Raw genomic sequence first — 124,688 nt, 5'->3', positions numbered from 1 at the left:
GATGTTGGACTTTTATTCTCATTTATTTTTTAATCCTCTGGTGTCGGATCCCAGGGACTGGACGCCTCATTAAAAAAGCTTTGGCAGCTCCAATTTGTTCCAGGATGCTTTTTTTGGGTCTCCATGTCAACCTTTTTTTGGCATTTTGTTTCGGCAGGGTAATAATTAAGATGTCATGAATATTATGACTTAAGAGGAAGATGCATTATTCAAAAGGACCCTGACAGAAATAATCCGACGCTTGTGTTTACAAATATTAGAAACTGAGAAGGAAGTGGAACCGATGGAGGATTTCTACTGTTTTCCAGTTTGTTTTATACAAAAAAATACCATTGTATGAAATATTTGATCACTCAGACGGTAATTATTATTTATTATTATTATTATTGTTATTATTATCATTATTATTATTATCATTATTATTTTAACCATTTTTTTGTATAGCACCTTTTTTTCATAACATGCAACTCAAAGTGCTCTTTTTGATTGAAGGCAATCAAATGGTAACAACAAAAAAGCAAACAAGCAAAATGCATTGAATTAAATAGGTAAATATGACACATTTTTTGTCAATTTAGACCTTCAAAGACCACAATATTTTCTCAGCAAATGATTTGATTATTACGTATTATTATTAATTAATGGTGGTGTACGTGTATGTGTATTTTTGTAATTATTATTATCATTATTATTATTTTTAGTAGTTGTAGTAGTACGTAAGTATATATTATGATCAATTCAATCATTATTACTCCTCTGAGATAGTTTTGGGCCCTTTTAAATTTGGCATATTTAGGACTTCACAATATTTTTTAAACTTGCACTTTAACAAAAATTACCACAAGAAGGAATTACCACATATTAACCAAACTACTTTATCTATTTATTTTTGACCATTTCTTTTAGTTGTTTTCCATTTTGCCACTGGATCGAAATTTGGCAATCCGGAAAATGTCTGGATGCCCATACATCGCATACACCAAAGGAGCCAGTTTATTTCATAGGATGACATCTAGTGATCCAAAAGAGTTATATATTCAAACATCTATCTGACATTTTAACACATTACACGACAATTTTCAATATGAAATATTAGTTGTCAATGGGAAATAGTGCTTTGCTTTAGTTGTGAATAGAACGGATCATTATTTTTCAACCAGATACTATTGTTTTAATGTCAGGGAGTTTAACACAGTATTCACAACATATTCTGCATTCAAGACAGCCAGGTGATTTCATGGACCCAAATATAAAAGATTGTTTTTACGGGGGACTGTATAATGAGATGTTTGGTTTGGTTTGGTGCTGATGAGAGTTTAATGTGAAAACGGTTCTGATGTGAGACAGTAAAAATATTCAGTTGATATTATTATGATACAATATATAGTCAGGGCAGCTGAATCAACTCACACAGCAGATTTGGGATCACAGAATAGCAAATGCTCAGTGTCTTCCAGACATACAGAATACTGTATATCTATCTAAACTGTAAATCTATCTATATATAGTGGAATCAGTCACAGCATCTTATTATAACACTTTATCTTTATAAAAAACTTGTTTGGACAGTATCTACATTCTTTTCATTTTACTAATGAAAAAATATCACCCTACAAGTATTACACTTATCTCATACAAAACACGCCTTTTCATTTTCATCTTTCATTTGAACAGCATATTATTAGGGAATTCCATTTAGTCATTTCCACCTCCATTGAGTTGACATTGAGTTTTATTATTTTATATATATATAAATATATATATATATATATATATATATACATATATATATATTATTATACCTGTACAGATAAAAAACCCACTGCTCAAAACTGTATTAGGGTATTATGATTGAAACGTTTGCTGTAAGCGACACAGAAAGATTTGGAGAAGCAAACAAGATTTGGAAAAACAAAAATAAAAACATATTTGTGTTGTCTGATGTGATAATATGTCTTTGTTGTCAACTTCAAACAAAAGCCCCCCCGAGCTCTGCACATTGAGGAGGCATTTTGGTTATTTTTATTATTTTTCTCCCTCTCTAGTTCTACATGTCAATGATTGTATTATAAGATGTGATATAAAATGTTATTATATGAGAGTTTTATTGTACACTGCAAATGTTTTCTCGTTCATTTCTTTGGTTATTGTTCTTTTTTGGGTTTATATTATTGTTATTATTATTATTATTATTATTATTATTATTATTATTATTATTATGATATTGTTTATAATAAGGTTTATAGCTTGTTTCCTCTTCAATTATACATTTTTTGGGTTAATTTCTCTGGTTTATTTTATTGCTGTTAATTGTTGATTTTTAGGTTTATTGTGTCTTTTCATATTATTCAATCTTCTAGTTCATTTTGAGGTTTATTGTATATTGGTAATTTCTCCAGCAAATGATCAGGTTTTTTGCATGTTGCTATTTTCTATGTTATTACTTAACTTATATTGCCTATTTTTGATGTGAGCTGCTGTTACACTATCTGTCTACCTATCTGTCGGTCCATCTATCCATCTATCAACCAATCTCAGTACATGAGACTCAGAACATGTGCTAGAAAATGGAAAAAGACCAAACCAAAGGGAAATTTTTTTTGTTTAGAAAATACATCTAACATAAAGGGTGGAGCCGTGGAGGATTCTCCGTTGACTTTGTTTAAGCACTAAAGTTAAAACACCAGCGTCTTTTTTCAAACTATGGTTTGAAAAAAATTTAAATGTACCGCAGTCATATTGTCTATTCTAAAAAGTAGGATCGAGAAATTGACGCAGGACGACTGTAATTATATTTAGAGGGAAAAAGAGAATCTATGCTTGCATTAAAAAGACAAGATGATCCTCTGGTAAATATAGACGTAACACTCTGCTTCTTCAGGTGTCTGTGTCACCTTAATTAAAGAGCGTCGCTGCTGCTGCTGCCGATGCTGCCGATGCTGTCGATGCTGAAAATCCATTTCATGTACAAAACATTTAGTAATGAGTTCAGGAGACGAATTAGACTTTTTTTTTTTTTTTAACAATGAAAAACATCAAAACAAGAGTGAGAGCGGAAAGCAATTCTAAATAAATGGTGAGGAACTAGGTGTCAGTACACATGCCATGACAAACTTACAGTCACGCCTATCTATAACTATATCTCATGTTTTGTCAAAGGAAAGACAAAAGAAGAAAAAAAAACCTTGAATTACAGCTTTACAAAAAATGAAATTACAATGGCTCCACAGCAATAAAAAAAAATTAAAAATAGTAAAAAGTTCCCGTCGCATGCGGTGTGGATGCCATTCGATATATACGTCCATGGGTATGAAGTCCAATAATTGGCTACGGGGGCTGGAAGAGTCAGAATAGCACAGTCTCTGGCTCAGAGCGACGACTGCTTTGGCCGTGTCCCTGCAGTGAAGGACTCTGGGAAGAATCCCCGGGCGTCTTCTGTAGATCCACCGCTGGAAGCGAGCCTAAACAGGGGGGATGGGGATGAGGGGGGAGGAGCTTGGTAAATTATCTTTGAATGAGCCCATGTTTCAGAACAGCTGTTCCGCCACAAATCGCCCGTGGCTGGCCTCAGGCTCACGCTCATATCTTTGTTCTCACGCCCATGCTACCGCTGGTAATACCACATGTAAAATGGGGCAGACAAACACCACCGTGCACCCTCAAAGGCCGAATGAACTTGTGAATAAGGAGAGTTACCATTTAAACAGCGATCGGGTGTTTTGTTTTTGCTTGTTATCCAAAATGGATCTCCACCAAGCAAACATCAAGTGCACATTCTTGTTTATTTAAGAATCAATTTTACCTCCAAGGTCCCCGTTGTGCTCTTCAGGCTGCGAGCCAACATCGACAGCATCCCACTCATAATTCTCATCAACGGACGCCTTTCTCCTGGAAAGTACACAAAAAAAAAAAACAATTTCTTCTGTGAATACTGCTGTTCCTGAACTAATTCATCAGTCTTAATGGACATTGCCTGGTTGTGTGCCAATACCTTGTCTTTGGCTCAGTCTGGTGTAGATTATTGTTCTCTGCGTTTTCCGGCATCTCCTCTGGGGAGCAGGCCAGGGTGGGTGACAGGCACAGCGATAGGCGTCCATTAGCTGTCTCTAAACTGCCCCTTCCACTGCTAGCATAGCTGCAGTAGCTACCGCCAGAGTCTGCTGCTCCCCCGCCGTGGTCTCCTATCTCGGCCTCACTACCACCGCCGGGCCTCTCGATCCCGTCAGTTTCCTTCACGTACCGCCTCATGGGGTCTCCGTTGGGGGTTGCTGATGAGGTTTGTTGTGGTGAAGGCCAACTGAGGCCTCTGGACAGTGGGGCCTGTGGTGGTCTGTCGTCCCTGTTTTCTGGTGGTCTTGGCCCTTCTTTGTGTCTTTTTCCTCGAGCTGTGGGCAGTGAGCTTCTGGTTGCTTCCTTCATGGCCTCTATGTTCTGCACTGACCTCAAGGCCTCCTGATAGGTGATGGGCCATCTGGAATCATCGGGGAAGATCGACCTCTCTTTTCCTGGGTTGTGCTGGTAAGGCACAGAAGGATTTGGGATGAACCTCTCTGGACTACTCCTTAGAGATGGAGGGTCCAGCACACATGGGGGTTGGGTTGAGTAAAATGGGGACTTCTCCAGGGGTTGGGGTTTAGATAAAGGGACCCTAGTGGGCGAATCAGCAAAGGGTTTAGTGGTCTCCAACATAGGCGTGCTATGGGGTCCCCAGAACAGTGACTCTGGTTGGAAAGCGAACGGAGAAGAGCAGTTCTCTTGGCTTAGAGAGTCTATCCAGGCGTCAGGGGTCAGGAATCTGCACTGCTTCTTTTTCTTGATGTCTAGACTCTGGCTATGCTGGTGGTAGTCATAGTTCTGAGTTGCTTTCCAGAGGTGTGGAGCTGTGGGCCGAGGAGTGAAAGAGCTACTCAAATCCTGTCTCCTCTCAAATTTCTCATTGGCTAAAGGACTGAGGCACTTAAAACTTCTCTGGCCAATGTCCTCCGATTGGTCGTTGTGAGCCAATAAAGGCTGGTGTTGTACATGAGAGACCCTTGTGACTTGCGTAATGGGCTTTGTGGGCAGCATTAGAGAGACGTCCAACACTGGCTCATCAACACTCATCTCGATACACTTTCCTTCAGCGTGTGTCTCATGAGCCATCTCTGCAATTGAGTGTTCTGGCACTGCAGTGACAGCCAAATCAAAATGTTCAGCATATTTATTGCTATGGGTTGATAACAGTGTTGAAAGGCTGCCATGGCTTAGATTGTTCTGTCTCCATGCCTCGGAGCATGAATCATTCCTTTGCATCTTCACTTGTTTGGACGGTGGCAAATTATCCCATCCCCCTGGTGCTGCCTCACCCCTTTCATGTTGGTGGAGCTTTGGGGGGAGATGTGGGAGAGTTAATCTGTTTTTTGAATGAGTGTGTGCTACCTCAGATGTGAGTGGCGTCTGTATGTTGGAAGATGGAATAGGATGCTGGTCATCGGAGTCCCAAAAAGCCTTCCTGGATGGATACCTTTGGAACGAGTTGTGCACTAAAAGTGGAGGGGTAGGGGAGATGAAGGGGAGAGCCTCATTCTCATCGTAGGATGACAACACACTGCAGCTCCCCCTGCTGCCCTGTGGGAGATTATGCAGTACAATGCTGCTCATTTGTTTGCAAACATGCTCGCTGGCCCCAGTCTCTACCCTCTCGCTACCATCAGAGTCCATGCCAAAGCATCCCCCGCTCTCCTCTAATGTACTCCCTCTTTCCAACGTGTACTTCCGTAGCTCTCTTTCTAATCCCTCTCTTTCCTGGGCCAGCTGCAGGCAGCGGCTCAGGTTACCTCTCTCCCTATCATGCTCCATTTGGAGCACCAGGGTACTGGCTGTGGTGGAGGGCTGGACAATGCTCTTCATAATGGGGTAGGCCGGGCTTTTGTCTCCCTCTGGATGGGGGAAATTAAATGAGCTTTGGCTACCTCCACAGAGCAGGCTGCTGCAATCAGATTGGCCATGGTGGTCTTCCTTTTCATCCAAGATACAGCGCCCATGCAGCGTTAGGTGCTCAGTCGGGGCGCGCACTTGATTGGTTGGGTTGGACTCTGGCAGTCTCTGGCAAGGAGGGAGGTCAACAGACAGCACAAACGGTGGCTCCTGTTTTCCACCCCTCTCTGAATGCAGGGATAATGACCTCTGGAAACCAATGGACTGACGGCCTTTCTTCAGGGTGCACATGTTGTCCATCTTCATTGTGGTGGCTTGGTCATAAGGCTGGTCAATAAAGCGTCCATCCGGGCCCCTGGTGATCATCTCAAGGGGAGGAGAGACTGGAGAGGATGTTGGCCTTGTGTGGGGAGTTCTCCCATGTCTGCGGTTAATAAAATCATGGGAGGTGCACAGGAGCTCCTTGCACTGGTCTCGATGATCAGCGGGGCTTCCCTGGCTTAAGTAGGTGCAATCGAACTGTGTGGAGGAAGAGGCAGTAGAGGAGACGGTAGGGTAGAGGTTGGGCGAATGGAGCAGGTTTTTCTTCAGCACACTGTCTGGACTGCTGGTGCCTGACGACCTTCTGCGATCCACACAGAGAGACAGGGAGAGAGGTAGGGGATGAGTGAGTAGAAAGGAGGTAGATATTGTTTAAAAATATTTCTCACAGTGGGAGGGAAAAATAGGGAATGACTAGCAGAGCATGAGAGAAGGAGGACAGATGGAGAGAGACTGGTAAACGCAGTGCAGGTAGAGGTTGAGAAAGATGATGAAAAGAATAACAATAAAGCTTTTCATTAATTATTCTATTTTCAAAACAGCCACTGTTTTTTTACTGACGATGAAAGGTATAAAAATGAAATGATGCTGGAGTACTTACATAGATGGGGGGCATTTATAGATGGCAGGAGGAAGCTCTGGAGTGGATGGAGAGGAGCAATATGGGGTCTGACTCATTAGGATACAACCACACTGACCAAGAACTAAAAACATAATCATCCCTAATAAGAGCCCATTAGATGGCCTGAGGCACCCAGCCATGTCCAAAAAGTTACTCACACTCCCATTTATCAGCCACTAATGAGAAATGACCCTAATTAGCAAGTAATGTAAATCACATTAATAACTTTTACAGCTGAATGGACAAATGGCAGGCTAGAATTGCGCCAAATCCATGCAGCAAGCTATGATTTATGCAATGGATTGAAAGCGCCTTCAATATTTTATTGAATAAATTATGATATTCATGATGTGGCTCATCAAGGCGAGGCCCTGCAATGAAGGACATTTTACCATTCCTCTTTTTGCGGCGCTGGTCCCTCTTATGGCTGATGATGCAGGCGGAGCCCAACAACAGGACGAGTGCCAGGCACATGAAGCCCACTCCACCCATCACGCCGGCTAACAAAGGCTCCGGGACGAACTCCAGCAGCCGGGAAGTGGAGGGGTAAACCTGCATCCCTGTAACAATGTTATCAGTGATGTATGACTTCAGCTAATAAAAGTGTGAATTAATTAATGGCTCTGCAGCCAGGTGCCAACTCAAAAATCAAACAATTGGAGTTATTGTGTAATTAGCAGTAGCTTGTCACGGCAGAGGCACACACTGAAGAATGTTGAACGAAACAAAGTGAAAGGATAGGTTTGGTGTTTATCGACCTTATTAAAATGTTGGTTTCCATCATTATCAGGCTTTACTATTGAGAAACTTACCACTCTGCTGCAGCTTCTCAGTGAGCTTAAATGCCATCCAATGGGGCAAATATTTAAGCCTTAAAAATCCTTTAATCCAGCGAAACTCACATTAATTATTCATGTATTTTCTAAGCATGTTGAACGACAGTAATATCCCATTTTATTTAAAATTACACGGCAATTGCCACAGTGCATCCAGAGCATAACATTGGTACGGTCCCTGTCTCTAGTGTCTTATGTCAGCATGGATGACAGCACGATGAGCTCATACACAGAAGTGAAAAACATCCAAAAACACCCAGGAAGCCTTGACAAAATGCACAGTTTGTGACCAACATTTGAAGAACAATATCATGACTAAACATTGTGACTAAAGGAGGTTTCAAGGTTTTTTGTTTTTTTTAAGGCCTGACCGTTTGCCCCATTGGGCTGCATGTAATCACAGTGAGAAGCTGCAGCAGAGTGGTAAGTTTCCCCAATAGTAAAGCGTTGTGGTTGTGCAACATTTGACAAGGCCTGAGTAGATAAAAAGCAAACACATTAATATCTGTTTTGAGGTTGTTTTTTTCAGGCTTATTATGAAAAAATCAAATGCAAAACAATGAACTTTGCTGCAACAATTCTTGAGACTACATTTAATCCCTGCTGTATCACATCCCAGACTGATGCTGTGATAACCAATAAGGGCTGTTAAGCAGAAAGCCCCATTCCTTCTTGTACATGGAATCAGATAAACATTAAAGCACATATAATCTATGGCTTTGGTCTACTGCTGTGGCAGTGCGCGGGATTATACCAGTGGGAGATTCCTATCCCCTTGTTTGACATTATACGTTCCCTGCTGTCTCTGACTCTGATGAAACATTCATACCACGGTTACGCAGAAACCAGAAAGAGCGGGAGGAAGTGTATCCCCTTCGCCCCGTTGAGAAGTTATTAGTTGGGGGATATTTCTATCGCTACCACTCGTAATGGGCAGCCATCCCTGCGGGCCTGCTCTAATTCTTGGTCCAACACAACGGAACAGAGGGTCGAGAAAGGACGGGAGGGGGGATATGCAGTATATAAAGAGAGGGAGAGAGAGAGAGAGAGAGAGAGAGAGAGAGAGAGAGAGAGAGAGAGAGTAGGGGGTTGTGCGGGGCAAGGTTGGCCACAAACACCTACCCATGGTGGAGACATTGACTGATGGACTGGGCTCACTCAGCAACTCCCCTTGTCGAGATAAAAGTCGCAGCTCGTACACACGATCCTGGGAACGAACACGCACACACACACACACACACACACACACACACACACACACACACAAACACACATAGTGGGGAGGACGGAGGATGAAACCACACTTTGTCAACACGGGAGTGTGTCTGCAATGCTAATGAAGCTCATTTGAATTCATGTAGGCCTATATGGGAGGAAAAAGGGGTTGAGACAAGCAGCCCCAAACAGAGGAGAGGAGCGAGCAGAGATTGGAAAACGACAGGCAAGTGACGGCTGCCGTCGAGGTCGCACAATTGAGACAGTGAAAGCAAATTGTGGGGGTACACCCTTGATTTAAAAACACAAAATAAATAAAACAAAAATAATAATAAAATCAAATAAATAAATATATACAAAAATGGGGAAGAAGAAAAAAAACAGAAGACTCTCAACTGGGCTGATTGGCCTCAGAGGGAGCGGTTCCACCGGCGTGTTACCTCGTTCAGACCCGGAACGATTATCTCGCTGGCGTTGGCGCTGATGTCTTCATCCAGGCTGAGCCACTCCCCCTGCTGGGTGCGCGACTGCAGAACAAAGCCCGTGACGGGGGGCGGCTGCTGCTGCTGGTGGGCGGCGGCGGGGGGAAGCACCCACCGCAGGACGACACCCGCCGAGCCCCGATTAGCCGACAGCGACACCGGGGGCTTGGGTTTACTTCTCCTCGCGAGGGGATCTGATGGGGGTGGCGGCAAATCGATTGATGTTTTGAGGTTGGGTTGAGTGAGAGGGACGGCGAGGCCCGTGTGGCTTCTCAGAAAGCAAACACACACAGGTGATACATTACATTTCACTTTCCTTATGTTCTTTAGTATTATGTTGCTTAACATCCCATCATGACACATTTGAGACAAGCAGATTGAGGTGGACAATGGACAAAAGGTTCGATCTTCAAATTGACAAAGTAGTGAAAGGTCAAAGTATATGATATTTGTTCCTCAGGATATAAAGGAAAATTGTTTTGCCCAGGTTCCTATCGGGTAGAGTAGAGAAGAGGTGGAGTAGTGGTAGACTAGAGGAAGAATAGAGTAGAGGTAGAGTAGAGTAGAGGTGGAGTAATGTAGACATGTAAGTGTTGTAGAGGTAGAACAAGGTGGATCAGTGGAAGAGTGCAGGTACAGTAGAGGTAGAGTAGAGTGAAGGTAGAGTACAGGTAGAGAAGTAGTAGAGTAGAAGGAGGTAGAGTAGTGTAGAGGTAGAGGAGAGGTAGAGTAGAGTAGAGGTGGAGTAGTGGAGGGAGAGTACAGGTAGAGTACAGGTAGAGTTGAGGTGGAAGTATTGTAGTGGTAGAGTACAGGTAAAGTAGAGATACAGTAAAGTACATTAGAGGTAGAGGTAGAGAAGGAGAAGGTAGAGTAGAGGTAGAGTTCAGGTACAGTAGAGATGTGGAGGTGGAAGTATTCAGAGGGTAGAGGTGGAAGTATTGACGTGGTCAAGTACAGGTAGAGTAGAGGTAGAGTACATGTAGACTAGAGATAGAGTCGAGGTGGAAGTATTGCAGAGGTAGAAAAGAGGTAGAGTAGTGGTGGACGTATTGTAGTGGTAGAGTAGAGGTAGAGTAGGAGGAGGTAGAGTAGAGGCAGGGTACAGGTAGAGCAGAGATAGAGTAGAGGTGGAGGAGGAGCAGCAGAGTAGTGGTAGAGGACGAGGCCTCAGCTACATTTGCGCTAAAATTTCGATGACTTTCACGTTAGCACTGTATCACGGACCCAGAGTGCGCACGGAGACGATGTCGCTGAAGGGCCCGGTGCCCACGCTGTTCTGGGCCAGGATGCTGAACTGGTAGTCGGTGGCGGCAGCCAGGTCCGTCACCTGGAGCCTGGAGCCTGAGGAGGGAGGCACCGGCACCGAGAACCAGGCCGGCTTCCTCCCAGTATCACCTCCGGAAACCTGCTTTACCCTGGGGAGACGGAGGGAGGGAAGGAGGGCGAGAGGGGGAGAAGAGATAGAATGGTGAACGCCGTGCTCTGGTATTATGGAACATGGCATTGAAGTTGGCCTCATTAAAAATTCAGGATCATCCACTTCCCACACTTTTTCCGCTGTAACCGAGCAGTGGCAGCGACGCAGTGATGTGTAGCAGCACCCAGAGGAGTCCCGCAATCACCATGGCGGGGTATTTTAAGTTAAGATAAGATACGATTTAATGTTGTTTGTAATCACGTTTTTGTCGCCAGGGCAACAAACCTTCTTCAGAGCAGCAATGCATGTGAAACAGAAAGAGTATGTTGAATTTTGTTGTCTGCTTTTCTTTTTTTTTTTTTTTTGCTGTAAATTCCAGGTAAAGAGAGCTTTTCCTGGAAAATAAATATGGTAGTGGAGAGTGGCTTTAGCGCCATCTGCAGGTGTGGCGAGCCAGCACTGGTAACCGGCAGAGGAGGCAGCTGCAGGAGATTGAGGTGATTAGCAGAGGGTCTAAAAGTGGCACCTCTCTGTCTGTCTGTCTGTCTGTCTGTCTGTCTGTCTGTCTCTCTCTCTCTCTCTCTCTCTCTCTCTCTCTCTCCCCCCCATTCAAAAGAGTGATATATAGAAAAATAAAGACATTTTACATTAAAAAAACATATTGTTAATACTTATTATTATCATTATAGGTGGCTGCCAAAACCCATGGAAATAACTTATTATTATTATGATAATCATAAACTTTTTAACTTTTCCAAACGTTTTCAAAACCCCTAAAATGTTGATTTATTTTTTGTTTTTGTTTTTGTTCCTGTTCAAAAATTTTAGTTTTCCGACGATCAGTTAATAACTGTGAGGAATAATATACAGTAGTTTGCTAAATCGAAAAGGACTAATTCAACTATTAAACTGAATATAGTGTAATAAATACTAAGCCTCGTGCTGAGTTTTTAACAGCAATTTTACAAGCGCAACTGGCAACCGCAGTGGGCTGTGTTTCCACCTGTAGGACGCTGTGACAGAATATTATTGGCCATTGTTTTTCCTTTTGTTTGTTTGTTTTCTTGGCAGATATATATAACGTCCTCTACTGTCCTTTTGTCACATGTTTCCATTCCCCTGTCTCTCTCTCTCACTGTCTCTCTCTCACTGTCTCTCTCTCCCTCTCCCTCTCTCTCTCTGACAGCATCATTGTGGGGCTGCCGAGGGATGATAACACATAAATGAATTTCCCCTTGTCCTGGAGATCAATAGAGTGATGCTTGGGCTGTCGATGGTTGCCATGGTTACGGCGGTTTGAGCGGTGGAGCTCCAACGTAACACCGCCACCACTCCACCACCTCCACTCCACTCCACTCACCACACCGAGTAGGTGGCTGCCGAACCCCCGTGGAAGCCCGGCTCCCACGACACGTTTGCCTGGCGGACCCCCGGCACGACGGCCAGCGAGGAGGCGGCGTGGGGCGTGGTCCCTGCCATGACCCAGAAGAGGAAGAGAAAATAAAGTTCAATACCATTTATAGATACCAACATTATTTTGTATCATACAATACAATAAGATATTATGTATATTATACACGATTATTATATTATTATTATTATTATTATTATTATTATCATTGTTGGTATTATTAGGGGTCCAGCCCGCAGTAATAACAAAAATTGTACATTTTCAGTTTTTCAAATTTTTGATTCAATCATCACAACCCCTAATTATTTTTAGTTTTTTGGGCTAAAAGTATCTGGAACACAACAATAAATCCAAGCTTTGCCTCTTGGAAGTCATTAAAATCTTTTTAAATCTTTTTAAATCGAGGCTTTTAAAATCATTAAAAGCCTTGTGGACTGCATAGCATTCCCAGACAACCCGCGCAGACAACCCGAGCCAATGCTGCGTTTAAAGGGAACTCAGAAAACTGTAACTCGTGCTGCGTTTTACAGAAGCCCCGAAAACTGTGACGGCTGACGGTGGGCGTCTTGGCACCGCAGCAAGTTCTACGGACCTTTGGAGGAACCGTCCCTTTTCTTTTGCGTCCGCGCTGCGTGTTCCAGGGTTTTCATTTGAACTGAACATCCAGTGACGTGCGTGCGTTACGGTGCGTTTTATGGAACCTCGGAAAACTGTAATACATACCTAACATGGCTAGACTGGACCCCGTGTATTGCTGACTGCAACTATATTTGTTATAATAATTGTTGCTGTTATTACTATTATTATTTTATCATGTTGTTGTTATAAGAGAGTTAATTGAGTTTTAGTTTATTTAGCCAAGTACATATATATAAATATCATTTGTCAATGGTGTGGATTGGTGCATTGTTGTACAGACAATTCAAATAAAATAAAATAGAAAGAAATTAAACAATGAAAAATAAAATAAAAATAGCAAAATATACATAAACAGCCAACAATACAAAACAGAAAATATGTAAATATATTAAAAAAAAAATCTTGTTTTTATTGTGACATCTGTCACTCTGTCATCTGTCACACTATCCTAACCTACACTAACACTACACTAACGTACACTACATTATGATTTTATTTAATTTTTTTGTTTGATTTTTACATATTTATATTAAAACATATCAATATGTATCTCTACTTATCTATGTATATGTATATATATACATATGTTTACACTGTATACAGTATACTACAGTGGTACCTCGACTTACGACTGCATCTACTTACGAGGAATCCAACATACGAGCAGCGATAGTCACGGAAATTTGTATCGACTTGCGACCGACTGTTCCAAGATACGAGCGTGGAGTCAGTCAGTCAGTCAGTCAGTCAGTCAGTCAGTCAGTAAGCAGTCAGTCAGCAATCAGTCAGCAGTCAGTCATCTGTCAGTCAGTCAGCAGTCAGTCAGCCGTCAGTCAGTCAGGCAGTCAGCAGTAGTCAATCAGTCAGCAGTCAGTCAGCCATCAGTCAGCAGTCAGTCAGTCAGCCGTCAGTCAGTCAGGCAGTCAGTCAGCAGTCAGTCAGCAGGCAGTCAGCAGTTAGCAGTCAGCAGTCAGTCAGCAGTCAGGCAGTCAGCAGTCAGTCAGTGGGCCACCTACATGGTGTGTGCACGTAGTTCGTTGCTTATTGTTGTTTCTTTCATGTCGACTGTGTTTGTTGTGTGTTGGTTGTTTACTTTCACCTCCATGATGTCATCACTCATGTGGGAAAAATTGCATCGACAAACGAATGTTTTAACGACCGTTCTTACGGAGCCAATTACAGTCGTAAGTCCAGGTACCACTGTATGCAATTTTTTTTTCAGAAATTTTTGTCAGCAACTTGTTTTTGTTCAGTCTCTCCTGCACATTTGTTTCCATATATATATATACATATACTGTATATAGTATAGGTGTGTATACAGTATATCTGTACGTCATGTAGGCAGCGTGTGCGTGCACTCACCCAGGACATGCACCACGGTGCTGGCGTTGACGGAGGCCACGCGGTTGCTCACACTGCACTGCCACGCCCCCTGGTGGTCCTTGCTGACGGGCTGCAGCAGCAGGGAGCCGTTGGCTGCCACCGAGAACCCCGAGCGAGGGGCGGGGCCCACCTGCCAGGAGGAGCACGAGGAGCACGAGGAGCGTGCAAGTGAGGGGTCAAAGGTCCTCTACTGATGGCGGACATTGGGCTTGTGGTGACAAAAAATTGGTTGTGTGTGTGTGTGTGCGTGTGTGTGTGTGTGGGTGTGTGTGTGTGTGTGTGTTGGGGGGGGGGGTGTGTGTGTGTGTGTGTGTGTGTGTGTATCTCATCCTTCACCAGGTTCAGAAGAAAACAACATATTGACAAATAGTTTTCATGTTTGTGTGTGTCTGTGTGTGTGTGTGTGTGTGTGTGTGTGTGTGTGTGTGTGTGTGTGTGTGTGTGTGTGTGTGTTACATTCGACCATGTACATGTCCATGTCTGTATTTGAATTGAACATTCAGGGAGAACAAATGTGTGTTAAGTTGGACGTGTGTTAATCTAACTCTAAGTAAAAAGTAAAAAAACTTAAACGCAAAAGTAAACCCCCCCCCCCCCTCACCTTGCTCCAGGTGACGGCGGCGTCGGGGTCGTTCCCTCGGCAGGGGACGAGCAGCTCCCGGCCCACGTCCTGCTGGTAGCGCTGCTGGGGGGCCACGGCCAGCGACGGGGGGTCCTGGGGAGTCAAGGCGCAGGGGGGGGGTCAAGGAGACCGGAGCCGGAAGCTTAAAACCGGATTACCGCCGCTTTGGACCGGATCATCCTCGCGATGGAGGGATTAGCCCCACAATTAGCGCCCAGCGCCGGAAGTCTGCGGTTGACTTTTTGTTAATGCCGCAGGGCTCGTACGCACGGGAGATAAAGGTCAATGAAATGTCATTTGCATTGGGTTTCTAATTTGCCGTGACTGATGCCGCTGCTGCCAATTAACGTAGCGCGGCGTGTTGGGAGGCGGCCCGGCGGACCGGAGTTGAGCCCTCTCAACCGGACACACCGCCGGCCGGTTTCGCAAAGATAGATCCTACTTAAAAACGACTTTCACTTCGTTGCGTCACTTATGGCGACTGAGTTGGAGACTGGGAAGACCTGGGCTGAGGTGGCGAGGGAGCGGTCGGCTCCCTCCGCCCGGGCTTGGCGCTGGTCTCAGTCCGGATCAAGCCGTTCAACCTGGAGGCCACGCCCGTTCATTAGGACCTCACGAGACCTCGATTAGCGCTGATCTTCTTTTCTTTTTTTTTCTTTTTTTTTTTGTAAAACCAAGTTCTTCCTTTTCAACCATGACTAAGAAAGGCCCCTTCCGTCCGTCCAGATTAAAAAGTCTGATTTTGTCGGCATCCACCCGCCGGGACTAGGACCCGGCGGGTGTTTTTTTTTTCAAAAAATACATTTTTACTGCCAGGATAACACGTTTTACGATCAGATATTCCCACAGCACTTAACCACTCTCCTGCAAACCGCTAAAAACACCACAAAACGTCATAAACACGTAGAACTGTGCTTACGTCTATGACCTTATAATAGTTTGTGACGCGAGACTTGTGAACAATTTGTTCGCTGCAAACAAAATCAAAGAAATGACTCGGGTGTCTGGAGTCACTCCGAGAAAAGAGTGGCTCTTTGACTGACAAAGTCAAAATAATTACTGAGGAGTGAAATACAGTCTGAGGCAAAAACGCTGCAGGTGGTTGTCGAGATACATAATAAATAATGAATGTGACAGATTTACAGTTTGCAAATAAACAAATGTGACCCACCACGGATTTCAGGTACTTTTGGGACCGTTTCACTTTTTTTCTTTTTTCACCTCATTTGAAAGAGGAGAATCAGAGCTTCAAAACGATGTGTCACTATCGCGAATCAAGCAAATATTTTTTAAAGCTATGGCTTGTTAATGACGAGGGTGCGGCAAACCGTGTTTCTGAGATAATCACCTCCAAAGTTTTCCGTTTACGGAAGTGACGTCAGCTTTTCTTCTTGGCGTGCTACGCCGCCTACACAACAATGAATCCAGGTGTGTGAATAAAACAGGTCAAATTTTAAGGTTGAACTCCATCAAAAGAGTTTCACATTGTGACTTCACATCCCATGGAATATGGAGGAATGATCTTCACCCGGACGGTCGCTTTAGAGGAAATCATCGATCTGCGTTGTTCAGCGCTGTTCAGCGTCTCGGTAAGTGAACTGCGTTTCCCCGTGTCATCTAATGTGAATATTTAACTCAACGGTTTAACATTTCTCTAATATTTATAAATCAAACTCGGTTTTGAAAATACATTGAGAGATTAAAAAAAACAAAAACACAAAGGAACACAAACCTGGAAAAATCGAGTTTTCCTTCTTGAAAGGTTTTTTTTGGGTTTTTTTAACTCATTTGGTGCCTCGTGGCAATTTTAGAAATGGGCAACAACGCGGGTTCTGCTGCGGTGGGTCACCAATAGTTGGAAAATCGCACGACTCTTTTTTAGCGGGTGAGCCGGCAAGAACCCACTCTGAAAAAACAACCTCCCATCACTACGAATAGTTCTCCCTTCCAGAGTGAAACTTGCTCCGGTGAGCGCAGAGCCGCTGCTCCGTCTGGAGCTGACGAATCAGGCGAATGAGAGCAGCAGACCCGCGATTTTGAACGAGCGACACAGGAGGCCGTTTCCATTATTCATTCGGTGGGCGCCTGCCTGGACCGACCTGTAGGATCACAGTGGTGGGTCCGGAGGGGCCCATGGTTCCGTAGCTGTTGTAGGGCGTGCACACGTACACCCCTGCAGCGTCGTCGTTAACGGTTGCCATGGACACCGAGCCGTCCGGGGTCAAGGTCCACCCTGGATACTGGAATAATCAAACAGGCTTTGTTTTAAGGAAAACACCACATACCGTCTTCAATAATAACAACACCCCTTTGACCCTTTGAAGTCGCGGTTGCATGTTCCGGCACGCCGCGCACTTTATTGTTTTGCCGATAAGTTTCTCTCTCGCCCTGTCGCCATGGAAACAAGCGGAGGAAGGAAAGCCGGCAGAAGCATGGGTTTTAAACTTGCCAGAGGATAATGACCACATGCGGTACGGCACATGCGGTAAGTGCTGTGGCGGCTCAGCGGCGGAAGAGGAGAGCCACGCATCTCCCAGCTTTGGACACGACTCCATCACGTGTTGACATGGAACACAAATGGAAAAAGCATCCGTGAACTTCTGAAGACGGGTTTTTGGGTTTTTCCATTTCCTTCTGGTTTGTTTGGTTTTGCCGTCGGGCATTTCTTGGAACTGACGAAGTGATGGATCAGGCGGATGCTGGGGTCACACAGCCCGCCAGTGTTGTTGTCTCGTCGCCAGATCTGGCGGAATTTCTAACCCCCGTCCCCACACTCACTCAGGAGAGGAGCCCTTGCCATGACATGTTGTACATCTGCTCTGGGCTTGGTCCACCAGCCCCCTCTCCACAATAAACTTGTGTTTTCAACCCCATCGTCTGCGTCTCTGTGCCGGAGGGCCCTGAATACCCCACTCGGGTGGCGTGCGGCAGGGGAATTCACACTAGTCTTGCCGTCTGTCCCTAAAAATAAATGTCTTTGTTGGAGAGACATAAAATGACGTTTTCCTTATTTTATTTATAGTTTAAGGGACGTTTTTCGTTTTCATGAACACGTTATCTCATCATGAACAATTACACAGCGGTCCGGGCGTCCATTTTCCAAGGATCAGCTCCACTGAGATCATATCTGCCCTCCTATTGGCTGTCATCATTTCTACATTGTAATATTAAGTGAGAATGAGAATTTCTTATGTAAAAATATAGATTATAGATTAAATATATCCATATATATATATAAAATCTTTATCAATATAATCTATATATATAGCAAGACAATTTCCATTATTTTCAAATCCCCCCCGTTAGGATTTGGTATAGCAACGGTGCAGCCCCCTCCAAGGATTTCCTTACAATTTTACATTTTCATTCAACACTTTAAATCAAAATAACTACTGTCCAAAAAATATTTTAAGTTTTATATTTATCTAAGACTGATCATTCGTAATAGATATTTTTTACAATTACGAATGATCCGTCTTGAATATTATTTAGATAAAGAAATAAATATATAGACGCATGTTTATACACATACACATTTATATATACGTACATACAGTGCAGATTTAAGAAGAGATATAAATAGAATATACATATGATGAGCAATGTGCAATGAAGCATGCATGAAAGCAACGCATTTACGATGGAGGTGTGAAGTATCCTGAGTGATGTATATACAGAATATGTATATACTGTATGTGTTTATTTTGTTGTGTGTATATATATATATATAACTATCTATCTATCACTGTCTTTACCTACTGTGTGATTGATGGGTTGGAGGGAGGGAGAGGGAGGGAGAGAGAGAGAGAGAGAGAGAGAGAGAGAGAGAGAGAGAGAGAGAGAGAGAGAGAGAGAGAGGAGAAAGCTGTGGACCCCCTGGGGAGGGTTTGAAAAGCTATATATTATTGAATATACCATCGTCTTTAAGTGCACAGATTTTCTGTTCTGTACCTTTGGCTATTTTAATTTTTTTGATTGGCCCATTAAAAAAAATCCATTCTGTGTTTTCAGCATTATTTGGGCATTTTACATTTTTTTTTAATGATTATTTTTTCAGAATGTGAAGCTTTGGTTTTTTTGCTCTTTGTCTGTAGATAAACACACGACCCTCACCACCACAAACTCCTTGCATATAAAAATGTCCTTTTTTTGAATAAACTCTACTCTGAGTCTGGTCAAAGACAGGTGCCACCAAACATCTCGGTAGAGGCGTGCATTAAAAGCACAAGTGTTACATAAAAAACAAAACCAAAAGGTGGACACGGTGAAATGTCAGAATGAGAGGCAGCACCAGGTGGTTTGAAGGAAGCAGCTTCAGTTTCCAGTTCCACGGTAGCGTTTCCCTCACTTCACATGCTGTGTGTGTGTGTGTGTGTGTGTGTGTGTGTGTGTGTGTGTGTCTGTGTGTGTGTGTGTGTGTGTGTGTGTGTGTGTGTGTGTGTGTGTGTGTGGGCAACGGCTTGAAAGCTCCGTCGGTGTTGTGGCGTTACGTCGATCCAGCTGCGTTTCATTCTTTTTAGATTTGTTTCGTATCGTGGGCAGATTGATATGTTCTTTTTCAGCGTTTTCAGCAGATATCTTTCCACGCCGAGGCCATGGCGGCTGTAAAGTTGTAAAGTTGGCTGTTATTTATTTATTTGAATTTTCTTCTGTTTATTTTTCAGAGATTATCTGTTTCGTCTTTTGTTTATTTCTGTCTATTTGCCTGTTTTTATATTCATATTATTTAATTGAAATTTAATTGAATATTTTTATTTTTCTTTCAGACAGTGAAGCGGCGCTAATTCAAACATAAATTCCTTGTATATATTGAATATGAAAATGTACTTGGCGAAATATAGTGATTGTGATCAGATGTGGATCTCCTTACCGAGGCCAGGTGGTCCAGGGAGGCTCCGTCCTTGGTCCAGGCCACGTGGGCCAGCGGGGGCTGGGCCACCACGGGGCAGCGCAGCAGGCCGCCCTGCCCCGTCGCCAGGTACGTCTCCCTGGGCATGGGGAGGGCCATGGCGGGGTCTGGGGAACGGGGAAGATGGGGGAAAGGGGAGGAGATGGAAAGGTGAAATCCATTTGCTGAAGGAAAAATGATGTGCTCCATGATAACGTCTCTCTCTCTCTATATATATATATACACACACACTGTATATAAACATACATGAAGAGATTTTTTTTTTTTCACTTTCAATTTTATGCGGTTCATTGTCATTTTTGTCATTTCATGGTCATTTAAAAAAAATGATGGGATGTAAAAAAGAAGAAAAAACTCTAAATAAATAAATCATCTTTAGAGAAATGGAATTTGGAGGAGAGCTTTTACTGCTCATTCATGCACAAATGAATAACAGTTCATTAGAAAATCAAATGTTCCAAAAAAATTTTTTTTTTCACATTTCACGCTCACATTAGCATCACAATGGACACTTTAGTTGAAAATGTAAGAAATGATGCGTAACTTGATGCGCATTTATAAAGATATACATGTGTATATATATATATATATACACATATATACAGTATATATATATATATACAGTATATACACACACACACATATAAATATATACATACATACACATATATACAGTATATACTGTATATACAGTACATATAGATGAGGGAAGTGTCACACGTAGGAGCAGACACCACGCACGCGCACACACACACACACACACACACACACACACACACACACACACACACACGCGCACACACACACACGCACACACACACACACACACACGCACACGCGCGCATACGCAGCACGGTGAGGCGGGCGGAGGCGGTGGGCGGGGTCATCAGGCCGTTGGTGGGCATGCAGGTGTAGTTCCCAGAATCCTCGGGGAGGAGGTCGGAGATGAGCAGCGTGCCGTCCACGATGATCTTCACACGCGACTTCAGACGCCTGGACAGGAAACAGGAAACAGGAAACAGATGAAAGCAGGCGCTGCCACGCCCTCACCACGCTTCATCTTCATTCATTCATTCATTTATTTATCGCCAGGTTCATTGTTCCATTTTCTGGTTTATTGTTGGCTTTATTCTATCGTTCATGGTTACGTTATTGTTAAATTAACTTTATTTGACAGTTTTTTAATGACTTAAAAGTTAAATCACTACATATACATTTTTGTCACTTTATAAATTTTCATTGTAATTTTTCTAAGTTATCTTTATTTTCTATTGTTTATTGGTTAACATTAGTTTTATTGTATAGAGCCAGATATCTCCCTATTCATCAATAGTATCTATCCATTCACCCATCCATCCATCTATCTATAGTATCTACAGTATCTATCCATCCATCCATCCATAGTTTATATTTCTATCTATCTATCCATAGTATTAATAGTATCTATAGTATCTATCCATCCATCCATCCATCCATCCATAGTTTATTTATCTATCTATCTATAGTATTAATAGTATCTATAGTATCTATCCATCCATCCATCCATAGTATAGACATCTATCTATCTATCATATCTATCTATCTATAGTATCTATCTATAGTATCTATCCATCCATCCATCCATCCATCCATCCGTCCATAGTTTATATATCTATCTATAGTATTTATAGTATCTATCGTATCTATCTATAGTATCTATAGTATCTATCTATAGTATCTATCTATCTATCTATCTATCTATCTATCTATCTATCCATCCATCCATCATCTATCATCCATCCATCTATATTCTGTATCTATCCATCTATTTATCTATCCATCTATCTAAATATCTATCCATCTATCCATCCATCCATCAATCCATGTACTGTATCTATCAATCTATCAATCTATCAATCTATCAATCAATTTATCAATCAACCTACTGTATCCATCTATCTAATTATCCATCTTTTTTTCCATCTATCCATCTATCTGTCAATCGTCCTTCAGAATAAACAACAACGTGCTGTTGTTGTTTATTGTTTTATTCTGGTTTCAGTGGCAGCAGACCAGCTCCTGCAGCGTGGCCGTGTAGGAGTTTTCTAGTCAGGACTTACTCACCAGTGAGTAGCGGCAGGTTATGGAAATTTATATTTCAACAAGATTAGGCAGCGAAGAGCGCCCACTCATTTTTTCACGTATTTTTTTTTTTAACTCCAATATTTCTGCAGTTAACATCGGATACAAAAAGTCAAGGCCACTTGCACTTTGCAGACAGGCAATAAGTAAAGGAGTGGGTGAATAAATTACACGACAAAGGTTTGTAATACACAAAGTGCACATAGTGCATTAGTCTAGTTAATTGTACTGTGTATACTGTGATGATTACCTCCCGGAGGCGGGTCACGCAGTTCAAAGGGGGCTTTATTTGTTTCGTTCAATTAGGAAACAGATTAAATTAAGGTAACACGTGGACTACACCAATGCACATACACAGACACACACATTACGACCGTGTTTCTCCAACACATGGTGTACTGTTGGTTGCTAGATTATGAAATACGAGATATTGAAATAACACTGTTGTCACACTGTAGACACTGTAATAATTGATTAAGTAAATAGTAATAATTATTAATTCCTTTAGCAATAATTTATCGTGTGCATAGAATTGCATTTTGTATATTCTTTATATTTTTATATATTTTGCTATTTCTGTTCAGTATTTATGGCTATTTCTGAATATTTGGTTGTTTATATATATATATATTTATTTTTTATAAACATATTTTTTCATTTAATCGAAATTTTTTTATTTCATTTACAGATACATTTATTTATCTCCTGTTTCTATTTTTGTTCTATTTAATTTCCTTTTTTTTTGTTTTTTCTCAATCTTTTTCACATTTTTATGTTTTTTTTTTTTATTTCTGTCGACGGTGGATGGACTGTCGTTCTGATTCTGACTGTGAGAAACAACAGAAAAACTCACTTTATGTGGTGGACGTTTTCAGCTCCACTCCTCCACACATAGGTCATGTTTGGGGGGTCGGCCACCGCCTGGCACTGCATCAGTGCATTCTGGGACATGTTGAGGGCGGTGCTCTTCGGAGGGATGACAATGACCGGAGGACCTGGTGACGGGCGAAAAAAAACAAAAAAAACCTATTTTTTATGAAAGTCATCATTAGCGATGGAAGGTTTGACTCTTTTTTTCGGATTTGGTTCTGGACGACTGACTCCAAAAGGTGAAAACCTTTTGTTAAATTCCCCGACTCTTCCTTCATTTGATTCAGTTGGCTTAATGCACAAATGACTCCCAATGTGTCCTGTCTGTGTGTGTGTGTGTGTGTGTGTGTGTGTGTGTGTGTGTGTGTGTGTGTGTGTGTGTGTGTGTGTGTGTGTGTGTGTGTGTGTGTGTGTGTGTGTGTGTGTGTGTGTGTGTGCGCGCGCGCGTGCGTGCGTGCGTGCGTGCGTACGTGTGAAGTGTTCTCCGGTGAGTGTACGGGACTTGCCCAAACTGGTTCTGGTGCAGGAGGTTGGTATTAGATCCTAGCGCCTCAAAGAAGCCGAAAAAGGCCCCGAAGCCACCCCCGAGGCCCGGGGGCCGCATAGACACCCCACGACCGCAGGAAAGCCCCGAGCCTCCCGCCCTGCAGCCACAGAAGACCCCCCAACTCGCGGAGAAAAGGCTTTTCTTTTCGAAGTTTCCCCTTCAGCCTTGCGGACTAAAAAGCTGACTATGTTCAGCTGAAATTTGGATCACGGTTTAGTTTGAGTTAGCGGAGAAGTGCCCGGCTCCGTTTTCAGACTTGGCTTCAGTTGGCATAACGGGACGGAAGAAGAGTTGATTTCAGCTCTGTTGCGTTGTAGGGGCGTCACGCTTCCAATTCGGAATCCAAAAACGATCGAAACGAGCGCTCGATTTTCGAACTCCGAAATCACAAGCGGGTTTTGCCATTCTCCAACCTATTTTTGTAAGAATTTTGTGACATGGCCGCCATATTGGGGCGGTGAAGACCCACCGGTACACAAATGCAGTGTGCGCTGAGGGTTGTCGACCGCGGCTCGCCCGCGGCTCGCCCAGCGGACCCCCGCTCCGCCGGAGGTCCGCTGGGCCGCATCCCTCAGCGCACACCACACCCTCCCGCCTGGCACTCGGGCTGCAGGAAGGGAATTTGCAATGGAATTTGAAAGATAAGAAATAACGTTACCTTTAAGTCCATCCAGTTTGTTGCACAGTGAACGCACATCAGAGAGAAATATCCCCGGTAACCGCGTGCGAAGTCCGCGTTGGCGGACTTCAGCGCGCCTCCCTCTCCTCCGCCGTTTCACCGTGTGCACACGGTGTGTGACCAGAACCTCCGGCTGGCGGGCCGCGCCGAGCCGCGGTGCATTTGCCGTGAGAACGCGGGCGGGGTTCTCCCAGGAGCGATCTGCTCCACAGCAGAGCAGCGACAGGAAACGGAGTAAATTATATACGTCTAGAGTTTTAATTTGCTCTGCTTGGAGAGAAACATGGCTCCGATCGGAGCCGCGGAGCTGCAGGTGGTGATTTGCCCTTTACTACCAGCGTTCCCCTCTCCCAAGAATCATTTCAATGAATTTCTTTCTGTCCAAATGAATAATTTAGGCGGAATAACACAAACGGTAGATAATGGAAAATCCGTTTGGCAAATTCTCTCAAAAATATTTCATTGAGCAGACAAAAATATTTCCTTCTGTTAAAACTATATATTGTTGGCGGAATGTGAAAGTGTAAATGAGTCACATTCAATATCATGTACGTACAAGTACATCGTTGCCTGTTTTTGGCCTCGGCCCTTTCAAATGCAGCCCTCAGTGATTATTTTCAGTTCGCGAGACTAAGATTCACTCATTCTGCCGGAGTGACTTGAGACTCCCGACTCACAATAAATACCTGTTCGCAGCGAACGAATCGTCTGCGACCCGTCTAGCGCATTACCCACGCGGAGAAACGGTGGAAATAGGCGGTGGGACACGCCAAACACTTTAAAATAAAATAACTAGTGTCAGGATCTCCCACACCAGCATAATCATTAGTGATCAAATGTGATGGTTTATAAAGATAAGTGCTAAATGGATATGCTTGAATGACAGTTCGGGGATTACATAGTGCTTTCAAAGTGACTCCAGCCAGATCGGCTATTAGGCTTTATTTTTATTTTTTTTTATTTTTTACAATCCTTCCAGGTGGCATCCCTGCCAAAATAATTACGGCTAAAGCTAAAGCACGGGGGGATGAGGGGTTGATGTCGCACTGACAGAAACATCTTTTAAACAGCTCTATAACGTGACTGCGCAAAAAATGTAAATAGGAACGACCGACACTGAGTGACAAAGATGTCTGGTCGATAAAATGTAGAATAATGGGTGTACCAAGAGTTAAAATGTCTCCTGAATTATTCATCAGCGGCCATCGAGAGCTCATCTCAAGAGCTCGCCAGGTGGCAAGTTCCGCTTTTTTTTTCCCAATTAGCTGAAAATTTAAATTTGCTCTTGTGTTGCAAGGTCAAAATTGCAAGGCCGCACTAATTCATCATATTCATCGGTTCCAGCCGGTACAGCGGCTCTGTGTTGGTCAGGACAAGCTTCCAGAGCAAGTTTCCATTTCAATTTTAGGGTTATTTAGGGATTATTTGAACTGTAAAAGGTGTGACGTGGCGGAAAAAAAGGTTGCTAAAGTCTGAGCTAGAAAGGAGTTACTGCAGATACTATCACATTTCAGTTCAGTCAAATTTTAGTCCAGCTCTTGGAGCCTTTCCCAACCGAGACTACCACAATATTTAAAAACAACTTTATTGTACGAATAGTTTGTCTATTTATTTACTCAAGGTTTGAAATCACATATTGAGCCAAAGGAGTTCTAAGAGCAGTAAAGTATACGACACTCCCAGGTACTGCACACCACCTGGATGGCCGGAAGGGGTGCGATGTGAGATTGCTGTTTATTGACTACAGTTCAGCTTTCCAGACTGGCTGTCAAGCTGCGGGAGCTCGGACCGAACACTCCGCTGTTTGCCTGGATCGTGGACTTCTTCTCAGCCTTCTTCGCAACACAGGGCTGCGTCCTCAGCCCCCTGCTGTACTCTCTGTACACACATGACAGTGTGGCCAGGTCCAGCTCCAACACCATCATTCAAGTTTGCTGACGACACGGTCGTGGTGGGCCTGATCACCGACGACAACGAGAAAGCTCTGCCGCAAGGGGGTGACTGACCTGTCACTCTGGTGCCAGGACAACAGCCTCCTCCTGAACGTCAGCAAAACTAAGGAGCTGATTGTGGACTTTAGGAGGGGATTGCAACCGAGGACGCACGCCCCGCTGGTGATTAATGGGGCTTCTGTCGAGCAGCTTCAAGTACCTGGGAGTCCACATGACGGAGGACTTAACATGGACTATACTACTCTCTTACTCTTTATCGCCTCGGGCAGCTGAGGAAATTTCGGGTCTTGTGAGGATCCTCAAATCCTTCTATTGTGGAGCGGTGGAGAGCATCCTGACAGGCAACACCACTGCCTGCTTTGGGAACTGTACTGCTCAGGACAGGCAGGCCCTGCAGAGGGTGGTGCGTTCAGCCCAACGTACCACTGGAACTACCCTTCCCCCTACTTGCAGGACTTATACACCAGGAGGTGTAGTAGCAGAGCTGCAGGATCATGAAGGATCCTCATCACCCCAACAACAGACTGTTCCAACTGCTGCGGTCAGGCAAGCACCTCCGCAGTCACACAGCGAGAGCAGAGAGACTGAGACGGAGTTTCTTCCCACAAGCCATTAGAACTGTCAACGCTGAACTCACCAGGGGCCCTGACTGAGCCACACACATAGGCCCCACTGCCTTACTGTACTGTATGACACATACTGTACTGCATACTGTATCACTGCACTGGGTTACTGCACACTGTATCACTGCACTGGGTTCCTGCATACTGTACTGCATACTGTATCGCTGCACTGATTACTGCATACTGTGCTGCGTTTCTGTGCCCTACTGATGTAAACTGTACTGTATATCTCAACACACACTACCATATTTTATTCATATGCCACTTTACTGCACATATCTGTATGTACATAATAGTCTATACCTCGTATTTCTTTTTTATATTCTATTGTGTATTGTACACTATACTATGTACTATACACAATATCATATAGACTGCACTATACTATATACTATATTATACCATATAGTGTTGTGATACTATATCATATACTATATAGTATTCCATATATTATATCATAGACTATACTTTATAATATACTAAATACAATATACTATACTATATACAATACCATATACTATTTTTTATACTGTACCATATACTATTCTATATAAAAAATACTATATACAATACTATATACTATATAATATATACAGTACTATACTATATACTATACTATACTATACACTATATACTATAATCTATACTATACCATATTATAAACCATATGATATACTATACCATAATATGGTATAGTATTTATACTATTTACTATACTAAATCAGCGCTGAACAAATTGTTGTATAAGTTTCAACGATGACATCTTTGCTGAATGGTTATTATCCTCTCAAGAGCCACTGTATGTATACAAAAAATACAAAAACAGACATTTTTCCCTATATTTGTGTGGGGAAGCCTGTCCTTGCATGGGGATTTAATTTGGGGAATCTGAAAAATGGAAAACATCTGTTACGCTGCAGGGTTTTTTTGTTGCGAGATAAAACGCAAGAACATAAAAAGCTCAAATGTGTCATATCCTCGGCAAAATAATCACAACGTTCTATCTCCAATCAGTAACTCTTTTCTCTTTTAATATATTTATTTTTTTCTCCACTTCACGTCTCGACATTCTTCGCTGCTGATATGGGATAGTTTGGGTGCTACTCGTGTTCCCGCCTTCCCCCCTGTCAGGATTAGCACTTAATCCCAGCCTCATCTGATGTTATCTCTGTATAACACCCAGATCAGAATGACAGAAGATGGAAAGAACAGGGTTTTACTCTTCTTTCATTTATTTTTTGTTACAACTCTCTCGCTCTCTCTCTCTCTCTCTCTCTCTCTCTCGATGCAGAAGATGGAAAGAACGGGGTTTTTCTTTTCTTGATTTTTTTTTTTGTTCCATCTCTCTCTCTCTCTCTCTCTCTCTCTCTCTCATGATGCAAGAGCCAGAAACAGACGTCTGGGTGGTGTCAGTCCCCAGCCGGCCAGCCATCAAACACCAGAGGAAATTACAGACAAACAGACGGACGGACGGACAGACAGACAGACACACAGACAGACAGAGAGGCTGACCGACCGACCAACAGACAGACAGACGGACAGCCAGAGAGACGGGGACTGACCGACTGACAGACACACAGACAAACAGAGAGACAGAGACTGACCGATCGACCGACCAACAGACAGACGGATGGACGGACCAACAGACAGGCAGACAGACAGAAAGACAGACAGATGGATGGACGGACAAATGGACAGACAGATGCGCAGAAAGACAGACGGACAGACAGACGGACCAATGGACAGACAGGCAGAGAAACAGATGGCTGACCTTTGACCCTCAGCTTGGTCAGGTGAGTTATATTTCCCTCTGTGTTGGAGGCTTGGCAGGTGTACTGTCCTCCCAGCTTCATGCTGACAGCTCTAAGGTCCAAAGTTCCATCCTGAACCTGGGAGATATGAGGAGGTGAATAAATAGGAAATAAATAGAGGGACAGAGATAGGTGACTTATGAATAAATTATGTTGATTATTTTATTAATGCCTGGGGTCCAGGTAAGTCGCCGCAATTGCACCAATTGCAATAACGGCTTTGAGAGAAGTGTGTTCTCGACTTTAAACTTCTCCCTGTCGCCACTCTTAAATGCCTCCTCCTTCTCCAAAGAAAGCCACCTGAGTTTGGTTGTGAACCGGGGCTTGTTATTGTTATAACTCACCCTGGTGCGTGTTGGTATACAGCTGCCCTCACAGAGGCTGATATATGACATCACAGCGTCTTTGTATTCATCCAGACTGAAAAGTGGTTCTGAACGTGTCCCGGTACGTGCGGTGCAGGCACTCATGCAGATCCTCCGCTGCTTCGCCGCTCCACTTGTTGGTTCTCCTCGAAACAGGTTTAGACAGTTCGACTTTCTGCCTATATGTGGGTATGAGGGGGGCCAAGACGTGGTCGGAGTTTCCCAGCGCACCACGCAGAACGCCGTGACAAGGGTCTTGGACTTAGCAGTGATCCAGTGTGTTCTCCTCTCTAGTCGCACATTTTATAAATTTGTATTGATTGTTTTCCGAGGGTTTGTGTCTCAAATGACATTTGTTTAAGTCCCAGAGGACGATAAGTAGGTCATCCGGGTGCTTTCTCTCCACACACAATATCCGATCGACGAGCAGCCGCTGCGTGTCCTGAGCAGCAGTTTCGCTTGCGGTGGAATGTAAACACCGACCAGAATGAAAGACGTGAAGTCACAGCAGGAATTAAAGGGTTTACAGTTTATGATGAAAGACTCCAGATTCCAGCGCAGCGCACTACTATCCTATGTGAAAGCCCCTTCAGGGTCATACCCTGCACATATATACCATATTGGATGATGATGCCACAAAGCACTCCGCTCTGCCAATTCTAGTGCCTCAGTTTGTTACTTCTGGTTCCTCCTTCCTTAAGAATTTATTTTTTTAAATAAACCTCTTCTACAGATATGGTTGGATGTGGATTAAACCAGGACTACAGCATGTGTGGACTGCCCTGAATGCAAATCGTATTCATTTGTGTCCATGGGTTCAACGGTTTCTGAGCGCCAGACACTTTCAACCGTGGAATGGCAAAAGAATAAAAGCAGAAACAATAGCCATTAGGGCTGGACCCCTAATAATAATACGAATAATGGAGAAGATACACAGATATTATGTGTGTGTATATTTATGTGTGACCCACCGCTGCAAAACCCGCTATCTCACGCATTTCTTCGCCAGGAGCAGCAAAATAAGTAAAAAAAACCTTTCTAGAAGGAAAATTCGATTTTTCAAGATTTGTGCTCCTTTGTGTTTTGTTTTTTTTATCTCTCAAAGTAATTTCAAAACCGAGTTTGATTGATAAATGTGATGAGAATGAGAAAATTTTTAAACCGTGGAGTTAAATATTCATGGGGAAACACCATTCACTCACCAAGACACTGAATAACTCTGAACAACGCTGATCGATCATTTATTTTAAGTGACAGTCCAGTTGAAGATCATTCCTCCACATTCCATGAGATGTGAAGTCACATGAAACCGTTTTGATAGAGTTCAACCTTGAAATCATGGTACTTTTTTACACACAGAGACATCATTGTGTATGGAGCGTATACCCACGAAGAAGTAATGCTGACATTGCATTATCCCGGACGTGGAGAACATTTCAAACAGCAAATTTGAATATGAATGTGACGATGAAACTGAATTTTTTCAAGAACCACCGGAGGAGACGACCACATGCCCGTGAAGAAGTTGATGGAAGTCCGTTGAGGTTGGTGATGCAGATTATGAACAATGGACTATAGAAATGGATTATAGAAATGGACAAGATTCTCTGGTTTACCTGCAAATTACATTACATTACATTTCATTTAGCAGACGCTTTTATCCAAAGCGACTTACAATTGTTCAAACACCGACGGACGCAGCCATGAGGAGCAATTAGGGGTTAAGTGTCTTGCTCAAGGACACTACAGCATGCTAGCAGGAGGAGCCTGGGATCGAACCAGCAACCTTTGGATCACTAGAGCACCAGCTCTACCTTGGGTTTAGCCCACATAATGACTCCAAGAATTTTGAAGATATTTGGCATACGCACACTAATATATATTAAATAACACACCATGGCTGATATACAGAGACTCATATTATTGATAGACTCTATAATTTGTTGTGTTGTCCACACTTTTAAATTCTTAAATAATCCCACTTTTATAAAACATGTATATCCTTACTGTTAAATAAAAGCCTTTTTTAAAAACAAAAAATGTTGTGTGTCGATGACGCTGTTCAACATTCCCTATATACACAAAATCAATGCAGAGATTGCCCCATTCAGCAGGGTGTTAAGTGGCCATGTGACAAGTAGCCATGCAGCTTTGTTGGTCCTCCATCCATTTGCATTCCGGGAGCTGGCTGAATGAAGCCAAGTGTGGGGGAAAACTTTGAAGGTGATACAGTTTACCACACCCTCGTCATTAACAAGTCATAGCTTTAAAAATATTTGCTTTATTTGCACAAGTGATACCTTGTTTTGAAGCTCTGATTCTTCACTTTCAAACGATACGGAAAAAATGTCAAAAGCCACCAAATGTGCCTTAAGTCTGTGGTGGGTCACACGTACCTGAATATTCTTGTCTTGGATGGCAGCACCGTCCTTCAACCAGATGATGGTTGGCGTTGGGTTGCCATTTGCAGCACACGTTAGAGAGAGTCGATTTCCCACGAGGGTCTCCAAGACAGGAAGTGGAGTTTTGGTGAAAGTGGGTGGAGCTATTGAAAAACAAAAAGTAAAAAATAAGTTACTGAGATGAGGATAGCCAACATCAAGCCAACATCAAGATTGACGTGTTTGACGCAGTGTCTTTATATTGCCAAATTTAAGAGTCAAATCACATAATTAATTCTGATGATTTTCATGGATTTCCTCATCAATTAAGAAAATATTAGATGTAGAGTAGATTGAGGTAGAATAGTTAAACTAGAGCAGAGGTAGAGTAGAGGTTAAGTAGAGTTAAAGTAGCATAGAAGTAGGATAGAGGGAGGTAGAGTAGAGAACGGGTGCAGTACAGTTATAGTAGAAGTGAAGTTGAGTAGCGGTAGAGTCAAGGTTGAGTAGAGTAGAGGTAGAGTAGAGGGAGGTAGAGTACAGGCAGAGTAGAGGCATAGTAGAGGAGGGAAGACCACAGTTAAGATAGATTAGAGGTAAAGTCGAGGTAGAGTCGAGGTAGAGTAGAGGCAGAGAAAAGTAGAAGGAGGAAGATGTAGAGTCAAGATTGAGTAGAGGTAGAGTAGAGGTAGGGGCAGAGCAGAGGTAGAATAGAGGAGTAGTAGATGAGGTTAAGCAGAGGTAGGGTACAGGTAGAGGCAGAGGCAGAGTACGGGTAGAGTAGAAGGAGCTGGAGTAGAACTAGAATAGGGGTCGAGTAGAGGTAGAGTCGCGGCAGAGTACAGGGAGGGTAGAAGGAGCTAGAGTACAACTAGAATAGGGGTAGAGTTGAGGCAGAGAGAGCATAATAAGGTTAGGGGTAGAGTAGAAGAAGGTAGAGTAGAGCTAGAGTCAAGGTAGAGTAGAGTAGTGGCAGAATAGGGGTAGTCTAACAATACCCTTGTCTAACAACAGATATTACTTATTTTTGCACTGAATCTCTTATTTACCAGTTCAGGGAGGTCGTTGTTGTTGTTGTTGTAGTGGTTCCCTCATCACTTCCCTCGATAACCCTCATTATATCAACGTGAACAAATAATCGACTCATCTTTGAATTTAAACTTTGAGGAAAAATGTTTCTGGGGTTGTCTTTTTTTTTGTCGTCACGTTTTGAGGTGGGCCTAATGAGGCGGCAGGTTAAAAGGCGTCCCCCGCGCGACTCGTCGTGACTTTTCCCGTCCCGCACTCAGAATGTGACCGACTGTTCCCCCTTTGATCTGCAGCTCTACCTGACACTCTGCTTTGTGTGTCACTATCCCAGAAACCCAGCGGCACTCAAGGTTTCAGCAAATCAGCAGGGTTCAAAGCACAGGAATAACCCAAAACAACAATGTATATATATATATATATTATTTTACCAATTATACTTGGATTTGATATTCGAAGATGTCAATCAGTCGAATGATTGTATTTCGCTCTGTACCAAGAACTCAGGTAAGAAACCGAATCAAAGGGATCTATATCATGTTAAAAATAAATAGAAGTGTTTACATTTTTGGAGTGAAAGACTGAAAGTGCAAAATGTGCAATAATGAGTGAATTTAAAATGAGTAAATACAAAAAAAAAGTGTGCAAACAAACCGAAAAAAAACTAGAATACAGGGATATGAGTGGGCAGTATACAAAGTAAGAACTTTTCCAAAGTTTGAAGTCTGCCACGCCCCAGTTGTAATGCACCCAATCATGTGATATTTCCGACCAATCACGGACAGGGGGAGCTGTCAGAAATGTTTGCAGACTTTTTGTTTGGGGGTGGCATTCCAAGTCTCCCATAGCGCACTTTGAAATGCACTTCACAGGGGAGGGTGCCAGGATGTAAGGGGAGGTTCCAACCAGTAGGGGGCGACAATGTCCACTTCGAAATGGACAAATATGAAGCGTCCCTACAATGGTCATTTTACCAGCAACGCATAGCGAGACTTCTGATTATGATTTTTTTCGTTTACTGGAAAGATCGCAAAACATATGCAGGTGCATAGCGCCACCATCTGCATCATTTGTGTACACCAGCTATCAGTTCCTAAACTGCGCGAGAAGGGGCTCACGAGAGCGCTCATGAAGGTAAATCCAGTCAAGTTACAGACAGACATCTCATGTTTATCACAGACTATAGCTGTGTTTGTCTCACCTGCTGTACAGTACTGTACTGCTGGCTTCACTAGCTGTTGTCTTGACAAAATAAACGTCAGGTTTGGTGTCCTCATTAGTTGATATCACAGGGTATCCCAAATGGGAACATAGACAGGGGACATGTCATGACTGGTGAGTATACTGATAATTATACTGGTGAGTATACTGGTGAGTATATAGGTATTTATACTAGTGAGTATATTGATGAGTATACTGATAATTGTACTGGAAATTATTATGGTGAGTACACTGGCAATTATACTGGTAATTATACCGGTGAGTATACTGGCGAGTATACTGGTGAGTATACTGGCGTTCTGAGCAGACATTACCGGTCACAGACACTAAGGTCCAGGTCCCATTGAGGAGGCCGTCGGTGGAGTTATTGAGAAGGAGAATTCGGCAGAGGTACGCTCCCCGGTCCTCCAGCTGCAGTGCCTCCACCCTCAGGGCCGTGTCACCAACCAGGGACACGCGGCCTGCAGAAAAAAGAAGAAAGTGACGGAGTTCAAAGGGCCAGAGAGCCACGTCCACTCTTGACGGCTTTGCGTAAAGGGACTCTGATTCCAAATGGCAGCTTCGGGTTTACCAACGTTTGCACCCGAAGACCACTTAGGTGTGAGCAAAGTGGCCCTGCCGAAAAAAGTCTGTGTGTACAACACAGAGCACTTTGAAATATGATCTCCTGGTTCCCAGGTGACAGCTCTCCCCGTCGTCATGGTGCTGCTCAATTCACTCTTTCATCCTACTCCGTCTTTCTTCTTATGTGGAGAGCCTTTTTTGTTTATTTATACACACACACACACACACACACACACACACACACACACACACACACAAAGGTAAATATATATATATATATATATATATATATATATATATATAAAAATATATAAACATGACAGCGGGTTCGAAAGGGACAATTTATCATCGCTCGGAAACTAGCCGGGACGTGCGTGAATCGGTGCGAGCTGATGCGTGGCACTGAGATAAATCCGTTTCAAAGTGTCTGGAGAAGGGAGAAGAGAGACGCTGAGCGGTGGAACAGTCCTGCCTCTCTGCACCAAAACAAACTCTCACTCGAAAAAAAAGGAAAAAAACTAAAACGAGAAAGGAAACAGCGATATGTAAACGATAAACTCTGCACGGGAGCGACTGCACCACACTGGAGTCTGGACGGGAGGCCCGCAGGCTGCCATAGGGGCGGGGTTACGATGAGATGAGATGAGATAAAGATAGAGTGGGGCAAGGGTGGGGTTAGGGTATGGGTAGGCTGACGGTGGAGAGGGGGTATAGTGGGGATAGGGTCGGGGTAGAGTGGGGATAGGGTGGGGATATATTGGGCTTAGGGTGGGGGTAGAGTGGGGGTATAGTAGTGATAGGTTGGGGGTAGAGTGGGGATAGGGTGAGGGTAGAATCGGGGTAGAGTAGGGGTAGAGTGGTGATAGGGTGGAGGTAGAGTGGGGGTAGAGTGGGGTTAGGGTGGGGATATAGTGGGGGTAGAGTGGGGATAGGGTGGGGATATAGTGGGGATAGGGTGGGGTGGGGGTAGGGTGGGGGTAGAGAAGGGATAGGGTGGGGGTAGAGGGAGACTTTCGGCAGCCGTGGAAACGAACAGGAAGTGTGGAGCTGGGTGGCACACACACACACACACACACACACACACACACACACACACACACACACACACACACACACACACACCTTGTTTGCTTTCCAACCACGCCAAAAGGGACTCAATCCACGGGGGAGGGAGAGGGTGGAGGGGGATGGTGGGTGGAGCAGGAGCGTGAACAAACAGGGGATCGCTGCGTTTCAGAACACCACGACCTTTGACCCAGAACAATTTCCACTCCTCTCCTGTGATCTGTTTGTTTTGTTTTTTGGTCCCGTCTTGATGGAGGTTACCACAGCGCCCTGACAGAGGGCGGGGTGGGGGTGATGGAGGCATAGATAGTGCACAGGAAGGAGGAGGTAGAGAGCAGGATGACCTCATGCCACCGGTGGGATTCAGGCAGCAAGTAGAAAACGTCTGAATGTCAGGTCAACTGAGCGTGAGAAGGAGGGAGAGAGCGGGGGGAAGAGAGAGAGGGGGAGAGAGGGGGAGGGGAGGGAGACAGGGAGAGGGAGAGAGAGGGGGAGGGGGGAGACAGAGGGAGGGAGAGAGAGAGAGGGGGAGAGAGGGGGAGGGGAGGGAGACAGGGAGAGAGAGAGAGGGGGGGAGGGGGGAGACAGAGGGAGGGAGAGAGAGAAAGAGGGGGAAAGAGGGGGAGAGAGGGGGAGAGAGAGGGCGAGACAGAGAGAGAGAGGGGGAGAGAGGGGGAGGGGAGGGAGACAGGGAAAGGGGGGGAGAGAGAGAGAGAGAGAGAGAGAAAGACGGAGAGAGGGGGGAGAGTGAGGCAGAGAGAGAGAGAGAGAGAGACAGAGAGAGAGGGGGGGAGAGAGAGAGGGGGAGAGGGGGGGAGGGAGACAGAGAAGGGAAAAGAAAGGGCAGAGAAAGTGAAGCATTAAAACAATTTGAACCATTTGAGCGATATAGGGCGATCAATTCAGCCCTCTCCCCCCTCCCTCCCTCCCTCCCTCCCCACCGCCCTCCTTATCTCTCTCTCCCTCCAACTATCTCTCTCTCTCTCTCTCTCTCTCTCTTTTTAGTTAAAAACAAACAGTCAGTCCATTCTGCTGCTGTTACTCCAGGTCTTGATATTCCCATCTAGAGTCTGACACACACACACACACACACACACACACACACACACACACACACACACACTCTGGAGGAACTATTGCTTCCATCCAAATCCCCCCTCCACTTCTCCGTCTAGCAGCTCGTCATCTGCCTTCAAAAGAGACAACATCCCATTAAGTTTTAACTCTCACACACACACACACACACACACACACACACACACACACACACACATATACACACACACACACACACACACACACACACACACACACACACACACACACACACACACATACATACTCCGTTGTGCTGTGAAACCTTTTTTAATATTTTTAAATTATTATTTTTTTACCCTTTTCAGAGCGTATTTTGGGGAGAGAATTTTTTTCAATTATTGAGCCCCCCCCCCCCCCCCCCACACACACACACACACACACACACAACCACACCCACACCCACACACACACACACACACACACACACCCAAAATCCCCTCCAGGCCTCCTTCTACGACACAATGCGTTCTCAGGTGACGTCCCACCGTGGAAGAAAAAGGCGTGAAATCAAATTCCCCTTCTTGCAGGTGGAGGAGGAATCCAGGAAAAAAAAAAATCCTCCCCAAATTTGAAAAACAAATTGATCCTTGGGTCCCGGCCCCGGGGGGGGGGGGGTGAAATAGCGCTTTGTGTGTGGCCCCCGGATTAAGTTTGGGGTTGGCTGTCCGCCCATGCGAGCACAAGCTCCCAAGAGCTCTTCAAGGGATAAATAATAATAAAGTGGGATTGGGGATCAATGGACCGATCAAGCTGGTCAGCGGCCGAGACACACGGTTCGATTAACATATGACACGTTTGGAATCAAATGGTTGCCCTTAACTTTCCAATACCTTTGCAATGGATTATAATGTTTTCCCTTAATTTTCTGTATATTAATTTCCCACTTAACATTTTACAGCGCAGGGAGAGGCACTCAGAGCTTTTATTCAAGTTTAAGTACAAATAACACGCGCAATCTTGGAACAACACGCAAAGTGAAAGTACCAAGTTGACGTCTCCACTTCAGAAAAAGCAGAAAAAAGTACTATGTGCTATTAAAAGTATTTCTGCTCATCACTCCCTAAAAACATCAGGTGTCCTCCGTGACCTATAGACATATAGGGGCGATGAGCTCGAATCCCCCCCTGTTAGATAGAAGAGTCCGAGCCCGACAGGTGGATGCAGGTGGAGGTGGAGGGAGCGCAGCGAGCAAAAGCAGGTAGGGCAGGAGCGATTGGCTGCTTAAATAGGACGGCCAAATAAGGGCGTGGAAGCCTGTGGCGCTGTCGAGTTGCCTGACAGGACTAGCTCCGCAAGCTCATCGTCATTAGAAGTAAAGATTACATGTCATGTTCAGTCTGTAATACGGGATAAAGTACGACCTATATCGTGAGTTGTCTTGCTTTTGATTGATATAAATATATATCGTGATTTAAAGAATTTACATGTATATAAATCCATATTTTCCAAACAAAGTATATAAATGATGGCTGTCAAAGTTAACGTGATAATAACCCGTTTACGCAAAGAGCCGCATAATGCAGTCAAGGAGGTGGCACATTTCCCTCTGTGAGTAAGTTCCAAAACGGTCCATGGGCCCTGGACTTGAGCTGAATGTCAGCCTGTAGTGTCAACATCTCATCCTCCACTGCAGACGAGTTCAGGTGGAACAGTGTTGCAATTTTTGATGCGAGTGAATCAACCTCAATATCTTCCCTAAATGGGAAGCACATAAATGTAGCGATTGGCTTGAATTAAGCACCTTGAAACCGTTTGTCAAAGTCTGACAGACACTTTTCAATCTGCTCTGTGTAGCGCGCACTGTCGGGGCGCTCCTCGCACCCCTCCCCTCCCCGCCTTCCCTTGGGTCTCCAGCTTTGATGCAAGGTTTTGAAAGTTCCCCAAATCATGGCGCCGCAGCTTTGAGGACAGAAGTTTCTCTACTGAACTGAACTGATCATGTTGACCACGGTTTTGTCTTTTCCTTGCAGATTTTTATTTTTTATTTTTTACTCTTTTGAATGGCGTGCGATCTACCCTCACTACCTTCGCGATCGACGAATTGGGCACCCCTGCCCTAGACATTCCGGCGGCAGCGATGGGGAATGTGAACTCGCTGGCCAACAAGGCCGACGAGCCAGAAGAGCCCGGTGAGGAGCCAGAAGATCTGCAGGGAGTGTAGTATTCTGCTTCACGGAAACGCGGCGCACCGACAACACTGGATTTCACCGGGATTCACCACTGTGAGAGCGGACAGGGACGATCCTCCGGTACCGGCTGGGTAAACACTGCTGCCCTGCCCCGTTGTTGGGAGTGAGAGCAGCCATTCCGCTGAATAAACAAGGTTTCCAGCTCCGTCTCGCAGATAAGAAAAAGCCAGGGTTTCTGGACAATATTTGTGATTGTTTTGGGTCGTCAATTGATTTCCAATAAACAGACATTTGCATAAAGCCGGCATATTTGTCCACTCCCATGTTGATAAGAGTATTGATAACTACCACTTGAAAAATATCCCTTTAAGGTACATTTTGAATGGATAACAAAATGTGCGATTAATTGCGATTAAATATTTTAATCGACCGCCCTAATATAATATATATATTAATATATATAATAAAAAAACAAATATAAATGCAGATTGAAAAAAAAATGAAATGTAGTAGTACAAGTACAAACTAGTACTAGTACTTTGTTACTTTCTACCATTGATATTTACCTCAACCTTCCTCTGCTCTTGCATTGACATTTAACATTTCCCCTTAATTCCCCACTACTTTTGCATTGAGATGAAAGGTTTTCCCTCCATTTTCCACAGCCCCTTTACCTTGAAATTAAATGTTTCCCTTAACTTCCCACTGCCCTTATTTTCTCATTCCACTTGCATTGAAATGTTATGACTTCCCTCCATTTTCCACAACCTTTGCCTTGAAATTGAGTGTTTTCTAGGGCTGCCCCCTGTGGGTCGACGAGTCGAATCGTCAGTTGCAAACCCGTCAGTCGACTGAGATCCTTCAAGTCGAGCCATCCTTTCATTTTTGTAAGTCAGTGCGCATCGCAATAACAGGATAAAACAGAAGTTTACAAAATGCACAGGGATAACATTTCAATGAGGAATCATAAATATATTTTTATATGCGTGAATTGAACACCGTTCCTCCAAATAAACAACTAAAAAACAGTGTGGGGGCGGAGCACGGAGGAACGGGACTCGAATCGCTGACTCGTTCAGATTATTTTCCGCGCATGGCGCATGCAGAGGGGCGGTCGGGGAGAGGGTCACGGAGAAAGTGTCCCCCCCACTACGCACAGTTTTCGTTCCATAAGGAAACGTAAGATAAAATGACCTACATCTAAAATAAAAACACACTGTTTTGGCGTCCTCAACGGTCTCCTATCTCGGCTATAGGAAGAGCCCCACCCCAAATTGTCAAATATTGGCACTGAATGGCCGAATCCGATTACACCGACAGAATTCTGAGTTTGGCACAGCCCTAATGTTTACCCTGTTCCGCTACCATTGCTTCGAAATGGAATGTTTCCCTTCTTTCTCCACCGCCTTCGTATTGAAACCCAAAGGTTTTCCCCTGTCCGTATTGCACACGGAGGGTCAATGTTTACTCTTAATTGTCCATTTAGTTGTTACCTTTTCCCCAGCTTTCCACGACCTTTGCATTGAGATTAAAGTGTTCCTCTTAATTATCCACCCCTTTCACCTCCACTTTCGTCGAGGTGAAAGGGGTTTTGGCAAACATACAGACAATAACACGAGGCTGCTTTTGTTTTCTCTGCCGTCGACGCCCCCACCACAAGGCGTCCCCTTCACCCAGACATGGCGTCAGGCCTTGGCCGCGTCTTTTCACCAGCGCTGGAGGCATTGGAGTCTCAGAGAATGAGGCGGACTGGGTTTCACTGTGGCTCCGTCAGGGTGTAGCCGTACGGAGGCAGGTGAAATTTGAATCCTAGCGCCCCCCCTACCCCCCCACACACTGTTGGGGGTTACAATGACTGGCTTCTAGAGATGCACGACTCGCAAACGATTCGGTCGTAGCAAACAAATCATTTAACTGACTCAGGTGTCAGGACTCAGGAGTCAGGAGTCAGAGGAGTCAGAGGAGTCAGGGGAGTCAGGGGAGTCAGAGGAGTCAGAGGAGTCAGAGGAGTCAGAGGTAAGAGGAGTCAGAGGAGTCAGAGGAGTCAGAGGAGTCAGGGGAGTCAGGGGAGTCAGAGGAGTCAGAGGAGTCAGAGGAGTCAGAGGTGTCAGAGGAGTCAGAGGAGTCAGAGGTAAGAGGAGTCAGAGGAGTCAGAGGAGTCAGAGGAGTCAGGGGAGTCAGGGGAGTCAGAGGAGTCAGAGGAGTCAGAGGAGTCAGAGGTAAGAGGAGTCAGAGGAGTCAGAGGAGTCAGAGGAGTCAGGGGAGTCAGGGGAGTCAGGGGAGTCAGAGGAGTCAGAGGAGTCAGTGGTAAGAGGAGTCAGAGGAGTCAGAGGAGTCAGGGGAGTCAGGGGAGTCAGGGGAGTCAGAGGAGTCAGAGGAGTCAGAGGAGTCAGAGGTAAGAGGAGTCAGAGGAGTCAGAGGAGTCAGGGGGAGTCAGGGGGAGTCAGGGGAGTCAGAGGAGTCAGAGGAGTCAGAGGAGTCAGGGGAGTCAGGGGAGTCAGGGGAGTCAGAGGTAAGAGGAGTCAGAGGAGTCAGGGGTAGTCAGGGGTAGTCAGGGGAGTCAGGGGAGTCAGAGGAGGCAGAGGAGTCTGAGGAGTCTGAGGAGTCTGAGGATTCAAGATTCAAGAGGTTTATTTGTCACATACATATACATACGTTCTTTGCAGTGAAACGTCTTTTCAACGCACCCGGAGATTACGCGTCAGAGCACTCAGGACTAACATTCTGTCAAAATAAATTCAAATGACGCTCTTCACAACTCAGAGCCGAACCGACTCCTCCGACTCGTTACACCAGCTAGGTCCAATGAAAGAGCCCGAAAAAAATGAGCAAATCTCTTCACGAGTCGCTCGCGCAGAGCCGAATCTCCGAAAAGAGCCGAACTTTCCATCGGCAGCGGCTCCTTGTTTGGCCGCAGGGGGAAGAGAAAGCCCATTAACTGCGTGAGCTCTGGGTCTAATGTCTTGTGTCCACACCACGCTGCAATCTGGAGCTTCCTGTCGGGGACGGGATTTCCAGCGCAGCGTTTATACAGCTGTGTTTACCCCTTCTGAGTGTCAGCAGCTGTACGTGCGCGGAGGGACCGTCTGCCCCCGTCCACCAAGAAGAAAGAAACTAATCCTTTGATCCCTTTTCACTCCCAAAACACTGAAACTAAAACTGAAACAAAACATGTCATCCCGCTTTGAGCGCCTGTCACTTCACAGGAAAAGGCAAAAAATGAAGAAACCGTTCCGCGAACCTCCACGTGCAGCCACTAAGGACTTACTTGTGAGCACTTGTTTCTACTCAATTCAGTCGCCAAAAGATAAGATAACATAATTTTAACACTTGACATTAGTATGAATTGATGGCCCTCGTAAATGTATTATTGTTGTACAAGTATAACCATATTATATACAATACGCCTGTACACATAATTAAAATAACAAGATATTATATTAACATATGGTCAGATAGTTTTATAGTAGAAGAAATCATTTTTAATAATTATAATAATTGTATTTGTTGTTTTATTATTGTTTATTATTATTATTATTATTATTATTAGGATTTTTATTATTATTTTCCACCTAGGAATTTTTCTGGCGAAAAGTTTCTGGAGCGCATTAACTGCTGAACCCACGGACATGAATGAGGTCTCGTTGTATTCGGTCCATTTCAAACATTGTGTGGTTCAAGTTCGATCCACATCGATCGATAATCCGAGCAGGAATTAGTGAAAAAACGTTGCAGATTTACGGGAAGTGGCAGAGCGTTGGCGAAGCCTTGTGACATCATCATCCAATTTGTTATATATGTGCAGGTTGTGGCTCTGGGGGGGGGGGGGGGGGGGGCTGGGGCGATTTGATTAGTTTCAGGAGTGGGCCGTTTTGTGACATCATCACCCGCAGTTATAGAAGTCCAAGCTTCGTCTCTTGGAAGTCTTTCCCATTCCACCACTTGGGGCACAGTGAGACAGAAAACCTGCGAGGATGCTGCGTTTAAAGGAAACCCTGAAAACTGTAACTCGCGCTGCGTTTTACAGAACCTCGGAAAACTATGATCGGTCACAAAAGGCGTTTTCCCACCGTAAGTTGTTCTAAAAACCCTTGGAGGAACCGTCCCTTTCTTTTGTTGTCCACACTGCATGACCCAGGTACGATTGTAATTGTTTAAACACCGTTCTTGAGGGGTATTTAAACTAAACGACACGAGAGGAACATCCAGTGACGTAAGTTGGATAGACTTAGCTGGATTGAATTGTCAATGGGCGATCGACTCCATCCATCGCGATTGAGCATTGATGACAGACGCTTTCTTAATTTTTGATTTTTAATCTGCCAGGAGAAATCCAAGCATTGAAATGGTGTAAGTGCTGTTCACCATGTCTGAGACTGGAGGGGGAGAGAGGGAGGGGGCTCTATATGCAAATCTTGGAATTATAATAACATCATATTATATATAATATCATCTCATAGAGAAGGATTTAGGTCCATTTTGTTAAAGGTAACTCAGAGAATTGGAGCAGGTTTTTGTTTTGTTTTTTTCTCCTCCAGACAGCGGTGCACCTTGCGCCGGCTCCCGACTCCCCGGCCTGTTTCTTTTTTAGATCTATTTATTTTTGTTTGTTTCCTACGCGTATGAAACAAAACTGCTTTCTGTTGCCACAAGTTTTTTGTGTAAATACTTTACCTGTAAATAATAAATCCTGCACTTCTGTAACACTGAGACCACATTTGCTGCATTACATTACGTTCTACGAACGGGTGCCAAGCACAAGGGCATATCCCCCCCAATAAAAATTGTCAATCGCAATTGATTGGAATTTTGCACGAGCATAACTGGACCCCGTGTATTGATGACTGCAGCTATATTATTATTCATTATATACTGTCATTATTATCCTTATAACAGCAATCCTAATAATAACAACAACAAAAAAGGGGAAAGTTGCAATGCATCTTGAAATTGTTTCCACATGGAACAATTGGATTGACAGATTACATTGCAGTGAGTAACAGGTGGATGGGTCTTAACCCCGAAGCAAGGCAGTTAGGGGCTTTCGGCTTGACCCGCCACAGACACCTGAGCACACCCACGGCCTTAGGAAATGAAATCCACACCATGGCTTTACCTGCGCTAAACCCTTCGTTTCCCATGTTGCACCTGTCCCTTTACAACGGTTAGTAACTGTGAGAAAGCTGGCGCTGAGCGCAAGATTGGACAATGGCTCTTATTCAAACCTCGCTGAGTCCTTCATAATAGGGGGTCTGTGTTTGTCACTGGAGAAGTGTATTTGTGTAATGAAAGGCTCAGTTTCCTGGAACTTAGAACTAGTCCTGGACAGAATGAGGGATTATTTCGCTAAACATGTGTACTAAATGATTGCATTGTATTGGAGAGATGTGAAGGACACCATTGGAAAAAGGTGATTGGTGGTTAAGAGTGAACCTTAAAGCCAAGAACTGGTATTGCTGGGAGAATAAACTGTATATTGCCTTCAGGGAATACTCAAGATATTAGATCTCTCAAAATGGCTTTGACTGTTACCAATAAGTGCATTTAGGTGGAAAAGCGCTGTACCACCATGTGGTCCAAGGAGCTCTACTATGTGGTCGAAGGGCCTCTACTATGTGGTCGAAGGGGCTCTACTATGTGGTCGAATAGGTGCTACTACCTGGTTGCAGGAGCTCCACTATGTGGTCGAAGGAGCTCTACTATGTGGCCGACAGGTCTCTACTATGTGGTCACAGGAGCTCTACAATGTGGTCGAAGAGGCTCTACTATGTGGTCGAATGGCTCTATTATGTGGTCGCAAGAGCTCTACTTCTGGTCGAATGGGCGCTACTATTTGTTCACAGAGGCTCTACTATGTGGTCAAAGGAGCTCTACTATTTGACTGAAGGAGGTCTACTTTGTGGTAGAAGGAGCTCTACTATGTGGTCGAAGGAGCTCTACTTTGTGGTCGCAGGAGCTCTACTATGTAGTTGCAGGAGCTCTACTATGTGGTCAAAGGATCTCTACTATGTGGTCACAGGAGCTCTACAATGTGGTCGAAGAGGCTCTACTATGTGGTCGAATGGGCTCTACTATGTGGTTGAAGGGGCTCGACTATGTGGTCGAATGGCTCTATTATGTGGTCGCAAGAGCTCTACTTCTGGTCGAATGGGCGCTACTATTTGTTCACAGAGGCTCTATTATGTGGTCAAAGGAGCTCTACTATTTGACTGAAGGAGGTCTACTTTGTGGTAGAAGGAGCTCTACTATGTGGTCGAAGGAGCTCTACTTTGTGGTCGCAGGAGCTCTACTATGTAGTTGCAGGAGCTCTACTATGTGGTCAAAGGATCTCTACTATGTGGTCGAAGGGGCGCCACTATGTGGTCGAATGGGCGCTACTATGTGGTCGCAGGAGCTCTACTATGTGGTCAAAGGGGCTCTACTATGTGGTCGCAGGAGCTCTACTATGTGGTCGAAGGGGCTCTACTATGTGGTCGCAGGAGCTGTACTATGTGGTCGAAGGGGCTCTACTATGTGGTCGCAGGAGCTGTACTATGTGGTCGAAGGGGCTCTACTATGTGGTCGCAGGAGCTCTACTATGTGGTCGCAGGAGCTCTACTACAGTATGTGGTGGAAGGAGCTTTACTATGTGGTCGTGGGAGCTCTACTATTTGATCGAAGGAGCTCTACTTTGTGGTCAAAGGAGCTTGACTATGTGGTCGAGGAGCACTACGATGTCATAGAAGGAGCTTGAACTCTATGATGTTGTAGAAGGAGCTCTACTATGTGGTTGAAGGAGCTCTGCTATGGGCTACATTCACACTGCAAGACTTAGTGCTCAATTTCGGATGTAATTCTCAGATCCGATTATTTTGTTTGGCTGTTCACATTATTTTTTAAATGTGGCCCATATCAGAATCCAGTGTGAAGGGGTCACGGTCCTGAACTGACCCGCATGCGCAGAACCAACAAAGACATCACACGCAGCACGCTGGCATACGGAAGTAAATGTGGCAGGCAAGTGCGGCCCGGTGGTTGTCGGGCGGCGTGGGACCGTGAACCTCAGCTCAAGCTCGCAGAAGAAATGTTTGAATCCAGACGGGGGCTCCGTGTTTTTTGTTTTGTTCAACAAGGACATTTAGTCAAATAAAATACTCCAAAAATAAAAACACAATGTGCACAAATTGGGCCCCGATTACTCCCTCAGAGGACGCGCACACACACACACACACGCCGGTGGTGAGGGTGGGGGCGGCCGCAGGGCACCTCGCTCTGCTAGCCAGCCCCAAAGTCGGGGGCGGAATTTCAAGTTTATTATGGAAACACAGAGGTACCTTTTTCTTTTGCGTCCACGTTCCTGCTCTAGTGACAGTGTCCACTGAGTGTTCAGACCGAGATCGCAAGATAAAGAGTTTTTGGGATTTCTTCTATTCATATGAGCAGGCCACCTTGGCCTGCAGGGTGAACGTCGCCTTTGTGGTCGAAGGAGTTCTACTATGTGACCAACTACTATGTACTTGGTGGAATAAACTCATTCTGATTCTGATTCATTGTATTTTTTGTTTGTGAGCAATTTTATTCTTGTTCTCTTTGTTTTGATGGGTTTTGTTTTGTTCCCTTCCTGTCGATATGTGCAATGAGATGGTGTGGGAGATTTGAGATTGATTCTTTGTAGTGGCTTCTTTCAGAAAATAATACCAAAAGGTACTCCTTTCAAATAGTCACTGTCCAAGCTGGAGCGGGTTTAATGACGCGCATTCCAAGATCCAGTTAGAATTCAGACAAAAATTCCATTGATTATGCATTAATGTTTTACAAAAATATTCTCTCTGGCTCTTCAATATGATAAACCAAACAAAAGATATTGATCACAAATGCTTTCTTTCAGTTTGTGACAATAGATTTTGATGATGGTTTGCGGTAGTTTGTGGTCATTTTTTTGTAGTCAAAAAGTCGTTCCGCTTCCCCTTCTAACTAGCATTCTCTCCCAGGTGTTGCGTACTTCCACAAATGAGATTGACACTTTCTATTGCAGACACGGAAAAGGGGGAGCTTTCGAGGCGAGAATACACCGATCAGCCACAACAGTAAGACCACCACTAATAACCACGAATATTGTGTAGGTCCCCCTCGTGTGGCCAAAACAGCTGGGACCCGTGGAGATATTGACTCCACAAGACCTCTGAAGGTGTCCTGTGGTATCTGGCACCAAGATGTAAGCAGCAGATCCTTTAAGTCCCAGAAGTTGCGAGGTGGGGCCCCCAGGGATCGGGCTTGTTGCTCCAACACGGAATGGACCCTAATCCCGGCCATCCACACGATGTAGAAGAAAAGGTGATTCATCAGACCAGGCCACCGTCTTCCATTGCTCCATGGTCCAGTTCTGACGCTCACGTGCCCATTTTAGGTGTTTTCGACAGTGGACTGTGGTCAGCATGGACACTCTGACCGGTCTGCGGCTACGCAGCCCCATAGGCAGCAAGCTGTGATGCACTTTTTCAGCAATTTGTGCTACTAGACCTAAGACAGGTGTGGCTGTTTAAACCACATCACATCAGCATTAACTTTTTCAGCAATTTGTGCTACAGTAGCTCATCTGTGGGATCGAACCAGACGGTCTAGACTTTGCTCCCCACGCGCATCAATGATCCCATGGGCACCCATGACCCTGTCGCCGGTTCACCAGTTGTCCTTCCTTGGACCACCTTTGGTCGGTACTAACCACTGCGTACTGGGAACACCCCACGAGACCTGCCGTTTCGGAGATGTTCTGACCCGGTCGTCTAGCCATCACAATTTGGTCATTGTCAAAGTGGCTCAGATCCTTACGCTTTTCCATTTTTCCTGCTTCCAACACATCAACTTCAACAGCTGACTGTTCACTTGCTGCCTAATATATCCCAACCCTTGACATGTGCCACTCGAACAGGATGATCGGCGTTATTCACTTCATCTGTCAATGGTCTTAATGTTGTGGCTGATCGGTTTATGTATATAGTATATATAAATATGAAATCCCACCGTGTGTCCTGTCCAGCTGTTTGTGCTGTGCCATGGCTTGCTGCAGCTCACCCAGCTGCTCTACAGCTCCTACTTCAAGAGCACCATCACCACCATCGAGAGGCGAATCGGCCTCTCGATGATGGTGACACAGGTGTTGAGGTGCCACAGGTGCTATTGGATTTTAATGTTGTGGCTGATCCATGTACACTGGTAATCCAGGTTAATTAATATTATTCATATTCAGATTCACACTTCCATAAACTATAGCAAACCATAATTCCATAGTTATGTTTTTCTTTACACTTTTATTTTTTCAGGTCAAATCAATTTAAAGTTAATTGTGGCTCCAACATTCCAGCCCCTAAGTTTTAACACCATAGCAAAACAATTACTCAAATCAATTCAAGGAGCCAATACACCACACAATGTACATCCATACACAAAGTTCCTGAATAGGCTTAAATCCTTTGTGTATGTAGGTTAGTAAAGCTGCAATAGTCAAGCTGTCAGACAGAAAAAGTTCAGGAGTCAGAGGCATTAGCATTTGTGTGAGTGTGTGTCTGTGTACAACTACCTCTGGGAGTCTTACGAACAGGTTACTAACACAAGACTCCCAACGGATGGATCTAGACGCATCTTATCAGTCCACTGCTTCCCTGAGCAGACAGAGCTTATCAACGGGTCTTTGCAGGATGTAAGTTTTGGTTTTAACCAGCACACTCTGAACAAGACCCTTTGATCCTGGCAAGGTCTTCACCACATGGCCCGTGAACCATGAGTTCCTGGGTGCCGTGTCATCCCCTATGACCATGACGACAAGCCGGTCAGGTAACCGAGGTTACGTTTAGGGATGTTCCACTTGCTCCTTTGTTGCATGGGCGGGGGATGATCCCTAATCTATCTCCTCCAGAAGTTGTCTGCAAGGGTCATTCACGATTGCTTAGACCTGACGTAAAGCCGCCTGCAGAGTCTCAACATCCAATATTTGTTCCTTCAGGACTTAATGCAGGATCTATTTTGACGAGTTTTATCAGCATTCCCCAAACCCCACCACGGCGGGCTCCAGAGGGGGGTTGAATGCCCATTTGGACATTATCTTTTAGCAATGCATTTTCAATCCTTTTGTGAGCCAATTCCTTCGATGGCTCCCCGAGCTCCTTCTGTACTCCCGCAAAGTTTGTTCCGTTATCTGTCACTGAAATGCTTCTTCCTGGTCCTCTAGAACCCGTGAATCTGCACGGGGCACTGACGGAGTCGGGTGCTCGGTAGTATGCCCCTTCTAAATGGATGGCTAGACTCACCAAGCAAGTGAATACCATTCCCCAGTGTTTCACACGAGCACGGCCTCGCTTCACCTCAATTGGAGCCCCTGATTGCTACTCTGATTGGTAGCGCCCTTGAATATTATCAGCATAGTGGGGAAAACAAAAAAAATGAGAAAAAAAAACTGTATAAAAGATGCAGAAGTATGGAGGAGTAAAACGTTCTGAATCCCCGGGCACGACAGGAGGGGTGTTCAGGTACTTTACCGTCTGAAAGTTGGATCCGGCGTAATAAAGTCTGACATCGGCGCACTTTCAGAGGATTGTCTTCCGAAATTGGCCACAAAAGTGTAGTGTCTTTTATGAGTGCGACATGCCCCCACTTTACTATAATTCTCCAGCCAAGGTTTGGGGCTGACTTTATTACTATGTAAATGCCCGTATCGTATTTCCTTGTCTGAAAGGTAAGGGTGTGGCATCCGACTCTCTGACACTCAAATGCCAATTGCCTACGCGGGGTTTAATGCGGGTTTTGATCCTTTGGCAAACATAGGCTTGAAAGCACTGGCAGGGGTTGCATGGTGTGTCAACAGAAGGGAAGCTCCGTGATACACCGGGCCCAAAGACTTGTCCCGTTGCATAGCCCATCAGAATGCTGCATCGTCCGTACCGCAAAGCAATTTAAATTTTTGAATCCTCGACGAGACAGCGGCTGGGACTGCTGAGGTTAAAATATGCGTCCGGGACGTTCTGGCGTCCACATGACAGCTTGTTATCCATAACCCGTGTGTTCCCACTGAATATAAAAGCAGTATTACACATTTTCTCCCTGTATATTTTATCGTATCCTGGTACAGTTTGTATTGTGGTAGTCACGCTGGATAACCTTACACGGGAATAACTAGATCATTTTTACAACCTTACACATCACATCTGGGCAAATTCCAATAGCTTGCAGAAGGGGGGTCGATAGACTATATTTCTGTTTTCCCTCCCCGTGGCAAAAAATGGAAAGAGGAGGGGTGGGGTTGTGACGACAGGCAGATGTGAGCCCCACCAAGCCGCATCTCCTTTGTCCACATTAGCTCCATTGTTTGTAAATTTGAAGGATAACTTCGGCGGAACAAAGGTATTCTTGGACCACAGAGGATCTCTCTTTTCACTTTGTTCTCGGCGCTCGAGGCAGAAAAAGTGCACAATGGAAGGTTGACGCAATGCGAGAGATTCAGCCCCTTTGAAAGCAGCTCCCACCGAGCATTCTGCACGATAGCGTGAACTGTGCTGGGGTGTAGTGTCGGGTGCTGCCATGGGAACCAGATACTGTTATTCCTTTTAAATGTGTGCAGCGGGGGTTTCGTTACGTTACAGCACATATTCAACTTTCAACCTGAGCAGAAAGGCCGTTTGGAGGAAGGAACGTTTGCAGGTCGCAGGCAATCACTGAGGGTACTTCAGTGGCGTTCAGTGGCGAGGGTTATTTCAGTGGGAGGACTTTGTGACTGCAGTTTAATACGTTTTCAATATCTGTACACTTTGAGACTTTTTTATTTAACTCCACTACCTTTTAGAGCAAATATCTCTTACTTGTTATTCTGCTACTCCTAAAAAGACAGAAGCGCAATTTCTTTAAAATGGAATTAACGTGTAAGAATGTGAAATGCAGCAAACTGTGCTTTATCGTAATAATTCATCGTTTATCGTAATTAGCTGAATAATCAACTAATTGATTCGTTAGTTAATTAATTGACAAATTAATTTAATATTTGGTTAATTAATCAAACAATTAATTAATTAAACTATTTATTGGTTAATTAATTAATTAATTTGTTTATTTATTTATGTATTTAATAATAAATTGACTAATAAAATAAATAAAAAAATTGGACAATAATAATCTTGAAATGTGAGTTATAATCAGGAAAATGGTTAGGGCTAATGTAAAATGCTGACTAGTTGCTAAGTAGTTAATGGTCGAAAATTCCTGTTTACTGTTAAAAATTATAAAAACTGTGAAATATCAAGTCCTTTCTTCTTCCACCCCTGTTTCAAAAAGTAAATTTTTTGCAAATGTATAATCTGCAAAGTGTCTCACCTTCATAACTGGGATGCACGCGGGGAGCGTAGGCCCCGAATTGGATCAGGACGGGGATGTCGAGGCCCTGTCGCACCCACTCCACCACGTGCAGAGAGGCCGCCGCCGGCGTGTCAGGTGGAGGAACGCTGCACTCCAGCTCCACCGCCCCCTCCACCTTTCCACGCACCTCCAGACTCGCACCCACGCTGCTACCTTGAGAGGGAGGTTCGCAAAGAGTTTAAAACAAAAAAATAAAATATATATATATATATATATATAAGTCGTCACGGTGAGTCGTTAGAAGCGGAATGTCGTTTTGAAAAACCAACCGAGATCAAGTTCTCTTCTATACACAATGACACGGGTGGTGGGAAATAAAAGCACGATTAAGAGGATCAAGAGTCCATGCACCAGCAACACAGTGGCATGAAAGAGGCGAGAGATAAACACTCAGTAAACAGCAGGATTATATATGAGTGTATACAAGGATTATGTACATATAAAGACTTTGGCATTGCTCTTGGAAAAGGCCGCCAAGGGTTAAGAGACGAGGCCAACGCAGCGCTAGCGGCTTTAAAACCAACAGCAATTCCCAAAGTTGATTTCACATCAAATTTTCCATCTAATGATTTCGATTTAAACACAACACATTTATAACACGATGAATCAAAGCTGAGATGAGGTACGTTAACAGGAATAGGGTGGAGGCGTAGCTACACCCAACGTGTAGAGTGGCAGTTGGCTTGGCTGTGTACTGACATAATGTCCAAACTTAATACATAAATAAACTAGTATTGGACGGATGGATGGATGACTTGATGAATAGATGAATGGATGACTGAATGGATTGATGGATGACTGGATGGATGACAGAATGAATGAATGAATGAATGGATGAATGAATTCATTCATTAATGGGTGGCTGGCTGAATGAATGAATGGTGGATGCATAGTTGGTTGGTTGGTTGGTTAAATGGATGATTGGAAGATTGAATTAATTAATGGGTGGATGGATGGATGGTTGGATGGATGGATGGTTGGATGGATGTATGGATGAATTGGTGGATGGATGGATGATGACTGCATGACTGAATAGATGGATGGATGGATGGATGGATGGATGACTGAATCAATGTATGGATGGATGGATGATGACTGAATTGATGGGTGGATGGATGGTTTGATTGATGGATGGATGCGTGCATGGATGGGTGGTTGGATGCTGACTGGATCGGTGGATGGATGGATGGATGGATGGATGACTGAATCAATGTATGGATGGATGGATGATGACTGAATTGATGGGTGGATGGATGGTTTGATTGATGGATGGATGCGTGCATGGATGGGTGGTTGGATGCTGACTGGATCGGTGGATGGATTATGGATGGGTGGATGGCTGGATGTGTTAATGACTGGATGGGTGGATGGATGGATGGATGGATGCATAGATGACTGGATGGGTGGATGGATGACTGGATGGATGGATGGTGAATGGATGGGGTGTTTTGTGAAGAATCAAGGTGATCCTTACAGAAGAGGCCCAGCACGGCCCCCAGGGTCAGAGTAATAAGATGAGTCCGTGCTGCTCCCATGTCTGTCGCTCATCAGATCAGCAGCGTGTCAACCTGTTGGCGAGAGGAGCAACAACAAGACATGTCAAATCACTGATAACGAAATACATTTATATATTTATTCAATATACTTACATTTACATTTTTAATAATAAGTATTTATCCATGAAAATATATTAAAATACATACATATCTGAAATAAATAATCACTTAATTCAATTAAGTCATCTATTGACACACACACATATATATATATATATATATATATATATATATATATATATATATATATATATATATATAAAATTATTATTATTATTTTTTTTTTTAGTTGTGGAAAAGTCCTTTGTTACTGTATTTAATTACAATTCTCAAATACAAGTATCTGAGTTTACTTAAAGGTGCAGTGTGTAGAATTCAGTGGCATCTAGCAGAACGGACTTGGCTGACATGGAATAAAATATTCATTCATTCAAGTATGTTTTAAGTGTATAATCCCATGAAAATAAGAGAATTGTGTTTTTGTTACCCTAGAATGAGCAATTTCTAATCTACATAGGGAGCGGGTCGCCTTCCACGGAGGCCGTTACGTTGCACCACCATGTTTCTACAGGAGCCTAGAAAGGACAAACCAAACACTGGCACTAGAGAGCGCCTTTCGCCTTTCGTTTTGAGACAGTTTCGCGGCAACAGCAGCATCCGCAACATCACCCCTGGGTGCCGCTAAATTCCACATACTGCACCTTTAAGTGTGATCCGTGTCGGAGAGTTTGACTCCACTACATTTAAAAAGTAAAACCATCTATACGCTTTGACTGTACTAGGTTTAAAAAGGCGGAGGCGGCGTGGCTTTCAAACGTGAAAGAACAAATACGAAAACACGTCAAAATGAACATAAAGTAACACTGACATGGACACGAGCGTGTGGCCGCGGTGGTCGCTGTCTGCGGGGGCCCGGAGATGATTCTAAAACGACACGTCTCCCAAAACATGACTGAGGCCCCACAAAGCCGCTAGCCGCTTGCGACAAGACGACAGGGGGAGCGGAGCGTTGAGATATTGAAAAGCTCTTCCCAGTCTGGAACTAGTCCCACATCATTACCCAAATGGGGCGTCGCGTGGCCCTCTGCCAGGGGGCCCCGGGGGCCCGCTGTCCTCCGCTCAAAGTAAATGTCATAAATGTCGTATAAATCCTGGGGAAGTCGCACGGGGAGCGACATCTAAGTGTGTTATTTAGGACGCATCAATGAAGTCATTGCTTGGCCCACTTTGTGTGTGTGCGTGTGCGTGTGCGTGCGCGTGCATGCGTGCGTGTGAATGCATTGAATTTAAGGGCGGAGATAAGCAGCAGCGTACAGTAGCGGAACAAGGTGTTTAAAAATGTTGCCGGTTTGTTATCCCCCCCCCCAAGTCTGTATTTGTGCTAAAACCAGCCGGAAATTATGAATTAAAGCTGTAATCATGACTGGCCATGCAGATTAAGTGCAATTATCCAAGCTATAACCCCATAACGTGCAACACATGTACAGATTATACACATATTTAGGCACATGCCAGGGTCCCCCCCCCCCGCCCCCCTCCAAAACCACCCCCGGGCCTCAGCATTTTGGTGCCTCATTTGAAAATAGAAATATCCGCCCCCCGGTGCCCCGAAACCACCGCAAGTGGCTTCACTAAACATTATCGTTTGGATTGCGCTGCTTGAAATCCTCTGTATGACGTTTCACCACTTTCCGCTCGTTCAGAGAAATACCTCAAAAAAAAAAGAACAGAATAAATATAGCTGCAGGCAGCAATATACGAGGTCCAGTTTAGTCATTTTAGGTACCAATCAGCATGCGCCTTCGTCACTGCATGTTCCACTTCCGGAGTTCAGTTTAAATATACCTGAAGAACGGTGTTTTAAGAACTACAGTATAGATAGTCAATACTTATAGTAGGTAGTAGAAAGTCACAGTTTCCGGGGTTTTGCAAAACACAGCAGGAGTTACAGTTCTCCGAGTTTCCTTTAAACGCAGCCCCGGCTCGAGCTCTGTCTCGAGCTGCTTTCACACATGAACTCCAGACAATGTCCGGATAATCCGGACAGAGTCGCCCTTTCACACATGTAGCACACACCGACTGGGAATACTCTGTTTGGTTTAGACGAGGGGCGGAGCCGGGGTAGATCTTGAAGGAGGCAGGACATGACGCTGCAGAGTTTTAGCACACCCAAGATGGCGGACGACGCTACCGGCTTATCAGCGATGATGACTTTTTTCGTCTTTGGACGTATCCGCAATGTATACGAGAGAGCGGAGCAGAATATAAAGGAAAGCAGAAAGGAGTACGAAGCAGCTGCGCTCCCTGCACGGAGGTAAATTATTGTTCTTCACACTCGGTGCCGCACTCGCAAGTGGCTGGAGGGGAATGAGTTCCGAAAGACGCGCTTGGACGTAAAAAACGTTGGATGACGATGTGTCAAAGCGGCCCGCTCCTGGAACTAATGGAGTAAGGGCAGTTTTTCACTCATTTCCGCTCGAAATGCAGATGGGTATTGATCAAATTGGAACCACAACACGTTTGCTACGTCCCGGTTCTAATGAGACCTCAACCGCGTCCGTGCCTTCTGCCATTGTCGTGTTTCAGATATGACTTAATTTTCCGCATTTTGGTGAATTTTACTGGATGTGAATCACAAACTAATGAGCTGACAACTGCATCGTACAATGTAGTGTTAGGAAGCTCAAATATTTTGAGCTTACTTTGAAAAGCATCCCTCTCAACTTGGAGAACCAAAACCCTGCTGCACCGACTTCATCAGTTCATCAAATAATAAATTATATTTTAGCGGCTGGTTTTCGCCACCATTTACAATTTTAATCCTATAAGGCTTAAGTAGTTTATTAAGTATATATTGATAGATTCAGCTGCTTTTCTGTTGTGTTAAATCATTATAAATGTATGTTCATACCTATATACAGTATATACACATAGTAGTTTTGTTTTGTCATTTACAACACAGTGTGCTGTGTAAACTATAACGCTTCAAAAAAGCTTAATTTCTCCATCGCTACAAACGCTGGCCTGTCTGCTTCTAAGTTCAGTGCCTGACTGCCGCACATTTACTGCAGCAAATTGGATGATGATGTCATAAAGTGTCTTATTCTTAAACCCATCTCGCTCCATTACCCGATCGGGAAAAAATTCTAACGTTGGCGTGTTGGTGACGCGCTGAAGTTGGGCTACTCCCGCTCGAGTCTAGCCGTTTTTGGCACTATTTTCTGCTGCGTAGGCGGAACGATTTGTGTGAAGCTGGAAGCACGACATGTCTGTGACGTCACGGTTCAAACGACACCTCAACCCAGTAGCCCCTGCAGTTGCTCTGTTCCAGACACTTTTGGCCTGAGAAATTAAACGGTAAATAATAAACATGCCTCCAGCGCGTTATTGTTATTATACAATTATTATTACCTGGCGTCCACCCCGGCGGGATGGACGCCAGGTAATAATAATTATAGCTGCAGGCAGCAATACACGGGGTCCATTTTAGTCGGGGGGGTATTTATATTATATTTTACAGGTTTTACAGATGTTTGTTATTCACTCATTTCTCACTATTCTGTATTTTCCAGTCATTTTTGTCTTTTTTTTTCCCCATTGAAAATGCTGTAGGGCTACATTGGAGCGTTGACTGTGTTTTTCCACGGCACCTGTACGAGGCCGACCGCTTGTCGTTTTCTTCTTTCACTTCTATTGCATTGCAGTCCAGTTGTCGTAGCTTATGTCCGTTCCTTTTTATTTTTCTCATTCCTGGCATTGGTCACTTTTTCAAGTATATATAGAATTAAATATTGGTCGGATAAATTCTCCATCCTCTTTGTTTGCGCTCGGTTTACACGTAGTTTATGGATCCTTTGTTATTCACGGACGTTTCCAAATGTTCTTCTCAGCATTTAACGGAGCTCCCAGGTTGTTTTTACCTGGTGGTGTTGTCCTACGTGTTGAGTTCAGCGCTTCCTCGTCTTACGTTTTGGTACTTTTAGGTCTTCACACTGATTGTCGCTGTTATGCAGGTGACGTTTACCTTTTAATACTTGTTTTTGGTCTTGTCTTCATTTCTTTCTTCATTTCATCTTAATTTCTTTCTGTTTTCTTGACTTTGTCATTCCGGAAATAGGGTTATTTTGTTCTGGCAAAGACATTTTGTGTCCTGGCCGACTAAGTCCACGGTCTTCTGAGTGTTGTTTATCCGTCCTTTGTTGTTAACGAATATCTTAACCACCTTATTTTCCTCTATCCAACTTTTCTGTTCTTTTCACACTTCATCGCAAAGGGCCTTTCTATTTTTCCTCAGCGTGTTGTACTTGGTGGTATTGGAGCATCACCTGTAAGTGCTGACCTCTTTGCTCCTATCTCATTCATCTGTAGTTAATCGTTGCTTTGTAATCGACGAACGCATCCACTTTTTCTTTGCAGCACTTTACACTCATGCGGCGGCCCTTTATGTTCAACTCGGCATCTCTTCGGCTTGTGTTGTAGTAATTTCCCCCTTCAGACATTCTTGAGTTGTTTGTTTGGTCGGCAGAAAATTGATGTCCATTTCTCGTCTATTCCGGTATTATATTAAACAGCAGCATAATGTCTTCAACGTCTTTTGTGTTAATTATGGGAATTATATCTAGCTTTTCTTTGTATTTCAGCAACATGGTATTTCGTATAGCGTATTTGCGATCGCTCCCTCCTGGTTGGGAGCGAGTTGCTGCCCCTGGTGAAGGAGTTCAAGTATCTCGGGATCTTGTTCACGAGTGAGGGGAAAACGGAGCCTGAGATGGACAGGCGGATCTGTGCGGCGTCGGCGGCGATGCGGGCGTTGTACCGGACCGTTGGGGTGAAGAGGGGGCTGAGCCGCAAGGCAAAGCTCTCAATTTACCAGTCAATCTACGCCCCAACCCTCACCTATGGTCATGAGCTTTGGGTCGTGACCGAAAGAACGAGGTCGCGAATACAAGGGGCCAAAATGAGTTTCCTCCGTAGGGCGGCCGGGCTCAGCCTTAGAGATGGGGCGAGGAGCTCGGACATCCGGAGGGAGCTCGGAGTTTCCGGAGGTTCAGGAATTGTTATTACACAATGGGCTTTGTGCTTTTCAGATTTATTCGATTTATTACAAATATCAGCACAATCTTCTGAATTTCGACATTTAACACATCTAACAAATTCATAATGACATTCATTTATACGATTAAACTAAATTCCTGTATCCATTTAAAATTGTGGCTTTGATGTGCAATATTTGAACCATTGTTTACGATTATATGTGAATATATGTACACCAAGTACCTCTGCCGTTGCCTGTATTTCAAATTCCGCAGCCAACTTCCAAGATATTTATTTCGTGAAGTTGACGTTTGGTGTTGGCCAATAATGACATAGTTTGAAGCTTAACCATTTGATGCTGTGTGGGGCAACAAGGACCTAGTGACGTAATTTTAGTGGTGACGCATTTCCGTGGATTAAACTGTCCGATGGGTTACGGTTCCATGAAATCCGAAAAGCCTTGACGCCTTTCTGTGCGTATTTACATTTTCCCGGGTGCTGGTTTTACTGATGCCTTCCAAGAACATAAACGCATCATTCATTCGCACATTCGGGGTGGACTGGACTCAGTGTGGTGACGACTTTCTGTGGATCTTTCTGTGTTTTTTACGTGTCCAAGTCTTCAGATAGGTTACGATTCCATGAAACCGGAAAACCGCACTCCACCTCACTCCACAAACTCATCTCGTTTCACTACCCGACCCGAGGTTTTAGAACCTTAGCGTGTCAGTGATGCACAAATGTTTGGCTACTTCTAGTCAAATTTGGTCAGTTTTTCACTAATTCCTTCCCTGCCTGCGACGTCCCGGTTCTAACGACACCTCAACCATGTCCGTATCTCAGCGGTCGCCCTGTTCCACAAACTTTTAGCCTGATAATTGCCAAGGAGAAGGAAAATAATAAAAATCTGAACAATAACATTGATAATTATAAAGCTGCAGGCAAAAATACACAGGGTACAGTTTGGTCGTGTCGGGTGCGTTTTACAGTTTCCCACGTTCTTTGAAAAAGCAGCACGATTTTCTGAGGTTTACTTGAACGCAGCAAGGGCTCCCCCCGGTCTGTCGTCTCCTGGTTGCTCGTCTTGCATCACTATGCGGTCTACACAGCGCAACCCTCCTGTCCTTAAAACAACCGTCCATCTTTGCCTGTAAACCAGAACTGCTCATTGTTGGAACTCACATGTTGTCTGTGGAATTAGAGCTGCACTCCCAGTGGCGGGTGGCTGTTTGGTGCTGTGTCGGACACGTCATATATTTGCTGAGTTTTTTACTTGGATTCCTTTTTTGGTAAGTTACGTTTCCATGAAAAACCAAAAATGTCGTGGTACTTCTGTGCGGATTTACCATTGCACGGCATCTAGTTTTCCAACGCCTCAGTGGATCTTGAACGCATCACTCAGTCGCACATTTCAATGTTTTTGAGGGACGCGCTGACAACATTTTAATGATTCGTTTTCATTGTATTTTTCATTAATCTGGTAAAGTAATGTGGTTGATTTAAAGTATCAAACTCACAGATCTACTGACACCGACCAGGTAAGAAGCTTTATAAATATACACGTAAATAGGTCGTTTGGTAACGTCTAAACACTGCAGAGTGACCGAGCCCACGCCGCACACTGGACACGCTCCAACTGGACATTCTCAATCACATTCTGTACATTTATAGTAAATAATACCATGATGTCATAAAGCGTCTTACTGTAAACCTCATCTCCTTCATTTTAGAATGAGACGTTTGACGTCAATTAACCAAGATCAACTCAATATTTCGGGTCAAAGTTGTTTGGTTTTTCACTAATATCTGCTCTGTATGCGGATCAATTGGATGAAATTTAAATCACGAGATGCTTGTGACATAGCGGATTAAACGACACCCCAACCATGTTGGTAGCTAATGTCGAGGTATGTCTGCCAGATAGTTTTAGCCAGGTTGGACATATTTTGGCGTCAGATGTACTGCCTCGTCTGTGTTGAAAATTGCTCAAAATTTGGTCCTTTCTTTGCTAATATCTGCCTCGTATGTGGATCGATTTGGATGAAATTTCAACCACGATGTCTTTGTGACAAACGAGAGGCCAACTGTGTTATGCCATAGTTAGTGTTCCACATAGTTTTAGGCTTCAAATTCAGAGACTTTTTTTCTTGAACAATAACAATAACTGCATTTCATTGGTTCTGTACCTGTACTCTGCTAGTGACAATAAAGTTGAATCTAATCTAATCTAATCTAATCTAATAAAGGGCTGCCGAACAATAACAATAGGTTTCCAGCCCTGTGGGTTGGACCCCTAATAATAAAAATAATAATATAAGGTATAGAATAATAATAATAATCCATCTGTGGTGTGGGGATGGTGTGGTTTGAGCAGCCACACCTGTAGGGAATTGGGCCCAGGACCAGGGTGGCTGTACACCCGTTGCTCATTATACCGATCAACAAGCAACAGATAAAACCCCCATCCCTACAAACACACAGGAGAGGAGCCCTTGTCATGACACGCTGTACATCTGCTCCGGGCTTGTTCCACCTAGCCCACTCCCGACAATAAAACTGTTGTGTTTTCAACCCCATCCCCCATGTCTCTGAAAACGTCACTCGGGTGGCGTGCGGCGGGCGGATCCACCGCGCCCTCCATCGCCCCCAGGACAGTGCACTTGGCCTGGGGTTTGGGGTTTTAACAGGGACGGTGCCAACGCTGCTCTCAGCTCTCCATCCCCACACGCAGCGCCCCGCTAATGCCGCGTCATTAAGCTAAGCTAAACTAAGCTAAGCTAAGCTAAGCTAAGCTAAGCGACGTTAATTACACCCGCTGAAAGAGCAGAGGCTATTTTGGGAGGGTGGAAACGCTGCCAGTGACCGGCCGAATCCTGCGGGCACGTGTCAAACAGCCCGTCCCAACAGCCACGTAGGCATGTCCCGGCACGGAGCAGACACACGGGTTATTTGGAGATGACGGCTTGCATATACAGTATGTATGACCGTATGTATTTGTATGTGACAAATAATCTCTTGAACTTGAAATTGACTTCATACACAAACTTTATACATCTATCTATCCATCTATCTATCTAGTAATAGTACGTATATCTGTCTGTCTGTCTGTCCATCTATCCATCATCCATCTGTCTATCATCTATCTATCTAGTAATAGTATGTATATGCATCCATCTATCTGTTTATCTATCTATCTATCCATCTAGTAATGGTGTGTATATCTATCTGTCTGTCTGTCTATCTATCCATATATATCTATCTATCCATCTAGTAATGGTATTTATATTCCGTCTAGTGATAGTATGTATGTATATCCATCCATCCATCTATCTAATTGAATCACACATTGTTCTCCTAATCCACTCATAACAGCCCAGTGTTTAGCAGACCAGTGATGGCCGACCTGCTCCCGGTTCCTTTCTAATCGCCTCTGCTCTTTCTGAATGTTCCATTAGTTGAAAGAGAACGTCGAGGCTGCCAGGCAGAGCGGCCCTAATGGCAAAAAACAGCCCATATCTCTCCAGCCTATTCACCAAGCTTTATGGGCTTTTCATTTCGCGGCCGGGGCAAAGTCTGAACAAGTGAAACACAATTACACCGGCTGTCAGCGGCCGGCGAGGCTGTTCCACGGCGGTCCCTGGGCGTCTCCGTAAACACACACACACACACACGCGCGCGCAGGTTCACAGAAATGTCATAATCACCACACTGTAGCCTGTCTGCAGCGTGCGACCCGCCCCCATTAAAAAGAAAGAAATAAATAAATATAAATAACCCCTGCTGTGCCCTTTTTTCACACTGCCGTGGAAAGAGCAGGAGTCGAGCCGTCTGGCGCGCGCTCAACGCAATGAGCAGGAAAATGTCGAGGCATTTTAACTCTGCGGCTTGGCGGGGAAGGTGGGGTGGGGGTGAGGGGAGGCGTCGGCTTAACAGGCGTCACGGGGTCCGGCGGCGGCCGCGCGCGTTCACACGTGCTGGGGGGGGGGTTACGACCCCGACGCCCACGGCAGGTTCCACTCGAGCGCGTGACGGTGACGCAAAACGAGTCGGCCGCGCCGAGTCTGGATGCCGGAGGCGTCGAGTCTTCACTGGGTCACGTCGCCAACTTATCAGGGTCAGGGCAGGTGACGCGGGCTGATCGTCGAAAGGCGCCGTCTGCGTCGATGCGAAGGACCCCGTTTGGCCCCCCGGGCCCCCGGGTGAATGGCCCTGAGCGTCTCCCAGCGTATCAGCATTTACATGCAAATCCCGACGTCCTAAAGCCAACGTGCGTCTCATTAAACCGCCCATAAAATTTCTCCCTGCGCCTCCACATCGCCCCTTTTTAGGGTGGAGTGGATAGAGCGGAGGGTTAGGGTGGAACAAAGACCAGCTTGGCTCAAAGACAAGACGACGATGACGATGATGAAGACGAGCGTGTGTTTAAGATAATTAGAGATAAGAAAAAAATAAAATAAAAATAAAAAAAGAACACAAATAATAATAAAAACAATAATAAAATTAATAAAATAAATATATATAAAAAATAATAGAGATTCTAACCCTGACGCCTACAGCAGGTTCTTACACGACTACATTCTCGCGATGCAGAGGCAGGACTCGCGAACGATTCGGTCGTCGCGAACCGATCTTTCATACGACTCGTGTCACTCGGACGGGAGTCGTTCTTTAGTTTTGTTTTGTCCGTCACCGCAGCCGGACGCATAGACATTCACTGTCTGATTGATTGGCGAAAGGAAACGAGCGGACGCTGGCGACGATGAAGAGGGTCCCGTGCGCCACCTGTGACAAGCTTGATGGGAGGGTCAAACGCTGCTGCAGACGGGCGGAGGAAGAGGAGGAGGAGGAGGAGGGGGGGGGGGGGGGTGTTATCATTGCTGTGTAAAGGTTAGCTTTCAGAGTGCGGCGTGGAGTCAATCCAGAAAATCGTGCAATGAAAAAGTCAATAGAGAGAGAGACAGGGAGAGAGAGAGAGAGGGAGTGGAGGGAGGGAGGGAGGGCGAGCGAGAGGTATTGGGCAGAGAAATAGATTGACCAGCGGGAGAAATACTGGAGGGAAATCAGGAGGGAAATAAATATAGATGTCATATGGCAGGAAAATGATGGAGAGACAGAAAGAGAGAGAGAGAGAGAGACAGAGAGAGAGAGAGGTATTTGATTATGTATTTACATGTGTGTGATGGAGAAATATGATACCGGTTCAGGTACAATGGAGGACGGCTGCTGCCAACTGCTTCCGACCCAACGCCGAGTTCAGACGAAAATATTTTAGTCTGATTTTCCTCCCCCGGCAAAGCCCCAGATCGGGGGAAAATGATCGCGCGATCCGAGCGACGCAACGAGCTGCAGCCAATGAGAGCAGACGGGGAGACGGGAGCGCACGGAGCAGCCGCCAAAAATACACAACATATGTATTCGACTTTTCTCCTATAATATTTCTCATTTAAATTCTGCTTTTTTTTTATGTTATTTTTTTTCTCAGTGATCGAGAATGGAATAAGAGATGAATGATCCTGCCCCGCGCGTGACAGACGGACCCGACTGACCCGGTCAGTCCTGTCGTGTGAAACCGCCACGGCGTCAAGGCTCCCCCTCACGAGACAGAAAGCCGTGCGGTGTGAACAGCGCAGGGATCCGAGCGCTTTGAAAGACGTGTGGTGTGTCCATGGCATTAACACCAACCAGCCGTGACACAACCGATCACCAACCGGGCCCCGCCCTCACCCGCTGCACCACCTGCACCACCTGCTGAACCCTAAGTGACCCTAACCCGCTGCCATCGACCGTCGTGCTCCCGATTCCTCACAAGCCGAGCAGCTGCTGGCTTACCCAGAATGCACTGCTGCTTGACAGACAGCGGCAGCGCTGAGAGCCGCTCTTAATATTAATGGGAATATTATTATTATTATTCATTCATTTTCCTTTGTAATTTATGTTTTTATACAATTTCATGTCAACGGGCTTGTTTGTCGGGGGAAAAGGGGAACGACAAGCGGCTTTTCTACAGTGAAAACGTCATTAATTAAAATTCTGATGACGGTTAGAGTTACTGCTCTCAATGAGAAAATCACAGTGGAGCTCTAACTCAACAGGCTGCTATTTAAATAGAAAACATCTCTGAATAAATAAAAGAAAATCACGATTAATGGCACAACTATCATTCGATTAATCGCGATTAAGCATTATAATTGTTTAACAACCCTCACACACATACATAAACACATACTGTATATATACACATTCATATACACACACACGAGATCACTGCTGCTGCAGTTATGTCTCTTCATTAAATCTGCACTATGAGTCAAACCACTGACACACACATGCATGCACGCACGCACACACACACACACACACACACACACGTTCCAGTCAATTTACTCCCGCCATGGAAACACACAGGCTCTCCAGACACTTCCTCCCGTCCTCCACCCATCCTCTGATGGAGGAAAACCAGGAAACAGCAGCAGCAACAGAACCCAAACATTAACAATATCAAAGAGCGAAAAAAGCAGCAACAGAACCTCGTGACATACCGGGAAGCAGCATGAGGGATTTTTTTTTTTTTTCCCCACCTTTGTCAGTGCAAATAAATCAATAAATAATAAAGTGCTCATGCACGCTGCGTTCAGTTGCTCTATAAAGAATAATAAACTGTGGACAGAGTGAGTTTAGTGCAACCGGGAAACTTTGAGCTGTAACCCTCTTTTTAACAGGAACGGATCGTGAGTTTCACACTGACACTGAAATCATGCACGATCCTATAAACCGATGAATTAGAGGAATTGGTGCAGCCTTGCAATTTTGATCTTGCAACACAAGCGCTAGTTTGCACTACTTATCTTTCATTCGTTTTTTTTCTGTCTATTTGGCAGTGAAAACAAATCCTTAAAATAATTACAAATCTGGCATTTTCTTACCACATGATGTGTTATCCGTCTCAGGATTCCTTCAAATTACAATTATGAATATATGACTTAACGGGTCCTTTGTGACTCCAAAGGTTAAAATGAACCTTTGAATCATGCTCTGATCATTTATTTGACTTTCATTCAATGTAAGACAGCACTTAGACATCATAGGTACAATAAACTTTAAACCCCCCCCAATTAAATAGATGAACCAGGTACAATTTCGATAACATTGATAACATTGATACCATTGATACCATTGATACCATTGATAATGGTCAATATGGTGGCAATCATGCGAATGAATTTCAGATTATATATTTTTTCAAACGCTAAAGGGACTTCAACTAAATATATGGACTGTCAGCGTGAGGCGAACCTGATTTTTTTTTTGCTGTCGGGGAACCACGCTGAGATCTTATTTCCGCAGAATTGCAAAAGAGCACACTACAGGACACGCTCTGAGAGGGGGAACAGGAGGGACAGGTGAACGGTTCAGGGAGCAGTTTTCCTGAGTCAGAGGAGAAAAAGGCTGAAGGGGACACACAGCGGCAGATAAGAGCCCAGACAAGACGACAGGAGATGGTACGAGGTGCTCTGCTCTGTCGCTCTGATCCCACGGAGGGCGGGGCCTTCCAGCGGCGTAAGAAAAGAATATAAGGACAGCGGCCTGAGGAGTACAACACCTACAAATACAGGATGATAATTATAAGAATATCAAATCCTCTGTCTCAGGTGTCGGCTCAACCGCTGAAATGTTATGGACGTGCCCGTGGAGACCCAGAACAGTCGTTTCTTTTCTCTTTTCACGCCGCGCCCACACAAGGGTGATTCCTTAGAGCGACGTGGAACGTCGTCAGAGACGAAGCCCGAGTCGCTCTGATCCCAGCGCCCTGCGCCACGTGGCGCCGGAGGGTGTAAGCCCAAAATGTGAGGATTCCAGCGAGATGCACAGCGCCCCGCGGCTCCCACGCCAAAGGGGTAGATCAACCTTGGAATGGCGTTGTGATCATTCGTTTCAGTTCGATAACTGTGATTATTGGATGGAGGATGCTCCGCATGATGACGCTCTGGAGACGGAACGGGGATGTGAAGCGTGCCACTGATCATCAGAAGTTCTGTTGTAAACCCAGTGTTTCCTAAATCTTACAATAAAGATTTAGGAAACACCGGGACTTGCAAACGACTCGTTCACGGGGAAAAAATCTTTCCAATGACTCGGGAGTCTGGAGTCACTCCCATAAGAGAGTGAATCTTGGAGAGAGTGAAAACAGTGACTCAAGACTGAATTCACATTTGAATAGAAGTGATTCGCTCTTCAGATTCCACCAAACCTGAAGAACTGAATACAGAATTCAATGATTCTTGTGGGAATTTCATTCACGACTCGTTCGTTCATCGTTCAGGAAGCCAGCAAAAAGTCCTAAAAAAAATGAACGACTCGTTTTACAGAACGACTCGTCAAGAACCGAACCTCAAAATGAAGAAAAGGGGATGAACCTCTCACCACTACCAACAGCTCAATAGCTTCAGCGACACCCGAGTCGTTTCTGATGTCGCTCAGCGCCGCCGTTCCGGACGAAAAAAAAACAAAACGGGGAATTCGACAAACTGGCGCGGACGTGCAGATTTTGATCTTGCAACACAAGGGATGGTTTTCCCCCCGTTATGTATTCTCCCGCGGTTCAACCTCGCCCTCAGATGCCGGAGTTTGACGGAAAGCACGAATTTCCCTTCCTCCCCGGGCACCCTGCGGAGTATCTGATCAAGCTGCCGTTGACCTTCACGCAGACATGTACACAAGTGTCCTTTATGAACGACGACATCACTCATAAAGTCACGCTCTGAGGCGTCTGGGGACAATAATTGTACCGTCTGGGGCTGTTTTGGGCTGAACCGTGCCTAGAAATAAGATAAGAGATATCATTTTAAATACTTTTTTATTTTGTATGTGTGTGTGTGTGTGTGTGTGTGTGTGTGTGTGTGTGTGTGTGTGTGTGTGTGTGTGTGTGTGTGTCGGCAGCCCTTCACAGTTGCTGTCAAAGTGGAACGTTTTAGGATCCGCTCACGGCTGCTAAGAAACGAGACCCGGCTCCCTTTAAAGAGCCAAGATACACCACTAAAACAACAACAACACAAGAACAGACAGACAGACAGACACACAGACAGCCAGACGGGTAGATAGATAGACAGACAGACAGACAGACAGACAGACAGACACACAGACAGACACACAGACAGACAGACAGACAGGTGGATACATAAACAGAGAGACAGACAGACTGACAGATGAATAGGGGGATAGACAGATAGACAGATAGATAGATGGATAAATGATAGATAGACAAAGAGACAGAAGCATAGAGGGAAAGACAGATAGACAGATGGATAAATGGATCGACAGACAGACAGACAGACGGACAGACCGACCGACTGACATCTATCTATCTATTTGGATGGATAGTGTGGCAAGTACAACCCTGTTTGGTTGTTCCTGAGTGCATTAAGTTAGGTACCCACAGGCAGGTAGAAAGAAAGAAAGAAACAAACAAACAAACAAACAAAATAAACAACAGACAGACAGACAGACAGACAGACAGACAGACAGACAGACAGACAGACAGATAGATAGATAGATAGATAGATAGATAGATAGATAGATAGATAGATAGATAGATAGACAGACAGACAGACAGACAGACAGACAGACAGACAGACAGATAGATAGATAGATAGATAGATAGATAGATAGATAGATAGATAGATAGATAGATAGATAGATAGATATGTAGATAGATAGATAGATAGATAGATAGATAGATAGATAGATAGATAGATAGACAGATAGATAGATAGATAGATAGATAGACAGATAGATAGATAGATAGATAGATAGATAGATAGATAGATAGATAGATAGATAGATAGATAGATAGATAGATAGATACATAGATAGATAGATGGATAGATAGAATAACGGCAATAATAATACATAATTTAAATACAAATATTGAACACAAGTATAAAATTAACCACAATTAAGTGTACATAATAAAATAATAACAATGATAATAATATTGTTATTATTAATTATTGTTATTATTGGTATTTTTATTTGTTTTAATTATTATTATTATTATTATTATATATAAACACTAAACCTAATGAATAATAAGAATGAATGAAATGTCCTTATAAGTCACGGTGGAAGGAGCGTGTGTGTAATGTGAAGAACATAAAAACGACCTGTGTGAGTTCCACTCAGTGAATAAGCATGTTGTGTTGTGAAAGGGCACTGGGTGTTTTACTTTCTCAACCCACTGTGGACTTGTATGTGTCCAAAGAAACAAAGGCCAAGATGTAATAAGCAAGCAGCCACTGACACCATGGAGCCACTGGTGCTGAAACTAAACTAGGAATTAGACGCACCATAAATAATAAAGAGGAAATAGCAGCAGCACACTGCTGAACCCGACACCTAGAGAGCACGGTCCGAGTTCCCCCTTAACGTCCAGTTAAAAGGTCACCACACAAACCTGATAACCTATAAAAATAAAAAAAAGTTATGATCTTTAAAAGTGGTGCTTTTTACACAAAAGGGTTTTTGGTTTTCATAATTTAAAGTACTAAAAGTTAAAAAAATGAAAAGAAGTGAGAAGTGGACTGTGTATTATATATTTATTTTATGTATTGTTTTTGATACGTTTTTACCAGCAAACCATGTAATAATAATAATAATATAATAATCATCATCATCATAATCATAATCATAATAACAATAAAAGTAATAATAGTAATAATAATAAAATACCAATAACAAAAATAAATGATCATATAATTATCATAATAATCCCTACAGTATAGGGTGAATAAACACTAGTTTATACAAACTGCCTGTAACTAATGAAGTACAGTATATTTTAGTGTATTTAATGTAAGTATTGTGGTTCCTACCCGCGTCTCAGTCCTTTAAAAGGCATCTTACTTCCTCTGCTCCAACTTGTATTCCACTCCCACGGTGCACAGGTGTCTCTCAGAAGGTTCAAACCATGTGCTCTAAACAATCTGCCCAGAAAAACAGAGCCGAGTGCTGGTAACAAGTAATAATAATAAAAACAATTAAAATAATAATAATAATAATAACAACTTTTTACTTTCTACCGTCAACAGGTCCAGGTGTAAATGAGAAAACAAGATCCGTGACGCACCGACGCACTTTGCTCCGTGCGCTCTCACCTACAGGCCCCACCCCCAGCGGGGCGTGGACCAATCAGCGCTCAGCTTTATCCTGCCTATGCTGGGTCTCCACCGGTGCGCTCATTATTTTGAAAAACTAGGGCAAGGGGCACAAACTGGGGATCGCGACCCACCTAGGGCTCCTTGGAGGAATTGCAGGCGGTCCGCCCGGTCAGTATGTTTTTGGACTTCATTTTGATGTAATTATTATTGATAATAATATTAGTAGTATTTGTATAATAATAACAATAATAATAAGTATTATTACTTTAATTAATAATAATTTGATATCAAATATATAATAAAGATATAGTTTTTACTATTTTTTATATATATTTAAACACATATACTCACCCTCAAAAGGGAGTTGATTGTGAATTTTGAAGTTTGTAATTAGGCTGCAACAGGGGTTCCCATACTGGGATCCACAGCCCCCTGTGGCGTCCATAACAATCATGTTATTCTCTTTTTGGGCATTATTTATCCATCACCCTCACAAACGAGAATGTTTTTGGTTGACTTGCAGTTTGTGTGTGTGTGGTGCGTGTGTGCGTGTGAAGAATTGCAGGGTTCCGCAGCAAAATTATTTATTTATCGCACTTTTTAATGTATATTTTATGAACACATTCTCACCCTCATTGATGAAAATGTGCTTTGTTGTTGTTGTTGTGGGATTTACAGTTTTTATCAGCAAGGTTAACATATATATTTTTAAAAATATATTTAATATAAAATGAAAGTGTACTTTTGATTTTGTGGTGTGTGTGTGTGTGTGTGTGTGTGTGTGTGCGCCGTGTGGCAGGGCCTTACCAAAGAAAAGTTTGGGAACCCCAGGGTACTAAGATATGACGCAATATAATAAGATTGATAACTAGAAATCGAGAACGTTAAAAGTCTGACATATTCGAGAAAATTGGGAACGTGAAACATTTTAAAGAGAAAGAGAAGAAATAAAAAAAGAAAAATAAATAAAGAAGAAAGGACTGTTTGTTGGAGCGAGAACCATTGAGAGCAAGTTCATTTCCGCCATAACCACAAGAGAGCGCCCTTTATCCACATATGTTCTACATTTTACATTTAGTCATTGATCAGACGCTTTTATCCAAAGCGACTTACAATTGTTCAAACACCGACGGACGCAGCCATCAGGAGCAATTAGGGGTTAAGTGTCTTGCTCAAGGACACTACAGCATGTTAGCAGGAGGAGCCTGGGATCCAACCAGCAACCTTTAGATCACTAGACCACCAGCTCTACCGCCTGAGCTACCATCCCCGTTCTGTTGATGTTTCTAAAATGACGAGCAGCATCCTAAAGTAAATTCCCGAAAAGAAAATCAACCATTGTCATGAAAATGTAATTGCATTCTTTTTTTATTTTTTTTATTTTCAACCTCAGTTCATAAACAGCAATACAGTAGAAAGAAATGTTAAAAGTACAAATATTCAGTTTATAAATATACTACTCATTCAGTCAAGAGCGACCGATCTTTGGATAATATTAAAAAGATAAACTGTTCCAGTATGAGCGTTTAATTTCATACGAGCGAAATACCATTTCAGTGTAATTCTTTGAGTAATAAATACTTGATTAACGGGTCGCAAACAGCGATGTTTCCATGCTACTTCTCAAGTTTAACAAAAAAGAAAAAAGAAAAATAACCTTGTTCCTCTTTCCTTCCCGCGCCGCTCTGGAAAGTAGGAATTAACACTTCCAAGACGTGTCGAGGCGTGAACCAAGCCAGGCCTCTCAGCATAAACATCATATATCACACTTCAAAGTAGGAACAAAAGAGGAGAAGACGCCACAGGTGCAGCTAATGCACCCGCACTACGGCGGCACCAGCAGCAGGAGGTGGAGGAGGACGGGGTCGGAGCCGGCCCCTCGGCCAAGCGCGCTCCGCGTCTGGGGGAACCTGGGGAGGAAGCCGCCGGTTCCACGGGGTTCCACCGGCGTCGCGCCGGTTCCCACCGCCTCAGTCGCCGAAGTCTGGGATGTCGTCGTAGGAGTAACCGCGGTAACCCTTGGAGGCGTAGTAGGCGATCCTCAGGTGGTAGAAGCCGGGGAGGAAGACCAGGATCCCGATGATGAGCACCGGGACGGTGCGGTCCGGGTGCTGCCGACGGACAGCGGTGGGAATGGAACAGAAATAAAAATGAAACAAAAACATGAAAACGGCCTCCTCCTATAAAATCACATTTAAATATTTCATTTTTGGGCCACCGGATTGTTAGCGAAGCCTTTTGGAATAGTGTGAAGTTATATTTGAATATATACATATATATATATATATATATATATATATATATATATACACACACACACACACACACACACACACACACACACACACACACACACACACACACACACACACACACACACACACACACACACACACACACACACACACACACACACACACACACACACGTTCTTGCTGAACATTTAATTCTAAACCATGGACATTAACATGGAGTTGTTCCCTCCTCTGCTGCTAGAACAACCTCCGCTGTTCTGGGAAGGTTGTTCCACTGGACTTTGGAACTGATGTTTGGCGATGGGGGTGTGGCTCGCCGCCTGCGCTCCAACTCACCCCCGCGGGGTGGGGTGGGGTTGGGGTGTGGTCTCTGTGCAGGCCAGTCCAGTTCTTCCAGAGTCAGTAAAGCATTTCTTTATGGACCTGGCTTTGTGTCCTGCTGAGACAGGAAAGGACCCTCCCCAAACTGTTGCAACAAAGTTGGAAGGGCACAGTTCTCTACGATGTCGTCGTGTGCTGCAGTGTTAAGATTCCCCTTCACTGGAGTTAAAGGGCGGAGCCCAAACCATGAGAAACGGCCCAGGACCATTATTCCTCCACCACCCACCTTTACAGTTGGCACTCTGCGCGCAGGCAGGCAGCGTTGTCGTGGCATCGCCCAAACCCAGACCGCTCCATCAGACGGCAGATGGCGAAGACGGAGAACACCTTTCTACCGCTCCAGAGCCTAAAGACGTCGCGCTTCACACCACTCCAGCCAACGCTTTACACCACTCCAGCCAACGCTTTACACCACTCTAGCCGACGCCTGGCATCGCACACGACGTTCAGGCTTCGCGAAGCCTGCGACGAGCGGCCCCCGTGCCAACGCTGCCTCCGCAGCCCATTTGGAACTCCCTGCTGATTGAGGACGGGCGATCCGGGACGTTTCCCCTTCAGGATAACAGAACCTTGGGTGGAGCCGGGCGGGTGGAGCGGGGTTTTTGGGAACGGCGCCACCCGAGCTCTATAGCGCGACACCGTTCCACTGCAGACGTCCGGGGAGGCTGCACGGCTGTTTGCTGGGTTTCATACACGTGTCAGTCATGGGCGTGGCTGAAACAGACAGGCCCATGACAGGCAGGCCGACCAGACAGGCAGGCAGTCCACAAACTTTTGGCTATGAAGTGTAATATATGCTGTGTATCCAAACCCGTCGTTCACGCACGGTTGCCGTGGTGATGAAGTACACCCAGAGCTCCCAGCCCACGTCGTTAACGTGAGTAGCAATCACTTCTCCAGAAAGCTGCGTTCCCTACGTCCCAAGGAAGCAGAAGGAGCGGAAAAGGCTTTTAATTCCACAGCGAGTGGCCTAATGGCATAATCACACTTCAATCTGTACTTCCAGCAGCCTCAACGGGGTTTCGAACTTTTAGAGTTTTTGGTGGTTAAAAATTGCTCTTCATGATAATTCTTGGGCGGCGACTGAGGAGCTGCTGTGTTGCAGCAAAAAGTGCAGTCGAAAACCAAAATGATAGATAAAAATTTTGTTTTGAGTTTGTAATGCTCTGACAGAGACGTTAATAATTGTTTTCACTGAGTGGAAGACTAGAAATAAACGCAGAGGGTGTCTTAATTTTATAATTGATTGATTTTATTTTGTAGTTTTAATTTAATTAAAATGCAATTTAGTCAATTTTATCAAATTAAAAAAAAGGGTCTTTTCAAATGCATTTCTTTTACCGTGTCGTTTCCCACCGACTCGAATAAAACACGTATTTTCACAGACTTTTTTCAAAACATGAATTCCAAATAAGTCGCTCTTTTTGTGAGGGGAAGAAAAAAACAAATCCAAAAGGAAAATGCCCAAAAAGATGCAAAATTATTTTCCCCTGATGTGTTCTGAGCATCTTATCTGGATTAGTGACCAAAGTCTGATCACAGAGCGGAATAAACTAGAATAAAAAAATAAATAAAATAAGATAAAAAACACTGCTAAAAGTTCAGCCCAATAATGTCTCATTGCTGGAACGTCGCAAAGGAAATTATTTCGAGGCTGAAATACAATTATATTGTTTGACCAACAGGGGGCAGTGTCGCATATTGGATTTACTATAATCGGCACCTTTTCAAGTTGCATAAGGTTTTTTATTACTTTTTTAGTAGGAAGCCTGTAGCCATGCTGGTATTGTACGCCTCTGTACATGTGGATCTCATCAAGTTTAAATTGTATTAATTTATTTTATATTGTTTCACTCTGTGTGGTTAATCATAGTAACAGAGGTTTTTGATAAAAACTCACTTTCCACCCGAAGGACTTTTAAAGCGGTGACTGTAATATCATATTAAGTCTTATCAGATGACTCTGATAAGCCTAAAGAAAAAAGACAGAACTCTGAGTTTTAATATTAGATTAGGACGAAATTAACAAATCGTGACATTAAGCACATAACGCACATTGTTTTTCCCATTTGGGGGATTGAGGGTTAGCCCGGGTGATACAGCACATTCCAAAAATAAATGTTTTCCGTCATGCGCATGTAACTCAGGCCGTATCACTGGCTGTGCTTTTATTTTGAAAACTCCTCCACAAAGAAGCCAACTGTGATATTAAAGGTGGTGTAGCTGAGGTGTGCAGCGTAACAACATTTCACTGAAAGGCCGAGGTCAAGGTCCCCTCCAGCCGTAGTTTCCCTGTTTAAACTGGAGGGACGTTTGGTGTGAAAGCCAACCCACCTCCACCTTGATGGAGCCGGCCAGGAGCAGCGCGCCCACGATGATCAACAAGGAGCCGATGAGGAAGAGGAAGGTGGCCAGAGCGATGGCCTTGTAGGGAACCTTGGGAGGACTCCTCTTGAACTGAGCGTCAGGGGCAGGAAACACAACATCTGTTCATTCACATCCATCTATCTATACATCCATCCATCCATCTATCTGTCTATTCATCTATTCATCCATCTTTCTACCTATCCATACATTTTCTATCTATCATCCATATATCCACCTATCATCGAACAATCTACCTATCCATCGATCCATCCGTCGTTCTGTCAATCTATCCAAACATCTATCCATCCATCTTTCCATGTATCAATCTTTTTTATCCATCCAGCTTACAATCTACTGTCTATTCTAACAATTTCCTGTTCAATGATAGATAGATAGATAGATAGATAGATAGATAGATAGATAGATAGATAGATAGATAGATAGATGGATTTTTTTTTTAATAGATTTAGGCTATTTCTGTATATTTGGTAACTTATTATATTTCTTTACTTTTCACACTGTTGAGTTTTTCTTTTCCTTTGCCAACTGTCGGCTAATTAAAAAAACGCACCAAGCCTCACGACAGATTCCATGTCAGAATAAACAGATTCTGGTTCTGTTTTCATTCATTTCAGTGGAGGCAAATAATACATCAATAATACGTTAAGTCCTCTTCTGCATTAGGTATAAAAATGTATTATTTACAACTTGTGCCAAAAAAGGACAATTATTTTGTTAATCGCAATTATTTCTATGATAATTATTCACCGACTAAAAGCGGGGTAATAGGCCCTCACCTGCAGGTCGATGTAGCCGTCGTCGTCGGCCGCCAGTCTGGAGTATTTCACCTTGTTGTTGGACATTCCTCCGCCCAACGAGGTGCTCCGACTCGGCATCATGGTGGAGCTGGAGACGTAGATTTTCCTCCCGTTATTAGATTTATTCATTTAGCACACGCTTTTGCTGAAAGCGACTTGAATGAGAGGCTAGAAACAAGGAGATTTAGTGGGTGCGGCTTCGATTTCCACCACGTGTAAGTGTGTAGGCCTGTTTTTAAATTGCACTTGAACCATTTTTCGTTCTTCTTTTTTTGTCTGCTTTTTGATTTTTATTCCAAAGTGTGTAATAAAGGTCCTATTGAGTTTCTAGCTGGGTTTGAGTCCTAACAACTTCAAATGGGTGGCTTCGAGTCCCACTACTTTAAGTGTGTTGGCCTGCTTCAAATTGCACTTTAACCTGTGGGGTTTTTTTGTCTGTGTTTAGATTTTTATTCCAAAGTGAATAAAAAAAAAGTCCCAACGACCAATATATGCATGGGTTCGAGTCCTGCTAAATTTTAAATTGATCCGTGATTTTATTATGTCTTTTTTATCCGTCTTTGGCTTTATACTTCTGTGTTTTTACTCTGCCCTCTGTTAAAATAATCTATTGTATGCCCTCTAAAAGCACTTCGAATATGCTATAAAAATATGTACTATGTTTTATGATAAATATAAAAAATAAAAACAAAAAATAAATATTTAGAATTGCGTGGGAACCCTAATTTTACCCCAAAACTATCCAAACAGAAGTGTCGTTAATGTGGATAAAATATGACAACAGTACAGAGAGCGTGCGACAGACCACTGTTTACTTTTAGACTTACTCTTTTCATTTAGCAGTCCATCTTCCACAACGCAAGGACAGATTAAAGTGCATTTTAAACGGTTCTTCGGTTCTTAAAAAAGGAGAACACATCGGAGCCAGACACATATTCCCAAAGTAGACAAACCGCTGTGTGTGTGTTTTGTTCTGCTTGGTTTGGAAGCGTTAGCCGAAGCTAGCTGAAGGCTGCGTCCTTCTGGAGAACCCGTGCACGACGGTAACTACGGTAGCGCGACATACCGGGTTGTCCCCAACGCAGAAAGCCAAATAAAGAACATGTCGACAGTGGTTGACGACGCCGAAAGGTTTGGAAAAATAACTTGAAACCACCGCGATGCTACAAGCGCCCGCCTGGTCTGCACTGGCTGCGGCAGCGTGTAGCTTCCTTACAGAACCAGCGAGAGAACCGAACACCGATGATCGTAAAAATTAAAAAGAGCGGACCTTTTTTTAATTCAAGTGATGCTTTTTGTTGTTGTTTTACCTCGAGTGAGCGTTCAGAGTAAAACCACGGAGCCGTCGCACCGGGATCCTGCTCGTTCCTCTGTAAACAACACGACTGTTGTGTTGTCAACCTGTCACTTCCGGGCTCTACCTCCCGTGCGCGTGCGCAGAAGGGATGCGGCTCCGTTGGCGGCGCTAAGCGCGCGTAACAATATGATAAATATTGTATTTTACTTTATTTTATATGCATCTAAATATTGTAAATTCAAATTCAATAATTACATTTGCATTTTTCATTCAGACGCACTGCGTACTAACTAACAAACACTGATTCACTGTAAACTGAAAATATAAATAGAATAGAAAATAAGAAATGTACCATAATCAAGTCAAGACTGATTTATCATGTTGCTCATCTTTGAATGCAGTTTCTGAGCCAATCACTATGTGCTTCATTTGATAATACATGCGTAAAAGTGGGTAGAAATGTGTTTGGTTGCGGCAGATTGACAAAGACGTGTGTATGTTTGCAAATCCGGATTATAATTTAAATACCTGGTAGGCACATCATGCCTGCAATTGTATTTGGTGTAACACCAGGCCCTGATTTCTCCACAGAAGGAAATCCAGACTTTGCAGAATCAGAAACGGAGCAGAGGAGACGGACGAGTCTTAAAAAATGTGAATCATGGGCCCTAAAATAATAATAATAATAGTAATATAATCAAACAAAAAAAAGTTCTGAATATAATATTACTGAAATAGAACTTATTGTTTCAGAAAGTAAAGACAGGAACATTTTATATTGGGCTCCATTAACGGAGGCAGTGAATGCTGTGTCCCCTGGGGTCCGCCCCCTGGCTGGAGGTCAAATTAAAAACGGTTTGGGATAAAAGTTGGGGCCAAAACGAGAAGAAACAAAGAACAAACAAACAGGTGGAGGACAGCAGCCTCTTGATTTAACGGGCCAGGGCAGGAGGATGGCGGCAATTATTAGTGAAATGGCTTCAAGTGGAATCCTTCCAAGGAATGCAGTATGCAGGTATAACTCCTCTCCGGCGAGCGGAAACACTCAGTATTTGGCACTCAACGCATTGAAGATTTGCCGTGCGTTGACTGAGTGGTGATTCTTTTGTTCCCCCGTCTACAAATTGAACGGAGTGGATAGATGACGCCGCCCCTGGGTGCAATCCACCTGTCCTCATACTGAGGCATCCCAGCAACCGTGGATCGTCCCCTCTACACGGCTGTTTGGTGGGCCCTATAATGTCCTTCACACTCCTATTTCCCCCCGAAATGTCCAGGCAGGAGGCCCGTGGTGGAGAGGACTTGGACGTGAGGTGTTTTGGTGATTGGGTGCAGCTCCAGGAAATTATGGCAATAAAGAAGAGCTTCTCTGGGCAGTGGGAATCGGCTGATCAGCCATTGATCAATCCAATTGATCTGTAAAGAGGCTTGGGCAGCCTTGGGCATGTCCTCTAAAAATGCTTAATTTGCCATTGTCCTTCCTACGTAGCCTGCTACGGCTATCACTTATTGCATGTAGGTATTGTATCCCAATCCCGCCAAATCTTTTTAGTACCAAAATACAGTATGCCTATGTTGATCCTGGGAGTCCATCCAAAGCTGGCACTGACTATCACCTTTGGCGGGCCCAAAGAATAGATTATGGGATGGACACGGTGACCAGATTCTAGCTGATTTGGGAGGATATTAAGCTGAGGATATTAAGCATGTTCCCCATGCTGGCAGGACCAAGCAAGTTTATTTGGCACAATAACAACAAGGCAATTCAAAGTGCTTTACATAAAACATCAAAAGCATTAAGACAAAGCGCAAAGGGTTTGGGTTTAGGGTTAGGGTTATCAATTATAAAAGGACATAGAATGCATGAAGTTAAATGAATAGAATACATAGGATGCATATAAGTGACAGCGCAGTGCAAGAAATTAATCGAGGAACCTTGTTTTACTCTTTGTTGACAATTATTTCGCCTATTTCCCAAATAGCGTCTTACCTTGTCAAGGCGACATCCTAGCCCCCGAGAACCCTTCTGGAGGTCTTTTCCTTCGCTTCTTTCCCTTTGGTAGCCACCACAGATGGATAAAAACTGCATTAATTCCCCCTGCTCTCTGAAAGCAGGGAACCAGGGCGGATGGAGGGCCATGCCTCACAGCTGGATCGGTCAAGGTAGAGTCAAAGGGGTAAAACGGAAGATCATCCATGTCATTGCGTATCAACGTCAAGGCAAGGGAAAAATACTTTGCCCTCCAGACCCAGCTGTTCAAAACCGAAAATACTTCAGAGAAAATAAAAGATACAAAGTTACAAACACGATGCAGCCCAGCGACCTGCGCCACCTCCAATGAGTTTAGGAAGCAATGCACTTCCCTTTTCAAAGACCTAGGTTAACCCCTGTGGACGAATGTGAATCTGGTGGTGGTTTCGGAGAAGGTCAAACTGGTAAATCACTTGCTCTATCTGCAGGTTTTAAAACTATGCAGAGCAAATCCTGATCTTTTGAATAAAGCCCCACATGAGGAACTGAACTTGAGTGCACACGATCATGACCATCAAATAGACTCCAGCCACAATCTAAAGTAGCTAACTCATTGATGGGATTCCAAACCAAACCAATACTCCACCCAGGATAGGAGAACACAGCAAAGGGGTATAGGTCTGATGTTATGACCCTGTAAAAAAGCACAAAGCTGATTAAAACACTAAGTAAGGCTGTATTTCTTGGATCGCAACTGAAATCCAAAGGGTTAGGCTCCGGGTCCGGGTTAGCCTCACAAGGCAGTCCGACAGCGGAATCAGTGTGGTCGCAGGGTGTTGCATGAGTGGGAACGTTGGTGTTGTTTGCGACGCGTGCACAACAAATTGAACCATAACAACCCAACGGAAACGTCCAGACCCTGTCCGGAGCCGGGGCAAAAGAACAAGAGAAGCGGGGAGTAAAGGGACACATCCTTGCAAGGAGAACGCAGCAAATGAACAGGGCAAGATAGAGATACAAGCCCAGCGGCCAAACATACCCACGAAGAGCAATCACCAAGCGCATGTGATCTGGAAATAGAGTTGATCGATTTCAACCCAGTGGTAGCAGGACCCGTCTAAGGCACAAGCCGTGACACCCTCCCCCTCAAGAGGGCGCCTGAAGCACTTCAACCTGGAATTTGTCATCATGGCCTGGCTCAAAGACCAGTGGACCGACACACCAAGGAAAGAAAAAGGATATTTATTCAATTGCACATTAATCCAAAAGATTGGACCAAGGTGGTTGTGGTTAATCGGGTGGAATCAGGGTGAATGCTGGGTGTTGCAGGGCTGTGAATCCACAGAAATCGAACCCTTTCACAGGAGCTGTTATTTGAATCCCAGAAACGTGCTGTGTGGTTTGCCGTGGTTTTAATCTTTTAGCCTTTACAGCAGAGACGAGTGATGTCCTCAGAGAACAGAGATAGGGAAGCAATTGTTTGCAGTGTTGTTTTCATGTTTCTGGTCGTGTACGTCGTGTATTGAGGCATGGATCTAAGTTATGCACCAAATTCCATGCAAAGCATGTCAACTTTACTCGTCTGTAAGACACTCCAGTCCATGTCTAATGACCCCCAGACATCTCGAATCAATATTCAATTCATAAATTCTACGAGAACTGTACGTACTGCAAATACCAACAAACAATCCAGTAAAAATGTTTTATTTTGGGTTAAGCATTTTTGGATTTTATTTAAGAATAGATAAATCATCATAACTTGCCTGCCCTTGATTATGGAAGTACTCTGTATGCCCATGCTGCCACTGCCACTCAAAAGTAACTCGACACAGTTTACCATAATGTTATTCTATTCATTACTCAAAGCAACCATCCCACTTACTGTGAGTTATATGAAAGTCTTGGATTTCTGCCAAAATAAAACACATACATAATTCAACAGAATTCCTTGAGCAATATTTACAAGGAGTCTGCCTATCGCTGTTTTTATGTACAAGGCTTCAGATTCCTCTCTGGTCGTAGGTAAGTAGGTTGATAGATGGGTTGGTAGGTAGATGGTCGATACAGTATAATGGTAGGTAGGCAAGTAGTACGTAAGTAGGTTCATCTGTTGGTCGGTGGGTAGAGGATAGGTAGGTATGCAGATAGGTATGTAGGTAGGTAGGTGGGTACATAGGTAGAGGATGGGTAGTTACACAGATAGGTTCTTAGGAAGGGTAGGTAGATTGATGGGTTGGCAGGTAGATAGACATGTAGATAGGTTGGTAGGTAGTAGATAGGTCGGTTTAGGTTGGTAGGTTGGTCGATATCGTATAAAAGTAGGTAGGCAAGTAGTATGTAAGTAGGTTCATCAGTTGGCAGATGGGTAGAGGATTGGTAGGTATGCAGATAGGTTTGTAGGTAGGCAGTGTAGATAGATAGATGGATTGGTAGGTTGATAGTTATCTAGATAGGTTGGTAGGTAGTAGATAGATGGGTTGGTAGTAGGTAGGTAGGTTGGTCGATACAGTATTAAGGGAGGTAGACAAGTAGTTAAGTTGGTCGGTACATATGGAGGTTGGTCAGTGTGTAGGTAGGTAGGCAGGCAGGTGGGTAGGTAGGTAGGTAGGTAGGTAGGTAGTACTGTAGGTAGGAAGGTTGGTAGATACAGTATATAGGCAAGTAGGTAGGTTAGTAGGTAGGCAGGTACGTTGGAAGGTATTTAGGTAGCTAAGTACTTGGTTGGTAGGTATGTAACTAGATTTGTCAGTTGGTAGGTAGGTATTGTATGTACAGAGGTAGGTAGGTTGGTAGGTAAGAAGTTAGGTACATAGGTAGGTAGGGAGGTAGGTAGATAGGTAGGTATGTAGGCAGGCAGGTATGAAGGTAGTTTGTAGGTAGTTTGTAGGTTGTTAAGTAGTAGTTAGGGAGATAGGGTGGTAGTACTGTAGGTAGGTTGGTAGATACAGTCTATAGGCAAGTCGGTAGGTAGGCAGGTACGTTGGAAGGTATTTAGGTAGCTAGGTACTTAGGTTGGTAGGTACGTAAGTAGAGTTTGTCTGTTGGTAGGTAGGTATGGTATGTACAGAGGTAGGTAGGTTGGAAGGTAGGTAGATAGGTAGGTACGTAGGTAAGAAGGTAGGTACACTGGTAGGTAGGGAGGTAGGTCTGTAGGTAGGTACAAAGGGAGGGAGGTAGGTAAGTAGGTAGTGCATATGTAGTAGGTAGGGAGGTAAGAAGATAAGTATCTAATTATACATTAATCCAAAAGAACATACGAGGTGGTTGTTGTTAATCGGATGGAATCAGAGTGAATGCTGGGTGTTGCATGTCTGTGAATCCACAGAAATCGAACCCTTTCACAGGAGCTGTTATTTGAATCGCAGAAACGTGCTGTGTGGTTTACCGTGGTTTTAATCTTTTAGCCTTTACAGCAGAGACGAGTGATGTCCCTCAGAGAACAGAGATAGGGAAGCAGTTGTTTGCAGTGTTGTTTTCATGTTTCTGGTCGTGTACGTCTTGTATTGAGGCATGGATCTAAGTTATGCACCAAATACCATGCAAAGCATGTCAACTTTACTCGTCTGTAAGACACTCCAGTCCACGTCTGATGGCCAGTAGGTAAGAGGGTAGTTAGGGAGGTAGGTAGGAAGGTAGGTAGGTACATAGGTAAGTAGGGAGGTAGGTGAGTGGGTAGGCTCATAGGGAGGTAGGTAGGAAGGTATCTAGGTACATAGGTAAGTAGGGAGGTAGGTGAGTGGGTAGGCACATAGGGAGGTAGATCGGTAAGTTGGTAGATACATAGGGAGGTAAGTAAGTAAGTAGATAGGTCGTATGTAGTCGGGAGGTACATAGGGAAGTAGGGAGATAGGAAGCTAGCTAAGTAGGTAGGTACATAGGAAGGTAGGTAGGTAAGTAGGTAGGTACATAGGTAGATAGCTAGGTAAGTGGGTAGGTACATAGGTAGGTAGCTAGGTAAGTAGGTAGGTACACAGGTAGATAGCTAGGTAAGTAGGTAGGTAGGTAATTAGGTAGGTAGTATGTAGTAGGTAGGTAGGTAAGTAGGTATATAGTATGTAGTAGGTAAGTAGGTACATAGGGCGGTAGGTCAGTAAGTAGGTAGGTAGTATGTAAAAGGTAGGTAGGTACATAGGGAGGTAGGTAGGTAAGTAGGTAGGTAGTATGTAAAAGGTAGATAAGTAGGTAGGTAATATGTCGTAGGTAGGCAGGTGAGTAGGTAGGTAGTATGTAGTAGGTAGGTAAGTAGGTAGGTAGTATGTCGTAGGTAGGTAGGTACACATGAGGCTCCTTGAATCCAAATGGGAAAACAAAGAAAATGGGAACTCTCAGGGTGAGATCTTGGAATCCTAAACAGTAAAAAAGATCAATAGAACTTCCCTCGAGTGAAGCTGAACCTTCTCCCTCGTCCACGACGGCCGCGCCACCGGCTTCCTGTCTATTCCATCCGCGGTCGTTTCTCTTTTGGTTCTTTGCGACCGCTGCTGCCTGTGCTGTTGATGGATCTATCTCAGTTTTTTCCCAACGGTGCCAGAGGGTGTGCGAGTTAATGAAACAAAAGTGCACATTTCAAACTCCATTTTTCAAACCGGAAAGTACACTACTTGATGAATCTCCACCCCGCAATAATATCTATTATTTATCTCCAAATCTCATTCACGCGGGGCGCTGCGGCCTCGTTTGACCTCGATCTTACAGTAATGGAAGCCACTCGTGTCCCGGATTGTCCAGCGACATCGGCGAGGAGCTTAGACTGTAGAGCGCGGAAAATGCGATTAGAACGGACATAATTCCTTCAGGCCGTACCTTCGCTGCGTCCGCACGGGGGTTGGGGGCAAAACATCGACAAAACAGCGGCGCGCCGCACGTTCTGATGGACGCGGGTGTGTCATGTCGGTGTCGCTGTCAGCTCGGACCCCGTCGTCTCGCTGTCCCACGTGGACCGGGCTGAGGTCTGACCGCCTATGAAAAAAAAAAATAATAATCAATTGGATACGATAAGATCTTCTCCGGGTGCGCGACAAACATGGCCGGGCCAGTGGGTAGTTGGACCGGACATCATGACATATTTCAGTTTGGAGGAGCAGAGATCTGCCATATGAGGACTGATGACAGAATAGATAAACAGATGGACGGACGGACGGATACTTTATTCTTCTCGAGAGTGGAAAATATCAAATATCTCACATCAAATAATAGGCAATAATGATAATAAATACAGCAGCAGGCAGCAATTCACGGGTGCAGTTGAGACGTGTTCGGTTCGTATTGCTGGTTTCCGGGTCCTCGGAAATGCAGCGCGATTTTCCGGGTTGACATTGAACGCCGCAGCGGCCCCCGGCCTCGGACCGTCGTCTCCTTGGTCGCTGGCCTCACGGAGCCGCCACTATGCAGTTGAAACAGGGCAACTCCCCCCCGTATGCAAATGAGCACCCGGAGACGGAAAGAGACTTTTATGACATCGGTTCACAATGTCACAAAGCGGCCGCTGCTGAAAGGAATCAAACCGCCTCAACGTTATCCTACTTCCGGTAAGATGACGACAGCGTTTTTATTATTAATTTCTGCTCCAAATGTTGATTGATGATGACCAAACTTGAGTGAGAAGATGTCGGAAGCGTCCCGGTTCTCACGAGACCTCAACCATGTTTCTGCGTACTGCGATGGCTGTGTGTACTTTTAGCCCGAAAAACACCAAGATTAAAAATAAAAAAATTATAAAGGAATTGGAAAAAAATGAAAAAAATAAAATAAAAATACGATATGAGCCTAAAAATGAACTACACAGTTTGGAAATTTTGGCAATAAAATGTACAATAAAACTAAAACTTAATTTCAAATAAAAAAATATAATATACAATCAGCCCCAAAATCAACAATAAATAAATAAATAATAAAGTTAAAAAAAAAGATGTAAATAAAAAAAAATATATATGGTATGAATGGGCCTAAAAATTAACTGGATTTTTTTAATTTGGCAATATACAATAAACCTAAAAAGATCACAAAACAGAAAAAAACTGAAATAGACAACCTTACCTAAAAACACAGAAAAACAATCAAAATATTGAAAGACATTACAATATACAACGCAATGATCAACTGAATTAAGTGTGGCAATGTGCAATGAACCCCTAAAATTAACAACACGCATTATTCATCCATATCAACACAGTACAGACCACATCTGTCCTTGAGCCAGACACTTAACCTCCTAACTGCTCCCCCGGGCGTCGCTACATGCGGCCACCGCTCCTGAACACGCCAGTTACCAGGATGGCAAAATGCAGAGGAAAGCATTTCGTGGCCTCGGTACTTGTACTCTGTGCAATAATAATTACCTGAATGTGATCTAATCTGGCTTTGCTGCTTCATCGAACTCACCGAATCATTCTCGCCAGGGAAGGCGGACCCCGCCACCAACACTGTAAGCAGCCCGCAGAGGAGCAGATGCATAGCCCAGGACACACTGAAAGGCCGGTTCATATGAAGTTCCAGCCAAAACAAAGTACGTCAAATATGAATTTTTTTTATTTATTTTTTTACAAAACAATCTTACGGATTACCACTTTAATGAAGCGTCTAGAGGAAGCAGCATCGGCAACACTCCCCACCCCTCCGAGTTCTTATTTCTCTCCCCGCAAACGCTCTCGAGCCAAACATAATAATAACCCGCCCCGCTCAGCGGCGTCAGTTTGATGAGGTTTGAGGTTCAAGCAGCCGAAAAGAGGAGGAACAATTAGACAAAGTAATCTCGGCAGCAGCAGCCTTTACCTCCCCATGAATAACTTTGCATTTATCCAACTTGGGCTGATAATGAGAAATTGTTGACGCTCCTCCAGCTTAAAAATAAAACCGAAGAGAGGATTTTCTTGCTGCCCGGGCCCCAGAAGGTGCAATAACCCCAGAAAGGTCTGAGGTGAGAAGAAGCAGAACCAGTTTTTTGGGGGGAGGCAGGAGCCTTGAGCCTCAAGCCTTGATCATGTTCCTCCGACATTATCGTTTCAGGGCCAGCGACTGAAGCTCCTCTCTGGTCCTTGAGCAAAGGCCGTGTCCAAACAGTCGGGGCCTTGGGCCGCAAACGTGAGTGAGTGGTAGTACTGGAAGTGAGGGTCTCAACGCCGGGTCCGGGGACCCCGCGGGAGGTCCTTCGAGAGGGTTCCCTGGGGTCCCCAGCAAAAATTATTAATACCGTAGTTAATCATCATTATTTCCTTTTCGAGACACTAGCACTGTTAGAGAATATACAATAATGACTGTTTAGACCAGTGGTTCTCAATGTGGGGTTTGGGGACCCCCAGGAGGCCTTTTAAGAGGTTTCCAGTGGGTCCCCAGCAAAAATTATTAATAGTTAAAAAACAACATTATTTCCTTTTAAAGACGTTAGCACCGTTAGAGAATCTACAATAATGACTCTTTAGACCAGTGGTTCTCAACGTGGGGTCCTCCGAGAGGGTTCCAGGGGGTCCCCAGCAAAAATTATTAATACTGTAGTTAATCATCATTATTTCCTTTTCAAGACGCTAGCACTGTTAGGGAATCTACAATAATGACTGTTTGGAATAAAATATATATCATAACATTTCAACGTATATATTATATAACATATATATATATATATATATATATATATATATATATATATATATATATATATATATATATATATATATATATATATATATATATATATATATATGTATATATATATATATATATATATATATATATATATATGTATATATATATATTAACAGAAATCACAAGCAACATTGCAATCAAAATTTGGCCAGAAACATTAGATGGGTAGTGGTGTGGTGCAGGGTATACGCAGATATAAAGTGTACCTACTACTTCTTCTTCAGTTGGCATTGCATATACACACTTGTAAATCCCCTCTGATGGGCATCATCCAGTATTTTCCTGCAACAGCCAAATCATGAGACAGTCTGAGCACATGTTTCCTTAAAAACACCCACTCAGAAATTATCTCCACATAAACAGTGGCTTATTATGTAGTGGCAGCCGGAGTTAAGTTTTTCAAATATTACCGGCCCATTTTTGGACAAACAAAATATGCAGGAGTCGTCTTACAAGTCACTGTTTACTGCACAACAGCAGGCGTTCATCCTTTGCTGTACGGACACTTCAAAATGATTTTCGGCAAAAATTAAGTATATGCCCACATCTCCGGGCTCCACCGCCACCGAAGGTGATCTGTCGCATTTCTGCTTCTTAGCATCAGTTGAACGCAAATCAGAGAGTGATAGAGTCAACAGTGAGTTTCCGCAAGTGAAAATCCCATTCATTATTCTGAATGGAGGGTTTTTAATTATTAACCATAATGTGGCAACCATCCCAGGTAGACTGACCACGAGCTGAGACGGCCAAACAACGGTGTACGCCGCCGCAGAAGCCACAAGGGATATCAACCTGCTTTTTAAGGAAAACATGTTTTATGTCACGGAGAAGTACCACCCTGCCCGCAACCCTAAAGTGTAAACGGCGGTGTCTCCGATTGGTGGAGCTCGCTGTTACCATGGGAATGTTTACCCCCGGTTGAGAACGTCACTGTCGACCCATCCCCGCACACACACACGCGCGCGCGCACACACACACACACACACACACACACACACACACACACACACACACACACACACACACACACACACACACACACACACACACACACAGACGGGGAGAGCCTCTGCCATGTCATGTGTCCATCTGCTCCAGGCCTGTTACATCTGTCCACTCTCTGCAATAAACTGGTGTTTTTACAACATCTCTGCCTGTGTCTCTGCGACAGAGGACCCTGCAAACACCACTCGGGTGGGGTGTGGCAGGCGGATCTGCCACAGTATCATTCTCAATGGTTTATGGGGTGAGTAGCTCCTTAATAATTATGTACACAGTCTTGTACCTTTGCCTTGTACCTTTGCTTTTTTTTTTTTTTTTGTTTTGCGCCGAATCAAATGTTTCACGGTCGCCATCACCTTAATATAAGGATTTTCTGAAATGTCAATGTTGTGAATGAATGGGAATTTAATTTCTGGAAACGGAGCCATCCAAACTATGTTACACGAAATCAATGGCGTTGATGGTGGGTTTGCAGTTCAAATTAGTCCTTCAGTCCTTGTGATAACAGAAACAGGGTCCCTATTTTGGAAAAAAGAACATCATCAGTTTTGTTGCCAGGCAGAAGAGCCAATTAATGAGATCTGCAGTCACGCATAGCAGGTAAGGAAAACATCGGGAACAACACAAAAATAACACGCAGAGCTTTGGAAGTCGCCACGCCATCCTGTAACTGTCGGTACAACACACCCCCACACAACACGCCCCACGCCATGGGGAACTGTGGGGTCCAAGTGAGCTCTACAGTCATTCCACACTCGGGAGTTTATGATTCTATTTTCATACGAATGCCTCATTCACATCATTCCAGCACCTTTGCCGCGAATGACTGAAGGTCAGAGTCACTGCTGGTCGCCCAAATCGATGAATGGATTCCGTTTGCCGTTGATTGGTGTGCTTTGGCAGGAAGGTGTCCATGTATGTAAATGCATGCATGTATAATTCTGGGTTCAACATCGGGGGGCGTTGAGGTCCGAGGGCATAGTGCCAACGCCGAAATCCATAGATGCAGATTTACTACAGTGGTGAGAAGATTAAAAAAATGTGTGAATTCATTTAGTGGAAAATGGGTTAAAAACGTGGGCGTAACAAAAACAACAAAAGCTTGAAAAAAATGAGTCCGACAATGAATGTAAAAGCCAAAAAAAAATGCAATTGAGAGTGAGATGGTCCAAAAATATAGTCAATTGCCATAATGGGAAAATGGAGCTTAATGTGGCTTTATGTGGCTTAATGTGGCTTAATGTACCTTACTTCATATATTAATAACAAAAAAAAATCTAAATATCTCATACTTTGGGCCATACCTCAGTCATATGACCTCCAGCTTCTGGCATAATTAAGATTTTTCTTGGCTCATTAAGCCACATTAAGATCCTGAATTATTTTTGAAATTTTCAGTCAAAATGAATAAGAAAAACAATTAATGAATTATAGATATATTGATATATATATATATGTTTTTTTTAACTCTTCATTGAATGGTGTTATGATACAGAGCAGTATTTGGAACCAGAACCGCAGTGCTCAGATTCTGCCCTCCGTGCATGCATTTGGTGCACTTGGTGCATGCGGTGCACGGTGCAGTTTGGGGTGTTGGGAATTTACCATGCGTGCAGGGGGGTGGGGTTGAAATTGAGGTAAGGCGGTCGGGTGTGAACGTAGACCTCTGGAGGAGGAGGAGGAGGAGGAGGAGGGTCCAGATCATCCTGGCTTTCTCCTGCTCCTCGGATCAGAATCCACAGAGAGCGCAGCGCAGCGGGGGGACCGTGGGATTCTCCACCTCTACGCCCCTGGGAAAAAATAGGTAGGAATTTCTACATCTCCCTCCGTAACCCCCTTTTTATTGCACTATTCTTGTTTGTTGTTGACCATTATAGGATTTTTCTTCTCATTTTTTAACTTGGAGTTTCCTGAAAAAACAAAAAAAAAAACAAACAAAGAACAAACAAACGGACAAAAAAAAACAAAAACGTTGTTATTCTGGTTCACATTCAAACTTGAACTTAACGCTCGGACCTCACCTGACGCGCTGGTCCCTGAATAAACATTCTGTCGCTGAAATAGATTCGTACTTAACGTTAACTCCTCCAAGCTCTTTGAAAAGAATTATAAATCTCTAAAATTAATAATAATGATAAAAATAATAAAAATAATAATCATAATAATGATGATAATAATAAGAATAATTATCATTATAATTATAATGATAATGATAATTATTGTAATTATAATGATAATAGTAATAATAGTACTAACCAGAAGGAGAAAGCACTTTAAAGCTGACAGAAACGAGCGGGGGTGAGGAAAAACAAGTCTGACACAACCCTAAAGGTCCCCATTCCTGAAGAACACGCACTGTAAGCACAGTGTGTATCTTGCTTGAAAGAAATGTGCTTCCCACTTAAATGAACTACGGTGTAGTTTTGACTAATTAGTGAAATAATAATCATAATAATAATACTGCTACTACTGCTAACACTATTTTATTTATAAAGTAAAGTTTTTAGTTTTTTGTTTTTTTAATAGTGTCTTGTTTTTATTTTTGGTTGACAAAAACAGCGGCGAATGATCAACAGCTGTTGATGGCTTCCAGTGTTTGACTACTGTACAGTGAACTGTTGGGTGTGTTACTGAAGCAGCTGTTGAGTAGTGACACTACGTGTGCGTGCGTGCGTGCGTGTGTGTGCGCAGCCATGCAGGATGCACAGAAGGCAGGCTGACCAGGAATCATAAGCTGTGTGTTTTTCTGGGAAGGATGATGATGATGATGATGATGATGATGATGGAACGGACCCATTGGTATTCCATTGGTATCCACAAAGGCTATTTTCAAGCCCCGGCAGCGTTCAGAAAACCTTTATTATGGGATTCCTGGCTTTGCTATGGTGACATCTTAATGCCTTCCCCTGATAACAGTGTATGTACTGTAGAACAGTGCTGGGTAAATCAATGTCCATTTAAATAACTGCAAACATACTGTTAAGAATTATAATGTAGTATCATGTAACAAAATGCTATGTAATGTAACACAATGTAACCTAGTGTACTGTAAGACAATGAAACATTATACAATATAACACAGTGCAATGTAACACAGGGTACCATTATACAGTTCAACACAGTGTAACATTATACAATGTAACACAGTGTTCCCTAATGTAATGTAACACAGTGTTCTATTATACAGTGTAACACTGTTCTACATTATACAATGTACCACAATGTGATATCATAAAGTGTAACACAGTGTTGCATTATGCAAGGTAACACACTGTAACATAATGTACTGTAACACAGTGTAACAATATACAATGTAACACAGTGCAACATAATGCAGTTGAACACAGTGTACCATTATACAGTGTAACACAGTATAACATTATACAATGTAACATCGTGTAACATTATACAATGTAACATAGTGTAACATTATACAATGTAACACAGTGCAACATAATGCAGTTGAACACAGTGTACCATTATACAGTGTAACACAGCATAACATTATGCAATGTAACATAGTGTAACATTATACAATGTAACACAGTGCAACACAATGTAGTTGAACACAGTGTACCATTATACAGTGTAACATCGTATAACATTATACAATGTAACATATTGCAACATTATACAGTGTAACACAGGGCAACGTAATATAGTTTAACACCGCGTACCATTATGCAATGTAACACAATGTAACATAATGTAGTGTAACACAGTATAACGTTATACAATGTAACACAGTGTAACATTATTCAATGTAACACAATGTAACATAATGTAGTGTAACACAGTATAAGGTTATACAATGTAACACAGTGTACCATAATTCAATGTAACACAATGTAACATAATGTAGTGTAACAGTTAAAAATTATTTAACGCAACACAATGTAACGTAATGTAGTGTACTGTAATGCAGCATAACATTACACAACTAAACACAATGTAACATAACGTAGTATAACGCAGCATTGATGTCAGGGTGTCAGTGCAGACACACTGACATCCCATTGGCTGTCAGTTTTTCACACATTTGGTTCAAGAAAAACAATGACTTCTGTCCTCACAGAAAAAATAATGGCCAAGAGAAGCACAATTTAATATTGAAATATCTCCTGCTGTGTCACACTTTTTTTTTAATCATTGTTGATATAATATTATTAATTGCGACTGGCACAACTAGATTAAGCCCTGCAGACCAGCTACATAAAAGATTCTAATTAATAGATTCCCTTTTTGTATTTGCCTTGTAAAAAAAAAAAAAGATTATGATGATAATATTATATTATATTAAGATTATAATTATGATGCTAATGTCAGATATATTCCCCTTATTGCCGTTATGATATTATATAATATGACATAACATCCAAGATCCATTTGAGGGTTTTGTGTCTCTCGGAGGCCGAGGATTATCTTGCCTCCCGATCCGCAAATGCAATAACCTCTCACTACATGCATCGTAAATAATATGTATATTAGTAAGCGTAATTATATTCACCAATAGCTTTTAATCAGTGTCTGAGAAGAGGAGAAGGGTCGGAAAGGGAGTGGAAAAGGAAAGTTGTGGATGAGCGCACTAGTGGACATAGCTGTGGACAGATACCACTGATCAAACTCATAAATCACACGGACACTTCCACATGCCTCGCTGACCCGGTTCCTAGCTATTGTGGTTGGATAAATTGGTTTACATTTACATACTTTTTGGACATTTTGTTATATTTCATTTTATGAAATGTCCAAGGCTCTTGTCTTATGACCTTGGTGTTAATTGGGTGACGCTCCCATTGTGCCCCACTTTGTTCGGCTTGTTTCGATTCATGCATTAATGGAAAAATTATGCCTTTCAATCCTAGGAAAACATTCGTACAGTATTCCACTCGTCTGGAACACAGAAGGTAAATTTGACTTGGATATTAAGATTTTTGTACGACAAGCCAGTTTGGCTTGTTGATCATAGCAGACACTGTAACCATCCAATCCTGCACTTTGTCCCCTGCCCCACCTTCTCATCGAGGTAAAGGGGGACAATGCGAGTCCATCAGATGATTATATTTTGCATCACAGTCTGTTTTGTCATTTTTTTTCTCTCTCCTTGGTGTTTTATAACGGATCATAACAGATACTGTAACTCAGTTTTTTCACATTTGCCCCCTACCCTCCTATGAGTACATTTGCAATAACAAAAGAAATTGTAAAAAAATATTTGCCTTTCCTCTTGGCTTAGGGTAATTTTCTTCGCCTGGGGCTTGTGTGAGGAAAACGAGCAAAAAAAAAGAGACAAAATGTATGAATATGGAGACAAGAATCAAATAAAAGCTCGAATCAAATAAAAGCTCGAGAAGTGAGACTCAGACAAAGACAAGAATTCTATCTCTATAAAATAAAAATACCATCATTTGGACATCAGTGTCACATAAATCTTAAAGAGTAACTTGCGGGTTGGCATACCCAATTAATTAATGTGTAAGGGAAATGATGTAACCCTAACCCAAAATACGTAGCAATCCAATTTTTTTATTATTAAAAAAAGACAAAAAACTTGGAATTACAGCAGGACTCATTGTTGTAATGCAACATGCAATTGTATGAAACTGTAATGCTCTCTAACTTGAAGGCATCGCCACTTGGGGTAGACAGGACGGTGGTAGCGCTGCAGTGAACGGCAATTTGGCAAGAGACACTAAGTGTGGTTTTATCTCAGATTTAGATTTATCTTCCAATTTCCCACTTGAATAAAATGAAAAACATGTACAGAATTTACATTTTTTGCTTTTTCTTTGCCCTTGCTGCCTGTAAAAAACAAACATTATCATAATTTTTTTTTTCAGACCATCTTCTCCATAAACCCAAAATTGTAAATTAATTCAAATAATTTAACCAGTGGCCTGGAGTGAGACAAGGCCAAATGAAATGCTGCTGCTGCTGCTCCTTAATAAGTAAGCAAATAAGTTGTGAGTTGAATAAAATGTTGAACTAATGTTGAACTAATTGGGGCAGTGGAGACCCTGACCCTAATCCCCAACTTTAACTCTCCCTACCCTCCTGACCTCCTAACCCTAAGCCCCTTACCCTAACCCTACCTGTCTCTAACCGCCTAACCCTAAGCCCCTAACCCTCCCTGACCTCCTAGCCCTAAGCCCCTAACCCTGACCCTAACTGTCTCTAACCACCTAACCCTAAGCCCCTAACCCTAACCCTAACTGTCTCTAACCGCCTAACCCTAAGCCCCTAACCCTAAGCTTAACCGTCTCTCACCGCCTAACCCTTAGCCCCTAACCATAACCCTAACTGTCTCTAACCGCCTAACCATAAGCCCCTAACCCTAAGCCCCTAACCCTAACCCTCTCTAACCTCCTAACCCTAAGCCCCTTACCCTGACCCTCTCCAACCTCCTAAACCTAAGCCCCTAACCCTAACCCTAAGCCCCTAACCCTTACCCTCCCTAACCTCCTAACCTTAAGCCCCTAACCCTAACCCTAAGCCCTTAATCCTAACTCTCCTTAACCTCCTAACCCTAAACCCTTAACCTTAAGACCCTAACCCTAACCCTTTCTAACCTCCTAACCCTAAACCCACAACCTCCAAACCCTAATCCCCTAACCCTTGTTTCTTTCTTTTATCAAAGAACAACGTCTTTTGGCTTGAGGCTAACGGCGCTCCATGTAAATCAAATAGAATTATATTCCAACAAACATCCTGTGACCAAAAAGTTTGGTTTGTCTCCAACTTTACTATTCAGCACCAAGCCTCAGGCTGTTCATTTGACAAGATGGATTCAGGACTCGCCTCCCTGGTTTCTCCCTATGGGGGAGGGAGTGAAGGGGTGAGGTAGGGTTCTATGAGTGACTCTATGATTCTATGAATACAGATTGGATTGCCCTAGGCAAAACAAGCTTAAGAAATAGATTAAAATTATCAAAGGGGAATCTATCTGACTGTGTTTACAAGCAGATTTTTCTCAATAATAAAATGTAAGTGAGCAAGTAAGTCAAGTTTATTTATATAGCACCTTTCACAAACACCAGTCACAAAGTGCTTTAGAATCAATTAAAATCAAAGATGAAAATACACAAGTAAATACAATCAAATAAATAAAATGGGCCAAAATGATCGAACTGATGACGAAAATATTCTGACCAATAATTAATTTGTTTTCATGTTAGTTCCGTACAGCTGCTCCTGTGCAACAACGGATAAGGAAATAACCACAATAATATAAGAGTTGTTAGAAATTGTAAGATATCTCTCTAAATTGCCCATAATTATAAAATAGTAATGTAGGATTGCTGTACAGATACCATAACATGTTACAATTAATACAATCACTACAATGACTTTTGTATAATAACATATTTAAACTGATAAGCTAATGTTTTATTGTCGTGATCATTTTCTTGTTTTACATTTGCCAGAATAGAATTGATGGACTCAGTGTAAACGGGTCCAGCCCAATAATAATAATAATAACAATATTATTATTATTATTATTATTATTATTATTATTATTATTATAATTATTATTATAATAATAATAAACATAGCTGCAGGCAGCAATACACAGTTTAGTCATGTTAGATAACAGGTTTCGGATGTTCTGAGGTTCCCGAATCTGCGCTCTGTGATAATATGCAGAGATGTTTGCAGCGAACCAAGGGACTCTCTCCTACCGCAGATTCTTTCTTTAATCACATTCCTTTTGCGGTGATGGGGGCTGCACCTGGCTTTGGTTGGAAGGAGTGTGAAATTGGGTTCAAATTGGCGTTTTAGGAAGAACCGGCGCTCAGACCGTGGGGGCCTCATCCCTGCTGCATGCTGCGGGGGAAGCACCGGCCCTCCTGCTGTACCATTGGCCGTTTGTGTCACATGTTTGAAGTGATGTATTTACGGGGATTAACAAAGGTAATCGAACTTACGTAATATTAGTGGTGACTTCTTTCCTTGAATTACATTTCGATAAGTTATGTTTCCATGAAATACAAAAAACGTTGGTTTTTCATGGTATTTCTGTGAGTAATTACCCTATCACGGCTATTTTTCCGACGGCTTGCTGGATCTCGAACGCATTACTTTCTTGCACAGTCGAACTCGACTCGACGTGAGCAAGTTTTTGTGGGTTAATGTTTTTTCGTATTTTTTCATGAACAAAGTAATGGGGACCAAAGAGATAAAATATCAAATATCGGACAGATTCACAGATATTGTTCGATGACTTAGGTTTTTCAGTAATTTCTGCTCCGCATGTGGATCGATTTGGATGAAATTTGGACCGTGAGATGTTTGTGACACACGAGAAGTGAACAGTGTTCATAACTTCTCCGGTTCATCTTTTTCAAATAGTTTTAGCCTGAAAAATTCAGAGAAATTCTCCCAAGCAATTACAATATGGTATCTAATAATATTATTATTATTATTATTATTATTATTATTATTATTATTATTATTATTATTAATAATAATAATAATAAAAAAAAATCCCCCGCAGCATGCATTATTATTGTTATTATTATTATTATTGTTGTTGTTATTATTATTATTATTATTATTATTGTTGTTATTATTATTATTATTGATTATTATTATTATTAATAACAATAATAATAATAATAATAATAATAATAATAATAGTATACAGTTATACAATATTAACAGCATGGACACGGCTAATAACATATGGGTAACATGAGTAACATATGAGTAACTTATTAGAGTGTTATTACAGAATATCGCAAAATCACAGATTAATTCTATTATTTTACTTAAATTCCCCCTCGAAGTCCCAGCATCCAGTGCAGCTGTGGATTGATCCCATCTGGCTTGGCTGCACATTGGCAGCATGCACGAGCCTTTGATGCTGCACGAGCATGTGATAAGGCCTGAGGAGGCTATGTCGCCTTATCGCTTCATTCTTCATCCTCGTTTGTGCCCCGATATTATTTATCACACTCGGTGGCATTGCCAATCTGTGACACGTTCACTGAGAGTGGATCTGACTGGAACTTATCTGCAGCCGTAATGCACTCCCAGATCCAGGTCCTCGATTGAATTACAGCCTGTAGGCTCATACTGCAGGTCCAAGACCCTCAAAGAACATCCAGGACTATCCAAGACTATGCACTCCCAGAGTGGAGGTTAGCCTGTTGTTTTGAGTCTTTATTTTATTTTAGAGCACTTCAGTGGTTGCATGCACTGGCATAGCACACACAGGGGGCCCAGGGACCCTATGGGCTAATGACAATTTTTTTTTTCAATTATTATTTCCTCATGAGCCCCTGGAGCTCTTTGAAGTTGGATGGGGCCCCCTGCTTCATTTGAGGCCTGGAAAAACAAGTCAGTTGAAGATCCACACCTCTGGAATTTAAACAGTAGCCACATGCTGCAGCAGCTATACTTCCCTGACTGACTTTTGGAAGGCGTCCAACCTGCAAATCTTGTAAGGGGGCCCAGCAAAGTTGGTATGCCACTGGCCCTGGAGCTAAATAAGCAAATGAACTCAGCTCATCCGTGTATCGTTTCAACACTGGTTGCATGGTGCATTTCCCAGAACGTTCCTCTTGCCATGTTGATGAGGTTGTTGGTTGTCACTTACACCCAGAGAATGGTGGTCACGACACTATCTGTTATCTGCCTTTTTGTGGTGTTGAGATATTCGTATCTCTTTCTATTCCTTCCTATGTTTTGTCATGCCCAGAAATGCACAAATTTGGTGTAACGAAAGGAGAAAGAGGTTTTGGACTTCCATGGGCGTAGATCTAGGCAGAAAGACAGGTTTTCCGTTGCCGTTTGGATGGAAGAGAAAGGACAAAGTGGGTGTGATCTGGTTTTGCTGATAGACTGCCTCTTGCTTCCTCCTGCACTGTAATGATGCAAACGAGAAAGCATTGCAGACAGAAAGGACCGTCTTCTGGGGAAGGATGTTGCTGCTGTGCGCGACACTTTTACACTTAAATGAGAGTAAGGAATGCGGCTTGACTGTCTTTTAGCTATTTTATGGTGATATACTGTATACACACTGTATATACTGTATAATATATAAGCTCTGTTGCGGTTTCTACTAACTTCCCTCTCTTTTTGTGTTGACAGGTTTATTCTCAGTAATCCCCAAGCCACTCTGACTTAAACGACTTATATTTAGCTATATGCTGCAGATCCAGATTCTCTGCCAACTACCACTCTGAACGACATTGCATGTTTCGCATTTTTGACCTAGAACGGTTTGCACCACTGCCATGTGAGCTTTCGCACATCGACCGGAGCGGTGACTAATGCAAGAAGACCGGTGCCTTGATTCCTGAATATAAGAAGACCAGAGGCAGGTGGTTGTCACCATTGGGTTTTTCATCAGATGTGATATAAACTCTAAAATACTCCCCAAGGCCATTTTTAACGAACAATATATCACTAAAGGATTACAATGGTTCCCACCGGTGAAAATTTCAGTGTGCCCACCACCGCCGAGAGCTGCACGAACTGCACCTCCTCCCCCTTCGACGAGGTGGATGTGACCAAAGCCGTGGTTCTGGGTCTGGTGCTGGTGGTGTTTGTCATCTTTGGGGTCATGGGCAACATCCTGGTCATCTTGTCCGTTGTGTGCCACCGCAACCTGCGCTCCGTCACACACTTCTTCATTGCCAACCTGGCCGCCGCAGACCTGCTCCTTAGCTCCGCCGTGATGCCCTTCTCTGCCACCTTGGAAGCACTGGGGAAATGGGTGTTTGGTCGCACCTTTTGCAACGTCTGGGCAGCGCTGGACGTCCTGTGCTGCACAGCGTCCATTATGAGCCTTTGTGTCATCTCCGTCGACCGCTGCCTGGCTGTCACCTATCCTCTGCGCTACCCTGCGATGGCCACGGAGCGACGCGGGCTGGCCGCCGTGGTACTGCTCTGGGTGCTCTCAGCGGTCATATCGGTATGTCCTCTTTTCGGCTGGAAGGATCCAGAACCCGAGGACCAGTGGGTGTGCCTCATCACTGAGGAGCCGGGCTACGCCTTGTTCTCGGCGTTGGTATCTTTCTACGTCCCGCTGGCCATCATCCTGGCCATGTACTGCCGCGTGTATGTGGTGGCAAAGAAGAAATCCCATGGCCTGAAGAAGGGCGGGAAGAAGGAAGGTTCTGACGCCGGGGGGGTGATGCTGAGGATCCACCGTGGGAAAGCGGCAGAGAAAGAGGAGGAGGAGGCGCAGGAGGAGTTAATGAAGGGCAAACGCCCATTTTCACTCATGAAGTTCCTCAAGTTTTCCAGGGAGAAGAAGGCGGCCAAGACACTGGGCATCGTTGTCGGGTGCTTTGTGGCTTGCTGGCTCCCTTTCTTCCTTGTTCTACCCATCGGTAGGTGCCTGATAATAAGCTGCTTAATCGCCTAGAATGTTGTGTCAGCATGAGTTTTATTTGTCAATGCATAACATCCAAGTGTCATTTTGGCACTGAAATGTTTATGTTCAATGCTGTTAAAAAGCTAGGCTCAATCAGTTGTGAGGGTAGAGTAAACAAAATATCCATCATCTAAAAAATCTTTATAAATCATCTTTTAAAAAATCTCTGAAAAAAGGTTCAATGCACTAGTGTTGCAATTCTTAAAATAAATAACTTTCTCCTTTGTCTTTGAAAGTCAGTGTTTTTGAATGAATCAACCTCTCCATTGACGGCTTGTTTGTTTAAGTGAAACACTGTCTTCAAGGTGTAAACTACTCTTCCGGCGTACTGCAGAAAAACAACAGAAATCAATAAGTTAAGGTCAACTTGCTGACATACTCATTGTAGGCAGCTTGAAATGAGTCCATTAGAGAAAAACCCAAATCAATAATATCACCAAATAAGCTTTTAAACCATTCTGCGTTCAAGCACAGCAATTACCTTAGGAAGTTGCAGCAATAACTAAACTGCTTCACATCAACTGACTACATCAGTATATCACAATTATGACAAAAGTAATGCTGAAAGACATACTTATGCAGACTGTAATACAGTCCAGTTGATAGTGGGGGAAAGAGAGAGGCTACGGCAAAGGAAAATAATGAAAAGTTTTAATCCAGGTCCATAATTAATTAGCAATAATGTTGATGTTCAATTTAAGCGCAGCGTGCATGGTGTAGAGGTCCCATTAAAATTATTTTGTCATTCTGTGCCACAACATGCAACTGTGATGCATTAGTTATTCATAGACCAGAATAATTCATACAGTGTTTTATATGCCATTACCTTCATTTCATAAGGGACATCAAGAAATTCAATTACCCGCAACAAATAGATCAAAAAAACATCGCAGTGCAGAGCAAACTTTGTGCTTCTGCTTTTGAGATGAAATGAAATCCGCCTCCTGAAGGCCGTTGCAGAGAGCAAGCAGGAGCCCTGGTCGGGGCTAATGGTAATACTAGCAGGCGTTCACCATTCAGCCCTCAGCCTCCTCAAGGCTAGCCATCCCCAATCTCCACCGGTGAACCGTTTATGTATTTCAATCAAAACGGGCCTTCGTGGCTGGGAGCACAATACTCTGTCAACCTCTGAAGCAAAGCGGGGGATTATGGCGGTTTCAGTGACTCACTGAAAACTTTTTTCCTAGGTTGGGACAGTTCTCCCCAAATGAGAAGCTCTGATGAATGGCAAGCTTTGTGCTGCAGCCAGTTGAGCTTAAAAAGAATCATTTGCTGGCTCCTGGAACGATCTGAGGCAATCCGACTTCCAAAGTGTTTTCCTGAGATTCCACATTAAATTAATCTAATAAACTGCCATCAATTGAAGACAGAATCTAGGTCTGAAAAGCCTTTGTCTGGCTTCACTTACCATTATGAGTGTCATACGCTCCTCATCCGATTGCTTTCTGTTAAGAGTTATAAAGTGGTCATTTTTGCTGTTGTTTTTTTTTGCTCAATCCTACAACCTGTGTGTAAAAATAAGTGCGTGTCAGTATATCCTACCCATGTGAGTTGTGTTTCTGTCTTATCCAATTACATTGTTTTCTCCTCTCCAGGCTCTTTTTTCCCGTCCTGCAAACCGTCTGACACCGTGTTTAAGGTCACCTTCTGGCTGGGCTACTTCAACAGCTGCATCAACCCCATCATCTACCCGTGCTTCAGCCAGGAGTTCAAGAAGGCCTTCCAGAATGTGCTCTGCTGCCGCTGCTTTAGACGCCCAGGCTCCATTTCCAGGGGACAGCGGGCCGGCAGCACCCACTCAGGCCACGGTCACATGGTGCGGGTCCCCAACATGTGCCGCTGCTGCCCCTCCTCCTCCGGCAAGTGGGGCTGCTGCAGGACCCTCTCGGATTCCTCGTCCTCGGTGGGCACCCCGGAAAAAAAACATAGCGCCCGGGTGCGGAGCAAAAGCATGCTGAAGGCCTGGTGCTTCACGGGGAGGGAGACTAAGCCGCCGCAGGTACCTGCCCGCCAAGGATCGGCCAAGATCCTCCAGTCCTCGCTCGGAGTAACTGGAGAGCCTGTGTGAGCGCCGCAAACCAAGCTTTTTTTTTAGTTTACGTTTTTAAATCTATGAGCAGTGTAATTAGTTATTTATTCTTTTACTAGTGCGACTGGGGAAAGCGTGGGAAACTGTCAAACGTGTTGTAACTCCTCCAGAGGGAAATGAAGCTGCGGTTGGTGTAATTGATGGATTGATCTTGCTCCATGCTTGAAGTTGACGAAGCTTGACGCAAGAATTCACATGAGGACTGCAGTCTGCTGGTTTTACTACTTTCTGAAGGACATGTCTAAGATAATTGATGTAATGCAATTTAATGTCATGTAATGAAATATTTTTTTACATGACATTACATTACATTACATTAAGGTTATATTGTGTTATATTACATAATATTTTGGTACTCTGTTACACTACATTGATCGCATTGTGTTACGTAGTATAATGCCACATTATGTGACATTACATTACATAACATTGTTGCATTGTGTTACATTACATGATATTTTGTTACATTATGCTACTTAACAATGTTGCATTGAGTGACATTGTATAATGTTACATTATGTTGGGTTACATTGCATTATGCTACACTACATTTTTCTTGCAAAGAGCAAATTTGTCTGCAGGTGTCGAATTGGCCGCACATCAGTCATTGTCAGCACAGATTTTAATGAGGAGATGTAAGATTAGCAGAGCTAGAGCTTCTAAAGACTCTCTGAAAACCTCTATAATCCCTATAGCGTGAAGCAGCAGGCTGTGATAATGGCCATGAACTAAGAATTAATGGAGGGGAAATTGCAAGGGTATAGGAAAAGAGTGCTCAGTGACAAAGCGTACAAAAAAAAACATGTACTATATTAGAAAAAAATGATATCCAGAGATTACAGAGGTGCTATTGTAAAGGCTTGTGTGAGCAGGAATCTGCCTTACAATAACCACATCTAGTAACAGGATGTCCTTCAGGGCAAAGAGGCTTTTTATTTCTTAAGGTAAAACAGGAAAGAAAACACAGCACTTATTTATAATAAAGAGAAACGCTGTAAATATGTTGCATAACTCTGTTGATATCGTTAAAAGTATCTTGAGAAACATGAATTTTCAAGACTCTTATTTTTTCTGTGTAAATGTTGTGAATGTGTGTTGTTGTATATTAGACATTGGACGTGCATGGTTGATGTTTCCTGTTCCAGTTATGAATACAATGCTCCTTTTTTTTTTACCTGTTGCTTACTCTTCAAATGGTATTGTCTTCTCCAGCTTGAAAACATTTTTCTGTGCATACCAAGTATGATGTCACAATAGCTGATGTTTCTATCGTTTCCAGAACTGTTCTCTATAACAAATAACATTTGGTTATGGTGTAGTCAATAAAAGCCAGAGCACAAATCTGTAATTACAGGACATTTACAGTACGTTGTTCTGAATGTTATTCTGAGTGTGTTGTGTGTTGTTTTTCTATATTTCTTCCTTACCTAAGCCAATATGTAACCATTGAAGTGAATATTGTCTCTGAATGAACCACTGTAAATTCATACTCAGGTTAAACATTATAGTAGCTATTAAACCTTTGCATCAGTTTGAATCATAATCAAATCTTCTCCTGTATGAATCATGAATTGTGTTTTCAATATAATAATACATGGAACATTGCATAGCAACACAGTGTGTATCTATAAAGGGGATGCAAAGATTAACGGAAACTCCAACAATATATTAATTTCAACAGGCTAAGAAGGCATAGGGCCACCCTTTTTCCACTTCTGAACTGTGTCTAGAGGCATATTACAGCATTCTTCAACAATTAAAACCTCAAGTTCTTTAAAAGAAGGAGGTGGAACACTTTTGATCTCTTTGCTCCAGAACTTCCCGTGAAGGTTCAGTGTTCAGGTGTTTTGGGGAGTCCATCTGGTCTTTTAAATAGTCATAACCTTGACCATGGCCTTATTTTGACCATGTCTTTTCCTGGATTGTGTCTTTAACTTGACCATGTCTTTACCTTGACCATGGCCTTATCTTGACCATGGCCCTACCTTGACCAGGTCCTTACCTTGACCATGTGCTTAAATTGACCATGGCCTTACCCTGACCGTGTCTTTTTCTTGACTGTGTTTTACCTTGACTGTGTCCTTACCTTGCCATATCTTTACCTTGACCATGTCCTTAATTTGACCTTACCTTGACAATGTGCTTACCTTGTCCATGTCTTTACCTTGACCATGTGCTTACCTTGACCATGTGCTTACCTTGACCATGGTCTTTACCTGGATTGTGTGCTTACCTTGACCATGTCTTTACCTTGACCATGGCCTTACCTTGACCATGGCCTTACCTTGGCCATGTCTTTGCCTTGACCATGGCCTTACCCTGACCATGGCCTTACCTTGACCAGGTCCTTACCTTGACCATCGCCTTACCTTGACCGTGTCTTTATCTTGACTGTATTTTACCTTGACTGTCCTTACCATGACCATGTCTTTACCTTGACCATGTCCTTACCTTGACCATGTGCTTACCTTGACCATGGCCTTACCCTGACCATGTCTTTACCTTGACTGTGTCCTTACCTTGACCATGTCTTTACCTTGACCATGTCCTTACCTCGACCATGTGCTAACCGTGACCATGCAGAGCAATTCATGGTCCAAATGGACCCTCACAAGATTACTGTCCATACCCAGGGATGGATTTCTGAACCGACCTGCTGGGGCCCAGGACCAGAACCAGGGGCCCTATGGTCAAGGTCGCCCTGAAGAAAATTGTAAATTGAGACAAAATGAGACAAGAACTTGCAGTGGCAAAATGTCCCATCTTCAAAATGAAAATGTGGGAAGTATTTGGAGCAAAGCGTGCAAAATGTGAACCCAAATGGATGGCTCAGGAGTTGGGGTTTTGTGTTGAGACTGGAACTGAAACTCTTGAGGCTGCATTTTTGTTGCATTTATCAAATATCAAGTGTCTGTACAGTTTATCCTTCGGCTCAGCTTGTGACCACGGAGCCTCTTTGCTGATGCCGTTTCTCCATGGTTGTATAATAATTATGTTGTTTTTTTGTGACCGATGCCCCTGCAGGTTGACCAATAACCCTTTGGCCTCTTTGGAAACCATGTTAATCGGCTTGTGTAGCTTTAAACACAACTCTCAGAGCAAAGGGATAATCGTCAGAGCTCTTTTATGAAAGACACCTAAAGCATATACGTATTACTCACCACAACAGCTGCATTTGTAATTGTGATTTAGTTACAAAGTAAAAATGCTCTTTCAGGTGGTGTTTCTGTTACATCTATACAGTATATATACACAAACACACAGTATGTGCACATGGCAAGGAATACTGTCAAAATGTGTGTGTGTAATGGAAAATAAAGTGCGGTGTGATACTTTGCCTTGGGATGTATTTTCACATAAGCTTCTGTTGTCATCGTCGAAATGTTTTCATGCTTCGGTGAACTTTGTCGTAATGCAGCAATTCATTGAAAAGCAGCATGAAAACATATTTCTATACCACAAGCACAGAGCCAGGACCATAATGCTGAGCGTGTGTGCGTGTAGAGTATGTTATTTTACCTTTGCTTCTCCCCATCATCATTAGTTATGCAGAGGAGTATATCATATCTCTATTTAAGAGGGTGTTCACAGGGTGAATATGCGTAGGATAAACATGTTTAAATGTTACTGAAACAAGTGTGAAAAAAAAGTGTGAAGTGCAACTGTGTCTTTTATATCCACAGTTGCACAGTTTCAGTTTTTCAAAAGAGCGGTACAGGCTCCAAAACACACCCCCCAAATAAAAACACAAGGGTAGAACTAAGAAACCTTGGGAAGGGATAAAGAAAAAGAAGGATCTTCCTTCCATAATATAAATAAAAATGACAATAATAATAACAAAATTAAAGCAAGAACAAATAAGAGAAGATCAGAAAATAAGAATATATATAAGAAACAAAGGGAATAGATTATAATAACTGTGGAAACAATAATAGTAACAATGGGAATCAATACTAGTAACAATGGGAACAGATACTAGTTACAATGGGGGAAAAAAAATCGAGTAACAACAGTAATAGATACTGGTAACAATGGGAATAGATACAAGTAACAATAGGAAAAATACTAGTAACAACAGAAATAGATACTAGAAACAATGGGAATAGATACTAGTAACAATAGTAATAGATATTAGTAACAATGGGAATAGATATTAGTTACAATGGAAATAGATACTAGAAACACTGGAATAGATACTAGTAACAATGGAATAGATACTAGCGACAATGGAAATAGATACTAGTAACAATGGAATAGATACCAGTAGTAATGTAATAGATACGAGTAATAATGGAATATATACCAGTAATAATGGGAATAGATACTAGTAACAATGGAATAGATACTAGGAACAATGGAAATAGATACTGGTGTCAACAGAATAGATACTAACAAATTGGAATACATACTAGTAACAATGGGAATAGATACTAACAAATGGGAATATATGCTAGTAACAATGGGAATAGATACAACAATGGGAATATATACTATACTATAATATATAATATATACTCAAACCATTCCTGAAGAGGTAAACTTGGTCTGCAACAATGTTTAGGTAGGTGGTACGTGTCAAGGTAACATCCACATGAATGCCAGGACCCAAGGATTCCCAGCAGAACATTTCCTGGAGCATCACTCTGCCTTCACCGGCTTGCCTTCTTCCCATAGTGCATCCTGGTGCAATCTCTTCCCCAGGTAAACAACACACATGCACCCGGCCATCCACATGATGGAAAAGGTCCATGGTCCAGTTCTGATGCTCTGTGCCCATTGTAGGCGCTATCATGGTGGGCAGGGGTCAGCATGGGCACTTAGTCTGCGGCGAGTCTGCGGCTACTCAACCCAATGCAAGCTGCGATGCGCTGTGTGTTCTGACTCCTTTCTATCATAGCCAGCTATGGCAGTTCCGCCTGCCATTCACCACCCGAGTGGCGTTTTCAGGGCCCTCTGACACAGAGACACAAGCAGAGAACACACCAGTTTATTTTAGAGAGATGTAACAAGCAAGGAGCAGATGGACCCATGTCATCACAGAGGCTCTCCTGTGTGTGTGTGTGTGTGAGGATGGGTGATTAACCTGTTCCTCTTTGATTGCTCTGACGAGCAACGGGAGTACAGCCACCCTGATCCTGGGCCCAATTAACTATACCCAAGACATGATTCATCAGACCAGGCAACCTTTGTCCATTGCTCCATGGTCCAGTTGTGATGCTCACGTGCCCATTTTAGGAGTTTTCGGCAGTGGTCTGAGGTCAGCAAGGGCACTCTGACCGGTCTACAGTTACGCAGCCCATACACCACAACCTATGATGCACTGTGTGTTCTGACACCCTTCTATCATAGCAGCATTAAGTTTTCCAGCAATTTGTGCTACTAGACCCAAGACAGGTGTGGCTGCTTAAACCGCACCATCCCCACACCACATCAGCATGAACTTTTTCAGCAATTTGTGCTACAGTAGCTCAACTGTGGGATCGGACCATACGGTCTAGACTTCACTCCCAGGGCACCCATCACCCTGTCGCCGGTTCACCAGTTGTCCTTCCTTGGACAACATTTGGTGGGTACTAACCACTGCATAACGAGAACACTCCACAAGACCTGTCGTTTCGCAGATGCTCTGACCCCAATTTGGTCCTTGTCAAAGTGGCTCAGATCCTTACGCTTGCCCATTTTTCCTGCTTCCAACACATCAACTTCAAGAACTGACTGTTCACTTGTTGCCTAATAGTGTATCCCACCCCTTGACAGGTGCCACTGGAACGAGATGAGCAATGTTATTCACTTCACCTGTCAGTGGTTTTAATGTTGTGGCTGAAGTACGCATACATACTGTATATGTACTTTTTTATTTGTATTATTTTAATTTATTAATATTTTTTATTTTTTATGTTTTGCTATTTTTATTCATTATTTTTTTGTAATTATTTGTGTGTGTATATATATATATATATTTGTTTTTCTAATTCATTTTCATATTTTTTGTAATTATTGCTTTGTTTCTTCTTATATTATGCATACTTTTTAACTTTGTTATTATTATTGGTTGTCATGCAGCAAAAGTGGGAGAGGAAAACAAATCAATAACATTACAAAACTACACTGTCGCAGAAAAGATGTTGTGTTATGTTATGTGTTTTCTCCCCGAGTGTTTTTTCCCCAATAGATAATAATCCCTGGTTCACACAGCATTGTGGGAAGAGCAGAGTGTCCCACTGTTTGGTTAGTGGGATGGTAACCAACGTGCAGGTAATAAAGCGTGTAAGCGGCTCAGAGCGGGTCGGGCCTGTTCCCCTCCGTTGATTCTTTGAGTCACTGGTGGAAGCGTGAGCAAGTGCAATTAACATACTCTGGGTAAATAAATGTTGAATTTGTTCTCCATAAAGTCAAGTAATTGTCTGTTAGCTTCCAGGAACAGAATTATCGTATATACATATATCATCATATTATATAATATATGAAGGTTCTTAGCACGACATAGGAAACTGTAAAAAAGAAGAAAAAAATAAACCTGTAAAAGGAAGCAAGTCACATGGGAAAACGCGGAGGCGTTATGTCACCGAGCCCCAAATAAACTTAGATTTAGTCACGTAATAGTAGTAGTAATAGTACAGGCTCAATTTAAATATAATCTAAAAATAATCATATTGTTATGTTATGTTGTAATTGTATGCTACATTGGGAGAAGGATGCTGAGGATGGAGCTGGCAGGCAAGAGGAAAAGAGGAAGGCCAAAGAGAAGGTTTATGGATGTGGTGAGGGAGGACGTGCAGGCGCTCGGTGTCAGGGAGGAAGATGCGCAGAACAGAAGGTGTTGGAGGCAGATGAGGCGCTGTGGTGACCCCCAACGGGAGCAGCCCGAAGAGGAAGAAGAAGACAATCAAACTATAGGCTTCAATGAAATTAAAATGTTGAATTGAAATAGGTGCCTGTTTCTAAAATGCTTCTAGATAGATACTTTAGATAGATAGATAGTGTCGTGGAGAAAACCCCACTCTTAGGTTCTTCAAACAAATAGGCAGCACTTGAGGTAAGTTGGATACACAGATAAGACTCTTTATTAAGAAATAACCAGTCTGAGTGAGGTCTGCTGAGTACACTGAAAAACTCTTTGGTTTCCAACGTTATATATTTTTCTCAAAGCATTGACTCCTCCTTGTCTCCTATTTTACTGAGCTTAAACACCATATGGAGATAATTACTTAGTACCCCTCTCTTCCTTGGACAGAGGTCACGGGTCACTCAAAGAAAGCCCCCATCCTCTGGCTTTACAGAGGCCTCTCTGTCAAGACATGCACTCACTCTTATTTAAATTGTCTGAAGACATTGTTCATATTCAAGTTCAAGTTCAAGTTCAAGTTCAAGAGATTATGTCTGAATAAGTATAATATCTTACTCATATTATATCTAAACATGTTATATCTTGTCTTCATACAAACATATATTTCATGAGGTTGATTTGATTCCCCAAACCTCTACATTCCTTGTCTATAGGTGATTGATGGCATGAGCAGCATTCCTGCCATTCCACATCTGCTTCTAATTGTGGCAGTCTCAACACAGAGACATGTTACTTATGTTACATGTTACTTATTCATTGATTCCCTTAAAAATAAGCTTAAAATTATACTACATATAAATAGATAGATAGATAGATAGATAGATAGATAGATAGACCATCAGTACCTGGGGGTCCTTACCATCAGTAAGGACCCCCACCAAAAACATGCACAACATCATGGTCTGACCAGCGATGGACACTTGGTACCAGGTCCCCGGGCGTCGACGAATGTTGCCCACTGCTCCTGGCTGCCCCCGCAAAGGAAGGACAAGCCAGGATGGATCAAATGCAGAGGCCTCATTTCACCGGCCACCATCCAAAGCCTGTGTGTGTGTGTGTGTGTGTGTGTGTGTGTGTGTGTGTGTGTGTGTGTGTGTGTGTGTGTGTGTGTGTGTGTGTGTGTGTGTGTGTGTGTGTGTTGTAGTGTGGTGTGTTGTGTGAAATTAAAGATTATTTTTCTTCTTCTAGATAGATAGATAGATAGCTGACATCCGGGGGTCCTGCGCAGAGTGCACTCGCCTACATGGGTGGGCCCTTGGAGCTGGCGGACGGGTGGGGCATCTGGCCAGTTGCAGTATGGCGGGCCTCCCCTCTACGCAGGACGTTGGTGGGCACGCTGGCCATGCCGGCTTGCCTGCGGGGCGAGCTCTACGGGGAGTCTGCCGCGGCCCGGGTTCTGCACCTGAGGGTGGGTCTTATGCCTGCATGTGGGGGTGGGATGTATGTGAGCACTTTGGGGGAGCAGGGTCCCCAGCGGGCCCCGGCTTATATGGGGGTTCCGGGGGGTCTATTGTGGCCGCAGGGCGGGGTGCTCGGGGCGTTCCTGCAGTCGTGAGGTGTCTCTACGGTTGTGGGCCATAGAGACACTAGACAGGCTAGACACGCTTTTCCACTGCTTGGAGGCGCTACGATATAATACCAACCTCATAGACTAGAACCAATTGGGACAAAACTCGTGCACTCACCGGTGAACACACTCACACACACACACACACACACACACTTCACTGCATATATGTATGACCGTATGTATATGTATGTGACAAATTATCTCTTGAACTTGAACCTGAACTTGAACTTGAACACACACACCTGCACCAGCACCTGCTTTGAACACTCCCCCGAACATCCTCCTGGTTGCATCACTCTCCTTTCCTCCCTCATTTTTTGCCATAACTATGACAGGAAGAGGCCACGTTCCCAATTACGATTGCAGTTTTCCTGGACTTAGTTAACTCTGTTTTGTTGATACATGTTTATCACGGTGATGAGAAGGCCTACCGCGAGGAGGTGACTGACCTTTCACTCTGGTGCCAGGTCAACAGCCTACACCTGAACGTCAGCAAAACAAAGGAGCTGATTGTGGACTTTAGGCGAGGATCACAATCGAGGACGCACGCGCCCTGGGTGATTAATGGGACTTCTGTCGACAGGGTGAGCAGCTTCAAGTACCTGGGAGTCCACATCACAGAGGATTTAACATGTACTTTACAAACAGACACTCTCGTGAGAAAGGCGAGGCAGCATCTTTACCACCTCAGGCAGCTGAGGAAATTCCGGGTCTCGGTGAGGACCCTCAAGTCCTTCTACTGTGGAACGGTGGAGAGCATCCTGACAGGCAACACCACTGCCTGCTTTGGGAATTGTACTGCTCAGGACAGGCGGGCCCTGTAGAGGGTGGTGCATTCAGCCCAACGTACCACTGGAACTACACTCCCCTTCCTGCAGGACTTATACACCAGGAGGTGTAGTAGCAGAGCCCGCAGGATCATGAAGGATCCTCACCACCCCAACAACAGACTGTTTCAGCTGCTGCGCTCGGGCAAGAGCCTCCACAGTCACACAGCGAGAGCAGAGAGACTGAGACTGAGTTTTTTCCTGCAAGTCATAAGAACTGTCAACGCTGACCTCACCAGGGGTCCTCACTGAGCCACACACACAGGCTCCACTACCTCACTGTACTATATGTAGCATACTGTACCGCATACTGTGTCACTGTTCTGGGTTGCTCGGTGTTACCGTATTGCTGCGCCGTACTGTTGTATACTGTGCTGTATATCTCACAAACACTACCTCACTTATTTTACATGACACCTTAATGCACATATCTGTATATACATAAATATCCCATAAACATAAGCATATTCCCTTTATCTATTCTGTACCCCCACCCTGCATTAGCCTTGAGTTCATATTTTATTTTATTTTATTTTATTCCAAATATTTAATTTTATTCTATAGTATTCAACTTACTGCATTATGTTTTAGGAATCAGTTAGTTGGTCAAGTAGAAATTCTTAGGTAGCTACTGTGTTCAGTCTAGGACATATTGTGTGTAATCACCGGGTGCGTTGCACAGGTCAACATGGCACCCTCCTGTGTGAACATACCCCATAATTTGCCTTTCAGACAGACCTTAAACATTGAGCCACATGCCCCACAGCAGCAAAACCACACGCTCCTTTCAAATGCAAATAATGGAATAACTGGTTAAAATAGCTACAGGGTGTTATAATAATCAATTAACATTGCATGTGAAATGCAGTACTCTGAATACACCAAATATGAAAGACTAATGCGATCTGGAAGCGGGGGAACGCGATCGTCTTCTTTGACGCTTTTAAACTACCCGCTGAAATTCCCAGTAAAGAAGAAATATACTGTAGATTCAAGATTCAAGATTTTTATTTGTCACATACATATACATACTTTCATACATATATGCAGTGAAATGTAATAAATACAAAATATTTATATATGTATATATACAAAAAGATGTGGATTAACCTTGGAAAGGCATGACCTGAAAGTTAAAATACATGAATAAAAACATGCAGCTTCTCACGATGCTTACATGTGGCCCACTGGGGCAAAGATTTAAAAAAACGTGAAATCTCCCTTTGAAAAGTTTGTCTTCCAGGTTTTTCCGGGTTTTATCGACTCTTCTGCACGTCTGCAGATCAGAACTTTGGATTTGGCTAAATCACAAAAAATTTAGATTAAGCGGATTGACTGCATTAAAGTACAGTGAGAATTTAGGGATATAAGTTTTGGTATAATGTTATAGATGGTTAAATTTAGGTATAATGTTATAGATGGTTAAGTTTAAGTTTAATGTTATAGATGGTTAAGTTTAGGTATAATGTTATAGATGGTTAAGTTTAGGTATAATGTTATAGATGATTATGTTTAGGTATAAGGTTATAGATGGTTAAGTTTAAGTATAATGTTACAGATGGTTAAGTTTAGGTATAATGTTATAGATGGTTAAGTTTAAGTATAATGTTATAGATGGTTACGTTCAGGTATAATGTTATAGATGGTTACGTTTAGGTTTAATGTTATAGATGGTTAAGTTTAGGTATAATGTTATAGATGGTTACGTTCAGGTATAATGTTATAGATGGTTATGTTTAGGTATAATGTTATAGATGGTTAAGTTTAAGTATAATGTTATAGATGGTTACGTTCAGGTATAATGTTATAGATGGTTATGTTTAGGTTTAATGTTATAGATGGTTAAGTTTAGGTATAATGTTATAGATGGTTAAGTTTAGGTATAATGTTATAGATGGTTAAGTTTAAGTATAATGTTACAGATGGTTAAGTTTAGGTATAATGTTATAGATGGTTAAGTTTAGGTATAATGTTATAGATGGTTAAGTTTAAGTATAATGTTATAGATGGTTAAGTTTAGGTATAATGTTATAGATGGTAACGTTTAAGTATAATGTTATAGATGGTTAAGTTTAAGTTTAATGTTATAGATGGTTAAGTTTAGGTTTAATGTTATAGATGGTTACGTTCAGGTATAATGTTATAGATGGTTACGTTTAGGTTTAATGTTATAGATGGTTAAGTTTAAGTATAATGTTATAGATGGTTACGTTTAGGTATAATGTTATAGATGGTTAAGTTTAGGTATAATGTTATAGATGGTAACGTTTAAGTATAATGTTATAGATGGTTAAGTTTAAGTTTAATGTTATAGATGGTTAAGTTTAGGTTTAATGTTATAGATGGTTAAGTTTAAGTATAATGTTATAGATGGTTATGTTTAGGTTTAATGTTATAGATGGTGAAGTTTAGGTATAATGTTATAGATGGTTACGTTTAGGTATAATGTTATAGATGGTTAAGTTTAGGTTTAATGTTATAGATGGTTACGTTTAGGTATAATGTTATAGATGGTTAAGTTTAGGTATAATGTTATAGATGGTTACATTTAGGTATAATGTTATAGATGGTTAAGTTATGTATAATGTTATAGATGGTTAAGTTTAGGTATAATGTTATAGATGGTTATGTTTAGGTTTAATGTTATAGATGTTTAAGTTTAAGTTTAATGTTATAGATGGTTACGTTTAGGTATAATGTTATAGATGGTTAAGTTTAGGTATAATGTTATAGATGGTTAAGTTTAGGTATAATGTTATAGATGGTTACGTTTAGGTATAATGTTATAGATGGTTACGTTTAGGTATAATGTTATAGATGGTTACGTTTAGGTATAATGTTATAGATGGTTAAGTTTAGGTATAATGTTATAGATGGTTACATTTAGGTATAATGTTATAGATGGTTAAGTTATGTATAATGTTATAGATGGTTACGTTTAGGTTTAATGTTATAGATGGTTACGTTTAGGTATAATGTTATAGATGGTTACGTTTAGGTATAATGTTATAGATGGTTAAGTTTAGGTATAATGTTATAGATGGTTAAGTTTAGGTATAATGTTATAGATGGTTAAGTTTAGGTATAATGTTATAGATGGTTACGTTTAGTTATAATGTTATAGATGGTTAGGTTTAGGTATAATGTTATAGATGGTTACGTTTAGGTATAATGTTATAGATGGTTACGTTTAGGTATAATGTTATAGATTGTTTAGTGTTAGAGTTCGGGTTACGGTGTCATCCATGTCCAACAGGACATTCTTCGGACTATCTGGGTTTCGGAACAATGCCATGGCTCCCACTGACTCCGTTACTTACTACTGAGAAACTTACCACCAGCGATGTGGACTGGAGTCATTGTGACTTGGACTCGAGTCGACTGGCGTCACTGTTTTAATGACCTGCAACTTGACTTGACAGAAATGATTTGAGACTTGAGACTTCACTGAAACTTTGAACTAAAAACGCGACCGCCAAACAGAAAGGCATTGTGTTTGAGCTCGGTCCCCTCCCCTCGTGTTGTCGCAGCTTGCTAGCAGAGCAAACACAAGTTGGAAGTTGTAAACAAAAGACAGTGTTTTGGTTTTTTTTCGCTTCCGCGTTAAGCTCCGTGTGCCCTGTTTGGTCCGAGGGTCCCACGCTCACTCCATGTTTGTTTACATTCGCTCCCATGTGCAGACAGTGTAAAGCACGGTGACTCCAAATTAAGAATAACATCGCCGTAAAGCAGTTCCGCCGTTGATTTGTGACAAAGTGATAGAAACGGTATAAAAGCCTCTACCCATATTTATTTGACTTTTTTGACCACATCGGGATCGGCAATTATGCAGCCGATGTGTCCCGACTTTTAAATATATATATATATATATATATGTAATAAACAAAAAAAGATTATTTATCCTGTACTTTGTCTGCTTTGCACTACTTTTAAGTTACTCACCAAAATAAGCGCAGAAGTCCGACTAGGCATTTTAAATCAATGCATGTTTGTTTACAGGTCAGTGGTCAGACAGGAAACGGCTCGACAAGCAGGAAGTGATGCTGAAACTTGGACGTGTTTGTTCACTGGAACTCAGAAAAGACATTTTACTAAAAATTGTATTTAATGTCATCTTTAAAAAAATGTATTTATCAAAAAGTTCTTTGTGTGTTTTTTTTATTTATTTATTTGTTTGGTTATAAGTGAAATGTTCTCAAATATAGAAACTTTAATAAAATATATACGTTTTTCAAATTTATTTAAAACTTTTGTACTTTTGGACAAAATATCGGTCAATACATCGGCAATCGGTGGACTGGGACTCTCCAAATTCGGGATCGGCATCGGACCCAAAAATCCGGCATCGGCCTTGCTCTAAAAATATATATAGACGATGCATTTTCTTTTACGTCTTACGATATATATCGTCATATCACCCAGCCCTAATATTTAATATAAAATATAAAAATGTTCAACATTGTCAAATTTCACATTATAAGGGTCAGCGTGACGTTCCTGGCATGCGAGCACATACTGGGAATGGCATTGTCATGATTAGATGATTACCCTGTCAGTCAAGCTCCTCGCTACTTGACCTAATTTTCAATGGGAAGCACTTGTTACCCTCCCGCTGGTTACACACACACCCAACATGATCAGATCAGACCATCATGGTGGCCGCGACTGTGCCAAGACTCATCACTTTCCAATTCAACAATGTCGTTCAATCATTTTCATTCAGTCAAATCAATCGGTGCAAATCTGTTCATAACTTTCTGAGGTTTTCTGCAAACCGGCAGATAGACAGACAGGGGCGGAATTGAACAAAGATTGGCGTTTAGTCGGGCTGTCAGTATTTCAAGGTTTGAAAGTGATGGGGAGCGAATATTGTTTTTATTGAGATTCAATTAATAAATACATTAATTAAATTCATTGTCATACTTCTTGAACAGGTAACATAGATTGGCCACTAAAATCATTATGAGACAGGTACTAATAAATTGCCTTTTCTCTTTATAAAGGTGGATACTGCAGGTAAGACTGCAGTATCTTGGGGAAAATAATTGACTTGACCTGGGACTCGACTTGACTTAAACTAAGGACTCGACTTGACATAACCTGTGATTTGACTTGACTTGACATAACCTGTGACTTGACTTGATTGACATAACCTGTGATTTGACTTGACTTGACTTGCTTGACATAACCTGTGATTTGACTTGACTTGACTTGACTTGGCATAACTTGTGACTTGACTTGACTTGACATAACCTGTGATTTGACTTGACTTGACATAACCTGTAATTTGACTTGACTTGACATAACCTGTGATTTGACTTGACTTGACATAACCTGTAATTTGACTTGACTTGACATAACCTGTGATTTGACTTGACTTGACATAACCTGTAATTTGACTTGACTTGACTTGCTTGACATAACCTGTGATTTGACTTGACTTGACTTGACATAACTTGTGATTTGACTTCATTGACACCACCTGTGACTTGACTTGACATAACTTGTGATTTGACTTCATTGACATAACCTGTGACTTGACTTGACTTGCCATAAACTGTGACTTGATTGACATAACCTGTGATTTGACTTGACTTGACTTGCTTGACATAACCTGTGATTTGACTTGACTTGACTTGACTTGACATAACTTGTGATTTGACTTGACTTGACTTGACATAACTTGTGATTTGACTTCATTGACACCACCTGTGACTTCACTTGACTTGACATAACTTGTGATTTGACTTGACTTGACATAACTTGTGATTTGACTTCATTGACATAACCTGTGACTTGACTTGACTTGACATAAACTGTGACTTGATTGACATAACCTGTGATTTGACTTGACTTGACTTGCTTGACATAACCTGTGATTTGACTTGACTTGACTTGCTTGACATAACCTGTGATTTGACTTGACTTGACTTGACTTGGCATAACTTGTGACTTGACTTGACTTGACATAACCTGTGATTTGACTTGACTTGACATAACCTGTAATTTGACTTGACTTGACAAAACCTGTGATTTGACTTGACTTGACTTGACATAACTTGTGATTTGACTTGACTTGACCTGACATAACTTGTGATTTGACTTCATTGACACCACCTGTGACTTCACTTGACTTGACATAACTTGTGATTTGACTTGACTTGACATAACTTGTGATTTGACTTCATTGACATAACCTGTGACTTGACTTGACTTGACATAAACTGTGACTTGATTGACATAACCTGTGATTTGACTTGACTTGCTTGACATAACCTGTGATTTGACTTGACTTGACTTGACTTGGCATAACTTGTGACTTGACTTGATTGACATAACCTGTGATTTGACTCGACTTGACATAACTTGTGATTTGACTTCATTGACATAACCTGTGATTTGACTTCATTGACATAACCTGTGACTTGACTTGACTTGACACAACCTGTGACTTGACTTCATTGACGTAACCTGTGATTTTACTTGACTTGACTTGTCATAACTTGTGATTTGACTTGAGTGACATAACCTGTGATTTGACTTGCTTGACATCACCTGTGACTTGACCTGACTTGACATAACCTGTGACTTGACTTGATCGACATAACCTGTGACTTCACTTGACAGAAAATTATTTGTGACTTGCCTGAGACGTTGACGAAAGGACTGGAGATTTACTTGTGACTTGGATAAGAGGGACTTGGTCACGTGAGTGCTCACCCCTCTGCTGCAGCTTCACACCGCGCTACAATGCACTCCAATAAAGCACCAACGCTCCTGAATCAGTGGAATTTATTTAGGAACTACGTAACAAATACAAAGACCGAGACTCTCCTCGTTAGAGCATTATAATGGGTTGGCAAAGACAATTATAAAATAAAATAAATTAATCAAGTAGAGGCCTATTATGTGTCCCGTCAGTGGAAATGATGGTAAAGTGATGACGATTGCGATTTGTAGTCATATTTACTTGTATTTATGTGCCTCCTAAACCACTGCACAGTGAGATGGGGAGTGTATACAGGCTGTATTGGAATATTTCAAGTTAAAAAAAACATGTTGTTCTTGTTCAAGAAAATGTGCCCCTGTTCCCATGGAAAGAGAATCTAATGTGTTGTTGTTTTTTCTTCTCCTCAATAACTGTATTAATATCTTGGAAAATTGAGAATGTTCAATCAATATCCATAATTATGTCATTAGTGAGGAAAATCAGTCTTATTATTTATTCATGTTTGCCTGGAAGCAAATTTCTATTGAAATCAATCACTTTTCAATCTATACAACATGTACCCTGCTGTAAACACTAGGGCAGTGCTAAAAGCTCAAGTTGAATGGATTGTCCTGGATGGTTTACCATGCCAACTGGCCCTTAAAGTAAACATTTAACAGCCATTGGATATATAATATATCCCATCTTAATTTGTTTTACATTTGTTTCAAGGTGTAAATGTTGTTTTATAGTCCCGTGCTATGCCTTTAACTTGTTCTGTAAACGTTAATGTTCTCTCAAAATGATGCGCTGTATTCTTAGCTGCAGGTCTCTGTTATATGTGTGTATATGTAATAGGGAGGAAAAAGCGGTTAAATAACAGAATTAAATTAATAAATAACTGTGATGATTGTGTGTTTTTCCTCATTTGTTTGTATCCTATCTTAACCTTCATGCAGAAGCACACAGAGCCTCAGGTCATGGACAGTGCAGCCTGTTGCTCCTCATGCAGGACTAAAATAAAATAAAATAAAATAGGTTAATTTAATTTAATATAATTTAATTAAAGATTGTGGGTATTTTTTTCTGTATCTTTCACTACCAAATTTAAATGCCTAAACATCTTTTAAATATCCTCTTAACCTTTATCCAGAAGCACACAGAGCCTCAGGTCATGCACAGTGCAGCCTGTCGCTCCTCACGCAGGACTATAATAATATAAAATACAATAAAATAAAATAGGTAAATAAAATTCAATTTAATTAAAAATTGTGGGAATTTAGGTCTTTCTGTATCTTTCACTACCAAAGTTAAAGGCTTAATATATATATATATATATCCTCTTAATCTTTATGTAGAACCGCACAGAGCCTCAGATCATGCACAGTGCATCCTGTGGCTCCTCATGCAGGACTATAATTAAATAAAATAAAATAAAATAAAATAGGTTAATTTAACACAATTGAATTGAATTAAAGATTGTGGGTATTTCTGTTTTTCTGTGTCTTTCACAACCAAATTTAAATGCTTTAAAAAATATATCCACTTAACCTTTATTTAGAACCACACGGCCTCAGACCATGCACAGTGTTGCCTGTCGCTCCTCACGCAGGACTATAATATAATAAAATATAAATAAAATAAAATAGGTTAATTAAATTCTATTAAATTAAACATTTGGGGTATTTCTGCTTTTTCTGTATCTTTCACTACCAAATTGAAATGCTTAAAAAAAAAATATATATATATATATATATATCTCCTCTTAAGCTTTATGTTGAACCACACAGCCTCAAGTCATGCACAGTGCATCCTGTCGTTCCTCATGCAGGACTGAAGCGCCCTTGGTTTTCACTGCAGCAGTAGTGCCGCCACCTAGTCGTCAATTTGGTTCAGGACATGAGCTCTGGTAAACCTGAACGGTAATTAAGTAAAATTTAGAAGATAAAGTAAGGTGAAATTAAATTAAATTAAATTAAATTAAATTAATTTCCAGACATAAAAAGCACTGAAAGCTATACACTGATAACGATTACCTTTCAGACATATCTTTTTTTTTTTTACTGTTACCATTTAAGTGCGGCTGCTCTAGAAACGCCGCTTCACATTCCTGACGTAATTTTGTAGCAAACGCATTTGAATTACAGGACAGGGCCTGGCCGCCACCACGGGCCCCAGCTCATCCTCTGCATGGGTCACATGGCGATCTGAGGAGGACTTCTAACCTCATTGTGATTCAATTTTTATGAGAAAACTCCACTCACTAAGAGTCCGTCAAACTAAATCCCCACCCCGAGTGGGGATCCAGCCATGACTCACTGAGGAGGGCCACGAATAGCAGAATACTTTGGCCCCCATTCGTTAATTATCGACACCTCCGAGGAGCGGATTAAGATCCGAATTGTCCTGAATGGATCTTCAAGTGGTTGTGTGAGGGCTTCTAATCTCCACTATCTCAGAACTAACTCAGCTGTGATGGAATAAAAAAAAAAAAGACAAGATTTACTACTTCTCTAACTTTTTTATTTCTTTGAAGTCGTTTTTTTTTACCCCCCCCCCGCATTTTTAAATCACCTTCAATGCGATTTGACTCTTCTTCTTCTTCTTCTTCTTCTTGTTTTTGTTTTCTTTTGTTTTGTCCCCCCCCCACAAGCAAACCCCTCAGAGACCCCACAGCCACCGACGACGAAAAGAAAGAACCACCACACGGGGCTTCACTGACACGACGGGAGCGGGGGGGGCGAGGGGGCCCGGGGCGCGGGGGGCGAGGGGGTCCGGGGAGCGGGGGGCGAGGGGGCCCGGGGCGCGGGGGGCGAGGGGGTCCGGGGCCCGCCTCCCGGCACCGCGCGTCTACACTGTTATTCATGTACATACACCACGCGTTTCAAAAGAGACAGAAAGAAAAGCAAAAAGCCTCCAGAGCAAAAAGGAGTGAGTGTGCGTGCGTGCGTGGTACACCGCTCAGATGCCAACAGCGACAGCTGGTTCACACTAGTTAGTCACGGCTGCTGCGGTGCGTGCGTGTGTGTGTGTGTGCGTGTGCGTGTGTGTGCGTGCGCGTGTGCGTGCGTGTGTCTAATTGCACGCGAAACGAGGACGACGCGGAGCCGGGACGTTGCGTTCGGCTCCGACGGATCACCCCCGGGCGCCGAGCAGCTCGTCGATCCCACGAAACGAACAACGTTGACACGGAAATGACGCCATCCTGTGCGTGCGCGTGCGTGCTTCCCCCCAGGCGCCGTGCGTGAGGGAGTGTTCCTCGATGGCAACCGACAACCGTTGCCACGACCGAGGAAAGAGAAACAAGACTCCGGGGTGAGCGGGAGGCCCCGTCGCCATGGTTACGGAGAGAAACAACGCACAACGCGGGCGGAGCGCGGGGGGGGGGGTGCATACCGACGAGGGGTTGGGAGGGAGGAGTGACGTGGGAAATGAAGTACGCGTGCTTTTTGTTTGTTTGTTTTGTTGTTTGTTTGTTTGTTTGTTTGTTGTTGTTGTTGTTGTCGGGAGCGCTCCGCTCTGCCCTCGTTCTTCACCCTTGAAGCCTCAGCACCTCCCGCTCCCTCCGTCCGAGGCACGCAAACATGGCAGCAAATTACAAATTATTATTATTATTTTTTATATTTAATAATTTTTTTGTGGGGGGGGGGCTCATCTGCCAGCTTCTCTTTGCACACGGGGATTGATAGTGTTATCTAATCTAATCTAATCTCATCTCATCTGAGCTGCCGGTCCAAAAACAGCAACAACAACAACAACGACGACGACAACAACAACCTTCGGGGGGGAAAATCACATAAAAGCCACAGAAGCAGTGAAGCCAGCAACTTAAGTCGGACTTACAGTAAAGCTCAATTTTTTTGACAGAAAAAGAACTTAAATCGGACTTGAAGGTCATATTTGTACAGAAAATGAACTTAAATCGGACTTGAAGGTCATATTTGTACAGAAAATGAGCTTAAGTCGGACTTGAAGGTCATATTTGTACAGAAAATGAACTTAAATCGGACTTGAAGGTCATATTTGTACAGAAAATGAGCTTAAATCGGACTTGAAGGTCATATTTTGACAGAAAAAGACCTTAAGTCGGACTTGAAGGTCATATTTTGACAGAAAAAGACCTTAAGTTGGACTTGAAGGTCATATTTGTACAGAAAATGAGCTTAAGTCGGACTTGAAGGTCATATTTGTACAGAAAATGAACTGGAGTCAGACTATTTGGACAGAAAATGACAGGGCAGTGACAGGGGCGGTGAAGTCAGACTTAAAGGTAATAATGTCGACCGCAAGCCGGGCCCGACCTCCGCGGGCCAACGCTACCACGTTGATTTTTCCACTCCAGATGTCTCGTCAGAGGGCTCCTTAAATAGATAAATGCCGTTATATAGTACGGCAACACCGACGGACGTCGCCATCTATAGATAGTACCGGGGGGGGGGGCAAAACGAGAGTGTGTGTGTGTGTGGGAAAGCTGGGATGCAAAACACCAGCATGGAGCTACGTTTGTGTGAGGTGTGTGTTCGTACGTGTGCGTTCTTGTGTGTGTGTGTGCACTGTACACCATGTTGGGTCATGGTTAACATTGATGGGTGGCCAAGACCTGGGTTGACATGAGAGCAATGGAAGGAAAACAGGAGGATGACTGCTGGGGCTTAATGGAAACCAGACGGTGTGTGTGTGTGTGTGTCGGTGTGTGTGTGTGTGTGTGTCGGTGTGTGGGTGCGTGCATGTGTGTGTGGCCGCTCGGCTGCGTCTCGGACCGTGCGCGACAACCCCCGCCGCATGCATGCGTGTGCGTGCGCGCGCGCGTGCGTGCGCCCGCCGCGTCCCATAAATCGCCCGCGCGCCCACGGCCGCTCCGCACACCGCTGACATACATTAGCTCACGTCTACTCTCAAGCGTTAGAAATCAAAACCCCGTGGGCAGCGCTCGGCCCCCGGCGGGCGCCTGGTTACGGCGTGGCACGAAGAAAGCAGGTTAACAACAAGTTACAACGTCCAAGGCTTTACACGGCTTTACACGCCGCCGGCGGGCGACTCGCCGCTGTCCGCTTGCGACGCCGTCGGCGACGCGAGGAAACGCGCGGCGTGAAAGCGGGCCTTCAAGCGGGCCTTCAAGCGGGCCTTCAAGCGCTTCAACATTTTTTCGAGACGTTGCAGCATCTTTAGCCCCGACGCGTCGCGCGCGTCGGGCACAAAAAAAAAAATCTGGCACCTTAGAATCGGTTTTTCTTACTCCTGGCTATCTTACATCCTCTTTTTTTTTTTGTTTGTTTTTTTTTTAGTTTTTTTTCCTTTTTCTTACCTCGTACGTAAAGAATAACAAAAGCAAACAAAAAAAAAAAAAAAAAAAGAAACAATTCGAAAAAATATCCCCAAAAAAAAAAAGAAAATTAGAATCGGAATCCAAAACTATCAGTACATCTTCTGTGGGTTCGTTCAGGCACATAAAGTCGTCGAACGGAGAGACGGGTGGAGGGGGTATAAAAGAGGTGTGAGAAGACATCCGCTACGCCTACGTGAATCGGAATGCACTGGTCGGTGACGGGCGGGGTTGTAGGACGTAAAAAAAACAACAAATAAAAAAAAAAAAACGAGAAAAAAAAAACTACAACAACGACGAAAAAAACAAGATGGCCGACGGTTTAAAGGTACGGACGTCGGCGCGGGCGGAGGCTCGGCGCGGGCGGAGGCTCGATGCGGGTGTGGCGCCGTCCCGAGTAGGGGCGAAGGAGCTGAGGCGCCGACGCGTCTCCCTCCCACTCCTCCCCGACAAATCGTTTCCTCTTTTGGTCTCATTCTCCTCCACCCTAACCCCCGCCCTAGAGGAGGCGGATCCCGCGACTCAATTGGATTCTCATTAAAAAAATGTCTAAGTGCGACCCGTCTCGCCTGTGTCTTTTTGTTTATTATTTTGTTCGTTTTTTTTCTTCCTTTTTAACGCCACCTTATCCCCCCCCCCAATTCTCCACCCGCCGCCACGCCCTTTCCTCGAGCAAATTCCCGACGCACCCGTTGTGGCGCGGTGTGGATGCGGGCGGAGGAACACCGAGTAACAGGTCCCTTTCGGAAAAGTCGACGCCGACGCATTCAAGTCGGGACTGTTTGACCGCCCCGCTGTCGTGTAATGCATATTTGTGGTTGTTAAAAAAAACAACAACAACAACGACAACACAAATACAAACAAATCAAACAGAGAACGCTGCTCGACAATGCTACCGCGCCCCAAAAAAACGAGAGGAGTCGCTGAAAACCAGAGCGGATTCCCTGCGTGTTGAAACCGATGCCATTTCACTTTTTTAATATTAATATCTACTCCGTCTAATTTCGATCTTACTCGACCCCTCTACATATCAAAACAAAAAACAAAAAAAGCCCCGCCCAAAAACACCAAAAAAAAAAACCACACACATGGCAGGTAGAAAGTACAGTATAAAACACTAAATAATACAGTCAAAGTGCTCAAATAAGGAGTGTTGCTGTTTTTTTGTTTGTTTTGTTTTCATTTCTATTTTTTTTCCTTTCCTCGAGGCGTCTCCTCTGGCGCGGGGCGCTGTTTGGGGGGGGGGGGGGTGGTGGGGGTAAGACGGAGGGAGTAGCGAGGTGGAGGAGGAGGAGGAGGACGACGAGGCGGAGGGGGGAGGAGTGGAGGGAGAGGGGCCCTGGGTGGGGCCGTCGGTTTCCTCGGGGCCCCCTGGGGTCCCCGGCGGAGCTGGCCCTCCTCGCCGCGGGCGGAGGCTCTAACCCAGGTTGGTGATGTTGGCCCGGCCACCAGGGGGCGCCACGATGCGCTGGGTGTTCCGGCGAGGAATGTTGTCGTCCACCTGAGCGCCTGGGAGTCGAAGAGGAATTTTAGGATATTTTGGGCCATTTCCTATAAGAATCCTATAGGATTTTCAATAGGATTTCCTATATGATCCTATAATATTCCTATATAGGAGTTTTATGATATTTTGAGCCATTTCCTATAAGAACCCTCTAAGATTTTCAATAGGATTTCCTATAATAGTCCTGTAGAATTTCTATTATATTTTGGGATACTTCCTATAGGAATCCTATAGGATTTTATATAGGATTTCTTATATGATCCTATAATATTCCTGTAAAACCTCTATGATATTCTGGGACACTTCCTGTAGGATTTTCAACAGGACTTCTTCTATGATCCCATAATATTCCTATAGGATTTACAAGATATTTTGAGACATTTTCCATAGGAATGCTATAGGGGTTTCAATAGGATTTCCTATAATATTCCTATAAATTTCTATGATATTTTATTTATTATTTATATTTATTATTATTTGTTTATATAATTTGTATGATCCTTGAATATTCCTTTAGGATTTGTAAGATATTTTGGGCGGTTTCTATAGTAATCCTATAGGATTTAAAATATAATTTCCTGTATAATGCTATAATATTCCTATAGGTTTTCCAGGATATTTTGGGATAATTCCCACAGGAATCCCACAGGGGTTTCAATAGGATTTCCTATAATATTCCTGCAGGATTTCTATATTTTGGGCCTTTTTCTGTCGGAATCATTTTCAATAGGATTTTTTTAATATAGTTTTCCTATCATGAATTTCCCGATGGAGGGAGTGAATAATGTGTTATCTTACAGGAGCCTATAGGAACTGTGCGGTTTTTAACGTTTAACAAACAGAAGATGTACCGGAGAGGCTGAAGCCAGACTGGTGCAGGTTGCGGACGGGCTGGCCGGGGGCGGGCTGCTTGGCGGGGGAGGTCTTGGCGGAGGAGGCGGGGGTCATGGCCTTGGGGGTGAGCGACACCTCGCAGACCGGCCCGTCATAGAGTCCCCTGGGGACCCCTCGCAGCTCCGCCAGCTGCAAAACCAAAAACACAGAAGGGATGTTCACGGCGCTGCCTGATCGATAAAAAATAACATGTGCGCTGGGTCTGCTCATTCACACTGTCTGTATTATCATGAACTGTCCTGTTTTTATTGTCTTTCACCTGACTGCACAACAAATTTCCGAACAAGGACAATAAAGATTCATTCATTGATTGATTTAACGACTAATGGACTGATTGAATATGCAATGCAAAAAAAGAAGAAAGAAAAATATGAAATAGCACAATGAAGAAGTCGTATCTGCCAATTAGGTGAGAGAATTTTACTTAATGAGAAGCAGAATATTGTTGTTATCGTTTTTCTGAAAATACACGCAGTTCATATTAGTAAATGCGTGAACATGTCCCGAAGTCTGTGTCGAGAGTATAAAAGCGATCGAGTCGAGGTCGAGTTACCAAAACAATTGCGTGTTTTTCCCTTTTATTGATTTCTTATTTATTGCTTTTTTTCTTTATATATTTCTTTATAATATTATCATAAAGAAATATATAAAGAAAACAAAAAATATATAGGTAAATAAATATACAATGTAAAATAATTAAATGTATATAATAGTATTTATATATATATGAGTATTTATGCATTATATATACAAATTAGGCTATATATCCTTATTAATTACCTAAAATATATTTTATTATAACATATATATATTTATAAATATGTATAAATATATATTATAAATATAAAATATAAATGTATTTTTACACACTATTTCAGGACAGTCAATTAAAAAATATATAGATAATAAATCTATTAAAATCTATATATATTTCGCACGCACGCACAGACACACACACACACAAGTTAATAAATAAATAAATAAATAAACAAATAAATAAATATATGACGTAAAAGGCCAACAGATCGATCAACATGTGGTTGTTGTGTACCCTGCTGCGGGCCTTTATCCTCTTGTAGACGTGGTCGGAGAAGGGCTTGCGGGCCACGTAGCGGCCGCAGCCCTCCGTGGTGTGCAGCGTGCCCTCCTCCAGGACGATCTTGCCCTGGCTGATCACCACCAGGGGGCCGCCGCGCAGCTCCACGCCCTCCAGGATGTTGTACTCCACGCTCTGGGGGGGGAATGTCAGACGACCGTTACAATACATACAAGTCTGTCTGTCTACCTAAATGTCTATCTATTAATCTGCCTGCCTATCTACCTGTCTCTCTATTTATCTGTCTGTCTATAAGTCTATCCATATATCTTTGGACCCTATTTCAAATCATAATCATTCTATGTGCAACCTACTTAAAACGACATTTGTTTCATTCAAACGCAATTTATTAAATATATTTACTCTA

At 43.0% G+C, this 124,688-nt stretch overlaps 4 protein-coding genes across 7 annotated transcripts in view; 1 reads left to right on the top strand and 3 right to left on the bottom strand.

Annotated features, from left to right (window-relative positions):
- Positions 1 to 3,013: 3,013 nt before the first annotated feature.
- Positions 3,014 to 68,312, bottom strand: igsf9a (immunoglobulin superfamily, member 9a). 4 transcript variants are annotated; one of them, XM_080018140.1, is made up of 22 exons: positions 68,265 to 68,312; positions 68,065 to 68,175; positions 52,081 to 52,174; positions 50,565 to 50,759; positions 33,687 to 33,833; positions 31,141 to 31,289; positions 28,340 to 28,457; positions 22,751 to 22,892; positions 20,624 to 20,769; positions 19,738 to 19,883; positions 16,967 to 17,107; positions 14,847 to 14,960; positions 14,225 to 14,375; positions 12,173 to 12,284; positions 10,620 to 10,810; positions 9,351 to 9,586; positions 8,818 to 8,902; positions 7,252 to 7,419; positions 6,839 to 6,875; positions 3,992 to 6,541; positions 3,803 to 3,888; positions 3,014 to 3,461 (listed from the first exon to the last, which is right to left on the bottom strand). In XM_080018140.1, exons 3-22 carry the CDS (start codon positions 52,139 to 52,141, stop codon positions 3,346 to 3,348), a joined length of 5,091 nt encoding a protein of 1,696 aa, XP_079874266.1. In that variant the 5' UTR covers positions 52,142 to 52,174; positions 68,065 to 68,175; positions 68,265 to 68,312; the 3' UTR covers positions 3,014 to 3,345. The 4 variants fall into 4 exon arrangements, with proteins under 4 accessions (XP_079874266.1, XP_079874267.1, XP_079874268.1 ...); XM_080018141.1 differs by having other exon boundaries at positions 68,065 to 68,279; XM_080018142.1 differs by lacking the exons at positions 68,065 to 68,175; positions 68,265 to 68,312 and adding an exon at positions 60,901 to 60,976.
- A 1,389-nt stretch (positions 68,313 to 69,701) lies between these two features.
- On the bottom strand, positions 69,702 to 75,590 carry tmem230a (transmembrane protein 230a). Its single transcript, XM_080018398.1, has 4 exons — positions 75,481 to 75,590; positions 74,150 to 74,258; positions 73,320 to 73,442; positions 69,702 to 70,460 (listed from the first exon to the last, which is right to left on the bottom strand). Exons 2-4 carry the CDS (start codon positions 74,249 to 74,251, stop codon positions 70,320 to 70,322), a joined length of 366 nt encoding a protein of 121 aa, XP_079874524.1. The 5' UTR covers positions 74,252 to 74,258; positions 75,481 to 75,590; the 3' UTR covers positions 69,702 to 70,319.
- A 20,912-nt stretch (positions 75,591 to 96,502) lies between these two features.
- adra1ab (adrenoceptor alpha 1Ab) lies at positions 96,503 to 100,283 on the top strand (the record flags this gene model as incomplete). The annotated part of the gene is made up of 3 exons (XM_080017716.1): positions 96,503 to 97,418; positions 99,058 to 99,526; positions 100,247 to 100,283. 3 exons carry the CDS (start codon positions 96,503 to 96,505, stop codon positions 100,281 to 100,283), a joined length of 1,422 nt encoding a protein of 473 aa, XP_079873842.1.
- Positions 100,284 to 118,106: 17,823 nt separating this feature from the next.
- Positions 118,107 to 124,688, bottom strand: part of LOC307242927 (dihydropyrimidinase-related protein 2) — a 33,597-nt gene continuing 27,015 nt past the window's right edge. Inside the window, exons 12-14 of the mRNA XM_080017560.1 lie at positions 124,277 to 124,456; positions 123,183 to 123,354; positions 118,107 to 122,336 (exon numbers count right to left, since the gene is read on the bottom strand). Of these exons, the coding sequence (XP_079873686.1) occupies positions 122,245 to 122,336; positions 123,183 to 123,354; positions 124,277 to 124,456 (444 nt within the window). The 3' untranslated portion in view covers positions 118,107 to 122,244. The remainder of the gene's footprint in view (positions 122,337 to 123,182; positions 123,355 to 124,276; positions 124,457 to 124,688) is intronic.

Source organism: Zeus faber (genome assembly GCF_960531495.2).
Source record: "Zeus faber genome assembly, chromosome: 17".
Classification (NCBI taxonomy): Eukaryota; Metazoa; Chordata; class Actinopteri; order Zeiformes; family Zeidae; genus Zeus; species Zeus faber.
The sequence above is the reverse complement of the archived record's forward strand: the minus strand, read 5'-3'. Positions and strand labels throughout refer to the sequence as shown.

What these genes read in the sequence shown, in the direction of transcription:
- igsf9a (XM_080018139.1), bottom strand. Translation starts at nt 35,350, where the DNA reads ATGAGGTCATCCTGCTCTCTACCTCCTCCTTCCTGTGCACTATCTATG. An exon ending in GAAAACGTCCACCACATAAA is followed by an intron (nt 20,770 to 22,750) that starts GTGAGTTTTTCT and finishes TTTCCTGTCCAG; the next exon opens with GCGTCTGAAGTCGCGTGTGA. An exon ending in CGCCCGCCTCACCGTGCTGC is followed by an intron (nt 19,884 to 20,623) that starts GTATGCGCGCGT and finishes CCCGTTCCCCAG; the next exon opens with ACCCCGCCATGGCCCTCCCC.
- tmem230a (XM_080018398.1), bottom strand. Translation starts at nt 74,251, where the DNA reads ATGATGCCGAGTCGGAGCACCTCGTTGGGCGGAGGAATGTCCAACAAC. An exon ending in ACGGCTACATCGACCTGCAG is followed by an intron (nt 73,443 to 74,149) that starts GTGAGGGCCTAT and finishes CCTGACGCTCAG; the next exon opens with TTCAAGAGGAGTCCTCCCAA. An exon ending in CCGGCTCCATCAAGGTGGAG is followed by an intron (nt 70,461 to 73,319) that starts GTGGGTTGGCTT and finishes GTCCGTCGGCAG; the next exon opens with CACCCGGACCGCACCGTCCC.